This window comes from Dipodomys spectabilis, unplaced genomic scaffold (genome assembly GCF_019054845.1).
Source record: "Dipodomys spectabilis isolate Male_0828 unplaced genomic scaffold, ASM1905484v1 ptg000001l, whole genome shotgun sequence".
Classification (NCBI taxonomy): domain Eukaryota; kingdom Metazoa; phylum Chordata; class Mammalia; order Rodentia; family Heteromyidae; genus Dipodomys; species Dipodomys spectabilis.
In genome coordinates this window covers 19,976,647-20,120,825 of record NW_024870678.1, presented here as the reverse complement: position 1 = coordinate 20,120,825, position 144,179 = coordinate 19,976,647, and the positions used below count along the sequence as shown (strand labels likewise).

At 37.9% G+C, this 144,179-nt stretch overlaps 3 protein-coding genes across 4 annotated transcripts; 2 read left to right on the top strand and 1 right to left on the bottom strand.

Moving 5' to 3' along the window:
- Nucleotides 1–4,429: 4,429 nt before the first annotated feature.
- Nucleotides 4,430–5,695, bottom strand: LOC122125364 (trace amine-associated receptor 9-like). The gene is given in 4 exon segments (XM_042700023.1): nucleotides 4,430–4,533; nucleotides 4,757–4,935; nucleotides 4,937–5,491; nucleotides 5,493–5,695. Coding segments are annotated over 4 exon segments (1,041 nt in total).
- Nucleotides 5,696–16,811: 11,116 nt separating this feature from the next.
- Nucleotides 16,812–48,876, top strand: Stx7 (syntaxin 7). 2 transcript variants are annotated; one of them, XM_042683251.1, is made up of 10 exons: nucleotides 16,812–16,955; nucleotides 23,708–23,858; nucleotides 38,241–38,310; nucleotides 41,170–41,263; nucleotides 41,951–42,088; nucleotides 43,416–43,468; nucleotides 44,324–44,420; nucleotides 45,779–45,851; nucleotides 47,340–47,422; nucleotides 47,717–48,876. In XM_042683251.1, the coding sequence occupies exons 2-10, from the start codon at nucleotides 23,774–23,776 to the stop codon at nucleotides 47,807–47,809; spliced, it is 786 nt and encodes a 261-aa protein (XP_042539185.1). In that variant the 5' UTR covers nucleotides 16,812–16,955; nucleotides 23,708–23,773; the 3' UTR covers nucleotides 47,810–48,876. The 2 variants fall into 2 exon arrangements, with proteins under 2 accessions (XP_042539185.1, XP_042539273.1); XM_042683339.1 differs by lacking the exons at nucleotides 16,812–16,955; nucleotides 23,708–23,858; nucleotides 38,241–38,310; nucleotides 41,170–41,263 and adding an exon at nucleotides 41,282–41,819 and having other exon boundaries at nucleotides 41,928–42,088.
- Nucleotides 48,877–80,695: 31,819 nt separating this feature from the next.
- Moxd1 (monooxygenase DBH like 1) lies at nucleotides 80,696–138,747 on the top strand. Its single transcript, XM_042690327.1, has 12 exons — nucleotides 80,696–80,988; nucleotides 102,161–102,307; nucleotides 104,279–104,446; nucleotides 104,581–104,664; nucleotides 125,534–125,713; nucleotides 126,018–126,120; nucleotides 128,282–128,448; nucleotides 129,645–129,836; nucleotides 131,953–132,012; nucleotides 132,222–132,364; nucleotides 137,183–137,351; nucleotides 138,358–138,747. The coding sequence occupies exons 1-12, from the start codon at nucleotides 80,725–80,727 to the stop codon at nucleotides 138,520–138,522; spliced, it is 1,842 nt and encodes a 613-aa protein (XP_042546261.1). The 5' UTR covers nucleotides 80,696–80,724; the 3' UTR covers nucleotides 138,523–138,747.
- Nucleotides 138,748–144,179: the final 5,432 nt, after the last annotated feature.

The window sequence follows — 144,179 nt, the reverse complement described above, 5'->3', positions numbered from 1 at the left end:
ATCAGGCAAATGGTGCCTTTTACAAGATCTACGCGCCGTTAATAAAGCTATGTGCCCAATGGGAGCGCTACAGCCAGGCATTCCCACACCGGTGGCTATTCCCAGGGACTATTACAAAATGGTTATTGATTTAAAAGATTGTTTTTTTACCATTCCCCTACATCCTGAGGACAGACCCTATTTTGCCTTTAGCCTTCCTCGCATTAACTTTCAAGGCCCCATGCAAAGATTTCAATGGAAGGTACTCCCCCAAGGTATGGCTAATAGCCCTAGCCTTTGTCAAAAGTATGTTGCCCAGGCAGTGGACCCTGTGAGAAAACGATGGCAGCGCGTCTATATATTACATTATATGGATGACTTGTTGCTTGCTGCACCTGACACCCACGAACTTAGAAACTGCTATTTAGACCTTTATAAAGCCCTTACTGCCCTGGGACTACAGGTTGCCCCCGATAAAGTTCAAACACAGGATCCCTATACTTATTTGGGTCTAGAACTCCAAAATAATCAAATTCGGGTTCCTCAAATTCAACTTCGTTTAGACCATCTTCACCCCCTTAATGATTTTCAAAAGCTGCTTGGAGATATTCAATGGCTTAGGCCATACCTAAGGTTGTCCACCAGCGTGCTTTTGCCTCTTAATGAGATTTTAAAAGGGGATTCTGACCCCTCCTCTCCTCGCAAGCTTACTCCCAATGCTCGAAATGCTTTAACCCAAGTTACTGAGGCCATTGCCCAGCAGTTTGTTACACAGATTTCCTATAATCTTCCTCTGGTCTTAATTATTTTACATACCCCTCATACACCCACAGGATTGTTTTGGCAACAGATTCTCCACTCCAATAATAAGGGCAGCCCCCTGCTTTGGGTCCATTTACCCACCACATCCCCCAAGGTTATTGCTGTTTACCCTGCCCAGATAGCCTCTATCATTATCAAAGGTCGCTTGCTTTCTCAACAATATTTCGGCAAGGACCCTGATACCATTTTAATTCCATACACCAAAGACCAGACTCAATTTTTACTCCAGACTGGGGATGAATGGGGCATCGCCCTGTCAGGATTTTTAGGACTAATTGACAATCATCTCCCCAATGATCCCCTTTTACACTTCGCCCAGCTACATCCATTTGTTTTTCCCAAGGTTACTCAAAAGGCTCCCATTCCTCAAGCCCTCACTGTCTTTGCAGTGGCTCAAGCAATGGCCGTGCAGCCTTTGTTGTTAACAACCATACCACCACCTTTGATGCCCCTTACCAATCAGCCCAGCTTGTGGAGTTATTTGCTATAACACAGGTTTTTATGACGTTTTTTGATAAGCCTATTAATATTTATACAGATAGTGCTTACATTGCTCATTCTGTTCCCTTGCTAGAAATTTCACCCGCTATTAAAACTTCTTCCAATGCGGCATTTTTATTTACTCAGCTTCAACAGCTAATTCAGGCCAGGAGACATCCATTTTTTCTGGGACACATTAGGGCACATTCTGATCTCCCTGGCCCTCTTACACAGGGTAACGCTCAAGCTGATGCGGCCACTCGTTCCATTTTTCCGGTTTTTGTTGGGTCTGTCCAAAAGGCTACAGAATTACATAATCTCCACCATCTAAACTCCCAGAGCCTTCGATTGCTTTGTAAAATTACTAGACAACAAGCACGGGAGATAGTAAAGGCATGCCCTGCCTGTGTTGTCTCCCTTCCTGTACAACATCTGGGTGTTAACCCCCGTGGACTGCTACCCAATCAAATCTGGCAAATGGATGTTACCCATTTTCCTGAATTTGGAAAAACAAGATATATACATGTCTCCATAGACACATTTAGCGGGTTTGTTTTTGCTTCACCACACTCAGGAGAAACTGCCAAAGATGTTCTCTCTCACCTTGTTCTAGCCTTTTCTGTAATGGGAAAACCAGCCCACATAAAGACAGACAATGGCCCAGACTATACCAGTGCCAAGTTTAAACAGTTTTGTGCTATTTTTCAGATTTGTCATACTACTGGGATTCCCTATAACCCCCAAGGTCAGGGCATTGTAGAACGAGCCCACCACACCCTAAAAACCTGGCTTACTCGCCTCAAAGCCTCTGCCTTTTCATTTTCCACTCCTAGGGATTGCCTTAGTCACACATTGTTTGCCCTTAATTTTCTAACTCTGGACAATGAAGGCCACTCGGCAGCTGACAGGTATTGGCACCCATCTTCCAGTTCTGCCCGCCCGTCTGTCATGTGGCGAGACCCCCTTACAGGCAAATGGAAGGGCCCAGATCCTGTTCTTATCTGGGGGCGAGGTTCAGCCTGTATTTTAGATCAAGAACAAGCGGCCCCAAGGTGGCTGCCAGAACGCTTGATAAAACAGGTGAATGGCTTACCACAACCCAGGGGAAGCCTTCCCCCCGAGGATGATGCCTTTTCTCTTGCAGATGCAGCTAGAACTCCAGACATGGACCATCCTGTTTAAATTTATTAAATAACAGATTAATCTCTTGGTTTCTAAGCCCATACAGGTTCATCACCATCGCCTTGATATGGCAGACCGCAGCATCGAGATCTAGGATTGACCCCAGGCTTTTAATTAGTGTTTTGCCATGAGCTTGTTCCAGTGGGAAACAGCCCTCCTTTTTTTCTTATTTAGAAAACCCTCCTTATTCATAACTCCTGACCTTTCAACGGGCAAGACATATTGCCATAAGGGATAGGTTCGCCCCTCCTCCTATAGGCCCCTCCGCTTGGGGGAGGATGCACCTATGGGAGGAAGAAAAAATGCTCTAATCAAGGGTGCAGGTAAGACTGCAGGGGGATGGATCCGCGAGATCCCAAAACCCAAGACCCCTGAGTGGCAAGCTCTGGTGCATGACGGTTGGCATGCATACCCACAAGCCGTCTCCTCAAAAAACATGCCAAGGTCTGTAAAATTCCCCTCCCCGAGTGAGGACGCTCGCTCGGAGTGGAGAAAAACCCTGGGCCCTTAGAGGAACAGAGCCTCTGTCACCCCCTCAAAAAGAGCACCAACAATTGATGGTCAATTTTCTAAATAAGAAAGGGGGAGATGTCGAGAGCCCTGCAGGGAGTCTCTCTGCATGATAAGCTTGACTATCTCGCTGGAACATCTCTCAAGGCTATTTACAGAATCTGGTCTTTGCATCCTGCCCCAAACAAAGACCAGGTAGCTGCTATTGACCACCTTTTCACATTGCCCTAAGCAAGCATCCTGCAGCTGCTACGCCCAATGAAAAAGCTTCCTTATTCTAAGCATATAAATACCCCTGTGTGAAAAATAAAATTTGGCAGCTTGATCAGAATCCTTGTCTTGCTGTCCTTCTTCGTGTCTCTTGTCCCTTCATTCCTTCTCGGTTAGGTTCACTGCCCTGGTTGAAGTCCTGCTGGTCGGGACATAAAACAATTAAATTTTATGTTGGGGTGGGTATGGGGGTTCACACCTATAATCTCATTGCACAAAAGACTGAGGAGAGAGGACTATGAATTACACTGAAACTCTGTCTCAAGAAAAAGTTCTTATTCCAATGAGAAAACGGATTTTTTATTGGAGTGTACAATATTTGTTTCAGGATTTGCTGTCTTCAAGAAATCTTTGCTTATATTTGACTTGCTCAGTTTTATGTTTCTAATGTCATATACAGTGCCTACTTCATAGTACAAGAGCAAAACAACAACAAAAAAAACACCCTTAAAGGTGAAAATCAATTCATTTGAATTGACCTCTTAAAATTCTCTATTTCATATTACTGAGAAAGAACTATAGAGACCATCTTGTTATACATACCTCCTATGATCATAAATTATGTTCTCCAAAGGTAACATGTATAACAATATCATTCCTAAGGGTGTGTGTGTGTGTGTGTGTGTGTGAGACTACAGACTCTACAAAATGGAAGGAAAGGGTTGCTGGGTTCAGGAAATGCAAGAGTTCAAATGTTTTTCAAATGATCTATAACCACAAGAAAGTGTCACATTTTAGCTCTTTGGAAAGTCCTTTAGATTACAAATTTATTTGAAGAATTTACAATTTTATATTTTTACCACTCAAGTGATACTTTAAATTGTTTTGTCATCAGAGAATAAAACTTCCAAGTCAGACAGAAACCTCTCTCCCACTACATGTATTTGAGACAACTAAGCAAACTCATAAATGCGAAAGAAATTATAGCATACCCAAAGATAGAAGTAGAAATTTCAGAGTAAATGCAGAAAATGAGAAGGCCATTAAGTACCACTGAATGGGAAGGAACCAACAAATCTTATTCATCTGTCACTAAATTCTAAACAGTGCTGAGACACATGAAGATGGCAGGAGCTGTGAACCAAATACTGTGTGTTCTCTTACTTGCTACAAACATATGCTTGCCTCTCTACTGTCTTACTTCATCTAATTCCATGCTAGAATTGAAACCCCTGCAGTAATCTTTTTAATCTATATTTGCTTCATCAGAAAATAAATTAGTGGTTGATGAATCACTCTGTAAGACTTTGCCACTTACAATAAGTTTTATTGCCTTCCGAAACCAGGGGTTAAAAAAAAGCATAGGGCTGGGAAGGTGGCTCAGTGGTAGAGCGCTTGCCTTGTATGCCTGAGGCCCTGGGTTCGATTCCTCAACACCACATAAGCAAAAAGAAAAAACAAGCCGGAAGTGGCGCTGTGGCTCAAGTGGTAGAGCGCTAGCCTTGAGCTGAAGAGCTGAGGGACAGCGCCCAGGCCCAGAGCTCAGGCCTCACGACCGGACCCCCCCCCCCCAAAAAAAAAGCATATATCAAGGGGTTCATAGCTGAGTTATAATAAACACACCACACCAATATCTCATTAACATACGGAAGGGTTATGAAATTCATATAAGCATCAATGACAGCATCAATAATGTATGGTAGCCAAGAGACCAGAAATGCTGCTACAGCAATCCCCAACGTTTTGGCAGCCTCTCTCTCTTTTGGTTACTCTTTCTTTGTAGCTCTCTGAGGCTGAAACAACTTGGCTGGCTGTACTTTCTATCTTTCTCGCCTGATGCTTAGCCACCAAAAATATCTTATTGTATATTAACACCATGGCGACAGTGGGTAGAAAGAATAACAAGAAACAAAGCAGAACCCAATTTTGATTTAGTGGAGCTTGACAGCCTCCCACACAGGTCAGAGCAACAACTAAGTCCTCAATTCCTTCTTCGTTGGCCCCAGTGTAGAAGATGGAAAAACTGTAAGTGATGGAAAAGAACCAGGAGAGAACAAAGCGTATTCCTGAAACTGAAACGGTAAACTTTGTTGGATAGCTCATTGGATCCGTAACAGCGATATACCTATCAACAGAAATACAGCATGAACTAAATAAGGAGGCGAAACAGAAGGACGTATCAAAGCACGTATGAAATTTACAGTAACTCTCCCCAAAGTACCAGCAGCTCTCCACAGACCTCACTGTGCTAAAAGGCATCACTGTCACTCCCACCAAGAAGTCAGTGCAGGCCAGGGATGCGATCAGAGTTCGTAGGTGTGTGCAGCTGTTTGAAGTGAAGGATAGCAGTAATGACCAGTAAGTTCCCAAACACAGCCAACACGGCCCCCAGTCCCAGGACTGTGTACAGGATTGCTCCAGGACCTGGCAAATAAGAGGTTTTAAGACAGGATCCATTCATGTTCTCATAGCAGAGCTGCACAGCTTCCGCTTGGGCCAAATTGTTTACCATGGCCTTCTTGTTCAAATTATTGTCAAGTTCCTAAATTCTTGATGTAGTTAATCAAAAGCTTCTGAATGGGGGGGGGGACCCTCTAGTTACATGAAAGTAATGTTTATAATAATTTTTGCATGCGATCTGTAACACCTTGGTCTCCGCAGGAGATACTCTGAAGCTTCATTTACACTTAAACTGCACACTCCTTGGAGAAAGTCATTAAAGTAAGTCAAATATAATGCTAAGTGAATGAAGCTGAGTTTTATTTTCTAGGTTACTCCCCTGAGTAGCTACTTCCATTCTGCAAGACGGAAGAAATAAATTGCATCTCCTTCAAATTATAATCTCAAAATCCCTGTAGTATAGAGTGCAAAGACTGATATAAAGTTTACTTCTAATAGCTTAAACGTACTTAGGGAATACATTTTTTTGTTGTTTATAATTTCAGAGTTTACAGGAGTTTCCTTTTAAGAGTTATTTGTGGTCTTCACAGATTGCAATAATTTGGAGATGCATCCTTGTCAAATTGATATTAATATAATCAATATAATCAGTGTATTCATTTTTTAATTGGACAATTTTCAATTTGATAATTCGAAGACATCTTAATTTCAACAGGGTCGAACTAGAATCCTTTCCCTCTCTCAATATGTACTCAAACTTTCTTGTTTACCAGACTATCTATGAAAGAATGGAAAAATTTAGCGAAGACTGAAAATTGATAGGATAGGCTCATGGAGGAACCAAATTTAGATAGTACCACTGAATGATCTTAGAAACCACATACAAATTTTCCATCCTAGCCCTACTCTTTCACAATGTACACAGGACAGCTTTACTGTAGCTACTATGAAAGATGTATTTCAAGACTATCACCTTATATGTTATAATTAATAACACAGGGAGCTAGTAGTGTTAAGAAAAGAATCTGTATGCAAACAATGTTTTTGAAGCATCTACTAAATGACTACAAAACAATGTAATTGCTATTCTTAGGTCATATGTGTGTCAATTAATGACATTGTAATACTGTGGCCTGCAAAACATTACCCAAGATTCTGTTTTTATTTTATGATCTATGGCACAATTTAGGTATAATAATGGTTCTGAAATTCACAGTATTAGATTCTTTCTTGACCAAAATCTTATAGATACAATATCCTTCCTACATTACATAGATCAACTAATGTAATAATTCTTCAATAATTAAAAATTTCCCCCTTCTGATTTATCAATTGTTAGAAGAAGATTCCTTCAGTTAAGGTCAATTTCCGTAATTTCAAAAGGCAGGGGATGAGGAATAAAAACAAAATTATATTTCTAGACACTATTTTCCTGGTTTTGAGGAAAGGTCACTCATAACTTAGAAATAATAACAATAGTAAAAATGATGATGCTTTGAAGACAAGTCCCTAAGATAGTAGAAAAAAGTAGGTAAGCGATTAAGTCATACTCTCATGACTTCTTGGCTTTATTACTGGGCTATTTCAAAGGCAATGGGCCCCAGTCAATCTTGGGGCCCATTTTCCCCATACGCTACTGCCCCTTAGTGGTCAACCTGAAAAACTCTGGCCTTGTTGAAGAACTCTTAACAGCTAAACAGGGAAGTGACCCTAAAACTGAGCCCCGAATACCAACCATCTTGAAAGCGCTGAGGTTTTACATTTCTCCCTTCAAAGCGACCTCTTGCACAAATCACACGAAGTAGGATGGTTCAACTATTGTTTTCAGTCGTTAAATGAAGCACTTGTTTATGGTTTACAGGTCTTCTGCCCAGAAATTTGCCTCCCTAGGTCTGAAGTCAACCTAAATGTGTTTTTCAAATTAGGTTCCCCTCTTGATTCTATAATTCCACAGACCACATCTGAAGAAACACAGTCCATGAGAAATATTGTATACAGGAAAGCTCTCAAAACTTGGAGTTAGAACAGTCAGGAAGCACCTTCTAGTCCAAACATTTGCCTCAGGTATTGAGAATGCTGGTGCCAGGAATAGGTTCAGAGTCTAGTTTGGGAGAGGCCATGTAAACAATCACAATGCCTTGAGATAAGTGTTACAGAATAAGAGAGGCAGAGCACTTCTGGGAGGGAGGGAAGAAGGACAGGACTTGGACACAGCCAGGTTGAAGATACTCATTGTCAAATGTGAGTTGGGCAAGTGGCATTCAGGATTTTAATTGACGTGCCCTTCACTTATTTTCAGAGTCTCTGAGCTTCATGTTGTCATTTTTATAAGGCTATGTGCATGTGGATTTATCATTTGTAGCTGTTTCTGGTGCTTTTACTTTTATTTGATAGTATGTTCATCGTTTATAAACATTGTAGCACTTAAAATGGGTAAAATAGCAGACTATAAGACATCCTTCACCAGCTCGTAAGTGTGACAATAATGTTTTATTATCTTATTAATATATATGATTCATGTATCTCATGAAGATTAGTTTGTGATTCTTCCAATTAAATTAGGTTAAGATCCTAAGTGCTCATCAAACTTTATCATTTAATTTCATAATTATCTATCGAATAGAAATCAATAGTATATTTGCCATCAATTATGGAATCTCATTTAAATCTGCATAATGTCCAGATGAAAAACAAAATGAAATAACATGCTATGGACAAGGGACACATATACAGAAATGTGTTAGATTTTTTTTCTCTAAAGAATAAAAAGACAAGAAAGGGAGAGAGGCAGCCATTGAAACCTTGTTCTAGAAGGTTGTTCTTTATGGCCAAGCAACCTCAACACCCCTTTTCTGTGTCCTTCCTAAAGCAACACCACCACTTGCACATTGTCTTCACAGATGCCTATTAGTCTTTTTTAATTTTTTAATTAATTTTTTTTGTCGGTGGTGGAGCTTGAGTTCGGATTCTGGGCATTGTCCCTGAGCTCTTTTGCTCAGGACTAGCACTCTACCTCTTTTGAGTCACAGTGCCTCTTCCAATTTTCTAGTGGCTAATTGGAGACACAAGTATTATAGACTTTCCTACCAGGCTGACTGAGCTGTGATCTTCAGATCTCAGCGTCCTAAGTAGCTAGGATTACAGCACCCCTCCCATGATTCTTAAAGGGATGAAAGTCAGCACATATTAAAAATGCTTACCTGCCTGGTAGGTGCTTTTGCAAATAATCCATATAGTTAATTTCCTGGATCATCATATTGATTCGAGGTACTGTTAGAATCTCTATTTAACATGCGAACACTGACATACGTAGATTTTTAAACTATCTTTAAGCAGTTGTACAAAGGGGTTTCAAGTCTACAAATCAATTTATGAATAGAACACATGTAGATCACTGTCATCCCAGCCTCATTCTCCCCCATCTCTCCTAACCTCACTCATCCACTCAGACTGCCTGGTTCCATTTTCACATATGTACATTGAATATCATCACTGTTTTCACCCAACCTTCTTCTTTCCATTTGTATGACCACTCTCCCCTTGAGTTCCCCGCTTCTGGCAATATACGTTCCAGCTTCCTGGTATGCATTTTGTTAAACTGCAAGTTCATTGCTCATGCCATTGGACCCCTCCCTTGCATGTACCATTTTTAGTGGTTTACTCAAATTCAGAAAATAAGTGATAGAACCAGGCTGATCTTTAACCTGTCCTGGTCTTTTACCCTTTATTGTAGGCTATTTGGAAGGAAGGAACATTTTAGTCCCCTCTTTTCTTTACCCTTCTCCATTCATGGGCTTGCCAAGAGTTTGACGCCAAGAAGACCTCAATGACTTAAAGAGGAACAATGATTTGGAGTAAGAGTCATTTAGCAAGTTTTGTGGAGATTTTCTCTTGGTGTTAATGAGTCATAGCAAGAATATTTACGGCTAAACCTTAACTGGTAATCTCCTAACTTTTCAGCTGTGGACTAGCTTGCTAGCTCTTGCAGGAACACCTTTCATTTGAAAAGCTATTTATGTTTTTAGTGACTAAACTCCAGAGTAATCTTGCCATAAACTAGATCTATGGAAATGAATTTACCTTCAATTGCAATGACTAGAGAATTATTATCCCCAGGCCAACTATTGCCCTGAACTCTGGTATTCGTATTAACACCCTAATATTCTGCATAATTCTTAGCAATCTTTAAGAAATGGCCTTATTTATTTCCCCCATGTATTTTATTAAGAGAAAAAATGGAAAGTTCAGAAGTATATTATGTAAAAATTACAAAGCTAAATTCATATTCACCCAGATGTTTGTACTGTTGTAGCTCTATCTCTTGCTCTGGCTGGCTTTGGCTCTGCTATCATAATAAATATTTAATTTTCTAACTAGATTTGTCTATTTCATACATGGCAATACTTTTGGATACCAATAACACAAACCTAATAATACTTCCTCTTCTACTACAATTATATTCCATGTGACGGGTACTATACAGTTGAGCCTGTGGGGGTAGACATATCCCTATTTCTTGATTAAGGACACTGGGGCACAGAGAGCTTAGGTGAATGAACCAAGATCTACATATATGAATGTAGCTGCTAGGATCTCAACCCAAACAATCTGACTCGAAGAACATCACTACGCTATATGGTGTATTATCTTTGTTAATACTCACATTGCATTCCACTCTTTATTTGTGTGCAAATGCCCCTATTAAATCTCACCAGTCAAAATGTTGGACATTTAAAACAAGAATATGTCATTTCAGCATACTTGGCCAAGCCTGTCTTTAGAATAAATTTCTAAAGGTGCACTGGTTGAGCTGCAGAGTTAGTTTATTGTGCTTACTACATTACAGAAAGGCTTCTCCATCTTACAGAGCTCCTACATTGTGGGATGGTCCACTTTCCCCACAGAGCTAGCAGTTGTCACTACTTAGCATTATCATTCCTTCTTATTTGACAATCTTCTAGATCTGACAATTCAGAAGTCCACCTAGCCCTGTGATCTTGGAAAACAGTGATGGATAAAGACCTCCCCTGATGCAGAACCACCCTTCCTCATATGACTCCGGTAAGATTCAGTGTGACCCCTGTTTTCCTATGACAAGGACAGCTAGAGACAGTTCAAATTTTCTTTCTGCCCCCATAAATATTAGCTAAGCTTCCTTCCCCCCCCCCCCCATTGATCCATAAGAGCAAAATACTTATTAACAAAACCTCAGTTAAGAGATCTCTCCTTCTCCCAGGTCCTTGAACTTTGGGCAACCTCAGCTTGAGCCAGCTAATAGCCCCAGCTTTGCCCTTTTTGAGAATAGGCTGGCCTAGGGTAATACATTCTCAGATCTAATATCTGATCCTGTCACTATCATTCATCATATTCCTTTGCACCCAGTCTTCTCCAGTTTTGTTTACCTCCCTCTATACAAAAGACAAATACAGTTGCCTAACTTACAGGCAAAGGGTTCTCCTCATTTTAGCTGTCCTTTCCAGCATGGAAATAACTTTTCAACTCATTCCCTTACTAAATCTAAATGATAATTTAAAAAAATTGACAAGTCAGAACAAAAACAACAAAATCTGGTCTTTGGGGAAGGTGGCTCAGTGGTAGAGTGCTTGCCTTGCATGCATGAAGCCCTGGGTTTGATTCCTCAGCACCACATAAGCAGAAAAAGCTGGAAGTGGCGCTGTGGCTCAAATGGTAGAGCACTAGCCTTGAGCCTTGAGCTGAGGGACAGCGCCCAGGCCCAGAGTTCAGGCCCCACGACCAATAAAACAAAAAACAAAAACCTGGTCTTTTATTTTTATTTCACCCTTATTCTATACTTTTGTTGGCCATTCAAATATAATTACTGGCTATTTTAGTTCCTTCCTATAAAGGTGATCAAACTCTGCACATGTGCTCATGTCCCAGGTGACTTTTGGACTTTAGACATTTGTTTCTCCAGATCCCAGTCAGCAGGAAAAATACCTTATTAGCATTCCTGGGCCTCTTGGTCTCCCCTATACTGAGGCTGGATTTCCATAGAGCTTCTGTCACATGCTCTTGGTGTGAGGCTCTGGGCAACAACGCTGAGTAACAAAGATGCTGTGGCTTCTTTCCCACTTTCCACCTTAGTACACAGCTCTGTCCTTTGAGAAAGCCTGGATAACACAACCCATCTAAATCTGAATGTGAATAGGCATTTCTCCTCTGGTACTAAACTCAGTGCTTGAAATAGTGATTAATAAGAAAAAAATGAGAGAATATTTAATTTTTAAAAATTCTTTATTTTTCAACATTTTCCTACAAGACATGTCTTAATGCTCTAAGGGTATAATTTGATTCATAACATTCCAGCCATTGAAAGGTAGGAAAAGGAAACACCTTTCTTTGTCTCCATCCCTCACCCTTTTTCAAATTTTATGCCTCCTCTTTTCTTTCTCTTCACTTTTCTCACATCCCTTCACATTTTGCCCCATGACACAAATGCTTTAACAAAGCTTTTCTTTACACTGGGAGTTCTAACAAGATGGACAAGAAAAAGACAGAAAAAAAAAACCAGATTTTAAAAGAAATGAAAAAAAAAAACACTGGTCACATAGCTCAATGGTAGAGCGCTTTCCCAGGTGTAAAAGGCACTGGGTTCAATTGTGGCACCACAAATAATTATGTGTACTCACAGATCATATTATTTTACACGCACAGAATCTCAAAGGGTATACAAAATACTGTGTAGAACTGGTGGACTACTAGTTTCTGTTTATAGGATATAAGGTCAATATTTAATCATGAATCACATTCCTACATATCAAAGTGAAAGTTGAAGTAAAAAGACATCAACAATAACATCAAAATTACTGAATAACATATATGATTCACAAAATAGATACACAATAAATGCTATTGGAAACTATACAGCACTGAAGAAAAACAGTAAGAGAAAATCTAAATTAATGTACAGACATATTTGGCTCATGAATTTGGGTAGTAATCAGAATCAGATGAGGTCAGGATTCTGTTAGAGGCTTTTCTGGGGGACGAACACAGCACAGCACATTTGTTCTGTCTTACATGATATATGATAATATATCATGATATATTATGATAATAATGTAGCATAAGGCCTCATCAGACAACTAGCAAATGCTAGTGTGATAATCCTAGGATCATAAGCGAAAAGAAGTTTAATCTTCATAAGTTACTCAGTCTCGCATTTTGCTACAACTCAGAAAATGACCAAGACACAAGTATACCCATAAACCTGATATAGTTGATCATTTAGGATTTCTATAGAATGCATTTTCTTATTCCCTTGTTTAAAAGTTACAGCAAAATCTGTCCCATGCTCAGCATTTGTCCAGGTACTTGTGTGGTCTTTAGAAAACAAGCAGACTAGAGAAAGACATATAATGTGCTTCAAGGAAGCTACGGTAAAATAAATTCTTGTCTATTAAATATTAATTTAAGATACCTTTTAATCTCTCACAGATTTTCATGAAGCAGTTGTAGTTTTCCCATTACACTACCAACCAACCAAACTTTTTCTCATGATCCTACAGATCTCATTTATTAATAATTTCCCTGTTTTGCTGTATTCACTTGTTTGTGTTTCTTACTTCATTGTCTTTGACATCTTTTTAGTTTAGTGATTATTATTCATTTCCATCCATCAAAGTTGCTATTTCCAGACACTGTTGGTACTGCAGGCAATAGTCTCCCATCCTACAGAGCTGAGGTTTATGTAGGATGGGTACAGACCGAAGGAGACAAGTATGGTAATGATTGTTACTCAATGACTTACTTCTGATGGACTCCCTAAATCTTTCTAAAAAGGCCTAATCTCCCAAATAACTGATAAATCCAACTCTGATATATGCAATTTGTATTCCTTTAGCCATAGATAAATCACTGCAGCAAGTGAGAGGTGAAATTGTCACTTGCTGACATAAACAAGGTGTTGATTTAATCACTTGCTGATAATTATTTAAGGTACTGCCTCCAATTCACTCACTAGAAGGAAAATGAAATGGAAAGCTAGAAATATTCACATCTCTTTTGGAACCATGTATCTTTGCACCTCTATGTTTTGCAGTGTTGCCTAAACTATCCATATTTATTTTTCCTACTTGAGTACAAAGGAGTAAAATTACATTCTGATTTTCAAAAGACCAAGAATAAATCTTATAACACTTTGTAACAAATAGGGACAAACCCACAATTAGGCCTAAGACAGCTAGCTTTGGTCATAGTGTAGGCAGTAGTCAGCAGGATAACATGAAGAGGCCAGCAAGTGTTAGGGTATTGTACCTTCCCTTCCCACATCCCAGGCTCCAGCAAAGGAAACATACAGGCAAATTTATAAAATACATTAGACTTCACACATATGCATTATGTATAGTTCCTTGATCTGTTGAAACATATCTTCCTGAGTTCATCAATCACTTCCTAATCCTCACATCCAACTTAACAACTTTCGGTTCTTAAATTACTTGAACTTTCAGTGACAAGTGACATCATGGATCGTTCACTTTTTTAGAGATTTTTTTTGGTCATTCTCTAGTTTTCCTTTTCCATTTGTTTCTTCTTTATCACTTTTCAGAATCTTTCATTTTTCATTTCTTCATATTATTTCTTTCATTTCTTCAACATTATTATACACTTAAGAATTATTCTCATCTCTTCCCATTTTCAAGGACCAGTATAACACTGGGCATCTCAAACATGGATATTTAATATTCTCCACTATCTTAAAACAGTATGTTCAAACCTTAACTTATCTCTTTGTTCCCTCATTTTATTGCTTCCATTTTCAGACTGCAATTGCTTTATTAGTAATCTTAGATCTCAGAGGGGTACACCATGTTCAACTGGGTTTCTTGAGTCATAAAATTAGAAATTATCTCTTTCATTCTCCATATTTAGTTGATTCCTAAACATTCTAAAATATTTCTCGTCAATCTTCATGTCTTCTTCTCCAGCATATTTGTTTTGGGATATCCCTTCTATATTTCTGATATTGAGAAGATAAGGGATACTATTATTACCAGGTCTTTTAAGTGGTCTCTCTGCTTTCATTCTCACTGTTTGATGTTTCCCTGTTTTCTCCATGGCATGGGATTAAGATCACTTCATAGCTTTGCCTAAAAATCCTAGTCCTATATAGACAGTCAACATGCTAGACAAGGTCTTGCATTATCAAGACCCCACTTGCCTTTCCAGTGTCATGTCTCTCCAATCGATACACTATGCTCTACCTAAATACACTTATGAAGCAACTTCTAAATGTCCCTGCCTAAAAAATTATATAATTTTGCATACTCACCCCCTTTACTGGAATCTCGTTCCCCATCTTGTCCTCTAGTGAACCTTTATACCTCTTTAAAGATTTTTTTTTCTTGGTCTTGGGTTTTGAATTCAGAGTCTAGGTGCTGTCCCTGAGCTTTTTTGCTCAAGGGTAGCATTCTACCACTTCAGCTCCACTTCTGGTTTTCTGGTGCTTAATTAGAGATGAGTCTTATGGACTTTCCTGCCTGGGCTGGCTTCAAACCACAATCTCAGCCAGAGCTCAACCTCCTGAGTAGCGAGGATCACAGGTGTGACCCACCAATGTCCAGCCAATCTTTAAGAATTCTGTTCATATTTCCTCCATGGAATCATCCCTAACCCCACATAATAAGACACTTCTATGTCTGGGCTTCCACTGGTGTGTTTTTAACCAATCTATCAGGGCACTGTAAGGTATATTAAGTAGGTAGGTTTCATTAGGTAGCCAATGAAGAGAACACCACAGGTAATCAGGCAGGAAAAGAAGTTTAATTACCGAACTGATGCTTGTGTCACATGGCCAAGAAAGGGAAGACCTACCCCTGGGCCAGGACTTATCTAGGCCAGGGACAGGAAGAGGTGTGGCCAGTTGGGGGAAAGGTGTGGCCACAGTGGTTCTGGATGTGACCCCAGGGTCTGGGACTCACCTAGGGTCAGATGGGAGGCCAGGGGCGGCCCAGGATGTAACCTGGGGTGGGGGTGAGGGGGTGTTAGGTGACTGCTTCCAGGTCACCTAGGTAACATACTGGGTAGAAATTTAGCCAAGAGCTAGGGAGATGTCTGCACAAAGCCTGCATGGCCCTGGGGCAGACCTTACAGGCACAGTATACTGGGAAGGATATCACTCCTTCATGGAACGTGTTGTACCCTATGCGTCCACGTTATCTACAGTGCCAGGAAACGTACTTGGCAAGTTTCCAAGGAGTATTTGCAGAGTGAATGATGTGGGAGGAAGCACTCTAATACGACTTGAGGATATTTAAATGGCTGTTGTTTATACTTATCTGTGAGTCTGAAGTATTTGGGGGTTTCAGTTTCTCTAGTCTGTGAAATGAGGAAGTAGAACTGGATTTTCCATAAGGGACTCTCCAGCTTTAACAGCTAATGCTACTGTCTGTTAATAGAGGTTAAAGCATATATCTGACCACAGAAATTCTTATATTTCTTAAAATATAAGAATATTTTATAAACATTCTCAAACTCTGTCTGGGACATAGGTTTGATCCCCACTGTCTTGAAAGAAAAACCAAGACCACAAAACAAGACCACGGAAGGGGTATGCTATGTATAAACCAGCACCTAAGTATGTCTGAACTTCTGATACATATATCTGGATAATTCTTTTGAAAAAGTGGCTTAGTGTAGGCAATTGTCAGCCAAATTACGGTGAGGTATTGCTTTCACCGAAAGCAATTTATTCTTTCTCATTGAAATTAGATTATATTTGGAGTGTTACTATCTGCTGCTTTTGCAAATGCTATGAAAGCTACACCCTGCCTCTCAAGAATTTGCATGTATAACACTTTACCAAGTGGGTACACTTATTCTTTCATGGTTCCTGTTAGGATTGTGTATTTGCATTATCCCATTTTTAAGTGGAAATATGAATTAGGGTGTACTGTAGAGTTAAAAAAAAAGGTTAGGGAAAACAGGGTAGGGATGAACTAAGCAGCAGATGAAGACTTCGGTCCAGCGAGGCTGGTTTAATCGAATAAAGAAAGATACCTGCATTTCTTTCTCTTCTCTTTTGCAAGCAGGCGTTCACCATCGTTTGTCAGGTGTCCAAGCCCAACCCCGGGCAATTTTGCTGGTACCTTCATTCCTCAGCTTGGAACTAGAGGGGGGCGGAGGAGGGCCGCTGTCACTCAGGCTAATAGGCCAATAGGAGAGAAGCGAGCCCCGCCTCCTTTCCTGGGTGGCCCAGCGGGCATGCGCAGTGGGCGTCCTCGCACCGCCGCCCATCAGCTGAGAATTGCTGTTGTGGGTTCGGGGGGCCCCTTGGGTGGCCGTGGCCGGAGGAGGAGGACGACGCCGACGAAGAGGAGAAGGAGGAAAAGGAGAAAGCAGAGGAAGTCTGGGTAAGAGGAGGCTGGATAGCTGGGAGCCTCAGTTCCCCCCGCAGCTACCGTCCCGTGGGTGTGCGCGCTGCCGCAGGCTCCGGGCGGGCGAAGGGCCGGGGCCGCCCGAGCGTCCGCCGCTGCGCGAGCGTCCGCCGCAGCCCACGCCCCCGGGCCAGCGCGTTCCGTGTCCCCGGCGCGGAACTTTGGTTCCGCGGGCCGGCGGCCAGGGCCCCTGCGGGCCGGACCCCGCGAGGCGTCCCACCCACCCACCTGCCGCGCCCCGCCCGGCCCGGCCCCGCCCCTCCGGCGGCCCGCCCGCCCCAGCCCCGGCGGCGCGGCCCGCTGACCTGCTCTTCACGTGAACTCAGGGTGGAAAAAAAATGCTTTTAACTTCTCCTGCAGAGTAACTGAAAAACACGGCCTTAGTGAAGGAGCCTCTGCTCCTGCCCAGAGGCGCATTGTGTCTCCATTTTTCTTCCAGTCAGTCTGGCGTGATGACTTTGACAACATTGCTACTGTAACTGACAATCCCCCCCTCCTCTCTCTCCCTTCCTCCCTTCCTCCCTCCCCCCTCTCTCTTCCTCCCTCTCCCTCTTCCCCTCTCTCTCCCCCTTTCTCCCTCCCTCCCCTCCCTTCCTCCCTCCCTCCCCCCTCTCTCTTCCTCCCTCTCCCTCTTCTCCTCTCCCTCTCCCCCTTTCTCCCTCCCTCCCTCCCTCTTCCTCTCTTCCCCTCTTCCCCTCTCCCTCTCCCCCTCACTCAATTAACCTTGATATGTGCCTTTAGTTTGCACAAACACCTTTATAATACAAAAACATTTCAAGAATTTTCATTTGCCTTTTGTTTTCTAGGATCAAGTGTAGACAAAAAAAAAAAAAAAAGGATAAATGTCCTTCTGGTCAAATGTTACATATAGTTTTTTTTCTCACATTTTCTTGTACCTTTTGTACGTGAAAATTTCATCACTTCCGAGCATCATGACTATGGTTATATATATATTTTTTGAGGTTACCCACAGTCTGGAAAAAGGAAGTGATTATGAAATGCTGTGTTGCCCATAATGTTGGAGGTGGATGCCTGCCCCTCCTCCTCCCCTCTGTCGTTTTCCTGCTCTGGGATGTTCTGTGAGCTACATTCTAGGCAGAAACTGATAAAAATGTTAATTTGTGTCTTAGATGAACCTTTGTAAACTGCTTTGAGAAGTTGGCCCCAGACTTGTGACTAGTTAAGGATTAGGTTGTGATTCTAAAGGGTCTGTAGAAGTTAATGTGATATCATATTAACTTCTTCAGATAGTTTACTTACACCACTCCTAATTTTAAAAAGTCAGTCTTGACTTTAGTCAAACTGCTGGTGGTTGAAAAGTAAGTCATCTGAAACACATGTAGTCTCAGTAAAGTTTGCTATGGTTCAGTGTACTTTGAGAGTTTAATGCATGAAAGGGGTAGGAGAAAAGTCTTGGAGCTTTATAGCTAACTGGTGTGGAATAGTAGAGGAACCAAGCTGCGAAATGCAGTGGATGTAGTTTGTCTAGAGAGTACTCATTGCGGAATGAACACCCTTGAATTAGCTGAGCATCTCCTATGTACTGTGCACTTGGTCATTTCCTGTTTGTATTCTAGAAGTCAAGATAGGTAGTAAGAAGTATAGGAACCGGATCATTTTAAATGCTGACAAGTATTATGGAGTAGTTGTGAAGCTAGAACAGTGGTATGGCAGCAGTGGTGACTTCTTATTTCTGATCATGTGTCTCTAGCAGGTGGATGTAGGAGCCAGTCACATGAACAACATGGGAAGAGCCTTTTAGAGATAAGAAGCGATACCCAGAAAGGCCCAAGGTGCCAGGTCTTGCATTATTTAGATCCAAAAAGTCACTGGAATTCACTGTTTTAGAATGATAATCTTTACCTTCAGGCTGGGTGGGCATTCTTGCTGCATAGGTAGTTATTCATTGTACAAAATTTGTTTAGCACCTGTCATGTAGCCAAGTATGAAGACTAGAACAGGTCCACAATACAGACAATCACATCTCTCCCCTTTATAAAGGACATGATAAAGAGAAATTCATTATTTTATGCTAATGTTTATGATTAAGAAAATGAAACTGACCTCTTCCTTTTCTCAGGCTAGATGTATGAAGTTTATGCTTACTGAAATCTTAAGGATGCCATACTAGTGACTGGGAGAAGTTTGAAACTCCGAATTCTATATTCCCTTTGTTCCTTCTTGAGAAAGAAGCAGCCTTGAGAATACTCTTACTATGAGTATTTCACTTTGATCTTCCTTCCCCTTCTTTCTCTTTATAATGCTCATATATCTTAATAGAAATAATTACTGGGATGGTGTGTTGAACACTGCCTAATAGAACTTTCTGCTGAGAAAAAGAGTATAAATGAACTGGCCATGCTGTTGGCCACCAGCCACATGCCATTTCTGAACACTTGAAAGCTAGCTTATGTAACTTTGATTTAACTTAATTTTCTTTTTTTTTCGCTTGTATAGGTAGTAACAGACTGTGAAGTATAGATAATAAGTTATGGTAATTATCCTGATCAGCGACACTAGGAATTCTACGTGAGCTTTCAAGAAGAGTACTTCTGTGCATAACAATCCAGGCTAGGGACTAGGGAGGACTATAAGAAAGCAAACATCTGAAAAACTTAGCATTAGTTTAGCTTTCTTGCATTACCTTAAACTTTATAGTTAGCTGTTTATATATTCATTTATCTATATATTTTTGTGGTAAAGCCATTTGGCTTACTTACTTCTCATACTGCATAAGGAGAGCCAACCATTGTTGCCTTTTAGGTATCATTTATTAGTAAAACAACTCAGAAAAGATGTGTGCTATTCAACAGTGTTGCCTTGATCAACTCACATAGTTGTCCTAATTTAGGGATTATAGATAGCCAAACTTCATATAGGTCTGCAGAAGGGTAGAACACTTGGCTTTTTCAGTTGAGTTGATTCATCTGTACTTTCGTGATGCAGAAAGCAGTATAGTCTAATGTTTAAGAACATAAGAAGGCCTAAGTTTAGTTTCAAATTTTGCCTCTTTGGCTTATGTTTAGTAACTTCCTTCTTCTAATTATGCCTCGGTTTCCTCATGTGAAAATCACTATGGTAATTATACTGACCTCCTAGGCATTTTGTCAGAACCAAGAAAATGAATGTTAAAAGCACAGTATGTAGAAATAAGTCCTTTTGCAAATTGCTTTTCACTCTTCACTCATAACTAGGCTGAAGTATAAATTGACAGGACTGTGATGACACTCTCTGGTTGGGTTGGGGGGGTGGGAGGGGGTGTTGGCAGCAGGAGGGAGGGGATAGCAGGCTGCAGGTGGCTATGTGGTTGTATACCTCTGATGCAGGCCTTGCAGTCGCAAGCGCATTATCAGAACTTTCCCGTGTTGCGTAGGGAAGTGCTTGGTTCCTGGTTGTGTTATCTCATTTTAATCCTGGCAAAAGGCCCAGATGCTAAGTGTCTTGCCCAAGGTAGAGATTTCCAGTTGCCCATTGCACTGGCAGCTCACCAGGCAGATGATAAATTACAGTGTGTCTCAACCACATGTAGACACTAGAAAGAAAAGAGGATAACTTTGAGACATGGATGTGAGATTCACTTGTTTTCATGGTTGAAATGGAGCCATGCAGATGGCAAAGCCCCTAAGGGAGTTCATTAATACGAAACATTTTCTCATTGACAGTGTGTTTGTGTTGGTTCATAGAAGTTTTTCTAGAGATACAATTGGAAGAAGAAAGAAGGTGAGATAATCATTGAGTGAAAAAACTATTGTCTTCATCAACATGGTGGAATACTACCTGGCAGTGAAAAGGAATGTGGTACTGATACTACAACACAGTTGAGCCTTGGAAACATGAAGAGATAGAAGGCACCCACAAAGAACATATGTAAAGAACACATGTGTACAATCCCAATTCGTACGAGATATACAGAATAGGCAAACTTATAAAGCCATAAAGTAGACTGGCAGTGTCCTTGGCTGAGGTTGGGAAGAAATCCAGGATGGGTTTGGGTTTGGATTTTGCAGTAGTGAAAATGTTCTCAAAAGTGTTATGGTGCTAGCTACACAACTGTGTTACTATTTTAAAAGTTAATTGGAGGAATTGTGTGATATTTGAATGATAGATTAATAAAGATTTTTATTTTTAAAAAGTTTATTAGCAGAAATGAATGAAGGAGCTTTATTGTTAGATTTATAGCATGTATAAAATGTACTTTGATCAAATTCCCCCCACCCGTATTACTGACTCTTTTACATTGCTGACCCTTTTAGATCATTTTGGGGGGTTATAATACTATTTCCTTAGATTTGTTTAATATGCTGCTATAAGCACCCTGCCTACCACCCTCTTCTTTGCCTTCCTCACTGCTGATTACCTTCCTGCCTAGTCCCACTTATAAAGCCATGTCATACTATTTTCTTTTTGAGTCTAGATTCTGCTGTATATTGGGTAAAACATACATCCTTATGAATGCTATTCTTGTTTTATAAAGAATGCAAAATTGAGAGACCCAATTGGTGGTTTGTAGGATGCTCAAAATGTCAACATGATTGATTCCTCAGGTCTAGACTTGTTCTGTTTGAGCCACAACTCTTCAAGCGGCTGCAGGCCCAAGCCCAAGGCTTCCTCGAGGAAAATTAAATTACATCAATTCTGGGGTCTCTCTCTCTCTCTCTGTATCTCTCTCTCTTTCTCTCTCTGACCTCAGTTCAGAGATAAAGTAAACCTGTGGAACATAAAAATGAGAGCATCTAAAAGTTCCCAGGTCTCTTAGATAGCCCTGCACATTGCGACCTGCACCCGAGTCCCACGCATGGAACCGGTAGGTACTATGTTTCAGTCTCAACAATTTGGCTGTTGTACTTCCTCCCTCTCTGTCCCTTAGGACAAAGACACAGCCAACTCCATATCCTGAAGTTCTTTATCTGTAGATTAAGCCAACTATGTATCAAAAATAATTCTTAATTACTTCTGGACAGAATTTGAAATTTCATCGTTCTCTGAACAATACAGTAGAGCAATTCTTTACAAAATATTAACCTTGCACTGGGCGTTGTAAGTAATGTAGTGATTATTTAAAGTATAAAGAAAAATGCTCGTAGGATATCACAAATACTGCTCCAGTTTATGTAAGATACTTGAGCATATTACTATCATTGGGGTCTCTTTTTTCCTCCTAGCATAGTAATCTCCAGTTCCTTATTGTAGCATATTCAAATTAAACCTAGGAACAAAGCCTTCCCTCTTCTGTGACAACAGAGTACTGTTGTAGCAAGCTTGAGTAGCTTTGGAATTGGAACCCTAGAGTTAAATCCCACCTCTACCGTGAGTGGGTTATTACTTTGGACAAGTGACTGAATCTTTGGAAGCTATCATTTGTTCATCATTGAAAGAATTACACTGTTTAAAGAAGAGGTGGTTAAGTTAGACACTATTTCTCATTGTACAATATGTAGTAAATGTTAGGCCATTTCTCTTCCTTCTTTGTTGCCTCCCATTTATTCCAGCCATGAACTGTTAGGTGCTGACCAGGAACCTCTCCTTCCTTTGGTATGCAGGTGCCTGCCCTGCTCTTCCTGCCTCACCTTGGTTCTCCAGTGCAGTCATATCTAATTATTGCAATTCTAACTTTCAGTTCCACAAAGACTTTCTAGACAAGAGTAGTGGTATTTTCTTTTATGTAGTCCATCACTTTTGCCTGTCACATGACCATATATTGATTTATATTGGATTTCATTGGTTGACATTTCTTTTCCTTTCTCCTAAATGACAAGCTTGATTTGAGCACATGTTTTTGTTTGTTTTTGAGACAGGGTCTTGCTATGTCATCTAGATTCAGATACTGTGTCTTTATGTCTTGTTTATTTTGTTTAATATATCCCAGGTGCTTCTTTTAATGGTGGGGCATGTAGCAGGCTTTCAGTAGAGTTGGCTTATATACATTGTCCCTGACAACTTTGCAATATTCCCATGTAACTTATTGAAAGATGAGTATGGAAGCAGGTGCTACTTTTTATTATGCACAACAGCACCCCTTTACAACCTTTCAAAGCCCTGAGTGGTGTGGTGTGCATTGAAGAAAGAAGAAACTTTATCTTCCCTTCCTCTTGCAGCAGCATCCCAATTTTGCCTTCTACCCTGAGATGCCAGCTGCTGCAGAAGAGTGATCCAGTCTCCTTGCTTTGTCAGAAAAGTATCATGAATGCGTTATAGGACATTGTTTCTCTTATCAGTTAAGAGATAAGAGACCTGCTACTTATGTGTTCCTGACCTGCTTCATGTTTGTTACATTAGATAGAATGAAATTTCTGGGGTAGCCCAAAGTTTGTGTTGTATTTGATACTTAAATATTCTAAACAAAGAGTTGTTTGAACTGTTAGAGAAATACAAATAGCATGTGAGCCTTGCCTTATACTTAGCTTGAAATTGTATTAAGAAGAAAAATATACAAACAAAATTATATATATATATATATACATATATATATATGGCACTTAATAATTTTTCTTGGGGAGATCAAAAAGTTTCAGAAGGAATACGGTTTGAGCTTAGCTTCTGTCATAAAATGTATTGTTGAACATGTTTAACTCTTTCCTTAAGTAATCCATTTTTTTAGTGGACATGTAAGTTTTGTTATTAAATGTTTTACATTGCCAGGTTTTAGCCTTGAATTCACATTGGTAATTTTGAAAATGTAAGCCATTATCTTTAATGATACATTTGTGTGATTTTTATGTTTTTTTTAGGTGACTGCTTAGGAATCCACACAGTACAGCAACATCTGATGAAATTAGTCAGTCAGCAAATCAGCCATGTCTTACACTCCAGGGATTGGTGGGGACCCTGCCCAGCTGGCACAGCGCATCTCTTCCAACATCCAGAAGATCACACAGTGTTGTGAGTAGAGTGTCACATTGATTTCACTCTTCCAGTTTTGACGGAACATAGGTACACACAGTGGAAGTTCATAAAACCAGTGATTGAGAGAGAGAGGAACATTCCTCTAAGAACAAATTGTGAAAAGTAGAACTCTTTGGAATGAATGTAAAAGATAATTATAATGAAAGAGGTAGCTCTGCATTTTCCTGTAGAGTATATGGACAGGCATGGAATACGCGATTTCATTAATGAAATGAAGATTTAAAAAGATGATTTATATTTGCTTTAAACCCTTCTGATTCTCAGTGAGATTGAGGAATAGAGGTTTATTAATAAAATTTGACTTGGTATTGATTAGCGTAATTGCTTATAATTTTCTGACAATTTCAGTGTGCATAATTAAGGAACAGGCAATAAATAAGCAGGTATTTTCGCTCTTTTTTTGTTGATATAACGAAATACACAAGGATGGAAATTATAAAGGAAATTACTTAGCTCAGTTTGGGAAATCAAACACATCATACTGACTTTTTTCAGGTTTTGGTGAGGGGCTCAAGGTAAAGAGATCATACGGCAAGAGAGGAGGCAAGAAAGATTGCTGAGGAAGTGCCCATGGGAGTAGCAAGAGCATTGGTGTCTTCCAGTCACCACCCCAACACTCACTGCCAACAACACTTTGGGACCAAACCTCAGCATGAGCTTTGGAGGGGAAAAATAAACTCAGATCATAATAGCATAGGAATGTTGGAATCTATTGAGACATGTACAGAAGTTAATAACATGAATTCCCCACAGATTATCCCTTGCTACACTTGTCAGAGACAGTTCATTAAAAATTATTGTTACTCAGACTGTCTATACAAGTTAAAGGAAATCATTATTGTAGATTAGAGCCTACAGCTTTATTTTTTGGTAAATTTTTAATTTCCTAAAAATGCGTGTGTGTGTTTTTTTTTTTGCCAGTGTGGGGCTTGAACTCAGGTCTCAGGTGATATCCGTGAGCCTCTCTGTGTTCAAGGCTAGTGGCCTAACACTTGAGCCACAGCGCCACTTCCAGTTTTTGAATAGTTAATTGGTGATAAGAGTCTCACAGGTACATTTCTGCCCAGGCTTGTCTCAAACTGCAATCCTCAGAGCTCAGCCTCCTGAGTAGCTGGGATTACAGGTATGAGCCACTGGTGCCCGGTATTTTTAATTTCTTAATCACACACCACAGGTTATTTTAGTCATCTTACTTGTCAGTATTTAGCCACTAGGACATTTTTTGAGAATATTTTTTTTACCAGAATATTAACATCATGCTGAAATACAGAATGTCTTCAAGTGATCATAGTGTTTTGTAATTACTAACTTCCCAGCAGTTATGAATCTACCTGAATGGCTTAAATGAGATGCCAATGAGTTTTGGAGCCAAATGATACAACATTAGATTATAGATCCTTTTAGAATGGTACCAAAATACCCAACCGCGTGAAATAACCCTTATTCAGAATTGGAGTTAATTTATCTTTTCCTTATCTAGTAGAGGAGCATGGAATTGAATAGCACTGTAACGTCTTCCACAGCAGGCAGTGTAAGAATGTTTCATCAAGACTTCCAGTCTGTTAGACGCTGGTGGCTCATGCCTGTAATCTTAGCTACTTAGGAGGCTGAGATCTGAGGACATGGTTCATAGCCAGCCTGGGCAGAAAAGTCTGAGACTCTTATTTCTATCTATCGAACAAAAAGTCAGAAATGGAAGTATCACTCAAGTGTTAGAGTGCCAGTCTTGAGCAAAAAAACAAACAACAAAACAAGAGAGAGGCTAGGCCCAGTAACAACAGACCAGGGAAAAACAATAGAGAGACAGGCGGAGAGACTTGCTCAGTGTGTCCCACAACATGAGCGTGGACCCTGCCTTGCTTTTCCAGCTGCAGTTATGTTCTGAGTTTGGTCCCAAAGGAGACTTTCCTGTTTATGACTCTCTTGCTTCTAGTTATGCTGGTTTATGTCAGATAACTAACTCTACCTATCCGTGTGAAAAATAAGAGAGCTTATAATACACATGTAATTTATACATGTGAAAAATCATGTCTTTCAAGGTAGCTTCCTCCTAGGAATAGGAATTGGACATATATCCTGTGCTTGTAGTGCTCAGTGTTGTCAGGAGTTCCAGGAAGAGGATGAAGAAGGCTTGTAATGCACTGATTGTAGATGCCATAAGGTGGATGCATTATATATTGTATGTAGATCTGAAGTAGGAGATACTGGCTAACTTCAATGAGGTATTACTCTCAAAATACAGTTGATTCTAGCCAGATAAGAAGTGGTAATTAGGCCGGAATTGAATGGTCATAGCATGGTTTATAGAATACAACTACGATGGAATCGAAGGAAATTTTTGATTGTGTAGGGGTATCCTCCAACTACTCTGTATTTATAGCTATTAAGAAGATAGGGATCATGAAACCAAGAGAAGGATGCTATTCAGGAGACAGGAGCCATGATTCTACATGAACTCTCTACCCGTGTTCAAAGCTCAGCTTGAGAAGGAGGAAGGGCTTTTGAAGAATCTAAGTCTTTAAGGGATATCTTTGCCCTCAGGATAAGTAAGAGCACAGTTACTGTAAGTGACCAGAAATTGCTCAGGTACTTTTCAGGTCTGTCATTCCGAGTTTTAAACATTGGAATAATGGTTCAGAGTGACTTTCACTTTTGGTAATTCTATTTTGATTTATTAAACTACAAATGATTCTTTGGGCATTTCTTAAATGCTGGATCTGTTTTCAGACGGTAAGCATCCAGTAGTAAACGAAATCTAAAGGGTCCCGATATCATGTAATTTAGAACAGAGTCAGGAGTGACAGATGATACAAAGATGAATAAGCAATGCAGTAGCCTTTTTGAAGACTGTCCAGTTAGAGTGAGACTGGTGAGAGGTCAAGTATTGGAGCTGCTACCTTAGCTTAGAGGCTCCTCATGGAATTGAAGGCATGATGGTGATGAGGAGATGCAGGAAAGAGCATTTTGGAAGGTGTTGCTGGTAATGAAAACCCTCAAGTAGCCCAGAAGGTAGGAAAAAGAAAAAAGCATTGTGTCCAAAGTCCAGCACCGGAAATGAAAGTAGATAGAGAGGAAACCTGAGAGGAGGCTGAGTGAGTCACCTTGGGCTGTGTAGGCTGCATGAGGAGTTTAGATTGCATTCTAAAAGGCAGTGGAGAACACTGGAAGCTTTTAAGCAGGGAGGAGACACGTAAGTCCACTTTGCAAAGATTGTGTTGGGTACTATTTGAAAAATAGACTAGCTGAATGGGGGCATATACTGGTGGCTGCAGAAATCAGTTGAGAAGACATTGGCTTGTCACCTTTAATAGCAATCAGGATGGAGAGCAGTAAAAGGTGTGTTTTGGAGCCAGCAGGACTATTGATGAGAGTCACCTGTGGTGGGGAAAGAAACAAGGAATCATAACTGCAAGACTTTTGCATTGAGTAACTAAGTAGATGGACAGAAAAAATCCTTGAGACTGTCTGCACCAAAAGAAAGGGAAGAGCCTAAGAAGGACTGAACAAGGAGATAAGAATAAAAGCAAGATACACTGGATTAGTAAGTTTCAAGAATGTTGAGAAATCTCCTGTATCTAATGCTCCTGTGTAGATGGGTAGAAACATGGTGGGCAAGGAGAGCAGAGCTCTTTTGTGAGTGGCTATGTTTTTAAGGGAAATATGAGGCAAAAGCACCACATCTAGTATGATTAGGAAATAGAGGCTTATGGAAAGAAGAGAGAGTGGACTACTTACGTTTTTAGATTTAGATTGGGTGATCTGTTAAAATCTATCTTTCTCTTCTGATAAGGATTGTACAGAAGTCATGTGGAAGTGAAAGGTGGAAGTGTGAAATTTCAGTTCACTTTCTCTCTTGTCTGGTAATGCTATTAATACAGGATGGATGTGATTGAATAAAGGGATGGGGCACCACAGGTAGGGGTGAGCATTTCCATTTTTGAATTTGTGTCAAGGCAAATGATCTGATTCTACAAAAAAATCTAAAGCTTAAAGACTTCCTGAGTGTATTTAGTGGAAAAAATTTCTTTTTGTTAGGCATCACCAGATGAAAGCTTATAAAATATTGGTCATATAAGTTAGTTTATAGCAAAGAAGAGAATATCCACCAAGAAAAAAATTTCAATTCTTAAGAGGAACTTAAGAATAACACACAGTAAGATTACAATTTTATTTTATTTTATAACTTGACAGTTCCATTTTGCAAACAGGATATTAAATGTAATTTAATATTAAATGCAAAGTATTAAATGTAATTTTTGTTGCAGTTGAATCACCTTTAAAGACAATCTATAGTATCAAGCTTTTGACTCATTAGTAAAGACTTTAAACTCCATTCTACTGATGTAATTTATAGTAAACAGAATATTTAGACAAATTTTTACATTAATAATATGTAATAGGCATGTATTATATATTCCTATTCTATACTTATATCAAAATGTGACTTTCAAAGAATAAATTAAATTGGTGTAACAACTGAGAAGTTATTCCTGATGTCTGTGTGCATTTCAGTATGGACCATTACATAACTAAACAAATATTTTTAACCTCTGGTAGTGTTGACGCTGTCAAGACACCTGTGCCCTCTGTGCTCCATCCTGTGCCTGCAGTGTAGACATTCTTCTCGTTCAGAGCCACACCCAGCATCTAGTCATTCTAATCTGGGCTTCTAGGCAACCGTTCTCAGTAGACTAGAGTTGGCATGCCAGTAAATTTGTTATCCCAGGTGTAATTTTTGTGCAGCTAAGAATGATAATTGGGTAGCTAAAAAGTGCCTAATTAGCTTTGAAACTTTGATGTTTAGAAGTAACATTTTTATTAGTGGTAACTGGCAATGAGACATACTGTCTTCTACCTTCTGTGACACCCCTCAGTTTATTACTGGAGGCAAAATCCTACCTATGATTCATAGTATAAAGATAAACAAGCTTTTGTGGCATGCGATGTCTGAGCCTATCACTGGGGTATACCAGACAAGGATACTTTCACATGCACCGTTCATCTTTGTCTAAATGTGAACCATTGTCTTTAGAACACACAGAGAAAAGTTAAGTTTTTAAACGAAGAACCAGTGAGCTGGTTGCTGATGGTTCACACCTATAAACTTAGCTACTCAGGAGGCTGAGATCTGAGGATCGTGGTTCAAAGCCAGCCTCTGCAGAAAGTCCCTGAAACTCTTATCTCTAATAAAACACCAGAAAACTGAAAGTGGCACTGTGGTTCAAGTAGTAGAGCGCTAGCTTTGAGCTGAAGAGCTGAGGGACAGCGCCCAGGCCCAGAGTTCAAGCCCCATGACTGGCAACAAAACCAAAACAACCAACAATTGACATTTCTAACATAATAAAATCAGAAGTATAAAATAGAAGTATAAGGCTGGGAAGGTGGCTCAGTGGTAGAGCGCTTGCCTTGCATGCATGAGGCCCTGGGTTTGATTTCTCAGCACCACATAAGCAGAAAAAAAAAAAAGCCAGAAGTGGTGCTGTGGCTCAAGTGGTAGAGTGCTAGCCTTGAGCTGAAGAGCTGAGGGACACTGCCCAGGCCCAGAGTTCAGCCTCCACGACCAGGCCCCCCCCCCAAAAAAAAAGTATATATAATTAAGTAACACACAGATTATTAGTATATTGTTCAATGAATTTGCCATCACACCACCACACACATCAAGAAATAGACTATTATGACCGATGACCTCATGATCACACCCCTTCCACATCCCTTTTCTCTTCACGGTTTGTGGAACCTGTCTGAGTAGCTGTAGGCCATTTGCACCTTGACACATGACTGCACTGAAGGGAAGCAGGTGTCTTGGCTTCTGCAAACTTTTCTTTAGAAAGTAGCCTCAGAAGTCAACTAATTTTCCTCAGGATTGAGAGGTGTCTTTTCCTCACACTGGATTGGCCCTTGGAGATGGGAAGGCTGTTGATAAGAAAAAGAAATGTAGAACACATCCCCCTCCCTCCTGAATGCTGTGTGCAGGATCTACTTCTATTACCACACATCTGAAAATAACTGAGTAATTTTCTCCTGCCTAAATTGTTGATATGATGTACAGATAGGTATGAAACTCATTTCTTATGTGGTGGAGTTTTGATGGTGAGTGACAGGTTTTCCTCTCAGTGACTTTCCTTCGTGGTTGAACATGATGGCTGTTTGTGAAGGGATGTGGGGGAATGCTTCCTGTTCATTTTATAAATTAAATATTTAATCCGTGGTGCCAGGTGCTTCAGGAAGCTTTTCCCTTCACTGTTCCCGGCTAAACCATTGAGGCATGGACTTTCTTAACCCTGGTTTGTAAAAGCCCTTACATTTTGGTAGTTGGTGACTTCCCTCCATCTAAGTGCCAGTCCTATGGTGCTGCATGCCAGCTTGTCCATTTCTCTTCATCTGTTCTCTTCGGTTTCCTTAGATGACTGCAGCCTGTAAATTATTCTCCCTGCTTCCCTTCAGGTCTGTCCACAGTCTTCTTCACAAAGTAGCTGAGGCGAACTTTTAAAACTATAAATTAAATCATCTTACCTTACAGCTTAAAACTCACCACTATAGTACTTGTAGTCAAATGTGAATACTCACCCTGCCCATACCATTTTCTAGTCAGATCCCTTTCTCTCTGACATACACCAGGCCTTTCTGCTTCTTGAGGTGACATTTCCCCCACAAAGTCTTTGCACTTGCTCCTCTTTGCTTCAGATGTCTTCCTAGATGTAATGGGCTTCCTAGTCATGTAATGGGCTTCTGTTAGGCATTATTTCTCTCAGCACAAAAGTCAGACGCTCTTTAGCAATAACTTCCCTGAACAGCCATTTTGTTTCCTTCAGTTATTTCCTCACCAGCTTGCTTTTTATATAATGCCTCTATCAAAGTCCTATTATTATTACCTTTTTTGTGTGTTCCCTGCTGAAAAGTCAGTCGCTAAGGGAAGTGTTTTGATATGTCTTAGCTACAAAAGTATTTACACATAATTTTTTAATGAAAGTAAGCTCATGCTATGTGTATTTTTTGTTGCTTGTTTGTATTTCTTTATAGTGGCTGGATTTCTTTATTATTATTAACTAGTCCTTTGTTAATGGACATTTTATTCTAAGACTGTGTGTTAGCAATTTGGGGAGCTTGCCAGTGTATATTTTCTTCACAAATGAATCTCTGAGCTCTGTTTAGGTCAAGTGTAGTGCTGACCATGGGATCAAAGTTCCCAGATGAGTGGGATAAAGCCACACTCTGCAAAGGCCAGGCCTTCATTACTTTTGCTTCCAGTTTACCTTGGAGCAGGTGAATGCGGTGGGTCCCTGCAGCAAAATAAGAGCACTGAATATCTTTGCTAAGACAGACAGCTTGAAGTATTCTGGGCCTTTGGATCCAAGTATTGTTTATGTACAAGTCTTCAGATGGCTTGTTTTATGTTTTATTGTTGAGCACCAGGCCCACAGAATTAACCCTTTGTTAATCTACAGTAGCATGAAACTACCCTAAATTTCTACTTTGTTCACCTTTCTGCCTTTCTGCCTTTGAAGTATCTTGGAAGAAAATCAAGAAGCACTTTAACAATTCTGTATTTGTGACTGCGTTGCAAAAGTGGACATGTCTTGCAGGAATTCTGTGCTGGGAAGCAGAATGCACTTAGAAAACCACAGACATGGCCTCTGAAGGCAGAAGCTTCCAGAGAACTTCTCCACTCTAGACTTGAATAGAAATCCCACAGCTTGTATCAGTGCTTTGACCACCAGGATGATAACCTGCTTCCTGTTCAAGTCACAAGACAGAGCAGGAGACAAGAGAGCACATTGTAAAATAGCCATGATTATTTCAGTAGCTCTTTCAGATTCTCCAGGAAGTGTTTCCTCTTGTGATAGGCTTTGTAGAGTTGCAACATACTTCTGTTCATATACTAAACAGACCAAGTTCACATGATTTTGCTTAGAACACTTTTTCTGGATAACTTACATAATTTTCAACTGACTAGATATTGTAAACGATACCTTTACCTCTGAACCTGTTCAGTGAGCTTGGGTCCAACTCTAAACTTACTAATCATAGAGTCTGTATACAGAGACTTCTAGCATTTCCTAAGTGTTTTCACGTGATTCATCCTGTTTACTACTCTAAACCTTTAATATAGTTAGAGAGGTTAAGAAAAGTTTGTTCCTTTTAACATTGAAGTAGTTTTTTCTTCTTTGTCTTTTCTTCTTCTTTTTTTAACTAGTTCATTACACATGTGTCTCTGATGTGCACCTGGTACATACAGATCACTGTCAGTAGCTGAATCTCCTGTGAGACATAACTTTTTTTAAAATTTTATGTTATTGTAAAGATGCTGTGCAGAGGGATTATAGTTACATGAGTAAGGCAATGAGTACATTATTTGTTCATCATTGTTACTTACCCCTTCCCTTGTTGCTCTCCCACTATCCCTTCCCTCCTCCCTCTCCCACACTCCTCCCCCCCCACCGATGTTGCAAAGTTCATTTCCAGTATACTGTCTGTGGATTTCATTGTTGCAGTGGGTCATCCTGTGTCCTTGTTTCAGCTTGTTGTTATTCCCCTTCCCCTCCCCAGATTACACAAATGTATATACAAGATGCAGATTACTAAAATCAAGGACAGTGACAACGGGGATATACCATAGGGAAGAACATACAAAGGAAACAAAAAAAAAAAATCACACAGTACATTTAAAACAACCACAAAGACCTCTTGTTTCCATGTACTGGGGTTCATTTCACTTAGCATCATCTTATATGGTCATATGTGCATAGCTTTTGAGCTTTTCAGCTCATCTGATAAAATTATCCTATATGTAAACTAATAATTGCAAATAAGGGAAACCATGGGACCTACCTAAATTTCTTTGGGACTGGCTTTCTTCATTTAATATGATTTTTTTCCAAGTCTTTCCATTTCCTAACAAATGGGGCAATGTCATTCTTTCTGATGGAGGGATAGAATTCCATTGTGTATATATACCACATTTTCTTGATCCATTCATCTACTGAGGGGCATCTGGGTTGGTTCCATATCTTAGCTATGGTGAATAATGCTAGAATAAACATAGTTGTGCTGGTAGCTTTAGTATGGCCTTGTTTGTTTTCATTTGGGTAAATGCCCAGAAGTGGGATTGCTGGGTCATAGGGGAGCTCTATGTAGAGTCTTTTGAGGAGCCTCCATACTGCTTTCCAAAGTGATTGAGCAAGTTTACATTCCCACCAACAATGTAGTAGGGCTCCCTTTGGCCATATCCCTTCTAGCATTTGTTGTTATTAGATTTCTTGATTATAGCTATTCTAACTGCATTTCTTTTATGGCTAGAGAAGTTGAGCATTTCTTCATTTGTCTATTGGCCAGTCTTATTTCTTCAGAGAAGACACTCTTGAAATCTTCAGTCCACTTGTTAATGGGGCAGTTGTTTCTTTGAGGATTTGTTTTTGGAAGGTTTAATTTTTTGTGTTCTAAGTATATTTTAGATATGAGACCCTTGTCTGTTGTATGGCTAGTGAAGATCTTTCTATTGATCTTGCTAGCTATGTCCTTTACCATGCAGAAGCTCTGCAGTTTCATGCAATTCCATTTGTCCAACCTTTCTCTGATTGAAATAACTGTCTTATTCCAACTGGCACTACCATTACTATCTCTACAATTCTCATAGCATATTGTGGAATAAGTTATTTTTTCCTCAAGCATGAAGCTATTAAGATACAGTAAGAATATTCTTATTGTTCATTTCTAACTTTCCGAAGAAAAACGTAAACTTCCTACTTCTTTTTTTTTTTTTATCAAGCTCTTACTGTATCCAGTACAAAACGCTTCTACACTGTTGTCCAAGTTCCTGACTGAAATAAGTAGGTTCGCTGTGTGTGACAGTTTAAGCAGTTATAGCTTGGAGAGATTAGGTAAGTTGCTCCAAATCAGCATACAGGAAAGGAAATCAAGCTGATTCTTAAGATGGCTTGATAGTTGGTTTCAAACTGCTCTTCCTCTATGAGGGGTGTGAGACTGAGCTAGAATTAAAAAATTTACTATTACAGTTTTTCTGAGATTGTTGCAATGGCTTGGTTATTTTGTATTGAGTAGAGGTGTTTTCTGCTAAACAGACAGGTAGGTTGGCTATTTAAGGATGCTGTGTCAGGGCCAGTCTGCAGCCCAGAACGCTCACTGTCATCTAGGACATGCTTCAGATATCTGCAGTCCTAGATCCCAACAGGCCTGCAGTTTTATCATCACCTCTCCCCACAAAAAGGACCACCACCTCCCACACCCCCTCCCCTCCAAAGGAAAACCCAAATCTGTCCTAGACGGTATTGTTTCTGAAGATTTCCACTAGATGGCAGCAAACTCCCACAGAGCAGGTTGGCTCTTCAATGCTGACCATGAGGAACCAGGAGACTTGAAATAGTATTACCTTTTTGTTATGAGAAACAAAGTGTATTCTTTAAACCTGCCTTTCTGGAAGTACTTATGCAAAGAATAAAAAGTTGTGGATAATGTAAAATAATTTTATTCTTCTAGACTACATTTTGCTCCCTTAATCTTTACCTATTCAATAACTGTTTCTTAAAGAAGTTGCTTTAGGCTAAAGAATCTCTTTTATAATTTGAAAATTATGTCTTAATTTCCATGTTTTATATTTTTTTTCGCAATTGAATTTATTCTAATTGAAATGAAATATGACTATCTATAAACTCCCAACCCCTAAGAGTAGATTAAAAAAAAAAGACCAGATGGGAGAAACTATAAGGATTCTCACTTTTTTTCCACATCACCATCCTGCTTTCCAGCTGCCTAGGAACCTCTTGTCTTCTGGCTAAGCTTGTTTTTCCTCAAGCAGTTTTTATAGGTCAGCTGGGTTGTATTAAATCCTATGAGCCACTTTTCTAACTTTCTTACTTTCCAAAAGAAAAATTGCTGAATCCCAAACTAGAGAGAAACAAAATAATAGGATAGTAATGCACTAAGTATTTTAGAAAGATGCTTATTGAATATAATGCACAATAACTATCATTTTGTTTAGAAAATGAGCAACAGATGAAAATAACATATTCAAGATAGCATTTATGATGTACTGATAATATGTTTTTTTGTCATCACAGCCCTATGTTGAGACTTAATAACTTAACAACTGCTTAATATATCCAATAGCAGGCTGAGTTGAGCTTATAGATACAAGGTTTAATAGTTTTTGATAATTCAGGGCAAGGATCAGCCAGTCAGCATTTCCCATAAAGGAGAAAACAATAAATATTTTGAAGACCATATTTGTTTCACTTTGTTGTTTTTGGCTTACCACCTCTCCCCCTCCCCACCACCGCCCAGCTTGGAGAGCTATATAAAACCAAGCTATAGGTTCCTGAGGCCATCATTTGCTGACCCAGGTGTTGGAGGTTAATGCCTGTCAGAACTAAAACTTGCCTGTTCAACAGCCAGTTCAGATGTATGTCTTGATCATTTTCAGCTGGACAAGAAATAGCCTCGCTATCTCTAATGGTCTGCGAAGCATACTTTGAACACTGTTGGAAGCATCTCAGCTCAACTCCTTTCAGTTACTTCTTTCAGCTAGACACATTTAGGGTTTGTTTGTTTTTTCTTCACTTTGACAGCTGTCACACACCTGCATTCTGAAATAATATTTTAAAAAGGCTTACTTTCAGTTCTTTAGCACTGAAATAGTCTTGAATAACTGGGAAATCAATATTCTAATTCCATCTCTTTTAGTAAATAGCTGCAGCTTCTTGGATAAATCATTTGTTTGGCTTTCAGTTTCTTAGTTTGTAAAACATAATTGAAAGGATATTTGCTAATACCTTTCCAAATTTCATTTGATAGTTTCAGATTTCTGTTTCCATAGAGCCTTTATACTACACAATGATGCCTTTCCTTCATCCTCAATGTTCTAAGCAAAAGAACATTGTCAAATTAATGCTCATGTCCAAAAATTTCCCCCGTGTCTGGTACATAATGGATATCCAATAAGTCTTCAACCAATGAATGAAGAATAGCAGTACACTTTGTGTTTTCATAACTCATCTCTTATTTATATATGCCTTATTCTTTAGAAACATGTATTACTTCTTACATATATTTTGATCTTTCCAGTGCTGTTTTACAGTTCTGTCATTAAAATATTCATTGTAATTATTGACTTTGAACAACATGATAAATTCTGGAAATAGAAAAATTAGTAAAACTAGTCCTAGGTCTTACTTTTAGGGTTTACTTTCTAGTTGTAGACACTGCCAGATAGTCTGGCCAAGAATGATACCATATCAGAAATTTACACTTATTTGTTTGCTTGTGTGAGAAAGGATCCCACAATTTATCTCAGGATGACATGGGACTCAGTACATAACCCAGGCTGGCATTGAACTCTTGACCCTCTTGACTCGCCTCCTTAGTACTTCACCAAACTTAACTGGTTGTTTATTTTTGATTGCTGTTGCTATAAATTGGCTCATGGCAGTGATAGTATTCATCTCAATCTGAAAAAGGGAATATCAGTGAACCTATATGTGGCATTTATTCCTGTAACCATTGCTAGTGAAGCCTAATTAATTCTAATTACTAATTAAAGTTGATTAAGTGTGTGAAAATTAAATGCTAGTAAGAATGTGGTGAAAATAAATGATAATAAAAATATAAAAAGCAGAAATCTGAATCAGTTAGAAATTTGATAATAAAATTTTTTACAAATATTATAAACATTAGAATCCTCTAGAGTCCTCTAGATTCCTCTAGAATCCTCTATGCCTATTATAAAGTCCTCCAGCCAGGACAGTGTAAAGTATCCATATTAAAACCCAAAATCTGTAGGCCTGTATACAGCAGTCCAATTTAGATCTTTTGAGGTTGAGAGAGAAATATGTAACTAATTATAAACAACCACAGACAAAAATAGCTAACAAAACCTCTCCCTTTCAAAAGGAAAGTTGATCACTACCAATACCGCTCAAAAAAAGAGAAAAGCTAGAACTAATTCTTTGGAAACTAGATGATTGATAGTAGTTGCTATTCTTTACAATTCAGGATTCATATTTTTTCAGCTTTCCTTTCTAAGGTTTTTCAGTGGGTAATCTGCAGTAAGCAAGTTAAACTATATTTTGAAATACTTGTATCATTCTCTTGATCTCATAAATAAATAAGACTACTTTAAAAAAGCATTTAAGGCATATTTAAAAACCCCACTTTAAATAAAAGGAATGGATGAGTTATGTAAAAGTTCTTTGAGATGGATTTTCTGCTTTTTTTCTATTTGACATTTTATGTATATATACATGTGCATGAAACTATGACATGTTTCTTTTTAATTAAAATGGCCATAGACTTCTGCATTAATGAGCTTAACATGAATTTGGAATTATGAGTATTCATCTTGAATTTCTAAATATTTAAAACTTGCAGAAAGATAAATTGTCCTGTGATGAACCGCTTTGCCTGAATTCAGCTATCTGACATTAAACTTTTGTGCATGTGTATACACACATACTTCTTCAAACTTCTTTTCATTGTTTCCACTAATTTTTTATACTTTTTCTTGATTTAGAATCCAGCAAAAGTAATCATGCACTTTACTGGGCTGGGGGCTGCGGGGTTAGCATTTGCTGGGTTGGGGGCTGTGGGGTTAGCACTTGGTGCTTTCATTCTTTAACTTAGCCCTTGCCTTTGTGATCTTGCTGTGCTTTGCTTGCCTGTTTGCTTTTTGTTTTCCTCTGTTTTTATGATACTGAAATTTTACGTCCAAGCTAGTTTTCTTGTACATTATCTCACCAACTAGGTTGGTTTGGTTCCTTCCTTATAATAGGATTCATTTTAGACATTTTGCCAAGAAAAAGAGATGACTTCCTCATTCACATCAGGAAGGTTTTGATGTCCATTTGTCTCTCTGTTAGTGCTAAATTTGTTCATATGTTTTAACCAACAGCTTTATATCTATAGTGTTATTCCCTAGTGTCATCTGTTTCTAATGCTTTGTGGTTGTCTGAATGTCCTTTGATTTTAGCATCTTCTATTTCTCTTAACTGAAGTAGTTTTTTTTTGTTTTGTTTTGTACGTTTTTTTTAAAAATAGTTTTTAGATAGATTATAGATTGTGTAGATCCTACAGATATATTTGCTGTCCTGATAGAATAGGGAAAATAATATTTTTGGATCATAAGTGCAGTTTTACATGTGTTAACACTCACAATCAATTTTCTTTGGAAAATAAATCCATTTTGTTATTAATTGAATTTAAATGAAACTTTTTTCTTGTTATCTCTTGTCTATTGTTATCTCTGCTTTTCTGTCATTTAAAACTGTCTAATTAACCTCACTTCTTTGGACTTAATGATTTCTGTAGCCCTAACATTTTTAACAATTATATATTATTTTCCATTAACAGCTGTAGAAATACAAAGGTCCCTGAACCAACTTGGAACACCTCAAGATTCACCTGAATTGAGGCAACAGCTGTAAGTATCTGAACAACAAAAAATAAGAAACCTATTGCTATGATTATGTTGCCTTTTAAGAGGGCATTTATTAGCAAAAACAATGGAAAGGTAATAAGGTTATTTCTTATCCAAAACATCTGTAACTAGGTTTTATGTAATTTTTGCAGTAGGTAAGTAGGTATTTTTCTTTATTTTAAAGATCTGAGTAACTCTATTGAAGCAAATCATCTTCAGCTAGCATTTTTTATACATTTTAAAAAGTTTTTTTAAACAGCTTTTGAAAAATGAAGACTCTAACCTCTACTTATATAATTTACTGCCAGACTTTTTTTCTTGATTTGGATCTAGTACATTTCCATTTATGTGAGCTATACTACCAAAAGTTTATACTCATATGCTTAAATTCCAAAAAGCTTTACCTTCTTTTTTTTTAAGGGGGTTATAATAATGACATTGTATGTAACATGTCTGAGAAAATTACTCTGCTGAAAACCGTGATAGTATTTTGTGGTATCTTACTGATTTTGCAGTGTTTTTGCAAATCTTCTCTAAAACTGCAACATTGGAGTGAGATATATCAAAAGAATTATTTTCAGTTTGCTTATAAGAAAAACATGACTGTTGGGAGTTTGATGATTTGCACATTATTTAGAACCTCACTTTTAAAAGTTTGGTGCTATAGTAGCTACACATCTCCAAACAACATTAACTATAGAAGGAAATTGCAAAGATGAAGAAATTATAAGTAGTAGCGATTCATTGTTTTACTTTTTGAAGTGGATAGTTGTCAGGATTATAAAAATGCCCCCTCACCCTAATAATTTATTAGACTAAAGTAAAATGAAATAGAGATGTATAATTTACATTTACAGTATTTTGGTAGTCAGTAAGGAAATTCTGGTTATGTGAACTTGATCATTAAGGTCTATTTTAGAACTTCATCTATACTGTTACTTCCAAAGATTTACAAAAGCATATCAAGAATATGTTAATTAAGTAGAGATATAAATTGGTTGCAATTCTTTAATTTGTTCAACACAAATATCTGTACTTAAGCGTGTTACAGAATTTCTTTGTTATGGCCAGTCCATGTTTAAAATATGAAATAGTATATATGAGAGGCACCAATGTGTAATTCATGAAACATCTCTTTAATACAAGATTATTTTATTTAGTGTCAAGTTTTTTCAGTCAGTTTTTTTAACTTCCTAAGATCGCCAGAGAAAGGCAAGTATGGATATAATTAACTTTTTTTTTCATTTTTTTTCTTCTTGTTTTTGTGCCAGTTCTTGGGCTTGAACTCAGGGCTTGGTCACAGTCCTTGACTTTCTTTGCCGAAGCCTAGTGCTCTACCACTTGAGCCACATGCCACATCTCTACTTCCAGCTTTATTTTTGGTGGTTCACTGGAGATAAGAGCCTAATCGACTGTCCTGCCTAGGCTGGCTTTAGATCTTGATCCTCAAATCTTAGCCTTCTGAGTAGCTAGGATTATAAGGTACCCAACACAATTTACTTTTTTTAGTTGTATTTACTTCTCTTTACAAGGATATGTTATTTTTTTCCATAGTAAGCTTAAATAATAGTAACTTTGGAGACAGGCAGAGTGGTTTGTGCCTGTAATCTCTGTACTTGGGAGGCTAAAGCAGAAGGATCATTGAGTTCAAGGCCAACCTGTGCTACATACTAAGACCTTGTCTCATAAAATGAGATAATAATAAATAATAATCATTTATAATGTTATATAATGGGACATAATATACTATAGAGTATATAATATACTATATTATTATGTATAATTATATGCAATATATAATTTGTTGTATACTATGTTAATTGAATAATTATTGCTGTCAAATAATACTGTTATTTATGATAATTCAGTAATAATTTATTATTGTACATATACGAATATCACCTTTCTCCTGTTTTTTTCTTACATAGCTGTGGAATATAAATGTCCACAGAGAAACAGAGACCAGATGTCCCTAAAACATTGGTAGACCTTTACTTGTTCAAGTGACCTCCCAAAACAGGGATACAGATAAAAGGCTCCTGCACTTCCCATATCTCAAACAGAAAAGACCAGACAGCCCACAGTCTCTAAGTTAAATTCTTTCTGGCTTGAGTCATCTGCAGTTCTAAATGGCTGCCGATCTTTATTTCTGTGGCTTGGTTGTCATAGATCATTGAAGAGCTTTCTATATCATATTATACTTAGGTTTATCAAGAAATAAGATCAGAAGATTTCAATTTGATAGAAGAAATTTAGGACCAATTTATAAAAGTACAGGTAGTTTTATAATGGACAGCTTCAAACTACAAATACTTTCATTAAAAAGTTTGTGGGGTGGTGCTGGTGCTGGTGGTAGGGGTGATACTTGGATTTGAAGTCAGACTTCATGCTTGCTAAATAGGCACTTTGCCACTTGGATCATATCTTCAGCCCATTCTGTTCTGGTAATTTTTGAGATGGTCTCTCCCTCAGCTAGCCTGAACCTGCGTTCTGTATAGTGGGGACCAGTCTACGATGAGAGGTGTATACCACCATACCAGCTTTTTCTGTTGGAATGGGGTCTAGCCACAGTTTTTTCAACCTGTCAGGCTTGCATGCAACCAGGATCCTCCCACTCAACTTCCCACAAAGTTGCTTTTGGTCAAATGGGTTTTGCAAGCTTCTTGCTTGAGTTGGCCTTGAACCACAATGCTCTTGATTGCCATTTCCTGAATAGCTACGATTATGGGTGGAGAGCTACAATGCTCAGTTTAAAAAGTGAGTTTTCTAGAACTATTCATCAGAATTGAATCAAAGTGGCAGAGTTGTAGTTTAAGAAAACATATTAGTTCTTTGGCTGTAATGCATGTTTTTTCACTTTAGGCAACAGAAGCAGCAGTATACTAACCAGCTTGCCAAAGACACAGATAAGTACATTAAAGAGTTTGGATCTCTGCCCACCACCCCCAGTGAACAGGTATTAAGCTTTAAGACACATAGTTGATATATTGGATGTGGAAGAAATTAAATGCATTGTAGGATCTTTGAACTGTGAAGCTAGAAAGGAAATTAGAGGATTAAAAAAATTGTATTTGAGATTAGTTCCCAGAACATAAAACTATATTTAGTTACTCAGGTAATCTCTAGTGTTCCAATAAAGTGAATGTTATTTTCATGTAGTTACCCTGACCCATAATTAACTGAGTGCTGAGAAAATGCTTCCTGAGTAATTACTTCCAACCTTGCAGGGCTGATTCCATGCAGCATGCACATACATTCAGTGTGCCTTAGGGTATACATTTATCTCCTTGCTTACTTAATGGAAGCTACTACTTAGGTAAGAGTCTATGGTTTTATTTGCTTAAATAAAAGAACTACTTTAAAATGACCTCAAAATCATGACCTGTTTCTTTTAGCAGCTTTGAAAGTGTACAGTGATAAATTCCGCAAGATGAACCTTTTGCCTCAAGATAAATATGCACAGTACTTACAGTATTTGAACATACTGTCAGAATGTTACTTAGACTCAATCAGTAAGTTTCTGTAATTGAGAGTGAGTGAGAAACCCAGGTTTAAAATATCAGCTAGTGATAAAACAACTATTGCCAAGCGTATTGAACTTCACAGCTTGATTCTAGTAGGCCTTTTTCTTCCTTTCCTCCAGCGTCAGAGGAAAATACAGAAGGATCGCTTAGTGGCTGAATTTACAACATCACTGACAAACTTTCAGAAAGTTCAGAGGCAAGCTGCTGAGAGAGAAAAAGAATTCGTTGCTCGAGTGAGAGCCAGTTCAAGAGTATCTGTAAGTATTTTAAACAGCATTGTAAAGATAAACCTGATACTCTCTAAGGAACCCATAGAGGTCTACATTAGGATGATTGTGTGTGTGTGTGTGTGTGTGCACACGCGTGTGTGTGTGTGTGCATGCGTGCACGCATGCGTGTAGGCACTAGGACTTGAGTTCAGGGCTTCATTTTCTTACTCAGCTTTTTCAGTCACAACTAAGCTATATATCCAGTCTGACATTTCGTTGGTTAGTTGATGTCAGTCTTACAGATTTTTCTTTCTTGGCTGGCTTTGAACCATGATCCTCTATGTCTTAACCTCCTGAGTAGCTATGAGTATAGGCGGGAGCCACTAATGACTAGCTGTTGGAATGATTTTTTTTTTTTAGGTCATAGAGATCTGTGAATATCTTGGACTTCCAAGATACTCCAACTAAGTACTTATTACCTGGTTATTCTGCTCAAATTTTTAAAAAGGATGATGGTTATATATTACTGTAGCTACCTGGATCCATGACTAGAGCAGATCACAGATTACATAAAAACTTGAAACCTACATTATCAAGAAAGACTATAAAGTCAGGTGCCGGTGGCTCCCGCCTGTAATCCTAGCTATCCAGGAGGCTGAGATCTGAGGATTGAGGTTCAAAGCCAGCCTGGGTAGAAAAGTCTGTGAGACTCTTTATCTCCAATAAGCCACCAGAAAACCAAAAGTGGTGCTGTGGTTCAAGTGGTAGAGCACTTGCCTTGAGCTGAAGAGCTCAGGGATAGCACACAGGCCCAGAGTTCAAGCCCCATGACCGACAGAAAAAAAAAAAAAGAATATAGACTTGGTACTGAGGCTTTATATATGTATGCAGGTGAGAGCAGACAGCCCACTCCCATTATATGAAAATGAAGATGAACCAAATGAATAGCTTGTGGGAATATTGAGAATGAACATGAGCCTTGAGAAAATAAGTGAAAGGAGAATTTCAAGTGGAACTTTAATTAATCTAATTTTAGATTCCCTTTGAGACTATCAGACATTGTTCCTTATTCTTTCATATTGAGATTTTACTGCTATTACGTTTTAGCCAAATAATACTATTTGGCCCTTAGCAACATTTAATGTACTCCTTCTTTGTCAGCATAGGATGTAATTCCTTGAAACAGTTAAACTTGAAAATTAGAACAGGGACACATACACACATGTACACTTTGTCAAACATGCACACACACATACATATACATATATGTGTGTATATATTAATATTTAGATGATTTTAAGAGAAAATATAAATATTTTTACTGTTCCTGTTTTATTTGCTCCTTCTTAATCCATCTTGTTACTAAATTATTCAGGGCAGTTTTTCTGAAGACGTTTCAAAAGAAAAGAATCTCGTATCTTGGGAAAGGTAAGAAATGCAAAACATTTTTTTTTTTTTAGGTCCGGTCATGGGGACTGAACTCTGGGCCTGGGCGCTGTCCTTCAGCTCTTCAGCTCAAGGCTAGCGCTCTACCACTTGAGCCACAGCGCCACTTCCGGCTTTTTTTTTTTTTTTTTTTTGCTTATGTGGTGCTGAGGAATCGAACCCAGGGCCTCATGCATGCAAGGCAAGCGCTCTACCACTGAGCCACCTTCCCAGCCCCAGAAATGCAAAACATTTTAAAGATCAAAGATAACTTTTCTGATTTTTACCATTATAGACCCTGGAGTAGAATTAAAGCATTCCATATACTACAGCATTAATATCCTGGAAATTCTTTTAAATAATTATATAAAATAGTTTTTATAAGATAAAATATTTTTTATAAAGTAGAAAAGTAAATTACCTATATAAACATGTACTGACCTAATTTTTTTTTTGTCAGTTGTGGGGCTTGAACTCTGGGCCTGGGCACTGTCCTTCAGCTCTTCAGCTCAAGGCTAGTGCTCTACCACTTGAGCCACAGCTCTACTTCAGCTTTTTCTTTTTATGTGGTGCTGAGGAATGGAACCCATGGCCTCATGTATGCAAGGCAAGCACTCTTCCACTGAACCACCTTCCCAGACCCCTGACTGACTTAATTTTTCATATTGATTGTTCTCTTAAATTAGGCTTAAGTAAGTCTAAAATAATGAAGAGAATGAAAACTGAATAAAATTTGGGCAATATATGCATTATATTCTTAGCACTTTTTAAGATAAGCAGTACCCATTGGAAGACCAAAATAATTAATAGCTATGTCTTAAATAGGAAATAAGTCCTTGATTCTGTGTTTTTTATTAGCCCAGCACAACCTCAGGTGCAGGTACAGGATGAAGAAATCACAGAGGATGACCTGCGCCTTATCCATGAGAGAGAGTCTTCTATCAGGCAACTTGAAGTAAGCCTCCCTTGTAAACTCAGGCTACTGCCCTGCCCTTAGTGAGTCTGCTTACAGTGCATAGAAGGGGAAGGGGTTGGAGAAAGAAACTAGCCTTTCATTCTGTAGCACTTCTAGTGTATAAGTTGAATTCTAGGATAACAGAGCATACTTCCCCTTATCCCAAATGTCTTTTTAATTCTGTTGTCATCTACAAGTCACCTTAGGACCAGTCTAGAGATTTTGGTCTGTCAAGGGAAATTGAATGACATCCTGTGACACATCATAACATCTTACCTATATAATTAAGCCCTTTTAAGTGACTTTACAAATTTTATTTCTGTTTGGTATGTGTTTGATATCAGAGAGGCCTAAGGATTTATTAAGTCTGATATCCTGTGGAATCCTTCTAGTTCCTAGAAGGTGGACCACTAATTGCTAACAATAGCTATAATTTTTTGAGGGTCTTCTATAAGCCAGGCATGTTGTGATTCATTCTTTATATTAATTACTTCAGTTAGTTTACATAAAAGCTGTGTTAATTAGTTAACCTAATTACTTTATAGAGGAGGAAAATAATACGTGTGAATACGTAAACTTCACGGCTAATAGAAATAAAACATTTAAACTTCGCTTGTTAGTTGGACAAAATAAGTCATTTATTGAATGAAACTTATGACATTATAAAGTCAAATCCATTTATTATTTATCTGGTACTGAAATTCATAACTTTATTAATCAATTATAAAATTTATTGATGTAGGACTTAAAATTTTAGCTAGTATTTTATTTTTAAATTATCAAATATATACATTTTTACATAGAAATATGCCATAAGAATGTTCTAGTGGTATGAATAACCAATGTTGTTTAGTAAATGCCTAGTATATTCCAAGTTCTTGTAACAACTGGGTTAGGTGAATTACCTTATCTCATTAATCTTCTTCTAGTTCTTTAAAGCATAAAGTTACTGATAGATTTCTCTTTCAATATAAGCCTCTAGAACTATAAATTTCCCTCTGAAAACTATTTTTAGAGTGTCTCATTTTTAAAAAATGAATATTTTTACTGTTCTAAACAGACATTGCTTGTGATAACGTAACTGTCAAATTGCATAAAATAAATTGAGTGATCCATGTCCCTCTTTTGTTTGCATCCTACTTCAGTTAGTATTTTAAATGCCACAAATTTGTTTTTGAGTCTTAGTGTTTGTTGTTAGGATTGTTTATAGTGAAATAGTTTCCTGTTATTTCTAAATTTTGCATTAGAACCCTAAAGTGCGAGATTTTTTGTTGTTGTTATATGCCTTTTTAAAAATCGCTTTCTCTTTCTCGGGACTGAATTTCTGTTAATCAATAAGTATGTGCCTTTTTTCTTAGGCTGATATTATGGACATTAATGAAATATTTAAAGACTTAGGAATGATGATTCATGAACAAGGAGATGTGATTGGTGAGTCTTAAGGATTTACATTGCCTAGGGTGGGAGGAAGTTACATGCAGCAGCTTAGTTAGGCAACAGTAATTTTTTTTGTTGGTTTGTTAGTTTTTCACTCTATGTTGGGTGGTCTGGGATTAAAAGCATAGTGTTTACAACCAGCCTCATCACCCAAGGCAGTTTCTAAAACCCCAGTTGCAAGCCTGCTGGTTAACTCGAGCAGCTTCATGTATTTCAGAGCCCCCAATTTAATCAAGGCCTACTGCTGCTCAGATGTTAGAAAGCATCATCACTCCAGCTCACGCCCAGGGTTTCCCTCTCACCCTAGTTCAATTCTCATTCCTTGAGGACTTTGAGTGAAACTTGTATTTGCGCTTTCATATTCTATCTTGTCTTTTAGGTATAGGGAATAGATAGCTATTTGCCTGATCACTCCCATAGTTTTTTCTGTTGTTTTTTGTTTTTGGTAGATGAAAGATTTTTCTTATGCTAGAAATTTTTCAAAAGAATTCTTTTAAAAAATCCATCTAAGTTTAAATGTTAGTTTTCAGTTAAGGTCTAATTGTCAGCACTGATCAGGATCCATATTATTATTATTATTATTATTTTACCATTTTGAGATATGGTGGACAGATTTTTCCCTGGTGGTGATCAGAATCTTTGGTTGTGGAAGGAGAGGGTTTGTTTGATCTTCTCTGTTTGCACATTAGTCTTGATAAGAAGAAGCTGTGGAGTTACAGATTTGTGCTGAGCGGTGGACCTGGAGTTGCTTTGCGATGGAGATAACCAGAGTTCTCCCTTATACGTGCATATTGTTTGGATTACTCTAGAAATGTAATAACTAGGATGGCTAGGATTCTTAGCAGAGGATCACAACAGCTCAACAGCTAGATGCATATGACCATATAAAATGATGCTTATTGAAATGAACTCCAACAAATGGAAACAAGAGCTTTTTCTAGTATACTGTTTGCAGTTATTTCTTTCTCCCTCCATCCTCTGTTTAGTTTATTCCCTCTTGTCACTGTTTTTGATTTCTGTACCCTTTTAACTTGTATATAAGTTTATCTGATTTGGGGGAGGGAAGGGGAATCACAGAAATGATGGGACAAAGGGTGAACCAATGCAACAATGATACTAGATACTGTGTTGGAAATGAACTTTATAACTTGTGGAGGGCAGGAAGCGGGGCGGGGGGTGCTGGGGAGGGATGGGAAATGGGAGAAAATGAGAGAGGGTTAACACTGTTCAAAAAGCAGTGTACTCATTGCCTTACTTAATGTAACTATACCCACACTGTACATCACCTTTACAATAACATTTTTTAAAAAAGAAGTGGTATAAGGAAGAATTTTACCCAGCTGTAAACTTTGTGATTCGTTACTGTTAAGCGCTTTGAGTAATGAACATATACAACAACCTTGAATGAAATTTGTGACTTATTGCTAGAACCTCAGTTAATATTTAGCAGTTTTATATATATGAGTGTGTTTTATTTTAAAGATAGCATAGAAGCTAATGTAGAAAATGCAGAGGTACACGTTCAACAGGCAAATCAACAGCTGTCAAGAGCAGCAGATTATCAGGTAATGTTAGCTCTCATAAATTTTTTGTAACCTATAAAGTTAACGTAAAGTAGGGGGGGGTGTTAAAGTAGTCATATATGTTAATTTTGAAACCCCACCGAAGAGAAATCAGAAATATACTAGCCACTTTAATATTGGTGTTAGAGAATTTTATAAAGCAAAAAAAGTAACTAGAAATTTGATGTCAATAAGTTCCAGTTTATGTCAGTCTAGAAATGCACCAAATTATTTTCATTTGCTATAGAGATACTTCACTGAACCTGTGAACGTGTTTTTTTGTTTTTGCATTTGCAGCGCAAATCCAGAAAAACCTTGTGCATCATCGTGCTTATCCTTGTTATTGGAGTTGTGATTATCGGTGCCATCGTATGGGGATTGAAAAGCTAAAACTGTTGCACTACATTCTTTAAATTATGTAGGAGACCCCTGCAATCATGTTTTTATTATTACTGTTTTAAAGCTGTTGCTTAATGGATGGTTCCCATACTTCGTTATTTTTATTGGTGGGGTTCCTTTGGAGAAAATATGGTATTTTCTAATACTGAGAGTTTTTCTAAATATCATTGCTGGCATGACTTCCATGCTTTTTGATTCAATAACTGATAGTGTTCTGCCCAACTGTACATAACTTTCATTTATAATTTATTTCTCCTGTTTGACTTAGTTTTTGAAATTAGTAAATGAAAAACGGTATGTGTTCTATATCTCTGTCACTGCTTAACATGCAACCAGATTTTTGTGTTACTTTAATTCAAATTCTCAGATTAAAATTTTATTTGGCCAGCAGAGAAAATATTCTCAATAACTTAAAAGCTAACATGTCTGTTTATATATTTCCTGTGGTTCATAATAGCCTATGTTGTTTAACTTTTACTGTTGAATTTCTTTGAATAAAATCAATGTATCATTTCCTAGTATATCTCCTGTACCTGTAAAGCATTTGCTGTAGATTGCCTAGATTACACGTGGTCTATTTAAAGTCTGATGTTTACTAGGGATGATGAAGTCATTTGGAAGTTGGATTCTAAAGATCCCAACCTGTTTTTCACTGATATTAAAAATACATTATTTACTTTCCTTTATGTTCTGTAGAATAATGATTATACAACATATCTTCGGATGTGACTTAAAGGAAATAGCTTTCCCACGATTATACTTTTTCAGCCTAACACTTAAAATTTAGTGTTTATACTGAGTACCATTTTGTACCATCCTTCATTAGGAAACGAATGTTTACCAGTTAACTCACTTGCCTTTTTAAGTCAATATTGTTTGAATGCATGAAAAAAAGGATGATCTTAGTTTATCATTTGAATTTTATAATGTTCTTATAGCAGTTTGATATTGAAGGCAGTGTTTCATGTGGTGAACTTTGAGACTTTCAGTGGGAACAAATGGAATATTAACTATTAAATTGTATGTTTGAAACCAAAATAAAGATGATTTAAAAGGTGTATGGGCAGATCTGTTTCTTGAGGACTCTGATTCTAGAGGGCAGATCAAAGTTCCTCTCACACTTTGGAACTTGAAATCTGAGCACTGGAGTCACAGCGCCATCCTCTGGCCAGATAGACTGCATCTTTTTAGATCACTGGTGTACTCAAACTTTATTTTGGGGACTCTGCCTGGATGCTAAACAAAGATTATTTTCCTTCAGTTGATTTTGCAGAGTCTGTAGACTCCATGAAGCAATATCTCATTAACCAAGTCAAAAAGACCGGAACTTTTCCTCCTTAATGTTTAACTACTTTTATTTTTCAATATGTAAACAAACAAAAACCTACCCAATACATTGAAATCAGACTTTTTTTTTAATGTAGGGCGTTGGAGGCTTGTCTTATCAGAAGTATGGGATGAAAGGTGTCCTTAGCACTTTAGTGAGTATCTCTGGAGTCCAAGCCAAGGAACCCCTGTGAATCTTCAGAACACCTGGAAGCTCTTCCTTCTAGGCCTGTTTTACTGGTGTGCTATACTCACATGTCAGTCTCATGCAGCTGTTACCAAGGCCTGATACTCTCACAGTTGGCTTTTTCCACTCAAGGTTGGTGCTCTATCACTTGAGTCACTTCTGGCTTTTTACTGGTGAACTAAAGATAAGAATCTCTCAAATTTGTCTGACTGGGTTGCCTTTAAACCGTGATCTGAAGATCTCAGCCTCCTGCGTAGCTAAGATTACAGGTTTACAGGATTACACTAACATCAGTCTTCTGCTCTTAATAGCACCAAAGCAGGTACCTTTATAAGAGACTCTGAAAGTGCATGATGATAATGTCCGCTGCTTATCCTCACTTCTGCCTGGAACAGCCTCTGAGGAAAGATGGCCTCCCTTTCTACCTTTCAGATCTCAGAGGAAAATTTCTGATTGGTCAACGCATGCTGAAAACTAGGAAATTTAGGAGATGTATTTTTTTCTCTATACTGTAGAGGATGCTGTAGGTGACTGTTACTGGCATGACTACCAGTCTAGCATAATAATGAATTGAACCCTGTAATGAACAAGCCTTGAAGCAGAAATACAGAATTTTTCTCTTCTGTTAGGAAACATTCCATGAAAACAATTTAGTGCTGCCTCTAGATGGTGAATGAATCTCTAAGGAGATATGTATATGTGTGTGTAAGTGCCTACTAGTTTTCCTGTCTTTCCTTCCTCCCCTAGTAGTTGTTCAATAAGTAGTTAAGTAAATTTGGCATGTGTTTGGGCCGACTTTTTGCCCGACAGCAAATTGTCCGGTAGAGAGGCTTTGTGAAACAAGTGTAGCCCTTACCCTCATAGCCACACTCACATTAAAAAAAAAATGTCACCAAAAGGAAAATGCTGAGTAGGAAAGGAAAGAGGCAGGGAAGAAAGGCAATATGGGGATTAACTCATCACTTGAGACCACCTGGCACTTGCACAATTGGCCACTGTTCACCCTGATTCATAGGCTATGTTGTCCTATTTCTGTATTTGAAAATTAGGATTTGGAGAAAAGATAATTTTCATGTTAACCCACTGATGACCAAAACAAAGAACTAAAATTGGCATACTGATACAGTATTTGAGTTATGAGCCTGTTTAACCTATCAAGTAGCTGAATTTAATTTTCTTATCTTAAATAACAGACCTCAAGACAAATCTATAGTTTTATAAAGAGAAGCTACTAATTTGAATAATGGTCAGTCTCCAAAAGGGAGTCATTCTCTGGCGGATGTAGATCTAAAGCATCCTGCTGTAGTCTGGTCTGACATTTATGACATTTACAAAACTACTGCTTTCTGAAAGAAGGCAGAATGATGGAAAGAACTGAGTCAGCCAAGGGGAATTGGAAATCTTTTATTTTATTTAAAAGCCCTCAGTGCATTATGCTCCTTGTAAAATATACCTTAATATGTTTTTTAATTTAACCATCTCTTGGCAATTATTTTTCATGAAGAAAAAGAATACGTACAGAGGAAAGCCCTCTTATTGGCTCATGCTAGTACATCTTTCTCAATTCAAATGCTGTATCAATATGCAAGTTTTAATCCTTTGTCTTGGTCATTAGTGGGTTAACATGAAAATTATCTTTTCTCCAAATCCTAATTTTCAAATACAGAAATAGGACAACATAGCTGACACCCTGAGTAGGTTTTCTTAGACACTGTTTCTCCCGACTCCCTTTTAAGAGGCTGGTCACTAACTACTCAGAGCGAGATTCCTGTAGGTTTTGTGCAGTGAAGGCATTACTGTTTGAACTGTAAGTGGTGGAGGGCAAAACCCCAATTTCCTGTGCTGTTCTTACATGCATAACACCCGCACTTGTTTCAGAGGGAGTCTTCTAGAACTGAACTGGGTCTTTAAATAAACTTGAAAGGACATTAATTCCCACTTTGGTCAACCCAAAGTACAAATTTTTAAGTGTTTACTGTAAGTACTGACAGACAGTAGTTGCTGACTCCCCAAACCTTAGGTTGATGGAAAACTTAGCGGTATAATTGTTTCGCCTGATCTGAGACTTACTGACACCTAGTTTGACTTTCTAGTGCCCACTGGCATTTACATCGGCAGTTTAATGGCAGACCTGAAAAAGCTGAACTCAGATAAGGAAAAAGAAAGCATCTTTCTTAGAAATTGGGGATTTAACCCGAGGAAGATGCCAGACTTGATGATGAAAAGCTCTTTCTGTCAGTAATGCTTCTGGAAACATAAAGCCAAACTTCAGTGGAGAAAATTCAGTTGCTTTTTTTTTTTTTTTAACAGACCTAAGTGCTCTGATCATTTTAAGTATGTTTTAAGGCACTTGCAGTGTGCCTGACCCCATCTGATATCCTCCTGAGCAAAACTTAATACTTGTTTAACCTCTCCAAATCCTATGGATTTAATACTTAATTACTATTTTTAGTGGGGACCATATACCAGAATTTAATGGAATAATTGTCCCATATCATTTATATTAATTCTATCAGTAAATTAGCATACTTTTTGTTCAAAATTAGGGCTTCTTTTTTTAATGATCTGTAGACAAACATTTTTCTTAGTAATTTAGAAATTTTCTAAGTTGTATTAAGTTTCTTTTAAGCCTAGGATATGACCTATACTTTCCTTTGGAATAATATGTCTGAAATAACTCATTCTCCTTAATGTGTAAAATATATTTAATGCTAATACTTTACAGTTTTATTTGCAATAACTAGTTTCACATACTGCTGTAAGAAATAATACAGAGATTTCTTACATCTTTTTACCCAGTTTTCTCCAAAGTGAATATCTTGGAAATTATAGTACAGTGTCACAACCAAGATATTGATTTCAGTCAAGAGAAAGAAACAGAACTTCCCCACACTGAGTGTTTTCTATTACAGAGATTCTCGTGTTGCCTTTTATACCTATACCTACTGGCTTTACCTCCACCACTGCTCAGTCTTTGTCAGCCCTAATCTGTTCTTCCTTTTTTCATTTCAGCTGAACTCCTAAATTTCCATTCTTAAGAGATTCATCCCAATTGTTTGTTTGAAGTCCAACAATGTTTCTTTTCGAGTGTGAATAATGTTACATATTATGAATAAATAAATCACACTTGAACTGTTCACCTGATGAGAGGTATTTATATATATGTGATATATGGATATGTAATTATATACTAGAATTTATAATATAGTTATATTAATATTATTAATGAAGATCTTGGTGTTTGAACTCATGGCCTCACACTTGCTAGGCAGGCACATTACTGCTTGAGCACCACCCCACCCCTTTTCCAGTTAGTTTTCAGATAGGGTTTTTCCTGAGGCTGGCTTTGGATTAGGATCCTGCTGCTTAAGGACTCCTACATAGCCTAGATGGCCATCCCACCCAGTTTATTTGTTGAGGTGGGGGGTCTCACTATTTTGCTCTTGAAACTTAATCCTGATTTCTGCCTCTCTAGTAGCTAGGATGATGGACTTGAGCCACCATGGTTGGCCCTGGTGTTTTGGCTATTGTCAATAAAATTGCTGTAAACATTTAAGAGTATTCAGGTTTGTGTTAACATAGCCTTCATTTCTCTGGGATAAATGTCCAGAATTGCCAGTGTTGGGTCATACGGTAGTTGAATATTTGTTTTCTAAGTTGTCAAAATTATTAGACGCCAGCATAGCTTTACCATTTCACATCTCCATCAGTAGAAATGTATGAGGGACCTAGTTTTTTCACATTCGTGTCTTTGTGATAGGTGGGTAGTAGTAACTCTAGTTTACATTCACTAATGGCCAATGATGTTGAGCATAATTGTTTCATAAGTGTATTTGCTGCTCATAATTTGTTCTTTAGTGTCATGTTTCTTTTTGTCTTTCTAAACCTTTTTTCTAATGTGTTTGAGTTTTTGGATATGCGACTCACAAATATTTTCTCCCACTCAGTAGAGTGTGTTTTCCTCCTTTTAAATGGGTATGTTGGAGATTTTAGTTCTCATGACGTCCCATTTATCAATTTTTCTTTCATAGGTCATGCTTCAGGTATCAGGAATCCTTTCTGCATAGTCTTGGATCCCAAAGATTTTTTCATTTATGTTTTGAAAGTGTTACAGCTTTATATTAATTTTAAATGTTCATATCTTTTGCCAAGTTAGGGAAATTTATAGTTATTATTTCTTAAGGTACTTTTCTTTCTTCTTTCCTTTGAGACTTTTGTTTTTGTTTTTTGTCAGTCCTGGGGCTTGAACTCTGGAACTGGGCACTGTCCCTCAGCAATTGAGCTCAAGGCAAGCACTCTCCAACTTGAGACACACAGCACCACTTCTGGTTTTCTGGTGGTTAATTGGAAGTGAGAGTCTCATGGACTTTCCTGCCCAGGCTGGCTTTGAACCGTGATCCTCAGATCTCAGTCTCCTGAGTAGCTAGGATGATAGGTATTGAGCCACCAGCACCTGCCTGGCTTATTTTTCATTTTTTAAGTTACCATTAAGTAGTTGCCATTTATGAAAGCCTTTTATGAGTACAGTGCATCTTGATCTGTCACCTCTCTCCACATTCTCACCCATCCCTCCCCTGCCCACCCTTTCTCTCAGTCTTCTTTTGTAGGCCAGACATTGAATTCTTGACTGTGTTTCATCTACACCTCTCCCCTTGACCCCACCCCCCATTCAAGAACCTACTTCCAGGGGTTTATTTTTTTGAACTTTGACTTTGCCTTTCTAAGGAATTACATTTGAATTCTTTCTTGTCTCTATCATATTTTCAGTTAATACATTCGTATATACTTGTATACCACCCAGTGTATTTACTAATAAGACTCTTAATAGGAATTTTAGATTTCTCAATGTAGTTTCCTAAGTCCCTAATCACCTCTTGGGGTTTTCTTTCCTATTTTATGTCACTATTTTGATGGTGTAATTTCTATAGTTTCATCTCTTGTCCTATTGACTTTTTCCCCTCTGTATTTTCTATTAATCACATCAGCTAAGCAGTTCATTTTGGTTTCTGCAGTTTTCAGTTCTAAAATTTTGAGCCCATTATAGGAAATACTTGCTGACTTTTGGAATATGATTCAGTAAAGAGGATCAACTAAACAAAAGTTGATTTCTTTAAAAATGAGTAAATTGATGAGACTAATAACTTTATAAGGCTGCTTAGATGGATAGTGGAAGAGACATAAAATACTAAGAATGAAAGATAAAGTTAAATACAAAGATAAATGAGCAGAGCAGATTTTAAACTAAGACCCTAAATAAGCATAACAATACACTATAAAATGGCATGTGACTAGGTGCTGATGGCTAACACCTGTAATTGTAACTACTCAAGAAGCTGACATCTGAGGATCATGGTTCGGAGCCAGCCCAGGAAAGTCTATGAAACTGCTTAGTAAAAGCTGGAAGTGGTATCATGGTTCAAGTGGTAGAGTGCTAGCTTTGAGAAAAAGAATCTCAGGGACAGTGCTCAGGCCCTGAGTTCAAGTCCCAGGAATGGGAACAATAACAAAAACAACAACAAAAAAGAAGAGGAATACATTAAGATGCATAACAAAAAAATGGAAATAACCAAAACTGACTCAAATGAAAGTAAATGATGTGTGCTTCTGGCAGTATGGTTGACTATGTGCAATAATCCTTTTTTAAAAAATAAATTAGCTCCTGGATGAAGTAAAACACATAATATTGTGTCCGTTTTCTGGCTCATTAGAAAGTCAGAATGAACAAGTGCTATTACATTTCAGAGTGAACTAAATTCAGAGTAATCCAGAAACAAGGTTAAGCTGTGACCCGGACAGGGAGTGATGGACTCCACGCAAAGTGAAGAACCTAAATCCAAGACTTGGTTGTAAAACCAAAACTCTTTAAAGTATAAAAGTAGCTCCAGGTCAGGAAAATACATCTCCAAGTAACCAGCAAAAGCGAGACTGGAGGCATAGTTCAAGTAGTAGAGTACCAGTAAGTAACCAGAGCCACCTTATGATCCCTGTGTTCAAACTTGGATATGGCATTTAAAAAAGAGAGAAAGAGGAAGGAAGGAAGGAAGGAAGGAGGGAGGGAGGGAAGAAGAGAGGGAGGAAGGGAGGGAAGAAGAGAGGGAGGGAGGGAGGAAAGTGAAAGAGAAAGGAAAGAAAAGAAAGAAAAGAGGAAGAGAAAGGAAAGAAAGAAAAGAAAAAAGAAAGAAAGAAATTTTAAGCCAGTGAGCTAATCAATCCATACTTATTCTTAAACTTTTACCACTTCACAATTGGTGCCATCTATCTTAGGGGCCCTTTTTTAAACACGAAAAAATTGTGTTAAATGTCACAAATAAAACATTTTAGCACTTTTTCTTAGTAATGTAAAGGAGATTTTTCTCTAAGTCTTAATGAATATGGGAGTATTCCTTTTCATCTTTTTTTATTGAGTCATATAAAAATAGCAGGTGCATTTCCTAGTTCATGGCACACTTCTCAGCTCTTAATGGTTTCCATTTACCAATTGGATTTGTTCCTTTCATAGTTAGTTGATGCCTTAGGTGGAATGCCATAGAGATATTTGACAGCATCCTATCTGAAGATATGATGAGCACTAATCATATTTCTTTTGCCTTGGATATTGGTTTAGAAATGGTCCAAATTCCAGTCTAATCACTAATGAGTTATCTACAATCTGTAATCCAGTTAGGGCAAGGTGTAGAATGGGTGCTGTGGAAGTGAAGCTAGCTTTAGTGAACAGTTTTTACTATTAAGACATTATTATTATTACTACGTTTACAAACATCATCATTTGCAGTCCTGGGCGCTTCACAGTTCTCAGCAGTCCCTCTACCACTTGCACCCCACCCTCACCCCTCTATTTTTAATCCTATCAGTGAAGACGCATCTTCAAGACCACCACCTTAGGATAGTAGAGTCATTCTTCCATTCATTTATTCATTAATATTTACTGAACGCATAATGAATGTTGTGCCCTGAGAGGAAGCAAAAATCTCAGCAGATCTGGATACTGGCCACAATAAAATTGTTAGTAGTTCCCATATTTAATGGTTAATTAGATGTAAAGGTGATTTCATACAAACCATATAGGAGGGTTTACATTATCAATCAGGAATTTTACTTCCAGAAAAAAATAAAATGAGCAAGACAATAAAAACATTGTACAAAAAAGATTCTTTCAAACTTTCTTCATTTGAGAGGCTTTTTTTTACACCAGGCATCTTGATCCTGAGAGGCCTCAGAAACACAAATAACTCTATGTTCAGACTGAGTACTTGGCCTCAGGAAGATGAATGACCAGACCTGCTCACCATGTGATTATAAGGGTCAGGTAGTTTAAAAAGATACTACAATCTGAATTGAACCTAGGATGAACAGTATTGCTATTGAGCTGCAAATCCCAGCTAATAAGTGTAACTTGGTAAAGAGAGGTAATGTTTGGGAAACTTCATGTTCTGGCAGAATGGCAAAGCTTTTCGCAATATAAATAGTTAGAGGGTAGAGCAGCTCTCATGTTGGTGCCTTAACTTTCTGTGTGGAGAGTTGTTGTGCTCAGGGCTGAGTTGAGAATTTTAGATGTCTTGAACACTGAAAAGATTATGATGAACACTGAAAAGGTAATGATGACAACTCCAAACTATAATTTAAAATGAGATTGAGTTTTTCACATAAATCCTGGAATTCAACTGAGTATTTTCTGTAATAACCTATTTTAAAAATACTGAATAGGTGCATCAAACTTAAGCTTTTCTTCATCATTTCTGATTCCTCTGTTTTGTAGGGGCCCTCAGTTGTTACTTACTTGGGTCAAGTAGGCCTAATTCAGCATTGATTGCATTGCAAGTATCTACTAATCATTCTGTAATTTTCCGAAATATACATGGAGAGGAAGAATGTTATGTAGAGGAAAATTCAGATCACTTACGGCAAATAGTATGCTTTGATTGGGGCTCATCCGGGCTTATTTTCTTCTTGAACAGGTCTGGCCCAGAGTGCTCTTCCATCCTAAATATATCCTGTTACACAATGACAAAGTGATATGGATTCTTATAAAATCAATGCAGATGTGTTAGTTTTCCATCACTGTTTCAAACTATCTGCAATAAAGGAGGCAAGGCTTAGTTTAGTTCATGATTTCAGTGGTTTTAGCCAGGATTGCTTGAGTCTTGGTGCCTTGGTGCCTGAAGCAAGGCCAAACAAGGGAACAGACAGAGTACAAGGTAGAACAAAGCTGGCTCACACTGTGGGTGCTGGGAAGCAAGAAAAAAAGAGGAGAGAAGGGTGCTAAAGCTACTCTTTAAAGACACACTGTCCACTACCTACTTCTCCAACGAGGTCCTGTTTCCTCTACCTCCCAGTAGAGCTATCATTTAAGGATCAAGCCTTCAACATATGCATTTTAGAGGGAATATCTTGGAGTTCATTTCAATCAGCATCATTTTATACGATCCTATGTACATAGCTATTGAGCTATTGTGATCCTCTGCCGGGACTATCCTAGACATATACTAATTATTACAAATGAGGGAAACCATAGAGCTTATGTTTCTTTGGATCTGACTTACTTCACTTAATATGATTTTTTCCCAGTCTTTCCATTTCTTTAAGAATGGGGTGGTGTCATTCTTTCTGATAGAAGCACAGAATTCCATTGTGTATATATACCACATTTTCTTGATTCATTCATTCACTGAGGGGCATCTGTGTTGGTTCCATGTCTTAGCTATGGTGAATAATGCTGCCATAAACATAGTTGTGCTGGTAGCTTTAGGGTGGCCTTGTTTGTGGTCATTTGGGTAAATGCCCAGAAGTGGGATTGCTGGGTCATAGGAGAGCTCTATGTTTAGCCTTTTGAGGAACCTCCATACTGCTTTCCAAAGTGATTGAACCATTTTACATTCCTACCAACAGTGTAGTAGCATTCCCTTTTGGCCGCATCAACTCAAGCATCTGTTGTTATTAGATTTCTTGACTTTAGCCATTCTAACTAGGGTGAGGTGGAATCTCAATATTGTTTTGATGTGCATTTCTTTTATGGCCCAAGAAGTTGAGCATTTCTTCATGTGTCTATTGGCTATTCTTATTTCCTTTCCAGAGAAGTCTCTTTTTAATTCTTTTTAATGGGGTGATTGTTTCTTTGATGATTTGTTATCGGAGGGTTTAATTTTTTGAACTCTAGGTATGTTTTTGATATAAGGCCCTTGTCTGTTGAATAGCTAGAGAAGATCTCCCAATCTGTGGACTTCCTGCCTATTTATCTTGCTAACTGTGTCCTTTGCCATAGAAGCTCTGCAGTTTAATGCAATTCCACTTATCCAGACTTTCTTTGGTTTGTTGTGTTTAAAGAGGCTTTTAAGATCTCAACCCTAACAGCAAGTCTTAATCTTCACACTGTAGACTGTTTTGCTTAGATTAAACTGATCCAAGAAAACGCTTAGGTGGGCCAGGGGCACTGAGAGGAGCTGATTCAAATGGGCAGGCCATGTCTTTGCTCTGGTACCATTTAATCTCCAAGCCTTGGTAGAACGTGCCTTAGAGAAGGAGGGTGAGGTTGAGCAGTGGTTTATGACTAAATGCAGACAAATGCTTGAAAGTCTACTGTTTCCTCCTTCTCAACGCTGTTTATGGTTTGTCAAGATTTTTCTTTTGGTTTCATTTTGTTCCTTAATTTTTATTATAGCATTAAGAACAAATTAAAAGGATTCACGGCTTCTGCTGAATGACTCAAATCTGACATTTGAGTATTATTTTTTAATCTAGAATCTGTAAGCTCCCCGAAACAAAGAAATGTTGTATTTCTCTTTCTTTCATTCAATCTTGGTGAATCATTAACTGGAAAACATTTGTCATATCAAGATCTTAAAATAAATAAAAATACTATTGTCACTGAGAGAACAAAAACATCTCTTTTGTACCCTACATTTCAGTATTTTTAAATCTAATTTTTATTTCTCCCTTTAGGATTATTTACAAATTATCTAAATTCATCAGCAAAAAAATGTCTTTTTATAAGGATAATTCTTATAAAGCATTATCCTATTTCAGGGAACATAAATTTCTGATTGAGAAATAAAGGCACACATACAACCAGGCAAACACACACTACTGTGGCACAATTCACATGTTGAATCATATTTAACTCACTGTTTAATAAGTTGCATGCCGTATTGGACACGTATGTCACACACACTGCATATATGTTGTACACATCATATGTGTCACATAGATTATATATGTCACAAGCATTTTGCACGTGTGTCACACACAACACCCATGTCATGTGTCACACATGTGCCATGTGCATGTAATGTGTTGTATGCCATGTGCATCATATATGAGATATGTCATAAATGTCATATTTGTTGCATTGCCATACATGCCATATCTGTCATCAAATATGACGCATATGACATGTAAGTCATGGTGCCATGCATGTCATATGCATTACATGTGTGCATTTCACATGTCACAAGTCCTGTGTGAGATGAGATGCACACTACTCATGTCACATGTCGTGTGACATGCATGTTGCATGTGCTATACATGTATTGATCATATATGTCACACGTGTCATGCACCAACCCGTGGCATATGTGCCATATTGTATGCCACTCATGACACATGCCACATGTACCAGTATACAATACATGTCACAAGTGGCACACGTGTCACGTGCACTGTATGTGTCACATATACCATGCATGCAAAATATGACATCTGTCACTTTTGTCATATATGATGTCACACATGTCACTTTTGTCACACATGTGCTACACATGTCATATCTGTCACTTATGTCATATATGATGTGTTGTGCATGTCGCATCTGTCGCTTATGTCATATGTGACATATGCTGTCCATGCGACAGATCCATCCTATGCATATCATACATATCATGCCTGTCATTGGTGACCTATAGGTCACACATGTCACCCATGACATGTATGTCATATATGCCACACTTGCACATATGCCACATGCCACATGAATTCCATGTGCCACATACATGCCATGTACATTTCATATGCTTGTCATTTGTGCTGTGTATATCACAATGTCATGTATGATGTGTGTCATGCATGTCACAGGTGTAACATGTCATACATGTTATGCACCACACGCCACACATGTCATGTATGTCACTTTGACATGCACATATTTTGTGTACCACAAGTGTCACATATGGCATGAATGTCTCATGTAGCATCTGACATGTCACACACAATGATCTGTCATGCATGTCACACATGTATCACATGCCATATATCAACATATGCATTATTGATGTGTACACACATGTACAGTACCTTAATGGCATATGTATATATTCTATGTATGTAATTTCTATATAGATTATATCTGTACAAACAAGGCTACACTAAAGTTACCAGCACAACTATGTTCAATACAGCATTATTTCCCATAGCTAAGATATGGAACCAACCCAGATGCCCCTCAGTTGATGAATGGATCAAGAAAATGTGGTGTACACACACACACACACACAATGGAATTCTTTGTTTCCATTCATAAAGAATGACATGCGCTCCATTCATGAGCAAATGGAAAGACTTGGAAAAAATGATACTAAGTGAAGTAAGCCAGACCCAAAGAAGCATAGGCTCCCAGTTTTCCCCCATTTGTAACAATTAGTACATGTGTAGGACAGTCCTAGCAGGGGATCACAATAGCCCAATAGCTATGTTCACATAAAATGATGCTAATTGAAATGAACTCCAAGATATGTAAACAAGAAGTGTGTGTGTGTGTGTTTGTGTGTGTGTGTATGTTTGTTTGTTTGTGTGTGTGTGTGTGTGTGTGTGTGTTTGATGTACTGTATGAAGTTCTCCTCCTCATCCTGCCCTGCTTTGGTTTATTCCCATTGCCACTGTGCGTGAGTCTGGTACCTGTGTCTTGTATATATGTTTATCTGATTTGGGGAAGGAAAAGGGAATAATAGTGAAACAAAGGACAAAGGGTAAACCAATGCAACAGCAATACACCAAAAACACTAGGTTGTAAATGAACTCTACAACCATTTAATGCTTTAAATACAGGGTAGGAATATAACCATATATTTCAAAGAATGTAACAATCTCTTTCATGTTTTCAAAGATGGTTGAATCAATGTTTAATTCCACTTTCTGTGGGCTTTAAAGTTTACATTTACATTATATTAGAAAAAAAAGGGTCTATGGCCATACCACCCTGAACGTACCCGATCTCATCTGATCTCGGAAGCTAAGCAGGGTCGGGCCTGGTTAGTACTTGGATGGGAGAAAAAAAGATTGACTTCCCTTCTTTGTCCCTAAATCAGAAGTTGTTTAAGTTAAAAGGAAAACAATACCCCTGTATTACATCCCACTGGTTGAATTTTTAAGTAAAAAAGTTTTAAAGTTGAATAAGTTATATCTGAGTAGATTCAGGAAGTAAGTCATGCTGATTATGAAGTGTAAAGTTTAACTCAAATTCAAATGAGAAGTTCATCATCAAAGTACCTTATTCTATTACCAAGCACTTAAAATTAAGAATTATTCCTGTTTTTTTAATTTACACTAGCAAATCTTTGTTCTGTGCAATTATAAAATAGGGTGACTAAAATAGTAAGATGTTTGCAATGATGAGTATTTCTGATTAGGTTATAATAGCTAACTTGCATATGCCTATATTCATGAATCATGGGTCCCTAGTTTTATGATTCTCTCAGAGTCTTAGTTTCTTGTCCTTATAATTTCTTTACAACTATTGATGGGGACTGTTCTGGGAAGGGAGTTAATGGTGAAAGGACTCATAGTCCTTTAGAAGCAGTCAGTGTTTCCAAGGGATAAGTTGTATTAAATTATACTCAGGTAGATCTCAGAAGAGAAGGGAACACACATTTGAACTGCAACATCTCTTTATTTGCATCAATGCTATCATCTGTTCTCTGTACCCTCCCTTTTTTTAATCAGCGAAAATGATTTGATTATATTAAGATTCTTTCCAATGAGTATTGGCTTGAGTTCCTCAACCGAAAGGAGGTACAACTTTCTTAAATACATCTACCTCTCAAGAATCAACATCATCAGAGTAAACAGAGTAACTCTGACACTGACCTAATATACAATTTAGTTTCAATTATCATACCATTATTTATCTGTAAGTTGGAGCTTGAAACATCAAATGACATGCTTGTGTATTCCTATTCAAAAATTTTCATTCAGTGTCTTGAATGTGCTGAGTACCAATGGCTCATGACTTTAATTCTAGCTACACAAGAGGCTGAGTTCTAGAGGATGACATTTCCAAGCCAACCTGGACACAAAAGTACTTGAGAGAACATCTCCAAAATGGCTGGTAATACTGGAAATGTGGTAGAATACCAGCCATGAACAAGAAAACCAAGCGAGTAAATGAGTAAGGCTCAGAGTTCAACCCAAGTACTAACAAAAGTTGAAATGTCTTTTATTTGTGTTTTTGGTGGTACTGGGGTTTTAACTCAGGGCCTTGCCAGGCAGGTACTCCACAGCTGAGCACCTACAAAAGAAATGACAGTTCAGGGCTGGGGAGGTGGCTCAGTGGTAGAGCGCTTGCCTTGCATGCATGAGACCCTGGGTTCGATTCCCCAGCACCACATAAGCAAAAAGAAAAAAGCCAGAAGTGGCGCTGTGGTTCAAGTGGTAGAGCGCTAGCCTTGAGCTGAAGAGCTGAGGGACAGCGCCCAGGCCCAGAGTTCAGGCCCCACGACCGTACCCAAAAAAAAAGAAATGACAGTTCATTACCTGACATTATTCATATAAAATAATAATAAAGAAGACATTCCAAGAGGAAAATCAAGCAAACAGGTAAGATTCATCAAGCAAAAATATAATATTGAAAATCATATGTTAAACAGATGACAGAGCTATTATTAAAAATTAATTTTCACATTTTTGTTATTAACAGTTGCTTGTACCAAGGCTATTTTATTACTATGTGTCCATATGTGCACAAAATGTACCTTAATCAAACTTATCCCCTCCCTTTTTCCCCCATCCCCCCAACCCTTGCCCCCCAAAATCCCAAGCTTCATTGTTCCATTTTCACACATGTACATAAAATTAAAATCTGGTAAAAACATTATTAAGTACTAAATTTGTTTGTCAAACCTTTTAATCTTTACCTTTGAAATCACAGTAGACATAATGAGACATTTTATGATTGTACCTTCATATTTTGTCTAAACCAGTTTGTACAATAGTGATCACTATACCATTTGGCTCCATATGCAGAAAGAACATCAGTGAGTAACTTTTGACATTTGAAAATCAGCACTGTTTACAGTTAAGAAAATTCACTATAGGCTGTCTTTATTGAATTTAAAAAGACAAACTCATATTCCCTTCAATTATATTTTTTCCTAAAGTTCAATGACTGTAAACACTATGAACAAAGCCAGCTGTCTAGAACAAGCAATGATCACAATTCTCATTTACATTATACATAAACCTGAAGCATTTCCTCCCTCAGAAATGATTTTTAGAAGTCAAAAGAACCATAAACATAGATTATATTTCATAGATTATGAAAGAGGTTCTGAACTGAGTAACAAACTGTAAATTCTTATTTGGGACAGTCAATGAAAGAAAACAAACATTTTATTTGGTCAATCTATTGAATTTCTACTGTGGAATATGATAAACAATCATATATGACAGAATACATTATGTAAATAATGTTTTTCCAGCTTGACCTTGCAATTAAAAAATAAATCTGGAATGTATATGTTTGGTTAGATTTCATGCTTATAGTTTGACCCTTTATACTCCTCACATATCCAAACACTTATTGAGTAGTATGTAGTCAGTTGATAGATTTATATTATTTTCACTTTTGAGAGAGCAGTTAAGTAGATATAATGAGTGGAGATATGTCTCAGCACTCATGTTCCAGTCTCCCAATAAGAAAAAGAGACAGAGCTAGGAATAAGTAGTATTGAATGCAGCTATGGGTAGGCATAAGGGACTCCCATACGTTGGAGTAGGAGATTGACTCTTTTATCCTGTACTTCAAAAGATGTCCTAAGAAGAAAACATCCTGATCTCCTCCAGACTTATGTTTGGTGAAAACAAGAAGCAAAGGTCTAATGACTTCAATACTCAGGTACTTTCATATGTGGAAATGGGGTCCTACTTGTGTTTTGTGTCCTGTTTTAGAGCCTTTCCACTTTCACTGCAGTATTCTCTCCTGTCCAAAACATTGGTCATTAATATTATATACTAGAAAGAGGGAGAGAGAATGTCAACTAAAGTTCATCTTCCTCACTCAAGTTTAAACTATGTTTAACTGCTTTTCCCTCTTTGCTTTCCATTGAAATGTCAGTCTCTTTGTCTTCTCAATGGCTGCCATCTCTATGACAAGCTATCATTTAATAGTATCTCTGTATCAAGTCTCCCAATGCCTCCTGTTAAATTAACCTAGCTCAGATTTCCCTGAAGACAATAGCCTGAATGCCTGCTGAAAGAACATACACAGGCACCACTGCACTGAGAACTTTTCTCTAAGGAAATCCCATGCACATAGGTTTTGCAAATCTCAGCAAAAAAGCTACTGCATGCACTGAAGAAATAGGAGCTGGATGGCTTACCATCAGGGTTGCAGGAAGAGTAATGGAGGAAAGAAGTGCCAACTGGCATTCTCTCCCTGTCTCCAGGAGTGTTCCCATGCACCCTGACACTTTCTCCCATGAACACTGTGGGTCTCTTTCTCTCTAGTACATTGACAACAGTCTCAACTCCTTTCAGAGTTGGCCTCTAAAACAAAACAACATTATGATTATCTCAAAGATGTTGGGCTTTCATTTGCTAGAAACTATGTTAGCCTTATCATTACGATTACACTATAAGAAACAGATCCATGTTTTCTCTTTAATTTTCATATTATCATAACAAACTTCCTTGAGAACCAAAAAAGTGTCTGATTTTGATAGACTGTTGATCTTGATTATTTCTTGATCTGCTGTGCTCCATCACCCTGACAGCTAAATTAAACTCAAAACAAGAAACACTTTCTGTGTAATTGGCTTAGTTCATTTGCCATGTGGAGATCTGACTGTAGTCAGCCATATGACAGTCTCATGGCATATATAACACATCCAATACGAGAAATAACCTCCCTTTCTATGTTCTGTCCAAGCAAATATTTCTTAGCAGTATTCTTGGGGCAGTATTGCTTCAATTAAGACAACTGTTCCTTTGTATTCCTTCTACTACAGCAAATGGCCATGCTTTGATCAGAGTTCTGCTGGCATGACAAAAATCTGTAAGAAGAGAGGGAGGAATACGTCTAATTAGGTCACATCCTTATTCTTTGGAAATCACTATTCTTCTTTAATATTTATAAGAACAAACACAACGTTCCTTTGTTTCTTTTGGTAAATAGCAACCAAACAAGCACAGTCTTTTGTGGCATTTAAGCAAACATGAAAAGACTAGTGTAACTTGTATGCGAGGGTGGGGAAGAAAGCTCTTAAAAACTACATTTTCTAGCCGGGCGCTGGTGGCTCACCCCTGTAATCCTAGCTACTCAGGAGGCTGAGATCTGAGGATCGCGGTTCAAAGCCAGCCCGGGCAGGAGAGACCGTGAGACTCCTATCTCCAATAAACCACCAGAAAACCGGAAGTGGCGCTGTAGCTCAAGTGGTAGAGCGCTCACCTTGAGCTGAAGAGCTGAGGGACAGCGCCCAGGCCCAGAGTTCAAGCCCCACGACCGACCAAAAAAAAAAAACAAAAAACTATATTTTCTTTCCTGAAGTTTTCCAATGCATGTTTTCTTTAAATCTAATATTCTGAAGAGCCAGATTCACATTTTTAAGTTTAAAAATGAAGCAAGGTGATGGGAGAAATGTTAAACCCATGTCAATGGAAGTAGTTAAGGAATTTATCTCCTTTTCAACTGTTAAGAGTTCCAGAAAGAGTTGTTTTTAATATGGAATAAGTCTTGTGTCTAAATAAAATTCAAGAAGCAGAAAACTTGAGCCAAAGTAAATCCTGTCTAGGAAAATGGGAACCAGGAATTTGAATAGCAAAAATATTTCATTGACAAGAGTCAGGTGAGTATCATAAACAGGAAGAACAGTAGAAATGAACATTCTACCCTCCATACAGAGACTTGAGGCCTCACACTTGATGGTCCTGAAAACTGTGAAAACTTTGGAAGAGTATTGTTTCCAGTGACAATCTAACTGATGCTCATGTTAAATTTCAACTGTTCCTTTATTCATTCTACATACATTTGTTAGATACTTGTCATTTTGCCAGGCACCATTCTTTTTTTTTGGTCCCGGTCATGGGGCCTGAACTCTGGGCCTGGGCGCTGTCCCTCAGCTCTTAAGCTCAAGGCTAGCGCTCTACCACTTGAGCCACAGCACCACTTCCGGCTTTTTTCTTTTCTTTTTTTTTTTTTGGTCGGCCGTGGGCTTGAACTCTGGGCCTGGGCGCTGTCCCTCAGCTCTTCAGCTCAAGGCTAGTGCTCTACCACTTGAGCTACAGCACCACTTCCTTTCTTTTTTTTTTTGCGTATGTGGTGCTGAGGAATCGAACCCAGGGCCTCAGGCATGCAAGGCAAGCACGCTCTACCACTGAGCCACCTTCCCAGCCCCCAGGCACCGTTCTTATAAGTCATGACAGTGAACTAATGAGATCAAAATTCTTGTTCTAATACATATACATATTCTAGTTGGCATGTGGACAGTTTTAAAAATAGGATTATTAATATGTTCAGTAGTAGTTGTAGTAAGGGAAAACAAAGAAGGAGGACAGGAAGCATAAGAAGAGCATTAAAATTCAAGAGACTGTAGTACAAGCAAATAAAACTTGAGGCTTATATCTGTAATCCTAGTTACTCAAGAGGCTGCAATCAGAGGACTGCAGTTTGAAGCCAGCCTGGCAGGAGATTCTTATCTCTAATGAATTACAAAAAAAACAGAAGTGGAGCAGTGACTTAAGTGGTGGAGTGCTAGCCTTGAACCTTGGGTTCAAGGCTCAGGACAGCGCGCGCGCACACACACACACACACACACACACACACACACACACACACACAAGCAAGCTTGAGACAAGTAGGTATCAGATGTGTTTACTTCATGCCTTTATGTACCTTTATTTCTGACAATATAGTGGACAAAAATATTGTGAGCTTTCTCTCTCAAGAAATGTCTCTAACTTCTGGGTACAGTAGAATCAATGTGGGGGAGATAGAATAGGACATAGACATAGAATGCTTAGACAAATGATGTATACTTGCAAAAAGAGAAGTTTAGAGCCCATTTCATACATACATAAAAATTAATTCAGGTAGATCATAGATATGAGTAAAAATCTTAATTTTCTCTTATGTCCTCTGTTAAGGTTTCCTAAGTGTTCGGCATGTATCTGTCCTTAAGCACTCCCAGATATGTAAAGGGTCTCAAACATGTCAGGTATTCTGTTAATTTTGATCTTTTGAAAGTTGTTGTGATGCCTTTTGTTCTTTGCCAGTATGGATCAGATTCTTTCCATTTAAGTTGTCTTCTTTGAATCTCTGTCAAATTTTTGGAGAGCTGTCATGTAGTCTCTCATATCTTGAGACTCTAACTCTTAACTCCATGATCTTTCTCTTTCTTATTCCAGCATGTTCCCTAAAATTGATGTTTAAGATATGAGTTTCTAAGATTTTTATTTAGCTAAGCACAAAGTTTAGAAACAAAAAATTTATATGAAATATAATGGCTTTGCTCCAATAATTTCAGGTTCACAATAAGCTATCGAGAAGTTCAAGGCAATCTATTCACTTCTTTATTCAAATGTTTTCCTTCTCTGGAAAATTTTAGTTTATTGCCAGCTGTATGCATGATTTCATGATGATATCTTTTGTTGTAGGTTTATTTTTATTGTTGGCCCAGTGGACTCTCTTCAATACTTCTGGGAGACTTTCTGGAATTATTGATATCTCTTTCTATCTTCCCAAATTACTGTTTTCTCTTTCGGAAGCTTCTGTTATTTGGATGGGAAAAACCTTACTGGTTTGGTATTACTCAGCATAGCCATTTTACGTAATATATACATTATAGCTGCCAATGTTAGCTTTGCTTTTTCACTCACATCTTTTTTCGTTGTGCATTTAGGGCCCTGCAAATGTGTTGGTGAGCTTCACGAGGGAGTCCAGGCAAGGCAAGTGCAAAGATGGTTCAATCACTGCATCTTTTTGAAAGTGTTTTATTAGATTTCTTATCTTTTTTTGTTTGTCAGAAAAGTTTTTATAGTTTAACTTACTGGAAAATTCCGTGTTCAGAAATAGGTACATTAAGGGCAAGGTTAGTAGTTACTTGTTGAAAATGAGGATTACATTAGCATAGCCCTTATAAACCATCTTCATCTGCCATACTGAGCAGTTTCTCCTGATCACAACAAATCATTACCTTTTTCTTGATAAATGTAAATATAAACACTTCCTTGGCTTTTCCCTTGCTCTACATTTTTCATACTTTGTTACTCTGTTTTGTAGAGTAGTTACTATATAGTGATTTAGAAAAATTAACAATTATGGAGCAGTAAAAATAGCCATCACATTTTAAATCCCCACAATTAATGACTGTTTCTAGATGGTTCTCTAGGTCCTTAGACTTGTAATTTCACTTACTTACAAATGAATAGCTATTTCAGAACTCTTTCAGGAACGAGAGCTTTCCATTTGGTCAGAGGTCAACATGATACAGCTCACAGTGGGCGAGTGTTTTGAGAGTGATGTCAAAACCCTTAGGGTGAATCCACAAGTCTGATTGAGCTTTATTCATCCAAGTCAACTTCAAGTGTCCCACACAATAAGTTCTCAAGAGACAGAGGAATAAAAGATCTGGTTGTAATTTTATAATGCTGATTGTAGGCTCACATGCAGAGCTAGTGAAAAACTCACACTTAGCACCAAAGCTGCTTGCTGGTTTGGTTAATGTTCTGGAAATTGTGTCTAAACCAGCTCATTCAGGGGAAACTGGGTGGGACCTCTGGCCCATCACACATTCATTTTGCCTTTGATGTTATTTTCTCTGGAACTCTTCACCTCTGTATTTATGGTGAATAACACTCCCAAGTGGATCATTTCTCTTGTAACCATGTTGTTAGGAGTCAGCCAAGGTTAGAAGAATTCTCTGCTTTTAATTATAGGGTTGGCAGATGTTCTCTCCTATTATCTGGAGCTTCACCCTTAATCACTTTTGCCCCATTTGTCTTTCTTTGTACCCTACATCTTTATGGTCATCTAATTTCAGAACTATCCTGTCATAATTGAAACCCTTTTGTACAACTACTTAAAGATAACTAAAAAGATAAGATAAAAAATTATTCTATCATTCTTTGGTGACTTATGGAATGATCTTTGATTTCTCTTTTTAACTTATGTTTATCTTTTATTATAAACGTGAGTTTGATAAACAAAAATGAGTAACTTTAATTTCTTGAGATAGAATGTAGGTGTTACGCAAGAGCAGGAACACCATGGATGGTGCTTCACTAACATTATCTTTCTGTTTAGCACAAATCATTTCTAGGTGTACGAGTTCTAGGCTTAACTCTGCTTACATTTATTTATGTAGTGATTTCTAGTTTTGGGCTCCAAAGATTTTGAAAATATGAGTCCACTTATTTCTATTAGTTGTGTAAGGTGCATGATAATTTATCCACAGTTTTTAATGAAGTTCCCTGAAGTTGTAGACCTTGTTAAGTGGCAAGGTTGAGATTCTTTCCGGTGGCCCTTTTTCCAAAGTTCTTGTTTTTACTGTCTTACAAAAAATTGAAATTGGTACCATATCTTGTTACCAATACATATACTCTGCTTTAGAAACTATATATAGAAGAAAGAAAGGGAGAAAAGAGGGAAGGAGGAAGAATGACAGAAATAAAGTCTGTGTATGGGACAGTGAGTAGTCAGCGTCATTGTCACCATCATTACAAGCTAGGTGTGTCATTATAATAAGTTACATTTAAAATACCATGAGAAAAGCTTGCAACATTATCTCTTATTTCCTATAATGCAAAATGTGCTTGTACTTGAAAGCAGTGAAATGACTCATTAGAATCTGAATCTGCTTCAAATCAAACATTCTATTTTGTTGAATAGGCTATGATTATAAGAGAATAAGGAGTTATTTCCTTGTATTTTTTAAGATATTTTGAAGCATCTCCATAGCCTACTAAGGAAAAATGAGCATGTTTCAGTTTCTGCTATGTTTCTAAAAAATTGTATTCTGTTTTAAAATGCACTTTCAATGACTGAGTTTTAACTTCTGAAAAATTAGGCCCAATAGATAATTAACAAGATGTTCCTAAACAAATACAGCCATGTTCTGAGGTGGTTGGTTCAGGTATTAGAAGATTGGAGATGCATTTTAACTTTGTGGTCTGCTACAGAGAAAATAAGGCTGGGTAGTGCAGCTGGAGATTGTGAAACTCAAAGAAAGATGGTGAGTGTGTGATTTATTGGATTCTATGCAAGGCAGAAAATACTTACACAACCAAGCTAATGATTTTTGTGCCCCATATACACAAACATTTATTTGATTAAACTTGCTCACTAATAAATTCATCTAGCAAGTGTAAATGTCTAGAGGTAGCATATAACAAAACACATTGGCGTTTTCAGACCCTAGTGAACATTATACTTAGGCGGGGCTTCAAATGGCACTGTCCATTTGTTTCATTAGTGTCTGGGTGCATTCATTCTTTTTTTTTTAAATAAGGTTTTATTGTGAAAATACCGTACAGAGGGGTTACAAGTAATGAGTACATTTCTTATCAAGCATTGTTGCCTCCTCCTTTGTTTTTGCCCTAGCATCCCTGCCCTCCCATCTCTACAACTACACTCCCCCACCCCGCCAAAGTTATAAAGTTCATTTTCAACATAGCATCTTGTACATCTCATTGTTGCAATGGGTCTATCTGTGTCCTTTTTAAGCAATTTGTTTTTTCCCTTCCCTTCCCTAAATTATACCAACATCAAACACAGTATAAACAGGGGTAAAGCTACCAGCACAACTATGTTTATTGCAGCATTATTTACCATAGATATGGAACCAACCCAGATGTTCCTCAGTAGATGAATGGATCAAGAAAATGTGGTATATATATACCCAATGGAATTCTATGCCTCCATCAGAAAGAATGACATTGCTCCATTTGTTAGGAAATGGAAAGACTTGGAAAAAATTATATTGAGTAAAGTAAGCCAGGCCCAAAGAAACATAGGTCCCATGGTTTCCCTTATTTGCAATAACTAGCATATGTCTAAAACAGCAGAAAAAGTCAGATAAGATGATGTTAGATGAAATGAACCCAAAGATAAGGACACAAGTGGTTTTTTCTTTCTTGCTATTGTTTCTACCATATTTATAAGGTGATTTTTTGGGGGTGCATTATATCTTTATGCTGGTTAAAACTTTGTCTTTTGGCTCTGTGAAGAGTATCTTGATGTAGTTCTCTGTTATGTAAATACTCTGCCCCCAATTTTTGCTTTGTTTTAGTTACTGTCTATGTTCGGATAATTCTTACCACATGGAGAAAACACTTGAGCACTTTATTTATTTAGGAGAGGGGGGCCCTCATTTTGTACTTTCTTTTGATGGAGCTCAGAATAAGAAAGTGGGTAATATTTCAGAAAATCATTTCTTTTGAAGAAGAAAATGTGTACCATATCCAATTCAAGAAAAAAAAAACACTGTCAGGTTTGTAACTACCTATTACTTTGCTTCTGTTTCTAATGTTTAAGATCCACAAAGGAACAAAATGGATTTGTTTAGCACTCCATCTCCAATGTTTGGAAACGTGTAGGTGCACAATAGATTCTCAGATGTTTTGTGAATAAAGTTAACATCTTGGAATGCAACCTAAATGAAGAATTCATGAATTTTAAGTGAACAAAATATATAGCAGGGCTAATTCTAATGAGTAGAGGAAATGTTATTTTGCAGCATGGTGTCAACATGCTTTCTTAGAAGTGTTTTTTTTTACAATACACTTTTTTTTTTCATGTTCGCTTGTTAGAAGTTCTCTAGTTATGTGAAAATCCAGGATTTTCAAAATATAGAATTTATAAATCCTGGTAGCTACTTAAAATAGGCTGGATTTTTTTCAAAAATTAAAGAAAAACCTTTGTTATTTGAAAATATATATACTGTAAATGCTTTCTTGTATTTAATATCTGAGTACCCCTTTCTTTCTTTCTTTCTTTCTTTCTTTCTTTCTTTCTTTCTTTCTTTCTTTCTTTCTTTCTTTCTTTCTTTCTTTCTTTCTTTCTTTCTTTCTTTCTTTCTTTCTTTCACTCTCTCTCTCTCTCTCTCTCTCTCTCTCTTTCTTTCTTTTTCTTTTTTTCTTTTTGTGTTGGTCATGGGGCTTAAATTCTGGGCTTGGCGCTGTCCCTGAGCTCTTCAGCTCCAGGCTAGCGCCTCTACTGCTTGAGCCACAGCGCCACTTCTGGTTTTCTGGTGGTTTATTGGAGGTAAGAGTCTCATGGACTTCCCTGTTGGGGCTGCCTTTGAATTGCGATCCCCAGACCTCAGCCTCCTGAGTAGCTAGGATTATAGACGTGAGCCTTGGGCACCCAGCCATCCTCCTACTTATAATGCTGCTGACAGGCATGCATCACTATGGCCAGCTATAGGATGAGAAGGAGTCTCAGCAACTTTTTGCCTGAGCTGGCCTTAAATAACTACAGCACTCCCAATCTTTGTCTCCGGAGTAGTTAGGATTACAGGAGTGAGCTACTGGCATCCTTCTGCTTTTTCTATTTCTTTCCTTTCCCATTCTCAGCCACCAAAGAAACATACGAAACTGCTAATTATTTGTTCCAGGTAACTTCTTTATATTAAATGTGTCATTTGCTCTGCTGGGTTGTCCAGAATTGACAGTAAAGGTGTTTTAATAACAATTACCATAGGCTGTCTTTATCTAACTTTGCCATCTTTAAGTAACTTGAAAATTATCTCATGTCATTTTCTTGCTCACCATAAGTTAGAGAATATAAGTAAACATTCTTTACTCCATGGTATTTACTATATCCCTAGGACCTATATTGATCTAGGAAAATTTACAATTATGAATTATGATTCACTGAATTATGACTGAATTATGATTCACTCAGCGAAAGGAAGAACAGAGCAGGAGATGGTCTGTTTTGGGCTGGTCAAGAGGCTTCCTTTTTCTTAGAGGCAGATCAAAACAACGCCCACAGGGCATTCAAGCCAGTTCCTTGAATATGTAAGCTTCCTAAATACTCTTAGCAGGGAGTAACCTACCTCACAAAAGTAGGTATCTTTCAAATTCAAGTGTGAGTTCTACTTGTCAGAAAAAGCTTTTGTTGTCCTTGTTGTTTGCTTAACAGTATTGAAGATACAGAAACAATGTTAGAATTTTTGTGGTTTATTTCCCAAATGATAATTTTTGACTGCGTAAGATTAACTTTTTCTGATTTAAGGCTCCCACCATATAAATACCAATAACAAAACATTTTTTTGGTCAGGATTCATTTAAGGGAGACAAATTTTCTTTTTTAAAATTAGGTTTTCAAAGAAGATGGAAGAGAGAGGGAGGAAAGAGGAGAGGAAACGAGAAGCTAGTAAGAAGTATGGATACTGTCAAAGCCTGATATATATGTTATACTAAGTGAAACCCACTAATTTGCACAGTTAACCTGATTAAAAATCATAATGAAAATAGGTTTTTAAAATATTTTGTACCCACTGATGAGTTAATGCTATGTCTGCAGCTGTGGTCTGAATTATCTAAATGCCTTCCCTCTCTGATGTCACTAGAGGTCATAAGATAAACCCACAATTAAAAAATATGATCATGGCAATTTTCTCTATAACGTTTTGCTTCTGCAAATTCTAAGCACTGATTATATACTTGAAAAAGAGAGCTGCATTGTTTAAAGTTTGTTCCTTACCATATATCCTCCCTCATTTTATGTTGTTCAAAACTTAAACTTCCAAATTGTCTAAGTCTCCTTTCCCTATCTTGTAAAATAAGAGAAGAAAAGTGTATAAGTAATTACCTATCCACTTAGTTACCCTTGTTAAACTAGTGGACTGCTCTGTGTGTGTGTGTGTGTGTGTGTGTGTGTGTGTGTGTGTGTACATGTATACAGAGAGACAGAGACAGAGAGATATAGAGACAGAGACAGAGACTTAAATAGGGAGAAAAAAATGACTACCTTCTTTCAGTTTCACTCAGTATCATTTCCATTCTTCATATCACTTTTCCCTCCACAACCTTTTTCAGGTTAAAGTTCCCGGCCTCGTAGCTAGTTTTAACATATAGCCATGCTTCTGGGAACTCAACAGTTACATAAAATTTTTAGATACTTGTGTCAAGAAAACTCCAAATATCTATAGTAGATTCAGTCCCTGTTGCTTATTTATTTGTAGCCAACAAAAACACTACCAGTAGAATTATTTGGTAAGAGATATAAAAACATGCTACAATTAGTAGTAGTTCAGTGTACTGATACTTAATATCTTACGAAAATGCTTCCTTCCTGACTAGGATATGATCCTGTTGTTTTTGTTCTTATGGAACCTGAAAAACAATCATATTTACTGTGCAAATTAGTGAGTTTCACTTAGTATCACATTTTCATGCATGCATATATCAGGCTTTGACAGTATCCATACTTCTTACTAGCTTCTCGTTTCCTCTCCTCTTTCCTCCCTCTCTCTTCCATCTTCTTTGAAAACCTAATTTCCTCCAATGGGGAAAAAGAGGAACACAGACCTTGTAAAAAGCTTCTGTGAGGTTTAAATAAGATACGACATGCATCATGTCTGCAGCTCTTGGTTTGAGTATTAATATTATTGTAAATATTTTACTACTAATGTTAGCAGCGGCTGGCTCCTTTTACATCCTCCTCTAAACACTTCTTCATTATTCAGATGTCTCAAGTTTATTGTTAGTTTTTTGTGTTGTTGTTTTATCAACTATTAAGTTTCATAAGCATGTTAGGAAGAGGACATTGTAGATGCAGTAATATTCTCCCCAAGCTAAGTCTCCTGAGAAAACGCCCTGCGAGGCACTTCCAATATTCTCATCATCATTGATGATTTTACTCCTACAACTAATCTTGTTATGTTCTGGAGTCTGGATCTACTCCACCTGGTCAAAATTGCTGAAGTGAAGCAAAAGTGACCATATGCTCAATTACAATAGTTAAGGAAAAGATTCTTTTTGAAGATGAAATTGATTTTATGTGACAATATTTATCTAATTTGTAAGTTCAGATGTAGAAATTTCCAAACAATGGAGACTACTGCTTAGATTAAAGATGAGATGAAATAAAATCTTGCAGCCTAGGAAATAAGCATACATATTCTTGTATTTTATCTATGCATTGACTAGAGAGCTTCAGTGCCTTGACACTCATTCCCAGAATGTGCCTTCAATCTTCAGTTACTTGAAAAGAATTGCTTCTTATTCCAAACTGCATCGTGTATTACGATGAGGAGTGGTTGTGAGGCTTCGATTAAGTTTGGGGATACTTAAATTCTTATATTTATGTTCTTTGATGTTATTTCATTCAGATTGCTTCAAAATGTCCAATCAATCATGGAGTTTTGGAGTCAAGTGATTTGTGCTGATTCTGCTCATCATTTTTAGGGTGGAGTTAAATTCATTTTTGGCTGTGAATCTGTGCAGATTGTTCATCCCAAATACGATTGATGGCCCTAGAGGCATAAAAGTGACAAAGTTAATGAGTGCCATATAACAACAGGAGGGTTTCTGAGGAGTCCTGGGCTTGAGGCATAATCGTTTATTCACAGTTCCTCTCTGTTCTTTCTCCCAATGTGTCCACTTGAAACAAGACCCATGGTGCACGTAAGAGTCTCCTCGAAGTACAGAGGCATATATCTTGGTGTCAACTCTGTCATGTAGCCCACTTCCCTGCTGCTTGTGAAATGGTGGCCTATAACAGTTCACTGCTCTGTAAGACATGCTTGGATCTCTACAAGATAAGAACTTGGAAGAAGGTCTCTAAAGTTCTTTGCAAAGCTGACAGTCCCATGAATAATCTTGCACAATTTTATTACTCAACATCTTTTCTCCTCCTGTAGTCTCTTCGAGCTTCAGTTGCTTCATCCTCTCTAGAAATGAGATTTCCCAAAATAGGAGGCTGGGTAGTTTTCTTATCTTAAAGATCATTCTGAGAGGAGCGCACCTAAAGATATTTTTATTATCTTAAAAAAATCACTCAGATCACAACACACCTCTAAGTCACCTTAAGCCCTCTAGATGATTTCTTAAGCATGGCTTAACAGTAAACCTGCCCTCCCTATGACATTGCTGATAACCCCTGAGCTTTCCTATAATTCTAAGAGATAGCATTAATGATTTTTTTATGAGCCTTGTTTGTTAACTTCTACAGACATTTTGCATTCAAAATAGTTTTATTTCAGAGTATAGTTTATAGATAATACTAAAAGTGCAGCTTTTTCTGCAGGGATTACCTAAAGGAAAAGCTTAAGAGTGATTTGCCCATGACAGATCAAGAGTGGGTGCTACCTGGCACATCATTCCAAAAGGAAATTTTAAGAACTCAGCATAGCCGAGTTTCCTAATAAGACTATATCCTTTCCTTCACATCCACAACCCTGACATCAATGATGGAATCTTTTATTAAAATGAGGATTATAACATTAACTCTACTAGTAAATCATCAATAGCATCTTGCTTATGAGCAAAATATTAGCCATGATGATAGAATGTTTCATGATGATGATGTGGTGGCTTTCATAAAAAGACATTATTATTTTATTGGTGATGTGGTGCAAGCTAAGAGTTTCGAAAAGGAGAGGGAAAAACTCAAATTCTATTTTTATCTTTTCTGCCACTGACTCAGTATGTTCTTGAACCACTTACCTATGCACACAAGTGGCTTAGTTTATAAAGTGAGAAAATGCTTTAGATTCCTGATTTTAATGTTGGAGGACTGCTGAGGTCACTTATTTAAATATTTTTCTTTGCACTCCTTAGAACACGGGAACTTTATAAATATTTAGTGTTAATGTTGCACCTTAGGTACAAGCAGACAGGAAAATTATGATCCTCCCAAGAAGAAATAACCTACTTCAAACCATCATAGTTCCTACTGAGCAACTTTGCATTGGCTTGCTTCCATCTGACTGTCTGCAGGGTTTCCTTTTTTCCCTACCCTCCTTTTCCCAGCCCCTCACAGTTGACTAATGTGGAAATATAAATAAACCTTAGCAACATAGGGGCTAGAGGTGAGGAAGTTCAAATGAGTAATTTGGTTGAATGTTCTGAACTGTTTGTAGGATCTCACTGAATTATTAGCTTTGTTTATTGTTTGTTTGTTTGATTTTTTTTTTGTCTATTCATGTGTTTCAAGGATACAGTGAGAAAAAAAGTCCCTTACACTCCCACAAATATAATGATAGCTGGTTGTGTTTTCAGTCACTCTGTTTATTTCCAGTGGAGCCTTAAAAATTTAATTCATTTGTTTCTTTGTAAATTTTTGCCCAGGGAGCCAGTTGCTTCAAGGCTTTAATGGAACTGGGTTTTGGAATGATGTTCCAGGAATGCATACAAGGGTTATTTTTGGCCGATGGATTTTAAGATTTTTGTTTTGTTTTGTTTTAGTTTACTTTCTTATTCATGCTTAAAAATGTCTTGGCTTTTTTTCTTTAAGTAAGCATATTTCCCTTTTTACAAAAACAATAGTTTAAAAAATAAATTTGGAAGCCTTGCCATTGATTTTATTTTCTCTCTGCCATATCCTCTGAGTTTTTCATGGATCTTTGCTTTCGTTCTATTTCTCTTTCCTCTCCTCTAAAACACACACACCCCTTCTTCTCTGTTTCATTCCCTTTCCAATGATTTCCCTTTTCTTTTGCCAGTTGAACATTGAACCCAGGGCCTTACATGTGCTAAGCAGTTCCTGTTCCACTGAACCACACCTCCAGCCTTCTTCCTGCTTGCCTAACAAAATAAAGACAAATAGCAATACAGTAGGGAAATGGAGTCTTGTGTGCCATTGAAGTATAGAACTGGTTTTATCCAGGGAACTCGGGCAGTTTACAAAGCACACAAGATACATTTTTTACAGTTTGTCTTGAATTACTGGGTTACTCCAAACCAAAATAGAATGGGCCTCTTGAGTATCAATTACACTAAAAATGTTGTTTGTTGATCTAATCTTAGGATAAATACATTAGTTTGAATGTTTCTTGAATATTCAGGGCATTTAGATTTAACGCACTCATACCAAAAGACAGTGATCTTAATGAATAAAAACAGTTTAAAACTTTCTCTTTTATGTAGTTGTGTGTGGTCTTTTCTATTTTTGCCTCAATACTAATGCAGAGCAGAAGATTCACATCTGGGGCCCAAACTTTTCCTTTGTGTTCCAACTTGGTTGAGAGAATGCTTCTAGTACACGCAGCTATCCATTCTCGAGCAAATACAAAGAGACACCTATTGTGTGCTCTCTCTATTCTAGACGGGGAGATAAAACCAAGCACCAGATGTGGTTCCTGACCCAAAAAGGGTTCTGAAGAAAAGCAAGTGCTGAGCCAAGCAGAGCACTGACGCATCCTGGTGCCACGGGACATCTGGACAGAAGATTCCTGGCACTATTGCATCATAGTGCATCAGCTGAGGCCAGCAGGCTATGCAGTGTGAAAAGAGGATCTGAAGACATTTCAAAGGTTCTAAGGTTGGAATAAGATAAACCTGACAAAGCACACAATCTGGAAAAGGACTGTGATGGGAAGGGGACTGTGTGTGATGGGAAAGGACATGGCTCTCCACTGAGGGCCTGCAGGTAGTGTTCATGCATCTCCAGGACAATCCATGAGTGACAGGAAAGTGATGGAACGTGTACTCAAAATAGTAAGTGAGGATCATATTCTAGAAGGTATGATGTCATTTGATTTTCCTAAGCAAATAGACAATGTACTGATACATGTGAATTTGGGGTTTATATAAGGGATCTCAGAAAAGCAGATAGCAGTGATGTGTTGATGTTCAGGTTCATCCATGCTAGGAGGGCTTTTGGGAAACTGGAAATACTTTAAATGTCCCCAAACCCTGCCCAGTAGAGTGAGAGGCTGCTGGGAGACATGAGTGTCTCTCCTGTGTCAACTCCTCTTGGCCTTGGTGTCCACCATTTTGTTCTGTTTTCCATATTCCCCTTCTCTTCATGGCTCAACCAAGTCCTGCTGTTTGTAGGAACACAGTTCTAAACCTGCCACTGTTTGCTGTCTCTGGAGAGCAGAACACTGCTGACTCTGATACCTGCCCAGCGGGTTCTTTTGGAATGGAAGAATCTGGTAGAATCTATACTCTCAATCATTCAGTCTTTTAGCTGTATCTCGGGCCCTGTGATTTCTCAAGGGTTCAGCATCACTTTTCGAATGCTGACCTTCTGCCTCTGGTTTCATTGTGCGGATCTTGGCCATTTTAGGTAACTCCCATGCTCTACTTATCTCCTTCACATGACCAAACGCACTTAATCCGGAGAAGAACAAAAAGTTAGATTCATGTTGGTAACTTTGTCATAGACAGGGGACAAGACATGGAGGGAGAAAACAGGAGTAAGAAAAGACAAAACAAAAAAGCAGGCCGAACTGGGACTAAAGAGCAAGAATACACGCGCAGGTGGCCTTGTGGAGACTCCAGAGTAAATAGCACACGTGGGTAGTGTTCCTTTCATCCATAATTTTCACCGGATACCCAGCGAGGCCAATGAGGCCGATGTGGTATGTTAGAAGCTACCTAGAACTTTTTCTCTGAACCATGGCTAGCTAACCCTAGTGGATCACATAGGTAATTTAGAGTTGTCAAATGCCCTGTGGCGCTTTCTGAAGACAGTGCGATGGTCCAAGGTCGTCAAAAAGGAAACAAAACAAAACGATGGCCAGGATTTGAAATATCAAGGGGGAAAAATAAAAGAAAAAAAATAAGATTTTTATTGCAAATCAACCCCGACTACGACGGCGCAAGAGTTGGGTAAAATTTATTCCTACACCACCCAACCAAAGGAAGCCAAACCCAGCCCTGTAAGACTTGGGGGCCCCAGGGAAAGAGACTCAGGAGACGCTGCATCCCTGACCTGGGGGGACCCCTACGCAATCCTGCTCATCCAACTCAAGGTCCCAGCCAAGGGCGGGGGCGGCAGGTGGATCCCGGGAAAGGCTGAGTGTGGTGGGACTGGGGAGGAGAGGGAATCCGACCAGATACAACCAGACGGGGCGGCGCGCAGGGCCCGGGGCGGGAAGCGCGGGAGGGCGGGGCGGGGGCCGGGCGCGGCCGCCCCAGGGGCGGTCCCAGACCTCGGGCTCGCCCCGCCGCCTGCTCCGCGTGCCGCCCCGCGCTCCCCAGTGCCTGGAGCCCAGGTGGCGGCGGGCAGGAGGCGCCGAGGATGTGCGGCTGGCCGCTGCTCCTGCTGTGGGGGCTGCTCCCCGGGGCGCCGGCGGGGGGCTCGGGCCGCTCCTTCCCGCACCGCACGCTCCTCGACGCGGAGGGCAAGTACTGGCTGGGCTGGGGCCAGCGGGGCAGCCGGCTCGCCGTGCGCCTCGAGGTGCGCACCGCCGGCTACGTGGGCTTCGGCTTCTCGCCCACCGGGACCATGGTCTCCGCCGACATCGTCGTGGCCGGGGTGGCCCACGGGAGACCCTACCTCCAGGTAAGCGCGGGCCGGCTCGCCCCGCCGAAAGAGCACGGGTGCGGGGCGCCCCGGGGACCACGGGCTGGGCATCATCTTGGCCTGCGCACCCCTACCTTGGCGACCAGGTAGGGTGCTGCCTGTACCCCGGAGCCCAAGGCACCCCCGGGCTCCCCGCCTCCCTAAGCGCTGCGCCATCGGGGGCTTTTCGCCTCCCCGGGAAACCAAGCGCTCTGAGGCCAGCTTTGGTTTCCTTTCTCTGGGCACCTTCCTGTCCCAACTTCACCCGCACCAGACCCCCTCGCTCAGGAGCACACCCCTCACGCCCGACCCCCTTCAGCCTTTCGTGGGATGCCCATACTTTGGAGTCCTAGGGCAGGGAAGAGTGGGGACCAGAAAACATTAGCACCTCCCCATTCTTGCTGTTGAGCGTTGTGAATCTAAGGACCCCCACCCCCACCCACCCCCGCCCAGTCCTGGGCTATTTTTGAACCCTGGCCTGATGTCCTTACACCGTCCCGAGATGAATGAAGGGACCTTAAGAATGTCTTTAGGAAGTTGGTTATTCTGGGAGCTATGTAGCCAGATGAAGAGAGCTTCGTAGTCTCAGGTCCCCGAAGCAGAAGCTTTCATTCAGTAGCAACGTATTTTTAACTTACTTTAATAAGTAGGGAAATTAATTCAATCTCTTGCTACCGCTTTGCTGCCAGGGATCTGGCGTGGCAGTGTTGCCTGTTCATAGGTGTCTTTATGCTTAGAAAAATTTTATGCAATGACCAGAATAATTAATTGGATTCCTAGGTTTCCTGGACATCTTTGATCCTGACCAACATTTGGATGGTGATGAATGTACACTCTCTGTGACCTATCAGTCTTCGTCCTACCCCAGTACCCTCTGCTAAAGCGCTAGATGAAAATGTCACTTGTTCTGGTATATTGTCTTACAGCCTGGGTAAAATTAAAATGTTCTCCGTGGATTCCAGGGTGTGTGTGTGTGTGTGTGTGTGTGTGTGTGTGTGTGTGTGTGTGTGTGTGTGTGTGTGTGTGTGTGTGTGTGTGTGTGTGTGTGTGTGTGTGTGTGTGTGTGTGTGTGTGTGTGTGTGTGTGTGTGTGTGTGTGTGTGTGTGTGTGTTTTATAGCAGTTTTACTCCTGAGTTCTAAGTTCGATTTGGCGTTTGAACTCTGATTCTGGCACTGAGTTATTGACTTTGGCTAGAAACAAAGTGACAGTAATAAAAAGTTCAAAGCTGCCTTATTGTCTGCTTTTCTACAAATCAATCGTTTCCTCCCCAAATCAGTACTCTGCCTCAATAAAATAAAGGTTTATGAGGAAGACACCCTACTGACGTCATGATTTATATACATTATATACATTCTCCTGCAACCTCTTAGAAATTCTCAACCAAGAATATGATAGCAAACACAGACCTTACAAGCTGACTGCTATGTTTAAATAGACATACAATACTTACATACCTAATTCAGTCAAAGTTGTTTTTTTTTTAAATTTGCTTTGCAAATAGAAGAGGGTACTATGCCCCTAAACTATCTTTACATGGTCTGTAGGAAGGGAAAGAAGTATTAGAGTGGTAATCTTATACATCAGAGTGCACTTTACAAGTTAGTGTGATATTATTTTTTGTCAAAAGAAGCCAATTTCTAGAAGGCCCACCCAGTCTGATATGAAATGATAGAGTAGAATACTGAGTTCATTGGCTCATCACAAATAGATTTTATTAGATAGCTACACAATATTTATACATTGTTAGTTGTTGGTTTTTCAAGAAGACTGGGTAAGACGTAAGTGTGCTTTAGATTGATTTTGAAACGTGGAACTTCTCTTAAAGTAGTAAACACATGTCACTGTGAGAGAAAATACATATGGACACTTTCTTATTCATGGAACGAGTAAGAAATAGGATTTTCTATTTGCTATTCACTTTCCTCTTTTTTCTCACTTGGCTGATACTCTTTATTATTCCATTTTCTCAGGTATCCCATTGATTGTAGGACATGTAAAATGAATCGGCTAACTGGGAAGAGAGCTTATTTAAAACCTCATTAAGAAGCCAGGTGCAGCTGACTCATGTCTATAATCCTAGCTACTCAAGAGGCTGAGATAGGAGGACTGTGGTTTGAAGCCAGCCCCAGGCAGGAAAATCCATGAGACTCTTATTGCCAATTAACCTCCCTCCCCCCCCCCCCCCCAAATGAAGCTATGACTCAAGTGATAGAGTGTTTGCCTTGAGCAAAAAAGCTCAGGGATGGCACTCAGGCCCTGAGGTCAAACCATAAGATTGGCACTCAAGCACATGTGCTCACGTGTACCCCCCCCACCCCTCTTTGAAAAGATGAAAGATATCAAAAATAAGTTTTAAAAAAGTTTAATTCCAGAAGGATCCAGGCTAAGGGATTCCATTTTCCAATCAAATTTCTCTCCATGAATTATTTATTTGAGGGTTTTCTTACATTAGTTTGAAAAAAGTATCTTAAAATACTATAACCAGAAAATAAGTATGATTTTTAGATGTAGTGTATGTATGTGGACTATTAGCAGACTGTAATCCCAGTGAGCACAGACTTCTCAAGGAACAATGGAACAAAAGGCCCTGGCTCCTGGGGCATCTGTGGAAGTAAAACAGCCAGATAGTAGAAATGGCATTAGACAGTTTGACGGAACCTAAGCTGACAGCCCAGTCAATGCATCTTGTGTTTTGTTTTGCTTCTCTTCCTCTTTATTTTACATCATCCTCTCATTTAACTTTAAACTTGAACCTTAAATTTTATTATTTTGACTTAATTTCTAATTATCTTAATCTCGTTTTTGTCAAATGGTGCTAACTTCTCTATGACTGTCTATGTAAGTGCACATTCCGTAGCTATCCAGGTAAAGACGGTTGGCTGAATAGCTGCTATAAACCTAAGTGTCGGAAGGAAACGGATGAGTGGCAGGGGCTTCGGTGGAGAAGGCAGTGTACAATGGACAGAAATGGGCCTTGTGGAAATGAGAGTTTTTGTGCGGAAGTTACTGCTACAGGGGAATAAACTTCTATATCGCCAGATTTTCCATTTGTCTTTTTTCAAAAGAAAGATTGTGTGTGTGTGTGTGTGTGTGTGTGTGTGTATGCATGTGTGTGTGTAAGCCATTTGATTACTAAATACTGGCAAGAATTCAAATTTGTACAAAGCAACTATGTACACAACGTGCACACGCATATAGGCTTTTGGGTGGAAAATATCCCATAGTGCAACCGATGTAGGACCAGATTAGTTAAGAGCTAAAACCAATTAAAAAATCAATCCAAATTATAAAAATCCATGAAAGGCAGAGAGGAGAGTCTCATTTCTTTCCCCCCTCCTTTTATTTTTATTGTAGAGAGGGGTTATAGTTACATAGGTCAGGTAATGAGTACATTTCTTTTTGAACAGTTGTCACCTCTTCCCTCATTTTCTCCCAATATTTTTTCCTTCCTGACCCTCCCCCCCCAAGCTGTATGTATAGTTCATTTTTAACATAATGTCTAATGAGCTTCACTGCTGAACTTTAGACTGAGTTTATTCTAAATCAGGAAATGACTCCAGTATTGAAGGCTGCTGTTTCAACTACTGATTCTTACTTAAACCACCCTAAAACATAGTGACATAATGACTCTGATTTTGCTCACAAACTTGGATATTGAACAGGGCCTGGTGGGTTCTGTTCTGCTTTGCTTCATTCTGTGTCATCTCAAAGGTGGGTGGGTGGAAATATCTGAACGCTTGCTCACCTGAATGTCTGCTTGGTGGTTGGTGTTGGCTATGGACAGGACCCTCAGCCAGTTCTGTAGTGGGATTGTGGTCTGTCCATGTGGCTGCTTAGCTTCCGCACAGTGTTATGGCTGGTGCCAAGCATGAACATCCCAGAGGCCCAGGTAGAAACTGTATAGCCTTTTATAATCTAGCCTTCGAGTGAGTGCATAGCATGTTTTGCTGTTGCTATAGGCTTACTGATTCAAGAGGAATCATAGACTCCATCTAATATCACAGCAATGGACTGCATTAGTACTTCCATCTTTGGAAAATATGTTCTACCATACTTATTCTCATTGGCTTGCCACAGTCTCTTTCCCAGAACCTATCTACATGGATCCCTTCTCTCGATGCTACTTACATCAGGGGACAATGTTTCCTATTCACATTCCTTCCTTTCTTCTCCTCCCTTTCTGACATATTCCACCATCGTGTTAGTGAACACTTGGTGACCTTTGCAATGTCTTATTGCCTACTCTTTCTGTCACCTCCTCTTGTGCCTCTCCCCTGTAAAAGAGTTTGGTACTTTAGTAACCTCATATTTTTCCAGTGGTTACTGATTACTAGTTCTAGGTTAAGCCCAGTGAGATTACCTCAAGACTGCAGTATAATATTTGCTTGCATTCTTACTGAGCTTTAAAAAAAAAACAGGCATCAGGTTTAACCATCCTTAAAACTGTACCTGGGGCTAGGCATGGTCATACATGCCTGTAATCTCAGCATGTTACAGGCTGAGGCAAGTTGATTGGGAGGTGCGTGGTAGCCTGGGTCCCATAGTGAGACTTTGTCTCAATGTAAACAAACAAACTCTCAACCTGGAGTCTGTTACAGTTATGGAACAGTTCCCTGCTCATTTTGTGAGATTTTTGACCCCACCCGAAGACCTTTTTCCTCAAGGGAAATGTAGACCAGGTATAATCAAAATGGGGATGAAAAGGACATGTTGTGTTTGGAAGGGAAGCCTGTCTCTATGGATTTGCTGGATAGAATCCTCTGGAGTGGTCTGCACTTGTGGAAGCATCCGGGTCACTTCCTACACTGTCTCTGGCAGAAGGGCCGGGTTGGGGGCTGGGAAGCAGTCTGTCCTTTTGCATTGGCTTTTCAGACCTCACTATTTTGTCTCAGTGAATAAGTTCAACTTTCATTTCCCTGATGGATTCGTGTCCCTTCCTTGTTCTTTGCCCCTTTTTGACACACAGCAACTCCACCCCCATCCGAACTATTTAGCAACTGTGAGTGCCCATTTGAGGCAAGTAATCCGGTCGATGAATACCCAGTTTGTGTGAATGAGAGAACAGAGCGGTATTGTCGGAAGTGTCTGTTGAATTTGCACAAAAATGGATTCACCCTTCCTATGGGGTATACATCGCTTGTGAATGGAGGCCGACACATATGTCATCATTTGCTGTAGGCTTGCTTGTGAGCCGTCTCCAAAACTGAAGCCTTTCTGTGCCCAGAAGTGTCTTCAGCAGCAGGGTAATTGCTGCCAGGCTACTCGGAGGAAGTACTTTTGGAAATGATGTGAAATCACAGAAGACAGAGAGCGATCTTTGTGGCTAACGATACGCTTCTTTTACGGGTACCCCAGCCAACTGCAACAAAGAAATGTTTGGAAAGCAGATTGAAAGCTGTAAGGGATGAGGGAAGTGTGCAGTCCTGATACATCTCAGCTGGAGCCTCATATGTCTGAATACCGACAAGTCTGTGGATGATGCCCCCTGACATTGCTTGGTGCATTAGTGATGGGGATGTATGCTCCAGTGTTCAAATACATGATGATACTTTTTAGCCTCTGCAGGATTTCATAACTGGCCTAAGGAAAGAAGCCAACCGCACAGCCAAGCAAACAATGCACCTGAATTGACAAACAGAGCCCCAGGCTTCAGGCAACCAACAGCTTGCTTCTGGAGTCTTGGAAGGAGAAGCCAGAGTCCACTTCAAAGAAACAGAATGGTGGTTTATTGATTCATGATCCGCAATAGAACTCTATTAAAATAAAGTTGCTGGCAAAAGGAATGCATTAATTATATATCATCATGTTTCTGGAAATGTTTGATCCATATGTAATAAGAAAAAAATCTGCTCATGGATGCTTCACAATGCTCTTTATTATAGTTTCAAACAACTAGTAAAGAGCTAGCAGAAAATATTTCTTTAAGAAGCTTCATTTTCATATGTATTTTAGCTTATTAAATTCTGAATAGACAAAAAAATCTGGTAAGGACAGTAGGCAGCAAAAATTTCTGCCGTGGATAATTTCTATTAACTAAAAGACTGAAACTATGTATCTGACTATGATATAAATATATAAGTCACTAGGAAGACTTTGCTTGTTCATCTAATGTAGCTAAAAATAGGGAAAAGTCTATTTTTTGCTCTTCCAGGTTAACTATGGACATTTATACATTTATTTGCTGTGTCTCATGAATCCAGTGTTTGGTAGTTTACTCTCTGATCTCCTATACCCTTCATTTTCACCCCTAATCTTATAAATGAGGAAACTGAGATTTGAGTCACTGTGAAATGGCTTGTTGGAGATCATGCAGGTCAGCATCCTGGAGTTATTTCCTCTCAGTCCTGGCTTAGGACCCTTCTTCTACAAGAAACTTCTATAAAGGCATATTCAAGTTTTCTTCCTCAATAATGAAAGAACCTGGATAATGAAGTATGTTGTTAAATAGACAGCTACATGAAATTATAGTATTTCTCTTATTATTTCTGCTCCACTATAAATGTTACAAATACATTTTTATATGACTCTGTAATGTTTCATTGAACTGAGTTCTTAACATATGTGCTACTTGTGGTAAGTACTTTAGGTGAGCTCTCATATGATCCTTGCAATAACTCCTTGAGTTTGATACTTCATTCCTCTCACTTGTAGAGTATAAACCCTAGTTCCAGGTCATACTGTGGAATCAATAGTGGTTTTCATACTGGCTGTTTCCATGATGGGAGCACTTATAAGCAGCAAATGTTGAACTGTGCATTCATTCATCTTACCTCCATTGACTGAATGTTTATTGAGAGTTGTAGATATGGGAGTGATATGTTATTGAATGAGTTGAAATCAGGGGTCTTTTGAAGCTATAAGCAAGTAAAGTACGGGGGGGGGTGATAAATGCTGGGTAGAGAATAAAAACAGATTGATGTGATTAAAGAAATGGCCATTGTAGCTATTTTACATTAGGATGTTAATCAATCAAAACATGGAAGAAACAAATGTCCTAAGTTTTAAAGTTTGCTTTGGAAATTAAAGATAGTGGGTTATATGCTCTGAGGGGGTATATGCTCTGAAGATAAGCTATGGGCATCAAAGAACTCAGGAAATCTTGAAGGTAGGAAACTACTTGGTAAAATGCAAGTACAGATACACTGGAACTGCATGAGTTTTCTTTTCTATTGTCATACAGATTGTCTAGTATAACAGAGTTTAACCAGAGTCTTTCAAGCTCTAGAATGTGATTTGTGTAGAAGGTTAATTCTTAGAACTAAGCACAAATGTTTTGCTCTCTTTTATTCTGCATGCTTTCTCATCCTCAATAACAATAGAGAGCTAAAGCCTTTGAGCATGTATCTGGGCAAGATTTGCGTCTTTCATGCAGTTTTTAAATGAAGATTTTGAGATCTCGGTTTTGTTAAAAAAAATTCCTGAATTGCTGCTTTTTAAAATAAAATTTCCATGCAGAGTTGATGCACTGAACTCTCACACATTAAGCTAACTCCTGTAGGTGCAATCATGTGGATTCTAGGCCTCTCAGAATTTTGGACACACACAGATCTTTTGTACCAGTAGCCAGGACCAAGAATAATTTGTGTTAGGGCAGATTGTATTCCAGTGATAAGCACACAGAGTTAGTAAAGAATTGATAAGTGGAAAGATACTTTCTATTTCCATGTCAGAAGTTCCCAGTCATCTATCCAATACAATAATTTGGGTGTCTTTATAAAACACCATTGCTCAGACAACCTCCTATTTGTACTGGCAAGCTAATGGAAGTTCAGTGTCAATTAACTGGATACAAGTACAAGCAGAGGTCAGGTTTTTCAGTTGATTCCAATGTATAGGCAAGTATGGTACCTAAGGAATCATGGGAATAATTTTGAAGCAGCCTGGAAGATTCCAAGTAAATGGTATGGAATACAAAGCAGGATTCCATACAAAATCATTCAGGGTAATCATCTGATGATAGAAGCAAGGATTAGCTTGTGCTTATCCATCTAACCTTATTATTACGATTATCATTATTGTTATTGTTGTTGTTATTATTGATGCATGGGTGCTGTCTTTGAGTTTTTAAGCTCAGGGCTAGTGCTCTTGAGCCATGGCTCTACCTCTGGCTTTTGCTCGCTTAACTGAAGATAAGAATCTCACAGAATTTCTTGTTCAGGTTGGCCTCCAGCTGAGAACCTCGGATCTCAGCCTCCTGAGTAGTTAGGATTACAGGCATAAGGCATTCACATCAGCTTCTAACATCATCATCATCATCATCTCATCATCATCATCATCATTATTATTATTATTATTAATGTATTTTGTTGGTCATGGGGCTTGAACTCAGGGCTAGGCACTGTCCCTGAGCCTTTTTCCACTGAAGGCTAGAGTGTTTTAAGCCACAGTGCCACTTCCAGTTTTCTGGGGGTTAAATGGAAATAAGAGTCTCACGGACTTTCCTGCCTGGGCTGGCTTTGAACCATGGTCCTTGGATCTCAGCCTCCAGAGTAGCTAGGATTACAGATGTGAGCCACCAGTATCTGGCCCTAACATTATCTTTAAAAGAAAAATAAATGTGTTTTCTGGCATAGAAAAGCTTCTGATTTTAGTTTAATGAGTTTATCCATAGTTATATTTTCTCAAACTTATATACCAACGTTAAAAAAAGCATTTATCAACATGAGAAGTATGATTCAGAATATGCTGAGTAAAGAAACTCTCTCCACCCCCAGCCTCTGTCATAACTGTACATGTTTTTTGTTTTAAAAAATTTTTTTTCTGACTAGTACCAGCTGCTGTATTTCTAAGCAACAAGACTATCCACCCACATAGAGTTTAAAATTTATCAGTCATGAGTGGTCACAGTGTAGCAGAGAAACATTTATTTCATTTTCTTAATAAATGAAATTCCCAGTTAATTCCTAGGAAAACATGTTGATTGATCATCTTTGATTAGAAGTAACGAATGGACTCTTTTTGTATTTGGAAAAGTTCTCAGTGTCTTTCATGACATAAATAGATTATTTTCCCTTCCTGCTCAATTCTTCTAGATTGTTTAATAAGCAGTGAAAATGCCTCTAAACTCTACTGGCACGTGCACACGTGTGTGCAAAAAGGGGGGGCTGGGGAGAGAGAGGAAAAATAGGAGTGGTAGATAATTAGTATCTTATTAGGACATGGGTGAAACATTTGCAAGTTGTAGGCTGTGTCAAAGCTACAAAGTCTTCCCAAGGTACCAGGACCAATTTCATGTGCTTGGCAGATCCTCAAGAAAGGCAGGCTTAATAACTGCTGTGCACTTAAGAGCAAGAGGTCTCCTAGGCTGGGTGTGAATGCCATCACTGATGTTACTTGATTCTTCTCTGGCTTTTTGCAAACTCTTTAACTCTCTCTGGTATAAGTATCCTTTTGTATAGAAGGATGCTCATCATCTCTAATTCATGCTGTCTATGAGGATTAAGCAAAAGAGGCATGCAAAGCTTTTAGTAAGAATGTAACATGGTGAAGGTACTCAGTAAGCAGCAGATATTATCATAAAGAATTGATAGTGAACTTTGAGAATGGTCAGAAGACAAATGTGTCAGTTTTTCACCTTGGGAAAATGGAGCACTAAGTGCATAGATAGAAGACATACAGCAAATTTTGGAGAAAATCTGAGGACAAACAGAATTAGTTTGTGAACACTTAACACGATTTAATGAGTAGAAACTATCTATTGCAAATAGCAAGTAAGCCAAGACTTCATTTTCTTTTGCATTTCCTTTGTTTTTTGATATTTATTTGACATTTATTTACTTCAGAATCAAAATACAATAAGATTATACCAACAATTATGTGTTTGGAAATAAAGATTACATAACTCTTTAAGCTATAGAAAACTTGGCTAAACCACAGTGTTTAACATGTTTGTCTTACCAACAATTTTAGAAGTCTCATAAAGTCTATGAAACAATGTTCTGAAATTGTTTTATAGACAGCATGAAGTGCATATTACTAAATAAAAAACTACTCTGTTGATTGACAATTAAAAATTCTGGTTCATCTAATCATCTAGTCACGAATATAATTCATATATTTTTAAATGTAAAAATACTGTACAGAGGGGTTACAGTTACATGAGTAAGGTAATGAGTACATTTCCTATCTGGCATTGTTACCTCCTTCTTTGTTTTTCCCCTACCATCCCTTCCCTCCCCACTTCCCCAACTCCTCCCTCCCCGCCCCCCAATATTGTAAAGTTCCTTTTTAGCAATGTCCCGTACATCTCACTGTCACAATGGGTCAATCTGCATCCCCATTTAAGCATTCCGCTATATCCCTTCCTCTCCCCAAATTAGAAAAATGTATATACAAGATGCAGAACACCGGAATCAAATATAGCGAAAACAGTTAAACCATGGGGGAAGAACACACAAGAGAAACAAAAAAAATCACATAGTGCATTATAAGTACATTAAAAACAATAGCAAGAAAAAAATTATTTGTGTCTCTGTTTTGGGGTACATTTCGCTTAACATCATCTTATATGGTCGTATGTACATAGCCTTTGACCTTCTCTGCTTGTCCTAGACATGTACTAGTCATTGCAAACAAGGGAAACCATGGGACATATGTTTCTTTGGGCCTGACTTAGTTCATTTAATATAATTTTTTTCAGGTCTTTCCATTTCCTAACAAATGGGGCAATGCCATTCTTTCTGATGGAGGCATAGAATTCATATATATATATATGTATATATATATATATATATCACATTTTATTGATCCATTCATCTACTGAGGGACATCTGGGTTGGTTCCATATCTTAGATATGGTGAATTGTATTTACTTTGTTGCACCTTAGGATAAGTAAATGAATGGTGCATCCAAATTATGCAAATTGTCATTTTCAGTAAGCCATTATAGTAGATGGATTAATAAACTGAGTTTGTTATAGCTATAATTATTTGAGATTCCTACCCAAACATATTAACAGACTGACTACCCTAGGTTACAGAATGAGTACTTAAAAGATAGTGAGTGATACAATTAATTACAAATAATTCTTGGTAAAATAAGTAAAGTCCAAAAACTTGATTGAAAAATTAGCTTTATATGAACAAAATATGTACAGTTATCGAAAATAAGAGTTCATATGAAAAGCCATGCTAATTTATTTTTTCAGTTCATTGTGATGTAGCTGCTAAACACAAGAGTAATATTAGACAATAATCTCCACTATTCACAAAGGAACGCAATACTGATAAGTCACTCTGTTCTAGACTGATTACACTAGATTGTCCTTCATAGAAACAGAACTTTCAAATTGAACTTTTTTCTTTTTTCTTTATTGTCAAGGTGATGTAGAGAGGGGTTACAGTTATATAAGTAAGGTAATAAGTACAATTTTTTTGGGGGAGTCTGGTCGTGGGGCCTGAACTCTGGGCCTGGGCGCTGTCCCTCAGCTCTTCAGCTCAAGGCTAGCGCTCTACCACTTGAGCCACAGCGCCACTTCTGGCTTTTTTCTTTTTTGCTTATGTGGTGCTGAGGAATGGAACCCAGGGCCTCATGCATGCAAGGCAAGCGCTCTACCACTGAGCCCATAAGTACAATTTTTTATCAAACTTGTTACCTTTCCTCATTTTTCTCTTGCTCTCCCTCTCCTCAGCACCCCCAAGTTGGGCAGATCATTTCCAGCATACTGGCTTGTGCATGGCGCTGTTGCATCTGGTTCCTCCTTGTCCTTTGTCTCACCATTTTGTTGTTCCCCTTCTCTTTCCTAATTCAAATAAACATATATACAATACCAGGGCACCAAAATCAGATACAGCGACAACAGGGGATATGCCGTAGGGGAAGAACATACAAAAGAAACAAACAAATCACATAGTACATTAAAAACAACAAAGAAAAACCTCTTGTGTCCATGTCTTGGAGTTCATTTTGCTTAACATCATCTCATGTGGTCATATGTACATAGTTTTTGAGTTTTTCAGCTCATCTGACAAAATTGTCCTATACGTGTACTAATTATTACAAATGAGGGAAACTATGGGACCTAAATTTCTTTGGAACTGGCTTACTTTATTGAATATAATTTTTTCCAAGTCTTTCCTTTCCTGACAAATGGGCCAGTGTCATTCTTTCTGATGGAAGCATAGAATTCCATTGCATATATATACCCCATTTTCTTGATCCACTTACCTACTGAGGGGCAGGCATCTAGGTTGGTTCCATATCTTAGCTATGGTGAACGATGCTGCGATCAACATAGTTGTGCTGGTTGTTTTAGTAGGGCCTTGTTTGTGATCATTTGGGTAAATGCCCAGAAGGTGGGATTGCTGGGTCATAGGGGAGCTCTATGTGGAATCTTTTGAGGAACCTCCATACTGCTTTCCAGAGTGGTTGAACAAGTTTACACTCCTACCAACAATGCAGTAAGGTTCCCTTTCGACCACATCCCCTCCAACAAAAAGAAACAACAATAAAAATCACATAGTACATTACAAACAACAACAAAGAAAAACGTCTTGAGCCCATGTCTTGGAGTTCATTTCACTTAACATCATCTTATATGGTCATATGTACTTAGCTATTCTGTTCATCTGATAAGGTTATCCTAGACATATACTAATTATTGCAAATAAGGGAAAACATGGGACCTATGTTTCTTTGGGACTGGCTTACTTCAGTTAATATGAGTTTTTCCAAGTCTTTCCATTTCCTAACAAATGGGGCAGTGTCATTCTTTCTGATGGAAGCATAGAATTCTATTGTAAATATATATATATATGTATATACATATATATAATATATGTATATATATGTCGCATTTTCTTAATCCATTCATCAACTGAACGGCATCTGGGTTGGTTCCATATCTTAGCTATGGTGAATAGTGCTGCAATACACATAGTTGTGCTGGTAGCTTTAGTATGGTCTTGTTTGTGATCATTTGGGTAAATGCCCAGAAATGAGATTGCTGGGTCATAGGGGAGCTCTATGTGGAGTCTTTTGAGGAACCTCCATACTGCTTTCCAGAGTGGTTGAACAAATTTACACTCCCACCAACAGTGCAGTAGAGTTCCCTTTGGCCACATCCCTTCCAGCATCTGTTGTTATTAGATTTCTTGATTATAGCCATTCTAACTGGGGTGAGGTGGAATCTCAATGTTGTTTGGATTTGCATTTCTTTTATGGCCCGAGAAGTTGAGCATTTCTTCATGTGTCTGTTGGCCATTCTTAATTCTTTAGAGAAGTCTCTTTAAATCTTTAGCCTACTTATTAATGAGGCGGTTGTTTCTTTGAAGATTTGCTTTTGGGGAATTTAATATTTTGAGTTTGAGTATATTTTAGATATGATGCCCTTGTCTGTTGTATGGCTGGTGCAGATCTTCTCCCAATCTGTGGGATCTCTATTGATTTTGCTAGCTATGTCCTTTGCCATGCAGAAGCTCTGCAGTTTAATGCAATCCTATTTGTCCAACCTTTATTTGATTTTTTTTTTTTCTGGGTCTTTATTAAGAAAATTTTAGCCTGTGCCAAGGAGCTTTATAGTTTCTCTTATTCCTTCCTGTAAAATTTTCAGGTGTCTGCTTTGACTCTGAGGTCTTTGATCCATTTGGAGTTGATTCTGGTGCAGGGTGATATATAAGGATCTAAATTTAGTTTTCTACAGGTGTTTAACCAAGCCAGCACCATTTACTGAAAGGCTGTCTTTTTTCCATCCTATTTTTGGCTTCCTTATTGAATATTAGGTGGCTATAGGTCTGCAGGTTCATTTCTGGATCTTCCGTTCTATTCCATTGGTCCTCAGGTCTGTTCTTGTGCCGGTACCAAGCTGTTACTATGGCTTTGTAGTAGAGTTTGAAGTTTGGTATTGATATTCCTCCAGCACTTCAAATAGAACTTTTAAAGGACATGTAAGTAAACAAAAAGAAAAAATGACAAGGGAAAATTCCAAGGATGGTTGAATCCTCTGGAAGTCTGGGTGCCTAAGGATTGAGAAATCTTTGACAAAATTTTGCCAAGTAGGAAGATCATTATAGATGAAATAGTGGATGGTATTTCTCAAGAAATATAGATTAGATACTACCTATCAGGCTCCAGAGAAGAAAAAAATATCTAACTATAATACATTAAAAAGTAGAGTTTAGCTTAGTATAAAAAGCATATTTCTGACAGACACATTACAATTGAATGATTGCCCTTGAGATTACAAGCCTTTTCACCATGTTAAATGCTATGTGATAATCTCCTAATATTTTTGAGCAAAATCCTCTTTGGTGGGAATCAGGATTAGATTTCTTTCAGATTAGCTTCCAACTAGAGTTTGATGTTGAAAAAGAAAACATCATGCCACACTCCTGCTTCCAGTTTATTTGAGAAATGAATAGAAGATGTTTTAAACAGAATATTGTATGTGTACACACTGTTAAGCGCACTGTTTTGTTTAAAAATTGCCTCAAGAAATTCACCTGGGTAGATGTACTTAAGCTGTTACAATGTCATAAGAGTATCTTATCTCTTTTCCTGTCATAAATTTCAGTCCATTTAAATTATGTGCAATGAATATGGATACATTTGAAATGTGAAAAGTTAAGTAAAAGGTAAACTATATACATACATACATATGTATATTTAAACTATATACATACATACATACATACATATATATATATATATTCAAAGGAAGAGTTTGGAAAACTTTAAGAGCAAAGTAGAATATAAATTGATGAGTTGATTAACATCCTCTTTCACCTTTGACCAATCTTAGTCTTCTCTGTCTTCTAACCTACCCACTGAGCATGTAGGTGAATTTCTCAAACTTATTGGATTTTCCTTCAACTTGTGTACTTGTCAGCCTTCCTTATTTCAGTAAATGACACATTAATTCTAGTAAAAAAAAAAAATAGTGGTCAAGCTGGGCACTGGTGGCTCACTCTTGTAATCCTAGCTACTCAAGAGGCTGAGATCTGAGGATCACAGTTGAAAGCCAGTCCAAGCAGGAAAATCTGTGAGACTCTTATCTCCAATAAACCACCAAAAAGCCGGAAGTGGCGCTGGGGATCAAGAGGTAGAGCACTAGCCTTGAGTTGAAGAGCTCAGGGACAGCACTTAGGACCAGAGTTCAAGCCCGACCGACAGACACACACACACACACACACACACACACACACACACACACACACACACGTGGTTATTTTTAAACTCTGAATCTAAAACCCATCTTTAGATTCTATAGACCTCTTCTCCTAGTGAAATCTAAAAATCTTTACTCTTCTCTCTAGCTGTACTACTACTTGTTGTTCTGAAACCACTGGGACTCTTGTGAGACTCCTGACTGAGACTCCTCATGACCCTCATTCTTATTTTTTCTCTTAATCTCCAGGGGAGCCTCTCTAGCATGTAAATACATCTCTCTCTCTCTCTCTCTCTCTCTCTCTCTCACACACACACACCCCACAGTAGCATGAGAAGGAAAGAGAAGATTTAAAGAAAGGAAAGAAGAATGGCATATTGGAAAGGAAAGAAAGAAACCAACTTGTTTCTCAAAATTTATTCCATATATAAACTGGTTATGGAAAGTTAAGAGAAGTCATCTTAATATTTTCAAAATGATGGGATATGATGAAAATAAATAATACTGTTTGAATAGCAAAAGCTGATATTTTCTCAGTAGAAGTGTTAGAGATGAAGGATTCAAATTTTATTATTAGTTTTAATTTTATTATTTATCTCCACTGATTATATCTTCATAGCAAAACATGAATTATTTCATATGGAAATTAAAACGAGGAGATTTAGGATGTGTACAACAGAATATAACATACAAAGAATGGACCATTCAGGTGGCCTCTCATTGGACTGCAAAATACTCGTCTCTATGCTAGAATTCTAGTAAAGATTAAACAGATCTCCTCTTACACCTAGAGAGTTTGGTTTCATCTGAATTGGTTTCTAAAAGCCCCATCACTTTCTATTTTGAAATTAAGCAAATGTTCTAAAAATGGTGAAGAAAGACCTTTCTAAAAGTTATTGATATCTAAAGATTGTGTCTATCTGTTTGTTTATACAACTTGATGATTTTGTAGGACCAACGTTTTTCTTAACAACAGTATTTATTATTGTACTAACGATAGTATTAAACCATCGTCACACTTCTTACAGAAACTGATCTTGCAAACCAAAGTGTTTGCAGACAGACACAAGGCTTTTGAACATGAGAAAAGGGAGAGCTGCAGGCACCTGTTGAGAAAAATGATGACAGATGGTGTGGCTTTCCTCAACGACCTCCCTGCAGCTGCGCCTGCATGCGTGTCTCCAAGCTGAACCGAAGTCTATGCGTATTGCTTATTACACCCACAAGAGTATTCGCTTCACTCTGTGTAACACACAGCATTTGTCAAAGCTCTGTTCTGTAGCAGCAAGAAGGAAAAAAAGACTCACAATAAGTGAGAACCAAGTTAACATCGGTGTGATCAAGCTTTTGATCGAAGGGTCTTAGCAATCTTGTTGATTACCAAAGCTAGCTAGCTCTTTGGAATGTTATCTTAGTTTGTTTTGTTTTGTTTTGTTTTGGGTCTGGTCGTGGGGCCTGAACTCTGGGCCTGGGCGCTGTCCCTCAGCTCTTCAGCTCAAGGCTAGCACTCTACCACTTGAGCCACAGCACCACTTCCGGCTTTTTTTTCTTTTTGCTTATGTGGTGCTGAGGAATCAAACCCAGGGTCTCAGGCATGCAAGGCAAGCGCTCTACCACTGAGCCACCTTCCCAGCCCATGTTATTTTAGTTTGAAACTGACAGTCCTGGGAAAATGTTATTCTTTCTAATGGATGAGTAAAAATTCCATTGTGTATATATCACATTTTCTTGATCTATTTGTCCATTTGAGGGGTGTCTGGGCTGATTTCATGTCTTGGCTATGGTTAATAATGCTGCAGTGAACATGATTTATTCTGGTGACTTTCCTGTAGCCTAGATAAATGCTCAGGAGTAGAACTGCTGGATTAGAGGGTAGTTCTATGTTTAGTTTTTTGAGGAACCTCCATACTGCATTCCAGAGTGGTCTAATAAACTTTCATTTCCATCAGCGGTATATTAGAGTTCCCTTTTCGCTATATCCTCCCCAGCCTCTGCTGTTGTTTGTTTTCTTAATAATGGCCATTCTAACTAGGGTGCGTTAGAATCTCAGTGTTGATTTGCATTTTCTTTGTGGCAGGAGATGTTGAGCATTTCTTTGTCTATTGGCCATTTTTATTTCTGAGAAGTCTCTCTTTAAGTCATTCTATTGTCAAAAGTTGCAAAAGTTGTATTGTTTCCCTCACAAAGTGCAGAAACTAAAATTAATCCTATAAACCTATAAGTAAATGCGTTGGGTGGTATGCAAGTGGTTACAAATATGTTAACTGAAATATAGTAGATTCAAGGGAGAACTCAAAGAGTGTATTCCTTAGAAAGGCAAAATGGAAGCTCAACAAAATAAATACCAGGAAACAGGTACTTGCAAGAAGTGGAGTGGAGCTAAGGTGAGAGGGGTAGAGGAATGAAGGGAGAATGCAGTCAGGAATCAATGAATATACTACAAAACTAAGAGAAGTAAGGGAAGGCGCGTGTTGTGAGGGATGGGCGAGAATGTTGAAAGGGGTGACGTGGATCAGAATGCATTGTATTCATAAACCGCTTTGTTAAGTGGCAACTCCTTGTGCAATGACTTAAAGATATTGTTTTGAAAGAAATTGACAGTACTCATGATACCACCCTGCATGATTGATGTCAGCTGCCTGATGACTTCAGCTGATGGTAGCATACTTTATTGTAACCTCCATTGTATATTTCATAATTTTTTAGTGCACAACATATACCAAGGGGAGGAAATACCTTCTGAGAACATTATTCAAATTGTTTTTGTTGCATGTAAACCTTAACTTTATTATTGTACTCAAGATTTTCAGAGGTAATGGATAGTATTTTATCTAAATAACTGTCAAGCTAAATAATGACCCTATGTTAGGTATTTGAGTCAGAATTGGTTGAGAATCAGATCATAAAGTCATTCACATAGGGTAATGGTACTTCACATTTCACTTTGCAGAACCAATTAAGTACACACAAGTCTAAATTTGGACAGCACCCAGGCCCCGACCTCAAGCCCCCAAACTAGTACACAGACAGACAGACAGACAGACAGACAGACAGACAGACAGTCACACACACACACACACACACACACACACACACACACATGCTCATATCTCATCTGAATTGTCCATTTTTAGTCACCATTAACATTAAAAGGTTAACATTAAAAGATTAACATTAAAAGGTTATGTGTATGGTCTCATGGAATATTTTCTCTCTTTTTACTCCTTTATGTCTATTTTTTTATTTTCATTTGGCTCTTTTTTTTCTGCTTCTAAATTAAGTTTTATGATTCAATAGAGTGGGTATTTTCTAGGGTAGAGAGAAGGCAAGATGTTTTTCCCTCTGTTTAACAGGTAAAATTATCTCAATAAAATAAGCTGTAGCATCATAAGCTGAATGTGGAGGAGTGTTGGCATCTTGTATACAGGGAGTTGAGAGCATTTTGGGAGATCTCAGGAAAACAATGAGAGATTAACCCGTGAATTTCTAACTGTTAACTGGGGTCCAGCAGAGATAACTATGTAAACTGAAGACATATCTCAAAACAGGCCTCAGAAATTGGAAGATGTGAAAGAACTATACTGATATTGTAGTTCACATTTCCGTTTAATTTTATTAAGATCCAGTTATATTTTTCTACATCAAGCTTAAAAATTTCCTTTAGACAATCACATTTCCCTAGGAACCCAGAACTTTGAAGGAATCGGTAGAAGTTTTTTCCCTAAATGTTTTATTTTTATTCATTTACTTTTTTTTGAGACGAGGCTTTGCTATGTTTTTCAAGTCCTGGATTCTTATATACAAGGGATTCTCCTTCTTGAGCTTCCCAAATGCTGGGATCCCAGGATCATACCATCATTTCAGGCTCTGTTTTAGTCTCAAAATAATCAATGATCATTGGTTTACATGGGGCAGACGAGCTGAAGGAATTTTCAGTAATAGTCAAGGGAAGTTTTCTTTCTTTATTCAGTTAAGTCAGGAAAAAAAGGATGGAATAGTTGGAAAGAATTGGTACTGTTCAGTGGAAATAAGATGAATGGAAAATTGGCAAGCACGCTGGATATTTGTGGAAATAATGGTTTTGGAAGAACATTTGCCTGACTGGGATAAATTATTTGACTCTTCAAACTGATTACAATTTGTATTGTATTATATTTGTTTGTAGAAACTGATTGCATGAATAATGTAATGAAATGGGAGTACAGGGTAAAGGCATAGTTAAGTTGATCTAAATCTTCTTTTGTCCATAAACATCGTTACTTCATTTGTAATTGAATGTCTGCATGACAAATATAGGCAGACCATTGTATCATAGGATTGTGCTTTTTAAATTGCTTTCTCAATTGCAGCCTGGTTCTCTGAATAATTTTTTTCAAGCTCCAACTTTAGCTGTATGTAAGAATATTTAATATAAAGCTCAGAGGTAAGTAGACAGAGAAACAGAAGTAAATAGACTCATTTCAGCAATTCAGCAGGGGCCACCAGCTTGTAAAATAGTGAGAAAGGATGCTAATATGGGATTCAAAATGCTAGGGTTTGAATATTGTCTTTAACATTTACCTGCTATCTAATCCTAGACATTTCTTCAGTTTCTTTGTAGATGAAAAATATTGGTTTAATCACCAAGATTTGATGTGAAGATTAAATTAGTTAATATGTGTATTGTGCAGAAACGATCTGGTGTATAATGTAAAATAGCAGTTATTGTTTCTTCGGTGAAGATGGGTTGGTTAGACTGTGTACTGTGAATAACTCTGGGGTTTAACACATTAAAAATACCTAGACTGTGGATGCCAAATCTATACACATTTGGTAATTATCTTATGAAACAAAAAATGCCATGTATTTCAATGTGACGTTCACAGAAAATTTGTTTTTCTTGTGTGTTTTCCAGTTAAGCAAAGCAATCAATTCTTCAACTATAATTGTGGTGTCAGTAAAAGTAACTACAATTCAACATGTATATCCTAAAACAACTCTAATTACTGAATAATGATGTAATTTATATATTTTTTGTTTTTTATAAGTGATGAAAATGAGTACCATGATAAATCTCATCATGGTAAGCTAATAGCAAAACAATTGAGAGAGGGGGATCTCTAAGTCTGTTGTAAAAGGAGGGAGGGAATTAACTTGGAGTGGACACAAGCCCCTCAAGGTGTGATAGTGCCCATACCATTTCAGTTAATTTTCTTTCAAAATTTATAAAATAGATGCATATTATTTCCATTTTACTGTTCAGCTAAAGCTCTCAGGGTCTGATGCAACAGTACTGAAAGGCTGTTAAAAAGGACAAGCAGGGGTTATTTTATTTTTTATTGTAAAGGTGATATACAGTAACAGTTACATAAGTAAGGAAATGAGTACAATTCTTGTAGAACATTGTTGCCCCTTCCCTCATTTTCTGCAGCCAGAGGTTAGGTCCTAGTTATTACATTGCAAAGTCTGCTTTCTTAGAGAGCTGTGTATACCATCTGAAGAGTATAGTGCAACAACTATGGCTGATCCACAGAAACACAACTTCCTTAGCATTTCGATATTTTACATTTCAACTAGTTTCATTTCTTTGCATATTTGTTTAAAATTACATCTCATCCTCATAAGCCTGTGTCATTAAAACCTGAAAGGTGGAGTTGCTCCACCAGGCACAATAGGAAAAGAGTTCTGGCCTTGGGGCTGGCTCTGCCTTGGCTGTTCACTAGTGATTTCCTTAGGGGGCAAAAACATTTCACAGTGCTGAAATTGTCCACCTTTTCAAATACAGTGAAGTATCTGATGATCTTGAGTATCCATTTGTTTTTTTGATACTCTGTGAAAACTTATAAATCTCTCTGTCTTTTCCTGAATTTCAATGTATTCCAGAGTCCTAAATAAATGTCTGTTCTGTTGAAAGACTTCTGTTGAAAGATTTCCCTTAGAAATCCCCAGGATTTACATAATAAGTCTGGATAAAGGATGTTGTAATTAGCAAACCCAGAATGAGGGTTTTAGTTCCTATGAATCCACTTCAATTCTTTTCATTCATTATTTAGACAGTCTGGATTTTTCATTTTCATGTTTTCCATAGGACTATTTTACAAATACAAAGAAGGAGTTGAAAAAAGACCCTCAGCAAGATTACCAACTAGAATATGCCATGGAAAACAGCACACACACAATAATTGAATTTACCAGAGAACTGCACACCTGTGACATCCATGACAAGAGCATAACGGTAAGACAGAACAGGCGGGATGGATTGGATGTGTTTACTGGTAAGTCACTTTACCAACTACATGAATAAATGCTTAGAAAGTACCTTCAAAGCCAGGCACTGATGGCTCACATCTGTAATCCTAGCTACTTAGGAGGCCTGAGATCTGAGGATTTGGCAATTCAAAGCCAGCCAGGTCAGCAAAATCCATGAGACACTTATGTCCTATTAAGTACCAAAGAAGACCAGAAGGGGAGTTTTGGCTCCAAGTGGTAGAGAGCTAGCATTGAATACAAAAGCTCAGGAACAAATCCCAGGGCCTGAGATCAGGCCCTGAGTTCAGAAGAAAATCTAAGATTATAAATTTCAATAAGTGTATTATCATGTTAATTTGACATTTTGAAGAGCTCTTTAAAGTTTTTATGATCATATATAAAGTGAATCTTTGCTTCTGTATAAAATTTGAAAATACACAATAGCTAAAGATTGTAAGAGATGTTTTCTTCAGGGAGAATTATGATATTGATTAAGATGTAATTCACATGATTTATAACTGACTCAGTTTTGTCAATTTCCAAAACAAAAATGATGAAAATCTGATCACTGCCATATTATATGACATTTTTTTAGTTTTAGATTTCACACAAAAAAATTTACATATATTCAAATTAAACATTTAGAGAATAATAATCCATGTGCAAATGTAACATTTTTTTACACAAGTTGCACTATTTTCATTTTGTATAGGCCAATAAAATTTTTTTTGTTTAATACACTAAAGCTTTTAAAAAAAGAATATTAAAAACCCTCAGAGCTGGGAAGGTGGCTCAGTGGGAGAGCACTTGCCTTGCATGCCTGAGGCCCTGGGTTGGATTCCTCAGCACCACATAAGCAGGAAAAAAAAAGCTGGAAGTGGCGCTCTGGCTCAAGTGGTAGAGTGCTAGCCTTGAGCTGAAGAGCTGAGGGACAGCGCCCAGGCCCAGAGTTCAGACCTCACGACCAGACCCCCCCCCAAAAAAAACCCTCAAATAATTCTAATTAACATTCAGTGTAAGGAGTAAAAGAGGAATAAAAACACATGCCAGCACATAGATCAGGTTTTAGGTAACATACAGGGCAATTATGTTTTAATTGGAATAATAATTATAGTCATCTGACTTATTAAGAAAGAATATAGCAAAGAGAACATTTAAAATCAGGAGCTTTTCCTTTGTTGTTTATTTTCAGAGTTCTTATTACCAGCACCTGGCAAAAGCACCTTAGTCTGTGGGAGGACCAACAATTTCTCGATACTCTAGCAAACCTTTCTCACCACACAACCCTCTGGGCAATCTCTCTTAGTGGCTCAGAGGAAACCAGTTTCAATTGACAGTGCTTCCTTCAGTTGGAGTACCCCAGTCCCTTGGAAATTCCCAGGATTCATAAAGGGATTTGAGGTTGACTCTAGTGTAATAGACCTGGAATCTACAATTCCTTCCATATTTGTAAATGCATACACACGACTAGCCTATTGCCTGGGAAAATAAGCCTATTATGAAGAATCTTATGATAATTTTAATTTTAATTTTGCTTGCTTATTTTGCCTAAAAGGTCTCATCACATTCTAACAACTTTCAATTTCCCAAAGTTGCTGCTGATTCACAGTAATATTTACTTGGTAACTGTTCACTGCTACTTTAGGATTTTGAGGGTGACAGATTTACTACCGTCATGTTTATGAAAGCAAAATTTCAGAGTCAGTTTTTCTTTGGCCTATTTTGGGTCACACATCTTGCCTGTCAAGAGGTCTTTCTAAAAACAGTAACTCGTATGATTGAAACCTTAACAACTGAAGTCCACTTTGTGAAATCAGAGCCCATGTTGAGAACTTCTAATGTCATCAGTTTCTTTCCTCCATTTTTAAATCCTGCTTTAAATAGATTTCATTAGACTCAACTCAAAGGTAAAGAAAGTACTTGTCTGAGATCTAACATATCCATGTCTGCTCATCAGGATAGCACAGTGCGAGTGATCTGGGCCTACCATCAGGAAGATGTAGGAGAAGCTGGTCCCAAGTACCACGACTCCAATAGAGGCACCAAGAGTCTACGTTTGTTGAATCCAGAGAAAGCCAGCATGTTGCCTACAGTCTTGCCATACTTTGACCTTGTAAATCAGGACGTAAGTTATTTTAGGTGTCATGACTGTGTGGATGGTTTTACAGAAAGTGTACCATTTTTGCCTATGTAAATTGTATTTAATACCATGCCAACAGAATGTGACTGTGTGTCTTTCTCCCCTTTTTATTAAGACAGGTCCCAATCCCAAACAAAGGTACAACGTATTGGTGCCAAATGTTTAAGATTCCTGTGTTCCAGGAAAAGCATCATGTAATAAAGGTAGGCGACTCATTTGGCCAAACTTTTCAAGTGGAAAAAGAAATGTCTGTCTTTTAAATGAAAATGATGAAAATAATATAGAAACAAGTTTTAATTACAAAAAAGATATTTAGATGGGGCCAGTGGTTCATGCCTGTAATCCTAGTGCCTCAGGAGGCTGAGATATGAGGATCGCTGTTGGAAGCCAGCACAGGAAGAAAAAGAGTCCCCTTGGGACTCTATCTCCAGTTAACCACTCAAAAACCAGAAGTGGAGCTATGGCTTCAAGTGGTAGAGTGGTAGCCTTGAGCACAAGAACTCAGCGACAGCACCCACACCCTGAATTCAAACCTTGGGAGTGACGTGCGCATGCACACACACACACACACACACACACACACACACACACACACACACACACACACACACGGAGTATTTGGAGAAGAAATAACTGGCTTGATGGACACACACACCCTTTAAAAAGTCTTATTATTTAAAAGAGTACATTTACCTATTGATAAATTCAGGAAAGTGACACTTGCCAAAACATTTTTTTTGTGAATACCTGCTACAATAAAAATCTATGATAGTGTGACAAGAAATTATTGTTGTGGTGTTTCTTTGAATAAAAGCAAAAAGGAAATGACTGATTTTTTTAAAAGAATTTCTAAAAGTACAGAATTGTGTAATAAATACACCTATTTTGTCTGTGGCAAAGTGAGGTCGGTCCTCCAAAGGTTTGTGATGAATGAATGAATGAACAAGAATTATGAAAAATGTACATCTTTTGTACTAGACTCAGTCTATAGATGCTGAAGATTATGCTCTACAGTCTCAAAACATCCAGTAATTGTAAAATATCATCAAGCCACAAGAAAGAATATAGAATTACATAAAGTATACAAAAAATTGAAAGCATTCAGAAGAAGCCAGACAGCTCTACCTTTCTACTAGCCTCAGTCTGTATAATGATGCAGAGTAAATGTGAGAAAGGATCATGTGTTTAGATTATGGAATCTAGAGAACTTGTGGGTTTGAGTTTCTGTCCCATCCCGTACTTTTTGGTCTCTCTTTGGGTACTGTTCTTGTCTTGCTTACTCCCCGATCAAAGGTAGGAAATATGAACATTTTCTCGTTCTTTTTCTTTTCCCCAGTACGCGGGCTTGAATACGGGACCTAATATTTTTGCTTTGCTTTTTCACTCAAGGAAGTCATTCTATCATTTGAACCACACTTGCATTTCCAGCTTTTAGCTGGTTAATTGGAGATAAGAGTCTCATATACTTTTCTTCCTAGGTTGGCTTTGAACCACCATCTTCAAATCTCAGCTTCCCAAGTAGCTAGGGTTACAAGTGTAAGCCACCAATGATCAACCAAAACTATCTTTCATGGTGGAGGCCCAGAAGAGAATAAAGCATCATACTAGAAATTTTTATCATATCCAAGTTCTAAAATAGAATTACTTCTACTAGTGATAAATTATTTACCTTTCTGTGTTTTGTTTACTTCCTCTAGAACTGGGGTAATGAAAGTTTATACCTAACAGGGCTATTATTAAGTACTAAGTGGATGAAATGTGTTTAATATCAATAAAGTATTTAGAACTGTGCCTGGCACATAGTGTATATTAAATAAAATAAAATTAATAGAACCTTTCCAGTGTACTTTTGCTAATTTGTTGATCATCTTATTGGGATTCTGGGTTCCCCGGGGATTCTATATAAGACCTTTCTAATAAATGGATTTTAAATAAACACCTAGATTATCAATCATTCCATTTAGGAAGGTTACCTTGAAAATTTTTCTGCTTTGGAGATTGTGAAGTTGAGGTTAAAGCAAAACAAAACAGGACACAACACTAGCATTCTTAACAAGCCCAGGAAGAAAAATGCTATGTTTTATTACTTGCAACTGAACAAAACATCTTCCCATGAAATTAGACACACTGCTATGTTCTTCTGTTAGTAGCATTCATAAATCTGAGTGATTTACTTTGGAGAATGTTTCCTAGGACAAGAAAATCCAACAGTGATTAACATCAAATAGCTGTGGAATGTTCTTGAAGCCTGAATACTGTATAGCCATAACAAAATTTTTAGAAAAATGATGTCTTATGGCAGGCACAGAGCTTGAATGTTTGACATTATATACTATATAATGGATACCCTATCCATTTTCCTTATTGTGTTGTCCCTATTAAAATAAAAGGGCCCTGCTGAAGAGAGAACTTCATGCACAGATTTCAGAAATGTGAAGTGTGAAAGAGGGTTTCTATTTCTATTCAGGTTTAATGTTTGTAATGTGGTCATTGGAGCATTGTGTGTCAAACTATATGATTTTATAATTATCAGAATTAGTTCTTCTGTGAGTGAATCTCTTCTCTGACCCTCAACCTCCCTGCATTGATATTCCACATGTTTTACTTGATCTGGGCTCTTTTTCCCTTTGTGGAAATAGCTTCTTGTTCTGTTATCAGGCTGTATTTGCATGGTCTTCATGTCTATTTTCACGGGCTCAGGTCTTTCCTGGTTTTAGCCTGGGGAGACTAGCAGGTGTTTGTTATTGACTGTAGACTCAGTAATTGGTTGTTTTCTCCAAATCTATTTTAACCCTGAACTTTATTTTTATTTTTGCTCACTGATGTTTCCCTTTCATCCTTTACTAATTTAACCATGTTCCCTGAAGGCAAATCTTTGACACTGAGATAGATCCATTCAGCAAGTTGAGACAAATTAACATTCATGATATTCCACATATGAAAATACTTTTACTTCCTCTAAACACTTTGAGACCTTCTATTTGGCTATTAAGTTGTTAATACTAATGGATTACCATTATACCCTGTAGCTTTAAAAAAAATCAAATAGAAACAGGGATGACCCTTGATATAGATTCTAGGGAAAAATTATGCATTAAAAATCAAAAGAATATGTCTTTTGGGATTTTGTGCTACAGTTTACAAATGTGAAATAATTTTATCCTTTATGCCCAGTTTATCTGAAATGTCTCTGAATTTTAATATATCTTTTATATATTAAACAAAAGATTGAAATACTTGAGCATTTACTGGGTCAAAACTATATATTAAGACCCAAAAGTTAGTTGAAATACCAGATCAAATGATAATGATTTGAATAGAAATGGCATATTTTAAAGGTGTTTGATTTACACAGTTCAATATTTAGAAGCTCATTGTAGCCCCTCTTGAGTTACATCTGCCTTATGGAAACATCAGAGTATGTCTAGCTACCTGGGTGTTCTTAATAGTCACATTGAGTACAAGGTAATTGAATTCACTTTGAAAGCATGTCTATTCATGGAAATGATTTATTGCTAACTCTGTCACTAATTAGCTCTTTGACCCTAGAGAAAGTACTTAACCTAGCCTGCTCCTCAAATTCCTTCCCTGTCAGATAAAGGGATTGGACCAGATGATCTCAATTGGTTCTTTCTGCTTCTAAATATCTATGACTTGATGAAACAAAAACTGAAGTCAGTGCTGGCATTGGGTGCTCTCTGCTCTGAGTTCCATAAACACTTGCTTCTCACAGCCCCTTGGCAGCACAGGGGAAAATGCCTCCCTTGAAGTTAAAAGGTCCTCTTCATTAGCCCTTCAGGCACGGACGGGCTTCTTAGCATATATTTTTGATGCATCTCAACCTTTTCTAGAGCATGACAAACTATACCACAAACCCAGGAGAATCTGTGGTTACTTGGCCTATTAACAAAAGTGCTTGACTTGGAAAAAAAACAAAACAGGCCCTGAGACTTTATTTTGGAGCTAGAAACCACTCATTTTTTTTTTTTTTAATCTTAAAAAAGCCAGGCACTTAGCCAAATTTGTTACTGACATTATTTAATGACTATTATATTTCTGTAGCAACTGATTTTAGGTACATAATGATAATGAAACTATAAGAAATTCTCATTAAATCAAACTATGAAACCACAAGTGTTTACAATGTTCCTATTATCTACTTGCTATGCCCTGGCCTAAGCTAGGGTCAGACCACATGGTTTGAATCTTGGCTCCACAATCCCTCTGACTGTTAATTCCAAGCAAGCAGTTTAACTTTGAGTTTTAGGTTTCCTTTTACAAAAAGGGCTGATAAAACACTTGTCTCAAATATAATCTATCATTAAATTAGACACTGTAGAATGCTTATATATTTTGTATATATTAGCTCAATAAGTGATAGCCGTATTAATCCATTTACTTTGTTTTTTTTAACTTGTTAAATATTGAAGATAATGTCATTTAAACATTAGGATAGAAGGGTTCTAAGCAGAAAGATTTGACCAAAATTGCTCAGTACAGTTCTCAATGTCTTTAGATTCTGCTTTTCATTAGCTCAATGCCTTTGGGCAAACTAAACTCATCTTCACTTGCAAAGTAGGAAAAATAATTTTCAGGAAAGGTTAAATGAATACAAGTGAAAACACCTGTTGCATAATAGTCCGGTAATTGCTTGTTTTCTTCCCTTGAAAGGGATTATAGAGATGAATGACTAAAACTTTACTATTTTCTCATACTTAGAGTCAAGATTGTACTGAAACCTTGGAAGGCAGTAAGTCTCCATTTTATTTTGAAGAAAAGATTCCTTGAGAATTAGATTTCATAGCTTGCTTCCATTACTCTAAACCAAATGAAATTTAAGCTAATTTCCTCCTGTTCTTGTCTAAGGAAGGATAAAAAACAACTGGCGATTATTTCCTCTGGGAAATATTCACTCACATTCTTAGGTCACCCATTAACCTTCCATTCTCTGACCTTAAATAATGCCATTTTCAACGGAAGTAAAAAGATATTTATTTTCCTTAGTTTTTCTTCTATCACCCAATTCAACCCGCAAACTTATTAATTTCTTTTCCAAGGAAGCTAAAAGGTTGGATAACAAAAATTGGGAAGCATGAGCCTAGTTAATGGAATTTATTGGCCATAAAAATAGTAATGACTAATTAGCAGCAGTTTTATTGAATCATTGCCAAGATATTTGTGTTGAATTCTAGATAGTAATGGGACAATAGGATTGATATGTCATGGCATACCAGTAAGATATTGACTAGTTTTACTTACTCACAGGGAAACCTTTATGTAAAATATTTATCTGAATCTTTTTATATTTGCTACTTTAAGTACATCATCTACTAGATTTTTAGTCTCTTACAAGATAAGTCGAATTCCCAGATGAGCACGCTTAAGCCAAGGAAACTTAAGAAACTTGTTCAACATTGTGCAAATTGTATGAAGCAGAGCCATGACTTTAACACATATCTCCCTAGCAAAACTAGTGACTTTTCTTTGCAGTTTTACTAGCTCGAGCCTCGTGATACTTTCTTAATATTTGTGTGCTACAGTAAGCAACAATTTGTGTGGGAAATCCTGTACCCAGCTCTGAGTGTCTTTTCAGTCAATTTCTCAGAGCTCATACTACTTAATTTTTGACAGCTTTATGGAAGCATAATTGGTATATAAAGAACTATGTGTATTTAATATGTACAAATTTGATGAGTTTGGGCACATGTAAGCACCCATGATTCCGTGACCCCAACTGAGGTGGCCAGACATAATCATAACCTTCCAAATTTTCCTATGTAGTTTTTTCTTGTTTCTTTTGGTAACATGAGCTTCACTCTCCAAATAAATTTTGAAGTGCAGAATTCCATATTGTGTTTGCCTCTTTTTTTGACACTTATAAGGTCTTGGGCATATTTCCTGGGCTAGCTGAGTAGACACCACTAGACACGCCAGTTTCAACAGTCTGAGAATTGACAGACTTAGGATTTCAACTAAGTATAAAGAAGCCGGATGTTTTCATCCCTAGGGGTTGAAAACTTTCTAACAGTGGTTGACACATAAAAGTTTCCTTTGTGATTTAGGGAATCATTTCAATTAAGATTAGAATTAAGATGATTAGACTAAAGATGGTGCATATGGCTGCAAACAGGGACAGAACGTTAAATCTCTGAGATGGTGTTAGTGAGAAAGGAATTAGCGATAATTTCAATGGAAGAAAGGTAATGAGCCTGTTAATCTTATTGGACACATTGTGTAACATAAAGATCCTTGGGAAAAAAGCCAGCAGACTTCTGGCTAAGCTGAGATCAAATCCTATTGGAAATGAAAATAATAGCAATGGATTATTTTACTCCCCTTCAAAATCACATTCTATAAAAAGCTACTCCTGAGAGGAAATACTAACATCTTCATTTGGCATTTAAGTTTATGGCAGAATGCCTACAATACCCTAAAACAAGAAGAGACACATAGTTGTAGCAAAAACTAGAAGTGCTGGCATCTCAGATTTGCCTTACAACCAGACTGGTGTCCTGGGTTCTAATCCTACCTTAACCACTGGTCAGCTGAAAATCAATGTTATTATATATGGTGTCTCTCAGCATATTAAATTTATGTTAACAGCACTTCTTAAAGAATACAGATTTATATAACTCAGAGATTGTTTTAAGAGAAATGGAATCCCTCAAAAAAGTAAGGTGACTAAATATTGGAACTGATAAAGCTGTAAATTTATAAAAATACAAACATTTACATGTTTGTAAATTTATTTTAAAAATAAGCTATAAGTTGACTTAAAAATAATTCAGATACCTTTTTTTTTTTTTTTTTTTTGCCAGTCCTGAGCGTAGTGCCTGGACACTGTCCCTGGTCTTCTTTTGCTCAAGGTTAGCATTCTGCCACTTGAGCCACAGAGCCATTTCCGGCCTTTTATGTGTATGTGGTATTGGGGAATTGAACTCAGGGCTTCATGCATGCTAGGCAAGCACCCTACCACTAAGCCACATTCCCAGACCTTCAGATTTTGTGTCTTTTCATAGAGCATTATCAGGCATTATCAGTTTCTATTCAGTTTGAAAATGATTACCCTATTGATGCAATGAGTTTTTGTAGCTCTTATGAATGAGCTTTTAATAATTAATAGAAAAATAGTTACTTATACAGTAGAAACTCACTTTTATCAAAATAAGGTATTTGAAATTCAAGCTTGAGAAGCTCAAATTAGAGGGTAGTTGTTCCTAACAACACAAATCATAAAACACTACATCATTAAACTATCAAGGTTCTCTGGATCTATTTACTATAAAGGCATTTCTACATCAAAAATTCAGTTTGACAACATAACTACTCTAGAAAAAAATATCACACTAACATATCAAAGGTATTGTGGTTGAGTCTTGCTTCCTTTGAGTAATTTTACTCTCCTTGATTCTCTAGGATGTATATTAGCATCTCATGAGTCAGCTTTAGGGATGGAGTCTAGAATTTCATGATGCTGTTGTATATTCATTAAAATTTCTGAGGTGACAACATTTGCTAAGTATTGTTATATTGTTCCCAGCAAGTTATAGTATTCATATTAGTTACTATTTTTGCCATGTTTTTAGAATCACAAATGATTTTAGTCAGCCCACATTGGAAAGATTAAGTGCATGCTGCTATCTACTGTCAAAATGCACTGGATTAGTTTTGTCTGCACACGAAGAAGGATTAAGCATTTGTGGCTTCAGCTTTGCTTATTCTTGGGTGCATTGCATTTTCTTTTAAGGAAGTAGGCAAAAATACCAGCTGTTTCCTGAAGTCACAGCTGCCTTCCATTATAAAATTTAGTGTGATTCATATCAAAGATACTTCCTTCTATGAAGGCAAAATGATTTACATTCTCATGTCTTGAAATTAAATCTACACATTAGTGTCTCTAATATAGTGAAATAATTTTAGAAACTGTGTACTTTGGGTCACCTTTGATTTAAAAATGAATTCCATTATCAACACTGAGAAATCTACTCATCACTACAATCCCACTGAATTTCTGTGCCCAGAATTTTAATATAAAGCAAAGGCAAAACTGTGTAAATAACTGCTAGTAGTTGTGTACTTGCCACCTCCAGCATCTCAGCTCTGAGGTTTGCAGGAGGAAGTCCTATAAGTGTAGAGGAGGCACTTTGATTTATGGTGTGATCTAGAAGTGTACTCATATGCCCACTACATGTTCTAATTAGCTAGAAACATCTTTCCACTGTACATCTCTAACTCATGAAGAATTAATGACTGGTGATTGTTGTTTCAGGCAGCATGCAGCGCTATGTCTTTTGTCGGAAAGAGAATACAGAATACTCACTTTCACCTTTACACAGAGTAGATGAGGAGAAAAGATACATATACCAATAAGATAGAAGCCTCACAACATTCGTGCCAAACTCAAGATGACTGGGGGAAGGAATTGCAAAGTAGTTAGACTTTAGGTTAAGAGGAAATGCCAACATTGTAAGGATGGCCAGGAGGCAAAGTCTGTCTAACATTTAATCAACATTTGATTAACTAACATTTAATCCTCACTAAAATAATAAACTATGAAAAATACAGTATTACCATCATCATTTTACATATGGGGAAACTAAAGCTCAGAGAGGCCAAGTGATTTTTTCCCGTGGCTGACAGTTCTCTAGTTGGTGTCCCTTTTCCTTGAGGAAGACAGTGCATTTTAATAATGAACACCCACAGTACTTTTAATACTTCAGTCTCAGCAACCTGACTGAAAACCAGGAGCCTTGTTCCATCTTTAGCTTTCTGAAGTGTTCATTAGCATTCTGGGAGGAAGCGCCATTTGATTCCACATGTGGTGAAGGATCGTGGATGCTACCGCGAGCATCTGCTTGGACTGTAGCTAATGAGCAGCTGCTGGCTCAGCCTTAAATCCAGGGTTCTAGTATGTCAAATTAGACAGTTACTTATTGTCAGGGAACTGCCTGTGTTTGATCAGAGATCGCTTTACCCACATGGAGGCCCCAGTATATGTAGAGAATCTGTAGCCCACAGTCTGTGGTCTTTATCTTGAATGATACCTCTGTGTGGCGTTAACACGATTTGCTTTGTGTTAAACTCCGGTACACTGTATCAGACTTTCCAAAACAGGAACCCAGGCTACCTCTTACATGCATGCATGTAAATGTGCGTGCACACACACACACACACACAAACACACACACATGTGTCAATGTCAGTCCTACTTTTGAGTAGTTAAAATGTATGTATATAGACCCTTGGCGAGAAGAACTTTGAATCATGTAGCACTTCCCTTTATTGAAATATAGGCTTAAAAAGATCTTGAGTAATGTACTTATTTTCCAACAAATACTTGAATCTTCCAAAAAGTGTGCATTTCTTTCTCCGATTTACTAAAGTTTTTGGTAAGCTTTCTAGAATCACTTCTGTTAATGATTTTGAATATTAAGGTGGAAATCATTCACATTTTAAAAGTGCACTGAAAGTGTGTGTGTGTGTGTGTGTGTGTGTGTGTGTGTGTGTGTTTGTCGGCCATGGGGCTTGAACTCTGGGCCTAGGTGCTGTCCCTGAGCTCTTCAGCTCAATGTTCTACCACTCTACTGCTCTACCACTTCCGATTTTCTAGTGGTTTATTGGAGATAAGAGTCTCATGGACTTTTCTGCCCAGGCTGGCTTTGAACCGTGATCCTCAGATCTCAGTCTCCTGAGTAGCTAGGATTACAGGCGTGAGCCACCAGCACCTGGCTCTGAAAGTGTTTTTAAATGTTTAATTTTAGCAAACAAATATTGATTTTGCATAGATACTAGATACTATACTTCCTAGCTGTGCCATTTTCAGATGAGTAAACTGAGGTGCAGTAAAACTGAGGTGCCAATGCCACAGAGGCAGAGGATGATAGGGTAGAATAGGAACCCTAGCCTGGTCAGAGCCTAGTGACTGAATTCTATGGGTGTTACACCCATAGAAGTTAGGAGTAGCATGAACTTGAACAGTTTATTTAAATTACATGAGCTTAGATGGGAAAGGATAGGTCTTTTAGGCCACATAGATCTGGTTCCGAATACTGGCTCTACCAACCACAACTTAGAGATCTTAAGGAATGTACAGAAGTTGGCTGAATCATAATTTTCTCTTGCCTAGAGAGATACGATCTGTTCACATTATTACTGGGAATATTATTTGAAACTATATAGAAAGCAGCTGGGGTATGATAAACGTAATACTGTCGTTTTCCTGTAACCTTACTTCTCCTAGCAATCTAAAACACCTGCTTGTTCTTGTCAATATTTTATTTCCTGGTTGCTAAAAATGAATGAGCAAAATTCTTTTTTTTTCCAGTGTTAATTGAAGCTGGAATTTAAATTTTGGCCACAACTTGCTATTTTTTATCTATCTCTCTTTCAACATATGAAATATGAAACAATTTCAAGTTGAGAAATAAATCTAAGATTTATACCCTTTTATACTGTAATAGTTTAATAATCTATAATTAAGTAATTTTCAGAGCTTCTGAAAAAACTAAATTACTTGGATATAATTATCTAATAATTTAGTTGGAAAGTCATGTTGATTTCATTGACATTTTCAACACATTTAAAAAGCAGAAGAAAATTGAGATATGTTTACTTAGGTATAATTGAATTTTATATGACTTATCAGTTCTGTCTTGGAATTTATTACTTTCACTATCTTTAATTTTTATTTCTATGTTCTCTTTTAAGATAAAGTTGTGCTATTTTTGGAATGAGATTGCCAAAGGCAACTTTGTCATCTAAGGCAGGCTCTCATTGTAAGGTTTTATAAGATTTACAATCAAATTAAATTTACAAGATCAGAGAACTATGTTCTCTTTTAAGACGATAAACAGGAAACATCAGTATCCTGAAAAACATTTTCCGCTCATATGACAATTAAAAATTTCCAACAGACTGTTTGTTTGGTCATATTAGTTTAAACCATACTTATTCCAAGATTTATCTTATCAGGTAACTTTTTTCAACAACTTAAATTAATAATCATATGAATTGATAATCATATGGCATGAGTCATATAAAGTTCATAAGTGATATTATGTAGTCCCTGACTAGCCTTTAAACATCTTGAGGGATCACAATTATTACATTTTTATTCCTTATCATTTTGAAGATTAAAGAATTTGTTCTGAACTTTGTCTCTCACAAGAGGAGAACACTTAATTTTTCTAGCATGAAAATATTGTGTGCACTTATTTCATTTCCAAAGTAAAACATTAGAAAGGAAAATTATTGATGTTCTATTTTCTCACGATTCCATGTTACTTAAGTAAGCCATGTTAACACATTTATTTGCATCCTATAACTTTTTGCCCAAGAACATGTTTACAATAAAATCTGGGTGTTAGTCGTGTTAATATCCCTTCTTGAAAAGACAAATTTGGGATTAATATATTAATTTGAAATTTCTTTTTCTTCATGCATTTTATTGTTATTATAAAAGAGTGATTACAGAGGGTTTAGAGTTATATAAATCAGATAAAGAGTACATTTCTTTTTTTTGGCGGGGGGTCCAGTTGTGGGGCCTAGGCACTGTCCCTCAGCTCTTCAGCTCAAGGTTAACGCTCTACCACTTGAGCCACAGCACCACTTCCGGCTTTTTTTTTTTTTTTTTTGCTTATGTGGTGCTGGGGAATCGAACCCAGGGCCTCATGCATACAAGGCAAGTGCTCTACCACTGAGCCACCTTCCCAGCCCAAAGAGTACATTTCTTTTTGGACAATGTCACCCTTTCCCTTTCTCTTTCTCTCTCTGTTTTTCCTTCCTGTCCACAGGAAGTTCATTTTCAACAGTGTTTAGAGAGAAATTTGATTTGTGAAATTATTACCCTTATCTTACCACCTTTATCAAATGACTACCCTTATTTGTATAAGTTAAAATCTAATAACTGATTATATTCATATTTTTATTGTTTATTGTATGCAAATTATCATTTCTACAGCCATCTATCATTGATGCATGTGGAAAATGATTTAAGTTTTTTGCTATTATAAATGGTATTTCAATGAATGTTCTTGTGTAATATTTCTCTAGGACAGATTGCTAAACGCATTGAATGCATTGAGTCAACATGTACATTAGAAATTGTAATGTGTTTACTTTCTAAATGTATATACTAGCATTCTGTGAATATTTTCTCATTGCATTTTAAGTACTGGGTATTTTGTTCATTAAATTTATTGCCTCTGATAGGTGAATACCCTAATACTTATGATTGTTTTAACTCACTTTTTCTCAGAGGTTGATTTTTCTATATCTATGAGGAATGACTGTGGGATTTTGATGAGAATTGCACTGAATGCTTTCAGTAGTTTAGCCATTTTCATAACACTAATTCTGCTGATCCATGAACAAAGAAGGTTTTTCTATCTTCTGATGTCTTGCTCAATTTCTTTCTTCAATTTTTTTCAGGTTTTAGTGTAGATACCTTATACTTCCTTAGTTCGGTGTATTCCTAGATCTTTTTTTTTCCTCTGAAGCTACTGTGAATAGGACTTTTTCCTGATTTGTCAGCTTGTTTACAGTTGATATATAGACATGCTATCATTTTTTTGTATCTTGTTACTTTGCAGAAAATTTTTTATCATATACAATATTTTTGGTGGAGTCTTTAGGGTCTTTTACATATAGGATCATATCATCTGCAAGTAAGAGTAGTTGACTTCTTTCTTTCCTATTTGTAGCTTATTATTTCTTTGTCTTGCTTTAATGCTTTGGCTAGGATTTCAAGCACTATATTAAATAAGTGAGATGAATGGACACTTTTGTCTTGTTCCTCATTTTAGAGGAAATAATTCCACATTTTTTCCATTAGTATGATGTTAACTATATGTTCCCGTGAGTAACCTTCATTTTGTTGAAGTACATTCTTTCTGCTCCTAGTTTCTTTAGATCATTTATTATAAAAGGAGATTGAATTTTTCCCAAGGACATTTGTATGTCTATTAAGATAATAGGCGGTGTTTTATCTTTAATTCTATTTGTGTGCTGTATTTCATTTATTAATGTGCCTATGTTGACTCCTCCTTGCATCCCTGGAATGAAACAAAGTTGAACATAGCTCATGATTTTTTAAAATATATTGTTGAATTTATTTGAAAGTATTTTAGTGAGGATTTTTTTCTTTTTTTAAAGTTAATTTTGTTGTAAAGGTGCTGTACTGAGAGGTTACAGTTACATAAGTAAGGTAATGAGTATATTTCATGTCGAACATTGTTATCTACTCCATTTTTCTCCCACTATCCCTCCCCTTCCACTCTTTCCTAACCAACCCTCTCCCACTACTCCCCCCTTCTGAAGTTGTAAGGTTCATTTCCAGCATAGTGTCTTGTGAGTATCTTCAGTGAGAATTTTTGCATGTATGTACATCAGGAAAATTGGAGTCTTTGTTTTGTTATGTTCTTATTTAGCTTAGATATAAGGCCTCATAGGTAAGTAGTATTTCTCTTCCTATTTTTCATTTTGTGTGTGTGTGTGTGTGTGTGTGTGTGTGTGTATGGGGCCTGGGCCTGGGGTTTGAAGTCAGGGCCTGAGTGCTGTCTCTGAGCTTCTTAGCTCAAGGCTAGTATTCTACCACTTGAACCCAGATTTACTTCTGGCTTTTTTGGTAGTTAATTGGAGATAAGAATTTCACAGACTTTCTTGCCCTGCTTGGCTTTGAAATGAGATCCTTAGATCTCAGCCTCCTGAGTAGCTAGGATTACAGGTATGAGTCACTGATGCCTGGATCCTCTTTCTATTTTATGGAATAGTTTGAGGGGCACTATATTTAGTTGTTCTTTTAAAGATGTGATAGAATTCCCCACTGAGTTCATCTAGTTGTAGGATTTTTTGCTGAGTACAAACTCATTCTTTTAGACTTGGGATTTAGAATGCCAGAGTACCATACCAAAGACACTGCAAAAAGGTATTTCTGGTAGTATTTGATGGCTTTGGATTAGGCTTACAGAGAACATGGAAAGTAGGCCAACAAATAGTTTTTCTTGGTCAAGGGTGAAGTAAAACTATTGAGTTTGGTTAGAGGAATGGTGTGATGTTTTACAGAGATTTTATATCATTAGAACCGGGAATTTAGTTTTATGTATGGTGGGAGTAAAGTCGGCCTCAGCTGGAAAAGTAGTCTTGGAAATAAGGAAAGAATTCTCTGAGGGTTGTTGTGCAGGGAGTGTAGAGACTTCTAAACATATTTGATGTTAGAAATTAAGACTGATAGTAACAAAAATAAGTCTAAAAAGAGAAGATAAAGAGTTTTATAATCATTTTTTAAATGATCATAACTTGACTGACCAGATCTTTAGAGCTTCTTTTCATCTGTTTAAGAAAACAGATTACCAACATTTCTAAAACTGATTTTTTATTTTAGTGCATATGCAGATTGTGACCTGTGAAGTATATATGGAGTTTGTTTTTATCTGACTCAGGAAATATGGAATGCATTAATCATACCCTTATGTTCTCTGGCAAATGAATTCATTAAAAAATGTCACTACAGGCTGAAGACCTGTAAGTTATTTTTGACTTAATTTAATGGAGATAGCCAATACATTTAGGAAGAAAAGCAGATCAGGCAATGAATGAGTTTATTCTTGACACACGCTTTGATGCAAGAGCAGTTTCCCATTTGAATACCTGTGGGAACACTGAAATGTGCTGGACTGAGAAATACAACAAATAGTAAGGCAAGCATGGCAAAATGTTAATGAATTCTGGGTGATTATTATATGAACAAATGTTGTAGAATTTTCTTGATGTACTAACTTACCAAATTAAGTGCAAGCAAACAATCCCAATGTTAATAAGACAATTTCCTTGCTTTCAAGAAACTGGTGTCTATGAGAGACTTGTTTTTCAAACAGCTGTAAGGCAGCAGGAGACTTAAGGCCTGGAAAGGCAAATTCAGTGTGAACCAAGTTTGCTAAGAAAAACAGATTCCATGGAGTAGAAATCATGACTTGAGAGTGGACATTCACCTACCGACATGGAGAGCACACTCAGCTTGGCCATAGCCTTAGACATTCATAGTTCAGTTCTTTTTCTTTTTTCTTTTCCATGGAATTGTCCTATAAAGCTTTTTTTTTTTTTTGTCTTTTTTCTTTTTTGGTACTGGGGATCGAACCCAGGACGTTGCACTTGCTAGGCAAGCGCTTTGCCACTGAGCCACCTCCCCAGCCCCTATAAAGCTTTTTTAGTAATGGGGCTCTATGTTTGAACACATCAAGAATAAGAGAAAAAACAAAGAGAAGAACCAGAATAACAGAAGTCACTGACTTTATTTTTTCCCACTAAATCGTGTAGAAGGCTGAAATTGAGAGGATTAAGGTTCTTGGTCAACCCCAGCAAAAGAGTCTATAAGACTTCTTTTAAATCGAAGATGCTGGGCAACACACACACACACACACACACACACACACACAGAGAGAGAGAGAGAGAGAGAGAGAGAGAGAGAAAAGAAAATAGAAAAACTAGCACAAAAAAATGGATGGGAGCCCAGCTCAGTGACAGAGCATATGCTTGGAACATTTGATACACCGAGTTAAATTCTCAATACTTAGAGAAAAAAAAATGACAGACACTGTGGATTGTATATGAAATAAGTTGAAGGGCTAGGCACAACTGTTCTGCTGTGACTTAAGAAATTACATATAGCAATGCAATAAATTATGATTTGGAGATCTAGTCAATTGTTAGTTCTAAGGTAAACTTTTTTTAACCTTAAATAAATGCGTTTAACATTAGTTTTTTTTCTTTTGTTTTTTTTTTTGTTGTTACTGAATAAAGCAGTTTTCTCTGCAGGCATCTAAAAGAGCAATGAATTCTGGGCTTTTGAATAAAACCTAGCATAGAGTTCTTCATGATGCAATGCCATTTATTGATATTGTTTTCAATTAGATCTAATTTTTAGGCTGTACGCAAAGGAATAAAAATTGTCGTCATGTTAGGTCACTGCTCCTGGGAGAAGGAAAAAAAAGATACCTCATTTATTAGATTTCTCAAGGAAATAAAACTCTTAAATTATGATGAATAGGTGTTAAAATAATAAGCTTATTTAAACTGCTAAAATTATGACAAAGTATGCATAAACATAAATACTAGGACTTTCAGGATGCAAAAACAGCTTTTTACACAAGAAGTTAGTTTTTAAATGTACAGAATTAAATTGAGATGCTTAACTGTTTTAACTTGTTTTTATATGTAAATTCTGCTGGACTACATGAAAAATTTACTTTTTTTCCCTCCTAATTTGGGATTGTGGCATTTTATCATGAAAATCATCTGTTAGTGATTAGTGATTAAGTTCTGTCCTTTTGTGGAGAGAATTATTGGGACTCGAAATCATAAAATACAGTAAATATACTTCCCAAATCAACAAGAAACAGCTCAGTGATCTTTTCAGGAGTCCTAAAAGCAGAAAACAGTCGAGAAATGGAAAATGCAGCCTAAGGAGAAATCTTGTCCTTAGTGCAATCCTTCCAGCAAGAGCTGTTATTGGCTGGAGGAAGCAGCATGAACTGGAAGCTTGGAAGCTTGGAAGCTTCCAGCTCTTCTGTTACCATTAGCTCACTTCTCGGCTCAGGAGGATGGACCACAGAAAGCTGGCATTACTATACATTTTGCCTACTTTTCTCCCTTCCCCTTTTCTGAAGTGGTACTGTGTTTCTATGAGAAGGTCTCTGTGTGTACAATTGTTATTCTCTATAAAGCTTGTTGGTCCCCATTCTGTGTAGGACTGGTAAAATTCAAATATATTCATCCATTTGACATACTGCTTTGATGAGCATACTTTTAAAAAAATAAAAACAAAAATAATGAATCTTGGGACCATTTTTTATAGTATGAAATAGAAAACGTATATATATATATATCTTATATGAACAAAATTTTATGCATATACACTTTAGATAAACAAAAAAAATTATATGTATGTATATTTACTTTTAGGATGCACATTTGATTCTATGAATTCTCAGAATTTAAGATGCACTCTAACCTAAAAATCAATTCACTTTAGCATTTAAAAAGAGCTCATATTTACAAAAGCACTTGCAACAGCATGTCAAGATTAACAGCATGATTTCATCTTCATTGACAATTTTCTTAATCATATACTCTCACACATAGATATAATAAAAGCTTTGGAAATGTGTGTCCTAGATAATGAATCAGAAAGAAATGATAAAATGTTGAGTTGCTATTCTTAAGGGACAAAATGTGTGCTAAATAACTGCATTTAATATAAAATATTATAAATATAAATTGTACAGAAATAGTTATACTTCCATCTATTTACTACAAATTCTGTGAAATATATATACATATGATATATATATATAATATATAAATGTATATATTTAATTTTATGGTGAATCAGCCATTAGATATTTGTAAAATATTACCATTTTATATATGAAATGGAGTTTCAGTAAGGTGAAGTCATTTGCTGGCAGACTTCAGATTCTAAACCACATATTGGTATCAGGCTACCACACGGTACTACCTCCTGAAAGAAAACCAGACAAACAAGACAACTGTGAAACAAAATGGCCAGAGATGGTATCCAAGGAAAACAAAACATGGGCTTTCAGAATTGAGTAAAATTTGATCAAAGTTGAATAAGGGGAAATAAATGACTGGGTGAGCCAGACTGATGGTTATGAATGAACATGGCTTACAAAGGGAGGAGACAAAGGGTATAGAATGGGACAAAAGGTGAACCGATTCAGCAATGAAACCCACTAGACACTATGTTGGAAATGAACTATACAGCTTTGAGGGGTGGGAAGTTGGAGGGGAAAAACTGAGAGAGAATGTAGGAGGAGGTGACACTGTTCAAAAGGAACTGTAGTCATTACCTGACTCGTGTAACTATAACCTTCTGTACATCACCTTTACAATAAAATTTTAAAATGAAAAAAAGGATTATGAAGACTGTGAAGACAACTAATGAGAGAGGGCCCTGAGTGTCAGACGAAGGAGTATGGATGACATGGTCAGCTACAGAGGAGTAGTGTGGGAGCCATAGATTGTAGAAAATTGATGACTGGGAAGATTATCTTGCTGGGATTCAGAGTATTGCACAGAAGGCAAGTTCCTGAAACTTTCTTATATCTTTGTGTTGCTATAACAATATACTTTGCAATGGGTAATTCATAAAGAACAGATATGTATGTCTTGTATTTCTAGAGTCTGGAAGTCTAAGACGAAGGTCATTGCCTTTATGACAGTCAGGATGATTGGAAATCCAAGTCTCCAAACCTATAGAATAGACAAAGAGAGCGAGAGAAATGTTAAGTATCTTGACCTGATAGAGATATATCTAATTTCAGAAACAACAGTCTCATCTCATCTCTGATAATTCTGCTAACTTTATTGTGTATTATTGTGAAGCATACTGGCTTCTTTTCATGAGCTAGAATTTGTCAGCCCAGAGACTTGCTGAAACCCACAACATCCAGCATTTAGAAAAGATTGATTCCTTTTTACATCTTAAACAATACCAAAGAAAGAGACTACTGGTTTGAGTTCCCTTTCCTTAGCTGATGTGGCTGCATGGAAGAGATGTGTGTGAACAGGATAGTTCTCATGCGATTTAGGACTGCAGTAAGAAGCGAATTATTTCCTACACATCTCCTCTCTGTTCCTCCTGTTTCTTCATTCCATCTCTTTACCTCTACCTCAATATGCTGTCACTTCCAGAGATTCAGCTACCAAGTTCGTTCATGGTAGGCCCTTCAAACCACATCAGCAAGTCAAGCTTTGATTTGATCTTTGATTTTTTTTTTTTCCTTCAGAGTAGATGGTTGATGGGATGAAGATTCCATTCCCTTGCTGTTTGGTTCACTATTGTAACTGTCATGCTGAGTGATCCCCTTCCTATTAGGGTTAGCATAAGACAGGAGTAGGGGGCAAATACATCTGTCTTACATCTTCATGGGAGCATATGAGCAGGACCATAGAGACTCACCTAAACTGCTAGTTCTGTCTGAAATCTCATAGGCAGCAGTACCACTTTATGAGCCAGCTACCCTCTGGATGCCCTTTGTCAGAGAGAGTTTATGGGCTTTTATGTGAACTGCAACTTGGTCTTTAGGCTGTTTATTTAAAGTAAGGTGCCAGGAACAAGAATAGGCAAGAAGAAAAATGATAGGGATTAAAAATTCCACCTTATTAGCATATCTTCCCATTACCGCTCCCCCTTTGTTTTAAATTTTAACTTACTGAGTTGTACATTGTTTTTGGAGAGCTATGTTCCTCTTTTCCACTCATGTTTCAACAAGCAAAGAGCATGTTAAATCTATAGAAGAATGGGTGTAGGAAAATTGCTTAAAAGAGCTGTGTTAAACAAAAAAGAGTACTGTTTTTCCTGCATGGAACTTAGCATATGTGAATAAGATAATTCTCTCTTACTGCACAAATTAAAATCTAGAGGAAGATGTATAGTTAGCTATAAATAAGTTAATTAATAATCACTAAAGAAAATGTGTATTTTATAAGTCTGTGTCATAATCACAGGGACAATCATGATCAAGATATAAATATATAGATTTGAAAATCATTTACAATTGAAAATTGAGTGCAAGATGCTATCATAAATGAACATAAGCCAGACATCGTGAAATAGCAGACACCTATTATTTCGCAGTGCTGGAGAGTAGAGATCTGAGGTCAAGGTAAGGCCAGGTCCCCTCTGAAAGCTCTAGAGAAGAACAGATCCTCATAGCTATTGGTACTTTTTTTTTGGCTTGGGTCATCCTGATTTTAACTTACTTCAGTTGTGTGTGTGTGTGTGTGTGTGTCCAAATCTCCTTTACCTTTCTCTTAAAGACAGCTGTCACTGAACTCAGAATCCACCTTTATCTGGTATGATGTCATCATAACTCATTACACCTGCAAATAAGGTCATAGTCTCGATTTCAAGTGGGCATAGCACAAAAAAGGTACAAATGAGCTTGTTTGTTCTTTCTCTTGCATGCTGTTGTTAAGGTAATTGGCCATTTGAAGCCTGAAAAAGTGTAGGAATTCTTGTTTGCTCAATGTTCCATGGGAAGAAAATAGAAAAGCTATGGAGAATAAGAAATTAGGTGGTAGGAGAATGTACCTTGAAACACTTTATCTAACTATGCAATCTAAAGTAGAGCAAGCAGTTTCAAGTTGATTGCCTTTAGGGGTTAAAGGCAATTGTGTTGCTAAGCACTTGGAGATCTATTATTCAAGGGTTCCAGTAACTCATGGCCATAGAAGCGGTCCAGCAAGGCTACACACAGGCTTCCATTTCATGTTGACGTTGGGAGGTTGGAGGGTATGCTCAACGCATTGTGATGAAATAGACAGATGTTAGGAAGGACACTTACAGAGAGACAATGAGAAAGAGGAAGATAACTTGATCATGCTCACAGTATTGCTTATTGGATAATAATTGGTCTTCCCTTTCCCCCTTCCAGTTCCATTAGTATCACTGAGGCACATCACTGACAATATTTTCCCACTTGAAATTCTATTTAAAATAGAAATCATAATAATAACATTTATAATAATAACATTTATGAGAATGGGATGCTTACCACTAAAATGAGAATATCCATCTCCCAGCCCTATTTCCTGCTCAGCCCATGCACACACAAAGATGAATGAGACATCCTCTATCACCTTCAGTTGAGGTGAAGAGAAAGACTGAGCACATTGTACCTGTAGCCTTGACCTTTTTGTTAATGTGGCATAATAAGTAAGAAGGAGGTGGAAAAATCATAAGATGAGGCCTGGGAGAGGAGGAAACAAGTTTTCAAGCAGCTGCTCTGCAGAATGGGTAAGAGCCACAAAGGCGAGCTGAAAACAAAGAAGACTGGTAATGTCCTGCAAGTCTGGGAGTAAATAGTTATCTGTGTGGTTCCATTATGTCCCTCACCACCACCGCCTACCATCTTGAATGACATATTCTTTTCATAATTGAGAAGAAAAGCCCTTTGAAGATTACATCATCCCGGGTACTAATTTTGTGCTCATTGTTGGACACTGTAGGATGTCCTCCTTTGTCATCTTCCCTCTCCTGTGTTTCTGCAGGTTGAGCCGGTGATACAGAGAGGCCATGAGAGCATGGTCCACCACATCCTGCTCTACCAGTGCAGCAGCAGCTTTAATGACAGTGTTCTGGACTATGGCCACGAATGCTACCACCCAAACATGCCCGATGCCTTCCTCACCTGCGAGACAGTGATTTTTGCCTGGGCCATTGGTGGAGAGGTGGGGCTACTGACAAACGGAGATGTAGAGCAATTAACTGAACATCTGATTTCCCCACAAATATGGCGTTGATATGTCTACGTAAAGCTCTTATGTATTTTTTAATATGAATGTAGTATGTTTCTCTTTTTATTGGGAAGGATTCTTTCCTTAAGTGATGACATTTGACTGGTCATTGACTGATGGCATCCTAGAAGGTTGAGATATTGAATACTGAGTATTGGAAGTGGAATGTGTTGGGGAATGGAGTAGATCTTTTAAGGATTTTCACAGGATATTGTCTCACAGAATTTTCCATATTTAGGGTTTCTCTTATCCACCTCATGTGGGATTATCCCTGGGCACTCCATTAGATCCCCAGTATGTGCTTCTGGAAGTCCATTATGATAACCCGACACACAAGAAAGGTGAGTTCATTCTCTACACATTTCACTTGTGAGCTTGAAAAGCTTATGTCACTTGTTTGTAAGAGTTGAAACAACATAGCAACCAATAGGAGAAAGAGTTAGCCTTGACATCTGTTATCTTTGTACATTTGTTATCTTTTTTTTTTTTTTTTTAGAACAAAACAGAGTGCTATTCAGAATTTCACTGAGGCAATAATGGGCTTTAACCAGACAAATGGGAACAGGGTCTCTCATCCTAAAAATCACTTCCATGCTATCAGAAAGTGGCATAAACAGAAGTGTTTCCTTGTGGTTATGCATTTTCCCCAAGTACATAGTACTTATCAAACAGTTTCTTTCTAATTGCAAATTGGAAAAAGCTACCTATCACTTGTCATACTAGAAGGTGTATTAAGAGACCCATAATCCCAGCTATTTAGGAGACAGAATGGGCAGAAAGTGGCTTACAGGAAGCCTAGGCGAAAAAGTTTGCTCAACCCATTTCACCAAACCAGCTGAGTATGATGTGTACATCTGTGATCCCATTTCACCAAACCAGCTGAGTATGATGTGTACATCTGTGATCCCAACGACATGAGAGATGTAGGTAGTATTACAGTCTGAGGACAGTCTTGGGCAAAAAAGCTGGAAAAAAAACTAAATTAAAACAGGGCTGAGGTCATTACAGCTCAAATGCTAAAACGTCTGCCTAGCAAGTAAGTGCAAGACCCTGAGTTCAAACCCAAGCACTACCCCAAACAGGCAAGCAAACAAACAAATAAAAACTATTAAGCATTTTGTTATGTAATAAATAATCCATAAATATGTCTGTGTAATATGATTTTGATTTGAAGAGCAGGTATAAGACTATGCATTTGATTTCTGAGTTTACTTATGTAATATTCCCCAACAAAACCCAACTCCTCAATGGAAGGAATTCCAAGTAACCATTATCCTTGGATTTATGTAATTATTCTGCAAATACTGAGCACTAGAACACTGGGTGCCACTCCTAACCTTGAGGATTTAAGATAGGTGAAAGACAGATTGTACAATCTGTCTTTGGCACTGGAAATCAGTCCAGTGAGAAAGAGAAACAGTCAAAGAAGCCTTTCAATAACATAAAATTAGCACATAAAATGATACTCAAATATTAAATTACTATATATTATATGATTTTCAACTGTCATAAGAAGGATGTACTTGATATTATGGGAGTATTTCATTGGTGATCTGTCATATCCTGGGATGTGTGGTGGGTAGTTTAAAGAATCTTCCCTGAAAAAGCAAACTTTTCAAGGCTGTAAATATAAACTCAGGTTTTATTACTCCTAGAAGTCAATGAATTGCACACTTAGTGGAAGAGATTTATAAAGTGTTTGGGTCTATATCCTTCCTTCTTAAAACTATGTCATAACCAGAAGTCTGTCTTATTTTAGATCCCCACAATGCTAATATACTACTGGTTGTATCATAGATTGTTAATATTGATTTGTTCATCATATCACTATTTGTTGAATGGATAAAAGAATAGTGACTAGGAAGAAATTTAACCTTTGGCAGTTTTCTCTATCAGTCGATGGTTTCTACATGGAAGGATTTGTATCGCTAAGAAAGGTTATTGAACTTCTTCTAAAAACAATATAGCATAAAATTGGATGGGGGTTATTTATCGTCTAATGAATACCTTAGAATTCTCATTCATTCTTCATGTTAGATAGCTGTGAAATATACTGGCTAGAAGACCAAAGTCGTCTCCCAGAGCATGTCACATGTGTCTATAATGGTTGCTGACAATGTGAGGATTCATTTTTCACTTCAGTGAACAAAGTGGATTATTTTATTCCAATAATATCTGTTTGTCTTACTCTCCCACCCCCACCTCCCTGGCCCGGTCATGGGGCCTGAACTCTGGGCCTGGGCGCTGTCCTTCAGCTCTTCAGCTCAAGGCTAGGGTTCTACCACTTGAGCCACAGTGCCACTTCTGTTTATGTGGTGCTGAGGAATTGAACCCAGGGCCTCATGCATGCGAGGCAAGCACTCTACTACTGAGCCACCTTCCCAGCCCCTTTTGTCTTTCCTTTTTGGTGAGCTTTCAAGGAATATGAATAAGTCTAATGAATGTGAGAGGTATTCTTTTTTTCCCTAAGAATTCAAATGCACTCATGTGTTTCTGTTCTAGGCTTAATAGATAGCTCTGGGCTGAGGTTATTTCATACGATGGACACAAGGAAGTACGATGCTGGGGTGATCGAGGCTGGGCTCTGGGTGAGCCTCTTCCATACCATCCCTCCAGGGCTGCCTGAGTTCCGCTCCGAAGGTCACTGCACCCTGGAATGTCTAGAGGAGGTTAGTAATAGGTGGTTGTTGGGAGTTACTATGAGTTAGCCCATGATTTCAGAAACTAGTATGAAAATCTGTTCTCTTCTTATTGACACTGTTAAAGCTAGCAGTGTTATTTCATCAGGACGTGGCTGAAATTTTAAAGCATGAACACTATAGGCGTAGAATTCCAGAAAGAAAAACTTGTAGGGTGCTTTTCTTCCTTTTCTATCTCCTTCCTTTTTCTTTTTTCTTATGGGTCAGCTGTGGGGCGTGAGTTTAGAGCTGGGCACTGTCCCTGAGCCTCTTTGTGCTCAAGGCTAGCCCTCTACCACTTGAGCCACAGCACCACCTTCGGTTTTTGATTGATTCATTGGAGATAAGAGTCTCATGGGGACTTTTCTGCCTGGGCAAGCTTCAAACCGCCATACTCAGATCTCAGCCTTCTGAGTAGCTAGGATTACAGGTGTGAGCCACCCGCACCTGGCTTCCTTTCTTTTATATTGGACACGTTAGTCTATTACATTTTTCTACCTGTGTTCAGTTTCTTTTCATTTACTTTACCTTTATTTGTATTTATGTTCCCCAGTCTTCATTTTTTTCTCTGCTTTAAAATTTTCTTCTTTTTACTAATTGAGTATAAGTAAGTAACTAATGTAAAATACATCTTGTGTATGAGAAAGCCAAGTATAGACACTTAATAATGACAGTTTCCATTGATAGTTTCTCCTTTGAATCAAAGTATTTCAAAATGGATCATATACTTTTGGGAAATATAAGATAGTGGTTGTAGACAGGTGAAGTAGCTGAGAGTCTTCTGAGTGATGTAGACTATGATTTTAATTGCCATGACAACATGTAGGAGCCATAGGTAATTCATTCTAGCTGGAAAAACAGGGGAAATTCTCCTATCTAGACTACTTTTCAGGTTGCTGACAGGCTAGAATCTTTTGCTAGTTTTGATGACTGCCTTTTACCTCCTAAAAGAGGACAAAGGGAAGACACATTTAGGCGTGATCTGGTAGGCTTCCTTTCTTGAGTCCTGGCAGATGTTGCTTCCCAAAGTAAACATTAAGCAATCCCAATTCAACAGGCTTGGCAGATCAACTGCTCACTTAAATCACTTTAGCTTCTTCTCAGTCGTTCCTCCCAGTGTGTTTGAACATGAACTGTCTGGACAGGCACTTGTTTGGGCTGATTGGCTCTTCTTTGTGTTCCCTGAGGCTCTGGAAGCTGAGAAGCCGAGCGGGATCCATGTGTTTGCGGTTCTCCTCCACGCGCACCTGGCTGGCAGAGGCATCATGCTGCGTCATTTTCGCAAGGGGCAGGAAATGAAATTACTGGCGTATGATGATGACTTTGACTTCAATTTCCAGGAGTTTCAGTATCTAAAGGAAGAGCAAACGATCTTACCTGTACGTATGTGCTTGTTCTCTTTCACTGAAAAATGTTATAACAGTCATGAGCCAAATCTGCCAAGATATGGTAAAGTTTCTAACAGTGGCGTAAATATCTTACCATGTCCATATTCTTACAGCCACGGCAGGTGTTGCACAACTCAGATGGAATGTGTTTCATCTTCTTCCCAACACTGAAACTTACCTTTCTTATTATTGCCAAGGGCAATACAAGTTTTCTTAAAAAAAAAAAAAGAATAAGTAAAATGAAACCAATTTTAGGTTCTAATCTCTAACATATGCTACTGTTCTTTATTTCTCTCAATTTAAAGAAAGTTTCAATAGTGAATGATTCTTTGGCTTAGGATTTTAATAAGATAAAATCAGAGATTTCTTTCTGTCCCCTTGACAAGAGGACAAATTTTAGCTGTTTCATTTTAGTAAAAAAGAATTTAAGAATAATTCTTTCATCAGATGGTTGAAAGTATTTATCTGCATATATGCACACAGAATGATGAATCCTGTTGAATCTGGTTTAAGAAAAGGAAGGTAAAGGGAATAAGAGTGAGTGAATTTGTTTGGGATGCGTTCTGTGCATGAATGGAAATGTCACAATGAAACCTTTCTTGGACAACTAGTCTATGCTAATAAAAAGTCATAGAAAAAGAAGATACTTGAACGTATTTAATTTCATTCTTCAGCAGTCTACAATACATGGGGTTTTTGCATAAGAAGAGGGTCTTATCTTTTACAGTAATGAAGACATTTTTTTTTCTCATCAATTTTTTACTTCTTTTTTTTCCCCAACATTTTATCAAACTCAATAGTCACAGAATTTCCTGCCTCTAATCAACTCTTTTAAAGTTACATTCTTAAACAGGATATGAAACTGCAATGATATTGGCAGCAGTATATTCTCTATGTGATTCTGGGAACCATCTTTTTAGATGGATGACCGTTCAGGAAAAGGCCTAGTATAAGAGGATGTAAGGGAAAACTAAGAAGAAAAACAAAAGCAAGTACCTTGGGTGGATGAGAGGGACATGCTTGTTCTAAGGATTATCCTTTTTTATATTCACAGCTTGGAATCTGTATTCCTTCCAGAACCTCTTGGCTACACCCTGAGATTAGCAAAATGAAAATTGAGAAACAAAATACTTAAGGGCTGTATGTCCGATATGATGAGTTTGCCTGTGTGATCTCAGCACTTCCTTACTGGTCCATCATGACTAGTGCATAAATACTTGCTGAGATTCTGATCTCCAGCCCCTCTAAGAAGCCATACTGGGAGGGAAAATCTAGGGGCTGCTGCCAGAAACTGTACATGACCTGTTGTTCCATTCACTTATCTTCATGGAGAGCCATAAAACTATCAGCATTTTCCTGTGTATTGTTATGGTCAAAAATTGGAAAGAATTAGAACAATAAATTATCATTAATTTGCTTCATAATTTTTTCTAAGAAAATAAAGAGCTTTAAAGGAAATAATGTAAAATAATAAATAACCACATCAATATTTATCTCTAGTATCTAATCTCTATTAAGGGCTAAATATGTATTATGTTATTTGATGTTCTTACGAAGGCTGTTCAGAGATAAGTGGTGTTGGTATTTGTTTATTTGTTTTTGTTCTGGTTCTGGGGCTTGAACTCAGGGTCTGGACACTGTCCCTGAGCTTCATTCTTCAAGGCTAGTGTTCAACCACTTGAGTGATAGCTCCACTTCTGACCTTTTTCTTTTTTCTTTTGAGTAGCTAATTGAAAATAAAGATCTCACACACTTTCTTGCCCAGCCTGGCTTCAGACTGTGATCCTCAGATCTCAGCTTCCTGAGTAGCTAGGATTACAGGCATAAGCCACTGGTGCCTCGAGCTACACGGTATTTTTAATCATTATTATTTTTTAGCTGAACAAAGTATATTAAGTCTGGCCTGACATAGAGAGCTGTATTTGTTGGCTTGCTTGCTAGTTATATTAGCAAACCTAGAGTAAAACAGATGAAAGGTCTTATCCTGAATCAAGTAGTGTGATATGTACATTCAAATAGCAAATAGAAATCATTGGTCTGTAAATATGTGCGATAATTAAAAGAGCATAAAATTTCAACCTGAAAACCTTTCACTTTTATGTTTTAGGGAGACAATCTAATCACTGAGTGCCGCTACAACACAAAGGATAGAGTTGGGATGACTTGGGTAAGAACATTTTTCTCGTTATTAAAGTTCATTCATGGAGAGGAACTTTTAATTTTGAAGAAAAAGAGAAACAGTCATTTCATCATTACTTTTCAGTTTTAATTCATCTCAGAATTGGAAGGAACTCCATGATATTGGTGACTTTCATGATCTATGTACTAGAACTGGTAGGACACAAACTTTGCTGAATTAAATATCTCTATTTTCAGGGAGGACTCAGTACCAGGAATGAAATGTGTCTCTCCTACCTACTTTATTACCCAAGAATTAATCTTACCCGATGTGCCAGTATTCCAGACATCATGGAACAGCTGCAGTTCATTGGTGTAAAGGAGATCTACAGACCAGTAACGTAAGTGGTCAATGGATTTTGTAGTTGGGTTATACACTAAATTAGGGTGGCTTTTTTTCCCATGTTGATGTCATTATCAGGTAATGGGTTATGTTATATGCTGTTCTATTTCATTACTTGTCACTGGGGAGTAGTAGTAGACTAGTAGTAATAGTACTAGTATGCTTCTTGATTGCCATGTCTAGGGAACAACAGAGTATGTGCAAAATCAATGATTTACTATGAGGACCTAAAGGACTCAGTGTTTAGTTGTCCTTATAGCTAATAGTTATTACAAGGCAAGGATACAAAGCCCAGTGAACAAAGGTAAAATCACATGAAGTCCAGAGAAATTTCAGTAGAAGCTTTCGAGAGGCCTTCTTCAGGAGAGTCACACAAAATGCACTGAATCCCACCAGCTTAGAACTGTGGTTATATGAAATACAACTACTATTGATTCATTGAAACCCCACTGCTCATTTTTTAAGTCAGGGACATATGTGTTCTATGCTTAATATGTGCTAAAATTCTATACTCTGATAAGGAAAGCAGATGTTTAGAAAAAAAATGCACATTGACTGTACCAAACTCTCTAGACATACTGAGTCATTTCAAACATTTAGAGATCATTTTATATGAGTATAGGAAATCACTGACACCAGCCTGGGTTCAAGCTTGGAAGGAAGTCTTTCTTGGGATAGCAGCCTCAGACCTGCCATATAAACTCTGCACAAATGCACATCACAGAAACCACTTGGAATACAATGATACATTCGGTAAATATTCTTTTCCTTTTGAGATTATAATCTGGAGTTGGAGAGAGTATAGAATTTTAACTAGCAGCAGTTGTTATTGCAACAATCAAAACAATGAAGGAACTATATAGTTCTTTCCAGTTAGGCTTTTCTAGGCAGGAGATATTTGAGCAGACACCTATATGCTGAAGAGCCTGCAAAGCAAGATCCACAAATGCATGGTGATCATGGGTACGAACCCAGCATGCTTGAGGGGCAGTAAAGGAGTGCATTTGTCCAGAGGAGGTGGAAGTTCAGGAGAGAATAAGAGAGGAGGTGGAAGTATGCCAAGAGGGAGTAGACTATGGGAAACTAGGAGCAGTGCAAAGAGGACCCACCATATTGCATGACAAAAATCACTTCCCTACTGTGTTGAGAAAGGACTATGAGAGGGCAGCATAAGAAAGCATACTTCCAGCCAGGGAACTGCCAATTACCCAGGTGAGAGATGAGGGTGCCTTGGATCAAGATGATGGTACTAGAGTCAAGGAGAGGTGATTCTATCCAGTCACCATTTGGCTCCCACAGGATGCATTGAGTGTTTGCATCCCAAGGAGGCAGAGGGCAAAGAAAGAAAGTTCTATTAAGAAAAGAAGACAGGGGCTGGGAAGGTGGCTCAGTGGTAGAGTGCTTGCCTTGCATGCATGAGGCCCTGGGTTCGATTCCTCAACACCACATATGCAGAAAAAGCCGCAAGTGGTGCTGTGGCTCAAGTGGTAGAGCGCTAGCCTTGAGCTGAAGAGCTGAGGGACAGCGCTCAGGCCCCAGAGTTCAGGCCCCACAACCGGAAAAAAAATAAGAAAGAAAGAAAAGAAAAGAAGACAGAGAAAATTGTTTGGACAAATTCAAGTAAAAGCCAGTGGTTATAAACTGCCATGTGAATTGAAACCTCTTTGCATACTACTTAAAGTTAATTTTTTAAAGTTGATATTGAAAAAGATTTTACAAGTTCTTATAGATATCAATAAGAAGAACTAGAATGGCTGGTGGAAATGTTGATAGGGAATAGTTTATTTTAAGAAAGAAGTACTTGGGCTGGGAAGGTGGCTCAGTGGTAGAGCGCTTGCCTTGCATGCTTGAGGCCGTGGGTTCAATTCCTTAGCACCACATAAGCAAAAAGCAAAAAACCGGAAGTGGCGCTGTGGCTCAAGTGGTAGAGCGCTAGCCTTGAGCTGAAAAGCTGAGGGACAGTGCCCAGGCCCAGAGTTCAGCCCCCACGACTGGACCCCCCCTCCCAAAAAAAAGAAAGAAGTACTTTCTGATAATTAATGCTTTTCAAAATGTAAGGACTTGTGTAATTAGACAAAAATATGCACATATATTTTTGAGATTCTATTTTTTTTTTTTTCTGGTTGTGGGGCCTGACCTCTGGGCCTGGGCGCTGTCCCTCAGCTCTTTAGCTCAAGGCTAGTGCTCTACCACTTGAGCCACAGCACCACTTCTGGCTTTTTCTGCTTATATGGTGCTGAGGAATTGAACCCAGGGCCTCATGTATGCAAGGCAAGCACTCTACTACTGAACCACTTTCCCAGCCCCTTGAGATTCTATTTTTAAGAGTGAGGTAAAAACATAGAGGATATGATAAAATGTAGATAGTCAAGTAAGTTATAAATAGGACTTAATTTTGTGAGATTATAAATTGTGAACTAAAAACATTCTTTTTATATAAGTTAATTATACATAGATATATTTTACGTGGTTCATTTCTAAACAACCTAATAAACAGGAGAACAGAAGTCTACTTAGTAAAATACAAACAACAAAATACTTGGTAAATTGTGTTGTAGTACTATGAATCTTCCCATGAGTGATTTTATTTAATCTGTTTTTACACAACACAATGGTCTGTCAGGACACACTCCCACTTTTATAGAAAAGAAAACAGCAGCTAAAGAACTAATTCAATATGGCACAGTATATAATAAATGAGACAGTTAGGAGTATCTTCCTCTTCCTCCTGTGGAAGAAGTTTCTGATAATTAGGACTGCAAAATGAAAGGAACTGATGTAATTAGATCAAAATATTCATGTCTAATAAACCATTCACAGAAATCAAAACAGCACATAAAATGGCATTTACAAATAATCTTGTTTTGAAAATACTTTGGTAAGTATGACCTTGTATTGAAAATACATTGGGGATTTCTTCTTTGTTCGTTTTGTTTTGATTGGTGCTCTACTGCTGGGGATCAAACCCAGGGCCTGGCACATGTAGTCAAGTGCTACACCACAGAGCTCTACCCCAGCCCTCAACACCCATCTGCTATTGTTCTTACTTAGGCCAAATTAGCTTTTCTTCCTTTAGAATATGCTTTGTATATTGAATAGGACATTTTCCTCTTCATGGATTGATTGGAGAGAACAGTACAAACAAATGGACATCCAAAGCTGTATGTTTACAAGATGAAAGAAATGTATTCCCCATCCTCAGACGTTGCGTCCCATTAAACGAACCATTGAGCTTTTCCAAATTCTACAAACGGAGGTTATTTGTGCTATGCAGTCTTAATAAACACTAGTATATTGGCTTATTTCATCATGGTATATGGTTACGGTGTTCAGTCTTAACAGCTAGGTAAGAAAAGTTCAGGTTCATTCTTAAGTACCTCAGTAGAAATCATTCGCCACCTTGTGGTATATTAGGTGTCTGCAGATGGAGAATTGTCCTCCTCTCCCTTGATAATGTCCTGTTTTGTTTTATATTGTTTCATTTTATTTTACAGGCTTTTCAAAATAGTCATCTTATCTTTTGGAAAAGGAAATTTTATTTTACTATTTTAAGTGACTTGTATTTCATAAAATTTAGCAGGTATTTGAAAGTACCATTGCATGCATATTCACCTGGCTTCTTTCAAGTCAATTTCTTGTTCTATACTAATTTCAGATACTATCGCTGTATTTCACCATAATTTAATTAGAAAATGCTGTAGATTTTAGGCAATTGCTACATGTTTCATATAATGTGAATGTGATAGCTCTTAATTTATTATCTAACTTTAAGATCTCTGTAAAATAATGCACTTAAAACTCAACAAAGGTATATTGACCTTAAGCAAAGAACTGAAGAATATCGAGATCTTTGCACTTTGTGCACTTCCTTTCTCATTTTGTCCCTTGTTAAGAATATAGAACTACTTTTCAGTTCTTACATTAAATTTCATTTGTATAACTCAAAACACTTATTGAAAAAGAGAATATACAGTTTCCTTGAGAATCTTTATGCATGCAAGAGAGAAAATAAAGACAAAAATAACAAATTGTGACAATGAAATATTTAAAATGAAGATTCCTCAGCTTGAGGTAAATTATTTGATAAGTACTGGAAATCACCGGAACATCATTTTAGGCACCCCATGTTAATCTCCTGTGACATCGATTAATTAATTTGTCTTCATTTTTTAATGTGTCAATAAAGTGTGTTTCTTTTTCCTGAAGTCAATGGCATAAAACAGTTAATGAACAATAGTATTGGAAGACTATTATTTCAAGCAACATATATCTTCTTCTGTCTTTCTTGGACATTTAACGTGCTTTTTTTAAGAGGGGCAAGTGAAAGTAAAGTATGTTGGGCACAATTTTTTTCAAGCAATTGATTCAAATGGAAATATTTTATGTTTATCTTTTCACATAAGTGAGCAAAACAGGACCACCAGTAGGGGTCAGGCTTTTCCACAGAATGCTTTGAATGAACATCAGTTAGCATTCGCTTTCAAGAATCTGCAGGCTTCCTAATTCCATCTTTTGCCTTTACTCTTCAGAAATGAATACTTACCAGGTGAATTGTTAAACTGGGACTGAGAGACTCAGTTTTTTTTGAGGCAAAATTATTTGTCTGAAAGTAATACACTTGTTATTATAACAAGAAATACCATTCTTTAAAAAGTCTCATTTAATCTAGCATCCAGTAATGAGTTCGTAAATGCTTTAGAAGGAATTATCTGTGAGTGTAACAATGAATAAGTACAAAGTATATTCTATTATGTCAAAAATTTAAAAAAATATGTGTAATGGTTTTCTGAATGGAATTGTGATTATTTAATTTCAGCACATGGCCTTTTATTATCAAAAGCCCCAAGCAGTACAAAAATCTTTCTTTCATGGATGCGATGAATAAATTCAAATGGACTAAAAAGGAAGGCAACTCATTCAATAAGTTGGTCCTTAGTCTGCCAGTGAACGTGAGATGCTCCAAGACAGACAACGCAGAGTGGTCGGTAAGTCTCACTTTGATTCCGCCTCTGAGAACTGAGAACTTTACTGCCATATCTTGTCTGGAACAAAATAGAAGATTCAGACATATCTATACATCTAAAGCCCCTCTCCACTGCCTTTTTCTTTTTCTTTTCTTTTTTTTTTTCGTTGCCAGTCCTGGAACTTGAACTCAGGGCCTGGGCATTGTCCCTGCTCCTCTCTGTGTTCATGCTCTTCCACTTTAGCCACAGCACCACTTGCAGCTTTTTCTGAGTAGTTTATTGGAGATAAGAGTCTCGCAGACTTTCCTTCCTGGGCTGGCTTCAAGCCATGATCCTCAGATTTCAGCCTCCTGAGTAGCTAGGATTAGAGGTGTGAGCCACCAGTGCCTGGCTGGTTCTTTTATATGTATAATAATTTATTTATTCAGTAATTGCTTGAAATGATTGAAAACTGATTCCTGAGAGCTCCCTTTGAAGGAGGAACTTTTTCTGAAAGTAAAGTGGGTACCAGAAGGGAAAAGAGCTTTGAAAAGCATCAGACTCAGTCACTAGTAGCTCACACCTGTAATCCTAGCTATTCAGGAGGCTGAGATCTGAGCAAGGATTATGATTCAAGCCACCCCATGAAGACATGTTCATGAGACTTTTATTTCCAATGAAAGAGTGAAAAGCCAGAAGTGAAAGTATGGCTCAAGTGGTAAAGCACCAGCCTTGAGGGGAAGAAAAAGGCCGGGCAAGAGCCTAAGGCCCCAAATCCAGCCCTAGCGCCTTTACAAAAACAAAACAAACCAAGCCCCAACAAACAAAACTCATCAGTCTCTTCTCTGTGGCTCTTTTCCCCAGTAATGTTTTCCCCTCTTTTCTGCCTCCTTCCTAATCCCTCAGGGTCTGACTTCCTGGAGTGTTTGGCTTCTGCAGCAGCCCACGACCAGTTTGATCCCTGTAGAAATATCTGTAGTGAGCAAGATTGCCCACGGTCCCAATCTTCAGTCACGTGTCCATGCACTGTCTGTTCTTTCCTTTGCAGATTCAAGGGATGACAGCCTTACCACCAGATATCGAAAGACCGTATAAAGCAGAGCCTCTGGTGTGCGAAACCTCTTCGTCTCCTTCTCTTCACAGAAACATCTCTTTCCAGGTGCTCCTAGGCTTCCTGCTGCTCGGAAGCACACTGAACACCAAGTGCTGGTGATTGTACTCGATTTCAACGTGGCGATCACAGCGTGTGAGCACTGAGTCTGCCTCTCAAATGCAGGTGAAGACAGTCCACTCTGGGCATGAAGAGCTGGTCCTGGAGACCCTGGAGGGGATACGCGTCTATATTCCCTTCCTTCCCTGCCCTGCCTCACCAGGCTCCCTAAGGACTGTCACTGGGATTCTCTGCTTTTCCTCAGACATACCTAAGGTTCTGAGCAGGTGTGTAATAAAATGATCGCTCGTAAAAATTGGGCCATCAAGTAGGAAGAAATTTTAATTCCTTTTATATGCCTTTTCACTGACAATTTTACTCTTCACTTGATGGCTGTGTTTTGAGATATGATTTTACCTTAATACCATACAAGGAACTCCACTCCACTCCAGTGTTCTTAATTATTTGTCAGTGTAACTTTCTAAGTGTAACAAGTGTGCCTGCTTGTCTTCTCTGGGTTTTCCCGTGGACCTTCTCACTTCAGCCTTTTGGTGTCTGCTCTACTCCTCTTGCTTTCTTAATTCCACTGGTACCTCCCCCCGCTAACCCAAGCCCACCTCAAAATACGTTCCTCCTCCTTCTCCACTGAGGATCCCCCCCCCCCCACCAATCACTAACTAAAAAGAAAAAGGATTTGAGAGGTGTAGAATAGGGAGTTGCTGATTGGTGTGAGAAGAACTCACAGCTGATTGCCAACCCTACACTGGCGCTGTGAAGGAGCCTCAATGAAATCCCAGTTCAAACGGATGCATGAGCAGGTGCAGCGGGTGAAAGGCAGGTCCCGCTCCACCAAGGACAGTGCTGTTTCACACCTGCTGCACGCTGGCCCAGCACGAGTCATAGTTGCTATTGCACATTTGTTTTCATACTAGTAATAATCATCTTTCCACATAGAAGTTCCACCAATTGAAAAATCTTGTCTCTCTTTTTGCTCTCTTTGTATAATCTAGCCCCAACTTGTTATATGTGTTAGCCTCCTTTCTTAAGCTGAATGTGCTTGGCTCATCGTAATAAACTAAGTGAAAGCTGAGGTTTGGGTCATGTATTCTATGCTTCTGGAGATCGTCAAGTGTTGTTGCCAATAAAATCAATTAAGGAAGTCAAATGTTCAGCTGGGAGCAGAGGCTCAAGCCTGTAATCCTAATAAGCCTGGACAAAACCCAACATAAAAGTATTCTAGTCTCTGCCTCAGTGCACCTGTTATTCCAGCTACCAGGGAAGCAATGACAGGTGTGGTGGTTCATGCCTGTCAACCACAAGGAAATCACAAGGAGGGAGATCTAAGTCCAGGCAGTCACAGGGCATAAAGGATATCCCATCTTAAAATAACCAGTGCAGTTGGGCACTGGTGGTTTATGCCTATAATCTTAGCTACTCAGAAGACTGAGATTTGAGGATCAAGGTTCGAAGCCAGCCCAGGCAGGAAAATGCATGAGACTCTTTATCTCCATTTAGCCAACAGAAAACCAGAAGTGGAGCTGTGGCTCAAAGTGGTAGAGCACTAGCCATGAGCAGAAAAGCTCAGAGACAGCACCAAGCCCTGAGTTCAAGCTCCATGACCAAAAAAACCCCCAACAAAAAAAAAAAAAAAAAGGGATTGGAGACATGGCTCAACTGGTAAAGTGCTTGCTTAGAAAAAAATTACAAAAAAGTGCTTATAGTAAATGATAAAAAATAATAAGGAAGTTATAGTCTATTCACCTTAAAACCTTTCTACCCCACAAGATCTTCAACATAAACATTTTGCCTGTTAAATATTATGTATGTTTTCTTCTTGATATTTAGAACTTATTTGTCCATTTTTGGAATTGTTCTACATATTTATAAGATGTATCTTATAACTAACTTTACTTCTTTTATTGTATTAAAGCTGTTTCAGAGTCTGTGGGGTTTTTTTGGTCCATTCAAATATTTGGGTGAGATATTCGATCACTCTCAATAGCCTGTTTAAAATTTCATGGTTATTTTTGTTTTAAAATATCTGAACCTGAAGCGTCAAGCCCAGATGATTCCAATTTGAAATGAAGTAATATAATATTCTATCCATTTCCATTGCTTTTGGCAAGGAAGGTGAACACATCAGCTACAAAAGAGTTAAGCACTTTGTAAACTTACATTTGTAGACCCAGCCAAAAAAATCCTTTCCATTGAAGTTACTCCGAAGAAAGTTGACATTGTTTTATTCTAGGAATTCTCATGAATCTTTATGATTTTGAGGAACTGACTCTTTCATTGAAATAGGGATAGGCTATTGAGAATTCTGTGGAAATCGGATCATATTCTAAGTTGTTTGTTCTTATACTGAGTAGGCCTGCCTGCACATCCTGGGGTTCTTACTGATCCTTTGATCATAGTGACTCCATGCTGCCGACTTGCATCAAGTCAATGTCATTTGCTTTCTGCAATTATTCCATAAGACTGCCTGAGACCTGAGAGAGCATTGAGCCCCATCCTTAGCTCGGTACTGAGAGGCAAGGAGCATGAGGTAGACATTGTATTAACAGTCATTAAGATTTGAGGGCACCTTGGGTGATCATTTTTTTCTAAAAGGGGCTCCAGCAGGGCTAAAGGGCCCTAGAAGCAGTGTAGTCAACAGGGAAGACATTTTAAGAGCGTTGATCTTTGTCCAAATGGCTGTAGGGACAACCAAAAGGACATTTGCTAACAGAATATAATTGCACTACACTATTTACCCAGTCAAACACTTATTACTGAGCACGAAGGCTTTTCTTTTCTTTACTATATGTCTCACTCGTTAATATTCTTAAGATGGAAACTTTATCTTCATCATTTTTTGGAGTTTTTTAAAATAAGTTTTTTATTGTGAAAATACTGTACAGAGGGGTTACAGTTACATGAGCAAGGTAATGAGTACATTTCTTGCCAAGCATTGTTGCCTCCTCCTTTGTTTTTCCCCTACCATCCCTTTTCTCTCCCTTCCACAACTACTTTCCCTCCGGCCCACTCCCCCGCCCCCACTAAATTGTAAAATTCATTGTTCAACAATGTCTTGTACATCTCATTGTTACAATGGGTCAACCTGTATCCTTATTTCAGCATTTTGTTTTTTCCCTTCCCTTCCCCAAATTATACCAACATCAAATACAGTGAAAACAGGGGTTATACCATAGGGGAGGAACATACAAAGCAACAAAAAAAATCACATGGTACCTTATAAATACATTAGAAACAATAGCAAGAAAGAAAAAACGACTTGTGTCCTATCTTGGAGTTCATTTCGCTTAACATCATCTTATATGCTCATATGTACATAGCTTTTGACCTTTTCTGCTTGTCCCAGACATATACTATTTATTGCAAATAAGGGAAAACAGAGGACCTATGCTTCTTTGGGCCTGGCTTACTTCATTTAACATAATTTTTTCCAAGTCTTTCCATTTCCTAACAAATGGGGCAATGTCATCCTTTCTGATGGAGGCATAGAATTCCATTGTGTATGTATACCACATTTTCTTGATCCATTCATCTACTGAGGGGCATCTGGGTTGGTTCCATATCTTAGCTATGGTAAATAATGCTGCAATAAACACAGTTGTGCTGGTAGCTTTAGTATGGTCTTGTTTGTGATCATTTAGGTAAATGCCCAAAAGTGGGATTGCTGGGTCATAGGGGAGATCTATGTTGAGTCTTTGAGGAGCCTCCATACTACTCTCCAAAGTGGTTTACACTCCCACCAACAATGCAGTAGGGTTCCCTTTTGGCCACATTCCCTCCAGCATCTGTTGTTATTAGAGTTCTTGATTATAGCCATTCTATGTAGGGTGAGGTGCAATCTCAATGCTGTTTTGGTTTGCATTTCTTTTATGGCTAGGGAGGTTGAGCATTTCTTCATGTGTCTATTGGCCATTTTTATTTCCTCTTCAGAGACGTTTCTCTTTAAGTCTTTAGCCTACTTATTTATTGGGCAGTTGTTTCTTTGAGGATTTGTTGTTGAGGGATTTAATTTTTTGAGACCCTTGTCCGTTGTATGGATAGTGAAGATCTTCTCCCAATCCGTGGGCTTTCTATTGATCTTGCTAGCTATGTCCTTTGACATGCAGAAGCTCTGCAATTTCATGCAATCCCATTTGTCCAACCTTTCTTTGATTTGTTGTGTTTCTGTGTCTGTATTAAGAAAATTTCAGCCTGTGCCAAGGAGACCTAGGGTTTCTCCTATTCCGGCCTGTAATGTTTTCAGAGTGTCTGCTTTGACTTCGAGGTCTTTGATCCATTTGGAGTTGATTCTGGTGCAGGGTGATATATAAGGATCTATCTTTAGTTTTCTACAAGTGATTAACCAATTTTGCCAGCACCATTTACTGAAGAAGTTGTCTTTCTTCCCTTCTATTTTTTTAGCTCCCTTGTGGAAGATTAGATGGCTATATGTCTGTGAGTTCAATTGTATTCCATTGGTCTTGAGGTCTGTTCTTGTGCCAGTACCAAGCTGTTTTGATTACTATGGCTCTGTAATAGAGTTTGAAATTTGACATTGATATTCCTCCAGCACTGTTCTTTCTGTTAAGGATCATTTTTACTATTTGGGGGTCTTTTATTGTTTCATATGAATTTTTGGATTGCCTCTTCTATTTCCTTGAAGAATGAGGTTGGAATATTGATAGGTATCACATTGAATTTGTAGATAGCCTTGGGAAGTATTGCCATTTTCACGATGTTGATCCTTCCAATCTGGAGCATGGGAGGTTTTTCTACTTTCTAGGTTCTGCTTTGATTTCCTTTTTCAGGTTTTTAAAGTTTTCACCATAGAGGCCCTTTACTTCTTTGGTTAACTTAATTCCTAGGTATTTTATTTTTTGTGAGGCTATTACAAAAGGAGTTGCTTTCCTGATTTCAGCTAGGCTCTTCTCATTGTTGGCATACAGAAAAGCCTTACCTCAGCATTTCTTTACAAGTTGTAAATCATGTATGGTTACAAGAATTATGATGAAGCCAGGCACTGGTGCCTCACGCCTGTAATCCTAGCTACTCAGGAGGCTGAGATCTGAGGATCATGGTTCAAAGCCAGCCCAGGCAGGAAAGCCCATGAGATTCTTATCTCCAATAAACCACTCAGAAAACCAAAAGTGGTGCTGTGGCTCAAGTGGTAGAGCGCTCGCCTTGAGCTGAAGAGCTGAGGGACAGTGCCCAGATCCAGAGTTCAAGCCCTATGAACAAACAAACAAAAAAAAAGAATTATGATGAACGCTGATATTTGTCCCCCATTTAAGAGTCCACACATATACCTGCCTATTTTCTGGGTAAACACAAGAGTGCTCATCTACTAAGTATGGAACACTGTGAGCATCTGGGGATTTTAGATGAAAAGAATTCAAAGAGGTTTTGTCTTGTTTTGTTTTACTACCACTATCAGCTTCTGGGCTTTGTGTTGGGGGCCTCGGATCTGTCTTCCTCTCAAGATTAAGAATTGTGTCCTGACATTCTAGACCTCTAATCAGACTAGATAAACAGCTGGGAGCTGTACTCCCACTTCATAGGGCATGGAAGGAAGAACACTCTATGTTCTTCAGCGAACTTTCAGTGAATGCCAGGAAGCTGAAAGGTGCTTTGTGAAAAGGGGTGTGAGGTCTGTGGGGCTGAGGGGGACCGACAAACAGGAGAGAAAGTGTGGGCAAATGCAGTCATATTATCCAACGTACACTTGT

Coding starts and splice junctions, on each gene's coding strand:
- Moxd1 (XM_042690327.1), top strand. CDS start 80,725: ATGTGCGGCTGGCCGCTGCTCCTGCTGTGGGGGCTGCTCCCCGGGGCG. Junction 102,308..104,278: donor TCCATGACAAGAGCATAACG/GTAAGACAGAAC, acceptor TCTGCTCATCAG/GATAGCACAGTGCGAGTGAT. Junction 132,365..137,182: donor GAGATCTACAGACCAGTAAC/GTAAGTGGTCAA, acceptor ATTTAATTTCAG/CACATGGCCTTTTATTATCA.
- Stx7 (XM_042683251.1), top strand. CDS start 23,774: ATGTCTTACACTCCAGGGATTGGTGGGGACCCTGCCCAGCTGGCACAG. Junction 38,311..41,169: donor CCTGAATTGAGGCAACAGCT/GTAAGTATCTGA, acceptor TTTTCACTTTAG/GCAACAGAAGCAGCAGTATA. Junction 47,423..47,716: donor CAAGAGCAGCAGATTATCAG/GTAATGTTAGCT, acceptor TTGCATTTGCAG/CGCAAATCCAGAAAAACCTT.